This window comes from Lonchura striata, chromosome 11, assembly GCF_046129695.1.
Source record: "Lonchura striata isolate bLonStr1 chromosome 11, bLonStr1.mat, whole genome shotgun sequence".
Classification (NCBI taxonomy): Eukaryota; Metazoa; Chordata; class Aves; order Passeriformes; family Estrildidae; genus Lonchura; species Lonchura striata.
Genome location: NC_134613.1, coordinates 5,548,902 through 5,669,660, shown reverse-complemented (window position 1 = coordinate 5,669,660; position 120,759 = coordinate 5,548,902). Strand labels below are relative to the sequence as shown.

Below are 120,759 nucleotides of genomic sequence, written 5' to 3'. Positions count from 1 at the left end.
AAGTTTGGGAGAAGATTCTTATCCCACCCTGAGCACTCCTTGGGTGAGAAGGCAGAACCCCCCTCATCACTGTCCCTCAGCCTAAGCAATCCTGCATCCTCTTCTCCATGTCCTGGTTTGTCTCCAAATCACCCCAAACTGACACTATCACCAGGAGGGAAGGAAGAATCTGTACACGATGCTCAGCCCTGATGTTTTAATGGAAGTACTGTGCTACAGTCAGGTTTACAACATTGGTATAGAAATCACATGGGTTGTGGGCCGAGGATCACGTTACAGAATACAAAAAGCAAGATCAAATAAAAAGAAAATTAGAAAAAAAGCAAACCTCTGCTATTGTAACTGGGAGCAGAGCTGGGATGTTAGCTGGAGCACCAGAGGCAGAGGTGTCCCCAGGGTGTGTCCCAGACACCTGCACCAGCCCCCCTTGGCTCAGTGACATGCAGGCACAGGACCCCCACCAAGCAGCAGCAGCTGGTACTTCCAATCCGGCCAAAAGGCTAAATCACCAAAGGCTTTCCCTTCCACATCACCTTGAGCATACACCAGAATAAAAAAAGGGGAGAAAGAATCGGGGAGAGTGCATGACACCTTTGGAGTGGAAGAGGATAGGAGAGCCCCTTCCTGCCTGGTTACAGCAGAGGAGAAAAGGGCGATTTATTGCTAACGAAGTGTGAAAATGCCCTGCTGGGCTCTTCCTTCTCTCCCTCTTCTCCATAGGAGGCTCCCGTTGCAGACCTGCGGGCTGTGCATTGGCTGCCAATGACTCGTGGCCCCTCGGGGCTGTGACTACCACCCCGGCTCCAGGTCCCCCTCCAGCCCTGCTCCCCGGCCTCTCTCTGCAGCAGGGAAGGAGCTGTGGTGGCAGGAGGAGAGAATCTGGAACTTCCAACCCAGGCCCTTCTGTGAACCTGCTGTCCCCTGGGAGGGGCTGAGGCCGTGGCAGAGCCCTGCTCGTGGCTCCCTATCCAGGAAGCCACTCCGGGGGTGTAGGACTGGCAGCATGGATTTTTGCTAGGAAAGCCACCTCCTTTTGAGGAGACATGGTGCAGTGGCTTACAAAGTCTGTGCTGACTTCTTTATTTTTAAATTCAGAATCTTCCCCCGCATTTTAAATATCTGCCAGTGTTAAATTTCTCTGCTTAAAAAAATATATATCCCATATGTGGATTTCTGGAGTGAAATGCACCAAGACCCCCCTCCCAGTCCCTCCTCCTTCTCTTGCCCACACACACACACACACACACACACACAGAGCAAGCAGCTCTGTCAAACATTGGCTTGGTATTTCCCATGATGTTTTCTCCAACACAGAAAGGGAAAAACACATCAGCACAATCAGCCCCAGCTAAGTTGCTCAGCAACGCTTCCCAAAAGCGAAGATCCTTGGAGCTGGAAGACAAGGTGGATAAAAATTACCCACCAGGAAAAAAGCCAAACATTTTAAAAAATTAAAATTATATACTCTATATTTATATTTCTTTCAGGCTGCTTATACCTCAGTTGTTTAACCCCCAAACGCACATGCTGCCTCTGCTGTTTCCTCTTGCCAGCTGTAGAAAAGGGGTTGGGATCACACCTCCCTCTTCCCTCCCCCCTCTCCCACCCCAAAACCTGCATGCTGCAACAGTGCCTTTCAGACCAGGAACACGGCTGTGGGTGAGCGAGTGTCTTCCTCCAGTTAAGAACAAAGACATTATTTTTTTTATTTACAAAAAAAGGAGAAAAAAGTTTCCACACAAAAGCACTACAATGATAACTCCCTTTGGTAAAAAGTGTAATAAATGTCTCCATCGGTCTGTCTGTCGGTACTAATTCTCAAGCCACCTGGTACTATGGTACACAAGAAGCTAGTACAGTTATGCTAGCACATCAAGCATAATTCCTTTAATTAAAAAAAAAAAACAAAAAGGAAAAAAAACAAAAATTGACAATTTGTACATTTATTTACAAAAAAGGAGGGGAACATGTTAAAATCGTGTTGTTCTCTGCTGTGTGTGTGTACGTACATGTGTGTGAAAAGCTGGTGCATGGCACTAGGAGAGACTAGTAAACAAGCAGGTACAAAACAACCAAAAAAAAAAAAAAAAAAACCAAAAACCCAAAATAAAAATAAAACAGTTCCACTGGCACTAGAAAGGACAGACCGATCTGCACAGGGTGAGTCCAGCCTGGGAGGGAGGGGAGGAAGCGAGAGGAACCCGGGGTCTGCTGCCCCACGGCCGCACGCCGGAGCCCGCGAGGAGAGGAGAATCCGGCGGCGACAGCACCTGCGGATTTTGGGGACACATCCCAGCGGGCCGGCGGTGGAGAGCATCCTGTTCCCCTCCCTCGCCGCTCAGGGCCTCCGGGGAGTCAAAACCTCAACGCTGCTGGTGTGTACGAGCTCGTGGTGTTTCTCTGGGATGGCTCAGTTCAGAGAAGGGTCCTTCCTGCCCGGAAAGGGCCGGCAGCCCACGGCCCCGGGCGGAGATCCGCGTCCCCACCGGGAATCCCGCCGGGACAGGCTGTACCAGCCACGCACTAGTCAAGTGGCCATGTTACGAGATACACAGTGAGGGGAGAAAGGCATCTCCCTCCTTCCCTGGATGCGCGCACACACACACATCTCCCGGGCTCTTCCCTCGCCCCGGGGCACTCCTAGGGTGTCTTGAATATCGTGCCGTATTTGACGCGGTACTTGTTGATGCTGACAAAGTGCAGGGTCTCTGTGTCACAGGTGGTGGTGCAGGGCACCAAGCCCTCCAAGCCTTCACCCATGAGCCACTTGTTTGTCTCGGCTGCCATTTCGCGGGGCACGTGCTCCTTGGTCCATTTGTCCACCCAGGCCTGGAACCGCTGGTGCAGCCGCTTGCTCACCCTTTCGTGGGACTGCAGAAACAGGGAGAGGTGTTAGGAAAAGGCAGCTTTGACTCCCAAACTGCACCATAACACCAAGCTTGGCTACTGGTCGAGACAGGCAAGGGGATCAAACACACAGGCAATTTGTAATGCAGGCACTGGACTAACAACAGAGGCAACACTGATGAAGGTCCCCCCAGGGCTCCTCTCCAAGCAAAAATATGGCAAAATGAGCTCAGAAATATAAAAAAGTTTATGCTCTTTGTTTAACACAGCAATTCACAGGCTGGGGACACAGAACATATCCAGGGGGAGCCTGAAAGCTGCATGCCCAGCTCAGCGTGAGTCCCTTCTGCATTGCCCAGATGCTGCCATCTCCTCTGCTAGCACCCAGGACCAGGCAAGTCCTGCTCTTCCCAGCCCTCGGGGTCCATCCCAGCCCCCCGAGAGAGGGGCACAGTCCCAGGAAAGAGCAAGTTCAATATGCATTACACATACTGGGGACACTTTTGCTACAGAAAATTAAGATCCAGATCAGGTCTAACAGGCTTAAGAAGCCCTGACTTAACAGAAACATCGGGAGAGGAAGAGCTGTGCACTTTTTTGGGGCCTAAGGAATGTAAAATGGAGGACATATGGTATAAAGTCATGGGTACAGTCATAATTGAAAACAGCCAATATCATTAAACCTCCAGATTAAAACTTACAGATTTTATTGTTTGTTTGCTCTTCTCCCAAAGACTGACTGCTTTGGGGTGTTACCTGCTAAATCCAATAGATTTGTTTTCCAAAATCCAGTGTAGCTTCTACAGCTCCTCAGTGTATTCCAGTAACCAAGAGCTAAGCTGCACACTACGTATTTAACACTTCAAGAATTTATACTCAGATTCTCTGTGAAGAGCTGTTACACACAGTATCCTTCTTATAAGCTTATATTTCCTGAGGTTTGTGCCAGTTGAATGAGATAGACTGAATTCAATCAGAATCCTCAGTAGCAGCATTTCAGTCACTATGCTGCAATAAAACGCTCTCACTGATGTGGATGCAAAGTTTTAGAGAATTACTTTACAACTGATGAACTAAAGCCACTACCTGTATCTCATCAGCAAGAAACAAGGTAAGTAGTTGTTTTAGAAACATAAATACACTATAGAAGTGGATGGAAATATGCCCGTTAGATGAGATAATGAGAGTGTCAAAGCATCCAAATGGCCAGATCAGTTTCCTCCAGTGCAACCCTCCTAAATTTCACCCATCTAGAGTCACAAGCTCTTTTCATCTTGGATAAACCCAAACCTTTACAGCTTCCCAAACAGCTGGAAGGGCAACACCTCCTTCCTTCCCCTGGGTCCCAGGAAACACCAGCAGCACACCCCATTCTCTGGCTGGCTCCTACCTGCTGAGCTCGCAGCAGCGCGGTCCTCCTGTACATGTAATCCTCTGATTTGATCACGTACACCATCTTATAGGAGTTCAGCTTGAATTTACACTCCATCTTGTCCAGGCTCTCCAAGTTTTCCATGGACTTCTTACTGTTCCCCTCCTTCCCTTCCTTCTCCTGCTGCTCCCGACCACGCTGACACTTGCGGATCCGCCTCAGATTCCTGCAAACCAGAGAATCCCTCTTGCAATTAGCACCCACTCCTGGCACTGCACAGCTGGGTGTAGCTCAGCTTAGGTGGTGGATCTCAGGGCCAGGTTGGACAGGGCTTGGAACAACCTGGTCTAGTGGGAAATGTCTCTGCACACAGCAGGGGATGGAATGAGATGAGCTTTAAGGGCCTTTCCCAGCACAGCCTGGCCACTCACCTGGGCAGGAAGACGGGTTTCTGGGCCAGGTGCTCGCGGAGCTCAGGGGAGGTAGAATCAGAGTTGACGTACCGCTCCACGTAGTCGGACCAGCGCTGGAAGCAAGCACAGAGCACACATCAGCCACTGCCCTCCCACCAAACAACGGGTGAGGGCTGAGGAGGCTAAGCTGGAAGCCATGCAGAAAAACACAACATCCCTTCTGAAGGCTCTGTGCACCTTATGCCCAAAAAGGCAGCTACAACGGTTCTTTATGTGGTTTTGAGTATTTTCTAATACAAAATAAACCAAGAAGGATTTGCCTGCTCACATCACTGGAAGTTTTACGGCACGTCCTTGATGTTTCTTTGTCTTGTGTTAACAGACCACGACTCAGCTGGACACTCTGATCCAGGGCAACCTTGACCATCACAGTGAGCTCTCTGGAGAAGCTGCCCTTACCTCTGCTTCCACAGGATCATCTGAGTTTTCCTCTTCTGTGTCCAGCAGCTCAATGGTTAACTGAACTTGACCTCTGCTCTGAATGAACATCAGCTACAAAGAAAAAGCAGAAGGAACTTCAGCAAGAGGAGGTTTGAAATAGAAACAAACACCTTCACTTCTCACTGGGGCAAAGGAACAATGAAGCAAGTTGTCAGTTTTGGGGGCTTCTTGGGTGCTCAAAGTAAGTTTGAGAGCATGGGAAGAGATACTATACACTCAGGCTTTTATCCAAAGTAGTTTTCTGGCTCAGAAAGGGCCTGACCACTTCCCGCCTCTTTAGCAAAGGAAGTTATGGAATTGATTAGCATGCGTTTATTAGCAATGTAGGCAGGCAGCAGTGATTTAATGCCCAGTGAATAGTGGCAGATCTCCCAACAACCGAGAAAATGGAGACACCAGAGAAACAGGAGAGTTTGAGCTAACAAATCAAAAGCAGTGGCAGCCAAGCAGTCAGTATGATACAGCCCAAAGCTGCTGTGAAGCATTGGGGATATTCATTGCTGTTCCAGGAAATATATTCCTCCTCGAAACTTCATTTCTGAGGGGCCCTTACAGAAGCATTAAGCTATGTTCCAAAAGCTGGCAACGCGTGCGCCGGTTTTGGCTGGGATGGAGTTAATTGTGTTCATTTTTGGTTGCCTAAACAAGGCACTTTTTTAAAGGACCAGTGCCTCTCCCTTCTGAGGCATCCCCTCAGCTCCTGCTGGTTTTACACTGCGGTTCAGAGCTTACCTTGAAGCAGTTCTCCTCGGACATGAGCTGCTCGGCTTTGCGCTGGTAGGCGGCCTCCAGGAGCGTGCGGGAGGACTGGGACGCCAGGAGCCCTCCTGTGGCTCCATTGCTGTTCTCTGACAGGTACAGGTCTGTCACCTGCACGCAGATCTCATCGCTCACGATGTGCTGGAGCTGCAAACAGGAGCAATGGGGGAAGGGGTTTGTCAGGGAGGCTGCTACACCCCATCGGAATAGAACAAAGTAAGGGTGTGACAATGGGATTGAGCTCAAGCAAAAAAAAATCCCTTTGTTTCTTCCACTTGATGATGATGATGATCTCTGCTACTATGTGAAAAACCTACAATATCTTTAGAAAAATTAGCAGGTGGCAAAGCACAGCTGCTCAGAGAAAAACTACACACAGAGAACATTCTGATCAGCAGCAGGGGAGGAAGGGCCAGAGCTCTGTGACACAGCGTGTCCTCTGCTCACCAAGGGGCTGCTGCTGTGCCTGAGGAGAGGGGTGGGAGGTTTAAGATCAAATCCATATTTTGTGTAAGTTTAAAAATCAAAGGTCTCCCAACTGTCTTCTGAATTCAGTTAATCTCTGGACTGAAGGGCTTCTGAAAAGCAGCTCTGCCCTTCTGAAAGAGGAAAGCCCTTTCAAGCGATTTCACTTCAGCCCCTTGTATCTGTTTTTGTTCTTTATGCTACAAAAAGGCATAAGAATTTTTCCTTTGCTCACACATTCTTCCTACCAACCCAATAAAAGGATTGGAGTTTAACAGCCAAAATGAGCTACTCCAGCAGCCAGATAAAAGAGACAAAAGGTTTTTAGAGAAAGTGTGCACTCCTACAGCACTGATGGAAAGGAAAGAAACTATTTAGATGTAATTTCCTTTTTTTATTTTTTTTCAATGCTAAAGCAAGATTAGCTCCGGACATGCTTTGAACACTTACATCCTAAAACAACTGGAAAATAAGGAGAACTTTGTAGAGGATATACTCAATAATTCAAACAGATCAGAAATCAATTTCTATAATTTCTCCACTATGAGGCTTAGAGAGCTGGGTGAAGAATCACCCTGAATTTACCTTCTTACCCCTGAAATTCCCCACGTGGGCATACACTGCAGCCTCCAACGCGAGCCTGGGTTCTCACTGCAGCAAACAACCTGCCTGCTTTCTCTGCCCTGCCCCACCCAGCCCCCGGCCCTGCTGGCAGCCACCTGTCGGACGATGCTCTGGATCAGCTTGTCCATGGTGAAGGCGATGTAGGCGTGGATGGTGAACATCTCGCGCAGCGAGTCCTCGTACTGCGACGAGTCCATGTTCCCGTCCAGGAGGTTGCGCACCATGTCCAGGAAGGCCGGGTAGTAATCCTCAACATCAATGTCCACTGCAGCAGGAGAGAAGGGGAGAGAGAGATGGGCACACCACCCACAGGAAGGGTTGCTGTGAGTTTTGGTCCTGAAGAGTTAGTTAAACTTGTCCTTTATGGACATAAATCTTTGTACATAGAATCATACCTTTTAGGGCCACAGGTATTTTCATTATCTCTTGCTTTCTAGACCTAGCCTCCTCCATGAGCTTTTTATTTCTGAAAGGTTTTACTCAGGGAATTCAAGGATATACAAGTGTACAATGACAGCTCTTATGAAATAACTACTGCCTATTATCCTTCTGCTAGCCCAAATCCCATCTACATCTTCCCATCTCCCCATAAAGAGAGCCCATCTTAATGGGTCACTGCTGTCATGTGCCTGAAGACGCCACACACTCTGTAACCACACTACAAACAGAAACACCATTTTCCCCCCAGCCTCCCACCAGAAATCACTCACTGGGCTCCTTCAGTCGCAGCTGGATGGCAGGACTGTCACTCTTGTCTCGCTTTATGCCCAGCACTTCCCTCTCCCACTCCCGTTCCCGCGTCTCCTCCTCGATCTGCCGCTCGGCCTGGGTGCAGATCCGCAGCAGCCGCAAGCACAGGATCTGGTGCAGCCTCATGAAGATATACCAGTTGCTGTTCACGTAGAAGAGGTTGTAGACCTCATCCATGCCCCGCAGCTTCTGGGCTGTCGTGTTGTTGAACATCAGCTTGGTTTTGGGAGGACTACCCCCAACACCGTTGTGCTTTTTTGCAGCCCCAGTAGCTTCGTCCACATCCATTTCCTCTTCTTCTTCTTCTTCCACATCCGAGAGTTCACCTCGCTGAGCAAACAGCAGGTCTGGAATGAAGTGATACATGATCTGCTTGATTTTGTACTTGTCCTCTTTCTGGATTCCTGTCTGCCGCTTCACATGGTGGATGATGAGAGAGGCAGCATCTTCCAAGATCTGCTTGTCTTCATAGGCGAGTGAGAGGTGTGGGCCTGTGGGGACTCCAGCATTGTCTTCTGAAGCCTGTTCTTGCCTCTACAAAGGAGAAACAGCATAAAAGTCAGCCTAAACAATCCCTTTCCACCACCTAAGAGCCTGCTAGAAAGCTCCACCAGTGGAACAGATTTTCTCCCTCATCTAGCTGTGAGGAACAGGAACTGAAACTGCACTAGCAAAGTACATAAGTTTGAGGGAAGGAAACTGTTGGCGACCATCTCACCTCATCATAGATGCTTTCAATCTCATTGAGGAGACTCTTTGACCTTAGGACCTTGGTATCATTCTGCTTGAAGTTGATGCCCTGGTGGTCCAAGGATTTCAGGTAATACTTCTCATTCTGCTCTCGCCAGACTTTATTAAATCCTCTCTGGGCTTCTCGCCACTCTTCCTCTTTCATCTTTAACCTTGGATCAAGAAAACAAAGGTGAGCTAAGAGGTGAGCATATAAGAAAAGTCTCGGCCCGTGGCTCTTGGTGAGTGTTGACAAGAGCTGAACTCCCAATGAAATGGGCCTGGATCAAAGACATCCCACAGAAAGGAGCTTTCCAGAAGGTGCCTTGTGGACACACCCTTCTGGAGAACACTGTGTTTCTTTAACATTTAGGTAAAACCACACAGAAACAAAGCAGCCCCAAGGGAAGGAATAAAGGGACAGGGAAGCCACAAAAGCTGGCCCCAGTCTCTCAGAAATCCACAGAAAACTCCACCTGTGGAACAGGGGCAGCTTAGTTTGGACAACTGAACAAAGCATGCACACCTGAGTACCCTGGGAATGCACTCCTGAACCTTGACTGAGCATGCTGAGCAAAGCATCCCTGATTCAATCCAAGAAGGGTAAGGAAACTGGGACCTTGCATGTATTCTGGGAAGGCTGCTCCATCCAGCTCCAGAACTCCAACACACAGGACCAGGAGACCCACAGACACAAACCAGCATGTGCTGCTTACACACCTCAACCAGTTGCTGCATCCACTCCCCTTTAACTGAGGAAGGGGAGGCTGACAACAGAAATATTCTTCAGGGAATCTGGGGATAGCAGAAATACCACGATCTGGGCATGTAGGCCCATAGGATTTGGAAAGGGATCACAGTCAGCTCTGGGACAACAATTCCCTTATCTTACACACAGTGTTGACACCAGGGAAGAAAAAGTTGAGGAAGAGACAGAAAAAAGCTCTATATCCTTCCAGCTGAGCTGTAAGGATTTTGCTTCAGGAGGGCAACTCCCTCTAGGTGATTATTATGGAATACACCAACTGTCCAGAATAGAAATGAACTTTTTTGTTTCACAGAATAACAGAATCATGGAATGGTTTTGTTCAGAAGGGACCTTACAGATCATCTTGTTCCACCCCCTGCAATGGGCAGGGACATTTTCCAGTGGACCATGTTGCTCCAAGCCTTGAACACTTCCAGAGGTGGGTCAGCCACAACCTTCTGGGGCAAATTTACAGCCTCGTGGAGGCAGCACTCCTTAGGGGTAGAAATCAGCCACTTTTCCATAAATTTGGACAGCATACAGTGCATTACCCTTCGGAAGGGACCCTGGGGCAGCGTGCAGGGCAGTCAGTACCTTTTCAGCACGATGGGAACAGCCACTGAGGGGTTCTTGCGAAGCCCATCGATGATGTCGGCTGCCTTGTCAGCGTATATCCTCTGGAGAGCCTTGCGGTGGATCACCTCCGAGGTGCCCCCCAGGGTGTTGTCCAGCCGGAATTTGGCCTGCTCCTCCGCAGACAAGCGAGACAGCTTCTTCTGGATTGCCTCGAGAACGCGGATGGTTGCCAGGTTGGTCTCCAAGACAACATCCAGCTGGAGAGAACAGTGCATTAGCCGTAGCATTTGAATAGACAAAACATGATACTTCACCGAGGCAAACATTCAAGTGACATGAAACAAGAAGCTGCGCCTGTTTAACAAGGTGTACTCGAGCACTTTGGTGTTCAGCTGCTCTAAAATAATCCAATTACATTTCATCTGTTACCCAAATAATACTGTGGAAGAATTTAAAAGCTACTAGAATGATACTGTTCGGAAATTACATCTTCCAGCTGGGAACAGAACACAATTGACAGTTATTCAACAAAAGGACGTGCCAAATCTGTGCAGATTCAGGTAATTGCCCAGCTAACTTCCATTTCCAGTCAAAATGTCAGTCATTTAAAATCCTGAACATATTGCTTTGCAGATGATTACAGGGGAATGCATGTTCTCATGCACCTCATGGGCAAGAAGAACAGAAAAGATGCAACAATTCCATGCTGGCCATTCCACAGTTTTATGTGGAGCAGGTGAATGAAGAGCTCTACAGAAAAGGTAAGGGGCAGGGGTGGCAGCTCAGTGGTTATGCAGCCACTGCTTCTTTCATGAAGAGAAGACAAGCTTTTATACCAAAACCCAGGTGGCAGACACAATAAAAGATGCAGAACTAAAGGTATCATTACATCAAACTCATTAACTGTTCACAGAACAGAGCTTTCTGAGACAAGAACCAAGGAAAAGCAATTTACCTCAAAACGCTCGTCCTCACACCTGTAGATGTGCTCTTCATATTGTGTCTTCTTGGAGCTCACAAATGTGGAATCTTCAGACCAGGATGGGAAGGAGACCCAGGTGTCATTCAAAACCTTTCAGGGAAACAGAACAAGAGTCATGATTAGTGTGCAAGAGATTCACACCTGGCCAGCTTCAAGAGCACTCTTCTGATGGGATAATCTAATTCCCAGTTGGAAGAAGTGTGTGCCCCTTCCAAAGCCCAGCTTTCACAGGGCAACACCAAACAGCCAGAACCCAAACAGCCAGGCAGCCTGAAAAGTTCATAGGCTGGAGCTGTGAGGAAAAACCTTGCGGGAGAAGAGGAAAATAAAGGTGAAAGGAGCTTTTTCTGCTTCTTTGGATTAGTCAGCTGCAACCAGCTGGTTCCCCATGTGTGATTTACCATCAACACTGTATGGTCACCACAGCAGCCCTGACTGTTGGGACACAGTTGCTGCCTCCAAATAAGGCTAATTGTAAATATAAAACCACACCCCAATATCACCTTTCCTGACAAAACAGCTCAGCACTTTCAATATAGGAGCAGACCACTAAAAAGCAAACAAACAAAAAGACCAACAACAACCTCAAAGAGGCTGAAGGCAAAGAAACAATGATTTTGGCAGGCAGACTTGAGAGCCAGGTCCAGTTTTCATAAACCCAAAGCCTGAACAACTAAGTCATTAGATTCTCACAGGGAGAGAAGTTTCTAACTGCATCACACAAGAAGCTTTTGAGAGACATGTCAAGACATGGATTAAAAATTCAGCATTTCAGGGAGAAAGATAGAGGCATCTGAGGGAATACGTGGGAGAATCTGTCTAGAGAAAACATGATTTTCTTTTAAAGCTGGCCTGGAGACAACTATGAAAGCAGGCCAAGTGAGAATTTAGGTAAAAAGGTATCCTGAATTATACACTGCCTTGTAAAGGACCTCTGAGATCACATTAAGACCACACAGAAAACCAGTCTTGTCATCTCCTACTTAAGTTTGCAATCTTAACATTCCTTTCATATAACACATGGTAACTAAGATGAAGGAGCAGTGGGTATGTCAGTAATTAACCACCATAACTACTCAGTAGGTTTTTCTCCAGCTGCCCCCCAACGCTCTATGCAAACCTCTCACAAATGCTGCTGGAGAAGAGCTGATGCCAACCATCAAAGCCACGTGGGTAGCACAACTCCCAGCCAGCTTCCAGCATAACCCAGTTCCTAGACTGACACCTCACCCTGTGCAATAGCTTCTGGATATGATCCAGATGTTTACAGGAGTGCCACCAGGAATTCCCTGGGTGTGCCCCCCTCGGGCTGCCACACGCGCCGTGGTGATCCTGAGCCAGGATGCTGTGCCCGCACACGCCTGGGTGCAGGAGCAGCATGGATCAGCATGGATCAGTGCTGGGCAAGCAGCTGCCTGGCCCCAGCTCCATGTTCACCACCACCAGATGTGCCCTGACATCCCCAGGAACCTTTCCAAAACAGGCATACAAACGAAATCCCCCATCCTGCTCTGTTTTGCTCGCTTTTGCTCCGATGCTGTAAAGAGGCTGGGAAGAGCCTTCCTCTGTGGCACAGCCCCTGCCTTACCTCTTTACACAGTGGAGTCCTCCCCGTGCACTTGGGCTGCTGGTAGCTCTTGGGCAAGGCTCGGTAGCTGGAGCCCAGCCTCTTGCAGGAGGCATAGTCAATCTCCATGGCAATCCCCTCAGTAGCCCGCTCCTTCGGATACGTCTCCATGTGAACAGACTCCTTATATCCCAGAAAGTTTTTAAACCAAGTGAACAGTTCTGGGAATTTCCTAAAATAAAAGGAATGAAGTGATAAATGAGCTAAACAGAACACAAATAGTACCAAGATGCGATGCTGAAGCTAGAACTGATTACTACAGACAAGCCTCTAAATTATCAATCTGGTGAGAAGACTCTGCTCAACCCCACTCCCACAGAGCCCGACCAAATGGGAAGCAAGCACCTGCTGTTGATCAGGTGGGGGATTGCTCTCTTGGTGCAACTAAGGTGCTTCACGATTAGTGACCAGCAAGGAGCAGCTGTCAAAGCTTTTGCTACAGGAACAGCAGTCGTGGCACAGTCACACCTGGGTCTCCCCAAACTACCCTGGTAGCGAACTCGGGCAAGATTCCTCATTGTTTGCCAATGGTTTGAACCTTAAACCAGATCCTCCCTTTCCAGAGGCAGCAAGAAGAAACCAAAAGGCAATTCTGTAACTACACAAAAGGTTTCAGTGCCAAGCAATTGCTTCACCCAGATTTCACAGAGCAGCATAAATAATGGAGAAACCTTTGCCTGCAAGGCCCAAGTTTGCCTGTTTGCAGAATTTCCTGAAAAATTTATTCATCTAAAATACAGCATTTGCTCATGTCCTCATTTCATGCAAAGCTCCAGCAACAGGATGAACTGAACCTGTTACTAATTGAATCACTAGTTATTCATTGCTTTTTCATTGTATGGCAAAAGATAATGTCCAACTCCAGAATAAAAAAAAAAAACCTGTATTATATCTTTCCCTATAGTTAGGAGCACAGGCAGTAGATGGGAAAAGTACTGAATTTTCTTGTCAAATATTGCACCTTTTCTACCTATTGCACCTTTTCTGATGCCTGACTAATTCCAGTGGACCTACAGAGTGAGTGGAAGCTCCTTAGGGCAGTTTCTCTGCACAGTAGCTACTGTAATGGGGTCCTGAACCCAATTTATATTGCTACTGCCTTCTCCTTTGGAACCAGCAACTCAGTGTCCAGGCAACAGAAACACTAAACCTGCTGCCCGAAGTTGATGAGAGGACATCTGTTGGTTTTAACCAATTAATAGCTGTTCTGTACACTGCTGACAATCATGGAAGTTGTAAATTCCTATTTAAAGTACAGAGTTCCTTAACATTTTTGACTTTGTGACAGAATTCAGCTGCTTTTTGGAAACTTTAGTGAGTTTATATCATCACTCTGCATTTTTGGGGGGACATTTCCTGTGTAATTAGACAGTTGATCTTTTCTCAAATGACATAACCTATAATTCCAGAGCAAGAAACTGCATTAAGAGGCTGCTAATAATTTTGTTTGCCCTACTGGAAAGGGAAGGCACACAGCAAGAAACGCCTGTACTGCTCCTGCATGCTGCCTGTCAGGACACAGCTGGGAATCTCTCTGTAAAAAGGAATAGGAAAGGGCAGTGCAGAAGACCATGAAGGTGAGTGTTTCTTTCCTGGCTCCACAAGAGAAACGGAGCAGGAAAGGGGCTGCACTTACCCCAGGAATGGAGAGACCAGCTGCACGAGCTCGGCCCGGGAGATCACCTCCTGGTTGAAAATCACCAGGCAGCGCAGGAAGTTCTCGTAGGCCTCTGTGCTACGCAGAGCTTTGCGGACCTGACCCAGAGGAGGCAAGAGAAGAGGAACTGTCAGGGTGAGACTAAGCAGGGAGATGTCCAGAAGACCTGAATTTGACACTGTGGCACACAAATCTTTGAGCTGAACAGAGAGAACATGCCCTGTACACAGGGCCAACAAACTGGTACTGATGGGAGCCACCCCACGCTGGGATCCTCTGCAGGGTCAGCATTGGGACATTACTCTAAGAAAGGAGCTGCAAGTGAAGAACTAAATCCTTCAAAGAACCCTGTAGCAGATGGATTACAAAACATTGAAATAATGGACAACATCAGCTGTAACTGCAGCACCACAAACCCAAGGCTGCTTTTAAGCTCCAGAGAGTATTTCAAATAAGGAGTGGGGGTATGAGACGCATGCCCCGGGTACCACCTCTCCAGCCTCTGCCAGCTTCCAGCTTGGATTGTCACAGACAATCCTCCTTCTGTAACCCAAATTTTCACAGAATGAGGAAGCCAAACTATTCATCCCAACACCCTACCGTTCCCACAAGAACAGTTGGATCTACATATCAGACTGAGATCTATCATTGTTAAGTTATTCATCATTCTGGTTATAATTCCACAGCAGGGATTTCTAGGTTTACTCATGTTAACACCTACACATCCTTCAACCAATAAATTGGTTCCCAGTTATCATTAGCTGGGTCCCGTCACGCTGCAGAATTCACAAGATCAGCAGGGAGCAACCAGGACTGTCATCAGTGTGCAAATATTGCTTAAAATATGATTTTAAGTTCATCCCATGCTCCCCTCTGAGCTATAAGGCACAGTATGGACATCTCAGAGCAGACACCAAGGTACCACTTGGAAACATCCCATATCTCCTTCACTTGATCTGTGTGTTAAACCAGCAACAGGTAACAACTGTGCAATTAATTAGATTAATCTCTGAGGGGAAATTAAAAAAAAACAGCCCAATGTAAATATGAATCAGGTACTTTGTAAACTGAGCTCCCCCACTGCAGCCAGCTGGCTGTAGATGGGTACAAGCTGTGCCAACACAGCAAGACACGCCACGCACATCATCAGCTGTACAGGGATCTTATAAATGGGAAAACCATTTGGAGTGTGGGTTACAGGAAAAAATTCCCATTCCCTCAAACAAATCACAGCAGCAGCAGGTGGAAAGCTGGAGAAGGAGCTTTGGGGAAAAAGCATGTGTAAAAAAATATAGCAAATTTTTAAAAAATTCAATGTATCTGACTTAGAGGTCAGACGATACATCTGAGGTCAAGCTGAGAAACGTTATCAAAGTGGTGTAAATCTCACACATTTCACTGTGATAAACATCCAGATGTGTATACAGGAAAGACATGCAACATCTGCCTCCTGCCTCTCACCTTCTCGAAGAAGAGAGATTCTGTCCCCACACCATGTTTGCTGGCTTCTGCCAAAGACTGGTCTTTCAAACCAAGCAGCTTTGGTTTCTTCTGTTATCAAAAAAAAAAAAGGCAATGAAAAATAAAAAGGGTGTTCAGCAAGTTGGGATAATCTGATTATCTATCACACGAGTGCCAGCTCCCTGACGCCACCATGTGCTTCCCATTAAAGGAAAGGTGTCCTTTCTGGAGGAAAAGTCTGTTAAAGCATGTGCTACAAGTTGATTTACTGAATGTTAATAAGTAGCATGCCACTCCAAATACTTGTAATACATTGTTTCACCCTTTCCTGTAACTACCTGATTGTTTCAATCACACTACAGCATATCTTACTTTGATAACTAGTTTGGAAAACTGCCAGAATAAATTATTTTCCTATCACTCATCCAGTTCTGCAAGTCTTACACCTCCCCAGAATGACAATTTTTTCTCTATTACATTCTACTGCAAGATGCTTTGTTTTCCCTGTCCTCAGAAAGGCTGAAAGTTGCCTCCAAAACGTGCTTCATTTTGGTGCCTTAGATTTGAAGAGGAGGAGAAAGGGCAGAAGGGGACTTAAATGGTACAATTATGCCTCCTGGTGCTTTTCATGACAAAAGAAGATATACTGGCTTCAAAAAAAGCAGGCAAATTTATCTCTCATGCACAAACTCGAGGCCACCTGGCCACAGGACAATTTTTGTTGCACTACAAAGCCTTGCTGCTCTCACAAATCATGTGTCATTTGAAAAGGGCGAACTCTGCTGAGAGAATAATCATTTATCATTGTATTAAAGGCTTTATCACAGGAAAGATGAGCAAACATGATTCTACTGCATCTGCTCCAAGTTCTACTACAACAAAGCTTTCAGTCACACCTTTTCAGCTCATCTTTTCCTACGTGCCTTAGTAACATTTGCTACAAATATTGGGCAAATTTATTCTGTGGCATGACTGAGACTTTCATCTCCACACTCCATAACTCCCCCTCATTAAACACTGCTAATAAAACTACATCTTTATTAGAAAGTGATGAAAATTCTGTTTCCCCAAGCCATTAAAGTAACTATGTCCCACCCTCAGGAACAGACACCACCATCGGTTTGCCAAAATCAGATGCAAAGACTCGTGCTTGGAAACAAGGGCTTCTGAAAGGTTAAAAGACAAACACTATTTTCCATGTTCTCAAGCAGCAGCCCAGCCACAAAAATCAGAAGGACTTGGAAAACACATCCTGCTCTGCCCCAGCCTCCTGGGACAAAGAGGGCTCTGAAGGAGCAGCACAGGCTCTTACCTTCACCGGAGGGGTTGCTCCAGTGCCCGAGTGCCGTCGGATCTGGCAGCCATTCTGGTTGGGTCTCTGCTGCTTGTTGTTGAGCTGTGGCTTCTTCACTGTGCCCCCGTGGTCATTCCTGACCGATTCCACCTTCTCTGCAGTTGTCTTACTTAACAGCTTGGTCAGAGACAAACCCATAAGAGCATTAGGGCTACATTCCACACAAAATGTCACTGAATGGGCTGGGTTGGAAGGGACCTTTAAGATAATTCAGTTTCAATGCCATGCCACGGTCAGGGACACCTTTCACTATTCCAAGTTGCTCAGAGTTCCATTCAACCTGCCCTTGGACACCTCCAAGGACAGGACAGCCACAGCTTCCCAGGGTAGCCTGTGGCAGTGTCTCACCACCCTCACAGGGAAGAATTTTTTTCTGGAATGTAATCTAAATCTACTCTCTTTCAGTTTGAAGCCATTCCCCCTTGTCCTGTCACTCCATGCCCTTGTAAAGAGTCTCTCTCCATCTTTCTTTGAGGCTCTTCTTCAGGTACTGGAAGGCCACAATTAGGTGACCCATGAGCCTTCTCTTTTCCAGGCAACAATCCAAATTCTCTCAGCCTTTCCTCACAGGAGATGTGCTCCATCCCTCTGATGATCTCAGTGACCTCCTCTGGACTTGCTCTGACAGATCTACATGCTTCCTGTGCTGGGGACCCCAAAGCTGGATGCAGCAGTCCACAGGAGTCTGCTGCTCTTCCTAGCTCTAGATGATCAATAGATTTTACTGCAGTTACAGCACTAACTTAGAACAACCCTTTCAGGCAAAGGAATTGCATTTAAAATAGAAGTTATTTAAGAGACAAGTTGTAGCCAGAATACACAGTCTACCCCCCTGACCTCCTTCCTACACCCCAGGAAAACTACAGCAAAAGCACATTTTTCTGAACACTGGCTTCATACATAACAGTCTGCACTAGGTATTTCATCCTATCTCCAAAGGTACTCACCACAGAGCTGTTGGCATCAGGCAGGAATTGCCCAAATTCTGAGAGCAGATCCTCCTGGTTCTTGAAGAGACGAGCCACCTGGGCATAGACCTCCTGCTCTGTCAGAGCTGGTGTGTAGTTCCCTCCTGCCTCCTTGGCATTACGCTGCTCTTTCTGCCAGAGGAAAGAGGAGAAGTGTCAGAAGAAAGGATGTACAAACTATTCAAGTGACAAAGAAAAAAGCAAACTTTCAGCGATAGAAATAATGAAATGGCAAAGGTCTGAGCTTCTTAAGTAAAGCATCATACTATATTAATAGTATGGCTCTCATATATTCTAAATATCTATACTTTTATACACTATAAATACATCCTAAATGCCCAACAGGCCCTGAACAGTAAGACACTGACCAAGAAAGTGGGATTTTTGCTTTTAACATAGAGCTATGGCCACCTTGCCTCATCCTGACACATGCTCATAGAAAAATACCAAATCCAGTTTTTAAACAAGCATTTTAGACATGTCCAAACAAAAATGATGGATTGAGATCTATTACTTCATCCAGCTATGTAAACTCTTTAACTTGCCAGACTTCTGGTTAATTCAAGAGAATTGAAGACCAGGCTGGACAGGGCTTGGAGTACCCTGACCTGGGAGGTGCCCGTGCCCATGGCAGAGGGTTGGACTAGATGATCTTTAAGGCCCCTTCCAATCCAAACCCATCTATGATAATCTGCTGGCCACTGCTAGTACACAGCACAAGAACCAAGTTTTTTTTTTTGCAAGTTTTGGACACCACCCCCAAAAGCAAAGCAAGAGAAATAACCATACACAGACACAAAGCCACGTTTCCAACACCCACCTGATACGTATGGAGAATCTCCAGGAAGGCTTTGTAGATGTCTGGCTGTCCCTGGAACCGATTTTTGATCTTGTTGACATAGTTGATGGCGTGGTTAAACTCCACGGGCTGATTGTTCTGCAGGGATGGTGTGGTGCCCAGGGAGATTGTCACAGGCGTGTGCGGCTGGACCGGCGGCGAGCGCGGCGACGCGTACGGCGGGATCGGGGGGGTCTGCTGGCTGGCAGGAGTGTGAGCCTGCAACTGCGATGGCTGAGGAGAACACACGCTGTGTTAGGAAGCATCAGAGCCCCTCATGGTCGGGATAAAAGCACTTTTAATCCACTTAAGGGATAAATAAATAAATAAATAAAAACAAATATTTAGTGGGCCAGCAGAGACTAAACCGCATCACGGAGACAAAATGCCTTGTTGTCATTAAGCAGTTGTTATTAAGATGATTTTCGTTGCTAATTGCTTTGGACTGAAAACTGACAAGAGACACAAACTACAGCAAAAACTTAACAGAGCCAAAATGCATAGGTACAGCTGGCTCCAACACTGCAAGTCACTTTGGCACAGTCACTAGTGAACAGTTGTGGGATGTATGAAAGTAATAGCAAGGGAAAACTTGAGTTTCTTGAGACAAAAAACAGGCAGTGAGTAATTATTTTGAATACTCTCAATGGATGTCAAACATCCAGGTGAAAATTTAGTTTTGAGATGGCAATTGGAAATGGAAATACTTATTGCCCTCATATTTTACATTTCAAAGTTTGTATTACATAGAGTTTTCAGAACTAAGAACGTAAATAACTGTTTTAGTATGGCCATAAATATCCTGTTACAAGGTCCTGCCTCGCTCAGCTACAGCTTTACCTGCCTGGTAGGGACATTTTACCTCATTGTCTAGCCTGTCCCTCAGGTTCATTTTAAAGTTTCAGCAAGAGTAGTTCAACATTTTGCAGGTTTGATAGGGAGAAAACCATTTATCCCATGGTATTAAGAAGGAGACTGCTACATCTTTACTAAGAGCATGTACTTCTTCAAAAAAAAATCCCTGAAATCTGGCACAGCAAGTTCATTCTGGAATGATGTGCAGCGTCCAGTTTGGTGACTCTTTTAGCAAATCTTTCAGCATGTTTTTGTTTGCCATTTCTGAGCAGGAAGTCGCATGTCCCAACAAGGTTTGTCCTGAGATCAGCTAACTGCCGCATTTTAAATCCTGCTGCTTTTTAACTGCATGTTACCTTTTCCTTTAGCTTTTCCACGCAATTGCTATCTAACAGTTTAGGGTTTAACAGTTTAACCCTTGAAACTTGGGAGATTCTTTAAGGCTCTGAAATATTTTCGCACTTTGAGGCTAAAATACACAAAATTTGATCTGGAGTAATCTCCTTGAATGTCTATTATCCTGTTCTGTTTCAGAAAAAAATACATATTTTGGACAGTAGCATCTGGATTATATCTAAGCCAGAGTCAAATTTTCTTTGTTACTAAAAAGTCTCTGTTTTGGGCACACACAACCAATACCAACAGGCAACATCACAGTCATCTTGCTAAACTCTTGCACTTTAGATGTTGCCAATAACTCCTGAACCCTTCCAGCTGACAGCTGAACCAGACACCTCTACAAAAACCATTCAATCTGAAAACAAGAGTTCAAGCAATGCAGAAGCCACCAAATAACAAATGAAGGTTTCCTAAAGGCTTCATTGCCTCAAGCATTTGAAACGATACACACACTTTCAAACCAAAGAGAACATCTTTATCACAACCTCTGTTTTGTGGGTAATTTCTTGGGACTTTAGGTCTAAGACAATATACACAAAAGCAGGCAGATAGTGTCTACCCAGTGCTTTAACTAGGAACCTTTTCCCTAGGGTTGCTGGATCACTTATTGAATAAAGTGTGTGCCATTTACCAGATGCTCTGACTGTCTTTCAGTTCCCCACTGCCAGCAACAAGGCTTTTCCAAACCCTTAATGTTTTGGAAAGCTTATTTGAATTGCTGTCAAATTAACTGTGACTGCATCTTCAAGTTTGAAAATGAGAAACTAATCCAGCAACAGAAGAGGAACACATAAAAATTCACAAATACTGTGGAAAAGCGTGGCGGCAGTTAATTTTTCACTCTCTAGCTCCACACCAGCTTCAGCTGGAGGCAGGAGGATCCCCGTGCTCTTAGTGCAGGTCACCCAAAGCCTCTCACCTTGCTGATTTTGGCAGGTGTGGGCTGTGGTGCCGGCTGTGCTGGTGTTGGGGTTGACTGCGCCGAAGGCTGCGACGGATGCGGCGGCTGCGGCTGTGGCTGGGGCTGCAGCCCGTGGGTGGGGATCTGGTGAACCTGCCCCGGGGTGGTCACGTTCACCATGTCATTGGTCTGCACCTCAATCTTGTAACCAGGTGGCAGGAAGGTGTTGAAGCCCATGATCAAGTCTGGGTGGCCCTTGAAGAGCTGCGACACACGGCTGATCACCCCCGGAGTGTCGATGCTGAGGAAGGAATAAGATCACAATGTCACTGTCCTCTGGCACCTTGCAGTGGGACAAGGTTCTCCACACAGCAATCTTCCAGTGGATTTTTTTCCCTTATCACCTCTAACCTATGAAACAATGCAAAACTGAGTCCTATAAACAGACTGCTGAACTCACGAGTGACATTAGCATTACTTTATCAGCCCAGACAGAGTTTTATCCATCAGATCCAGTCCCAAGTCTGACCATTATTAATGGGCAGACAACCAGACAGCCAGATGAATCAGCTGTCAAGGCTGAACTTGTGAACTTCCACTCTAAGCAGAGATTTAGTATAAATGAACGGATGCATTCCATTTTCAGAAAATAAAGCACATAACTGCTTTTACATCATTGTCCAGGTGTGTTATGGTGTATACAAAGGACAGAATTCAGCTCCTGCCCTGTGCTTCCATGTCCACCCACACTCCTTCTAACTTGGAAAGAAGCAAAATACAGCTTATTACCTCTGAGATTTAAATTCCTTCATTATATCCAAGAAGTCATTGTAGACCTGTGGCTGACTACCAAACTGTAGCTTCACCTGGTCAAGGTAAGACAATGCATCCTCCACCTGGAGACAGACCAGACAGGTCATATTAGCAGAGGAGATTTGATTTCACCTCCCATTGTTCTGTAAAACACCCATCATTTGAAAACACAGCTGTTAGCCCTGAGCCTGGGCAGGGAATTAAGGAGCAAAAAGCTCATGAGCCTGGTTTGTGTACTACCAGCACTGTTTGAATAAAAGGTACTCACTCCCCACTCCTGGTGCACAAGACAAAACTGTACTAAAAAAAAGACAAAAATAAAAAAAAAAAGCATCACAGATCAGTAGAATTACTCAGAATTAAAAAACAACAACAACAACAAAAAAAAAAAAAAAACACTAAAAAAGAAAAAACAAAACCCAACACACTCCAAATCTACCATCACTGAAGTGACTGCTAGGATAAACAGAACTAGACTGAGTATTTTTCCTGCATTCATATGTGGAAATTATTATGGAAGTCTAAGAATAAGCAAAAGTGGAAATGACATATTCAGTGTAGTAGATGTCTGCCAGGTACACGCTTGCACTTCTCTCAAAAAGCCAGACATTTCAGTTCAACATAGAAGGGCTTCGAAAATGGCAACTGTGGGCGGTAAATTGTTTTACACCTCAAAGTAAGAGGTTCATAATTCGTGTACCAACAGCCAATTTTCAGAGGTACTGGAAGAGCAGCCACGACCTAAAGTGAAAGCTCTGGGTCCCTGTGCCTCCAGCAGCCTGGCCATGCACTCAGCAGCTGCAGGAGCTACACGTGGGACCTCTCTTTTGTTTGAAATTAGACAACAGCAACAGAAGAAAGACTCATGTTATAGCCCCAGTCTTGCACCAACAAAGGACTCTCCATGGATTTCACTGTGAGGAAGAAGCACTCTTTTTGAAACAGGCTTTCAGAGGTTTGTAGAAATGAAGTTTCCCACATTCAATAAAAGGAAAGGGCAGTGGTTTCCACCAAAACTGGAAAAGACTCACACCGTATTTGGAAGAAGCTGAAACAGGCATTAATTTGTATGTATGTGCCTTCTCTAAATGTAGCAACTTAAAAGGGTTATTTTTGGTGGACTTTTCTCTTTGTTTAAGGGTTTTACAGCACATAATCTGAGAATAGAGCCTTCCTTACTCCCAAATTACTCCCACACAACCACCCACATATGCCATGTGTTCAGAAAAGCACCAAATGTTTTGGTAATTTAACCCATTCATCCAAATACTCCAAGCAATACATTCCTCCTTTCCCTCCCTGCCACAAATCTTTTCCTGACCAGTCCAATTTCTTTTGATTATGGTTATGTGAAACAACAGGGCTTCATCAGAAACAGAATTCCTGAATTCAACAGACTCCCAAACGCAAGAAGCATCAGGGAGGGAATGGAGGGAGAAATGGATGGAAGAAAGGACCTGGCTGGAGAAGGAATTTTGGGAGGGGATGTCTGACATCAGGCAGCTGCTGACGTTACCTTGAGCCTCTGGAACTGCTGCTGGCCCTGCACGGGCACGGCAGGGGGCGTGGGGTGCGTGTGGCTCTGCACCACCTGGCTGCCGTGGGGCTGCACGGGCGCGGGGTGGTGGTGGCCGCCGTGCACGGCGGCGATGGCCGGCCCGTGGCTGCCCGAGCTCTGCGGCACGGCCGACACCTGCCAAGGCAAACAGCACGTCAGGCACGGCCTCGGGCACAGGGCACAGAGCATCCCTGGCTCCCCAGACACAGCAATACAGTCAAGGAAGCAGAACACAGCTGGTTTGAGCTTTAACCACCACTGCTGACAACTTTACTCAACCAACTCCAGACAACTCTCATCCCATCCTCCAAATACAGGAAAGCCCTCCCTGCAGATACATTCCAAACACAGGTTGTCCCCAGCCTGCACGCTCACTGACTGTCCAGTATGTCCTCTGACATAAAGACCTGGAAAAGGAGGGTAAAATGGAATTTTTAATTTGGCAAAAGTCAAGGTTCTCTCCTTTCCCTACATGTGACAAGTAATAATCTGAATGAATCAACATTCTTGATAACTCAGTTTGGGTACTGAAAGTCAAATTGTGGCTCTCTAGCATCAGCAGGTTCAGAGGAAAACCCAGCTTGGAATTCCCCCTAGAAAACTAGGGAAAGAACAGAAAGCAGGCACTTTTGGGGCTTCTTCATACCGTAAACCAGGAAAGTTTCAATTTGGAAAATCATTTTCACAAACCCAGTTTTTCATTCAAGCCTGTTTTAGATGGGACATAATTTAATCCTCATGAACAAAATAAGGTTTGCCTGCTGGTCCATCTAAGTTCTTTTTAGGAAGGATTGCCTGTATCAACACACCCTCTACAGCCCCTGCAAGGGTCTGCCTGCAACTCTTCAGCTCTCTGGCTGCCACCATCAGCATGAATATCCTTTCTGCAGAAGCAAGGATGAAGCTGTGTGTAAAATCAGGCACTAGACAGCCTGGGAGAGTAGCTCACCAGCAACACAAGTGTGGAAAATTAAACATACCAGAAATGTGGCAGAGACAAATATCCCACGAATAGCCTTTCCCTGCTCTTTCACTGACAGCTATCTCCAGTGTACTCTTAAAAAGATTTTTTTTTTCTTGTTCCCAACTGCCAGCTCCTTGTAAAGGAGGCAAGAGAGGGAAGAGTGCCATCTAATGACTCTGGGGTAATGTTTTATGAAACATTTCAATTTTCCTGAAAGTCTTCAATCTAAATGCTGATCTAGTCTGTTAAGCTTAAGATCACCCAAGATACCATACATCTCTTACAACAGCAAACCTTTTCTTGCTGAAAAACAGAAAAATGGAGGAAAACCCCTCCACAAACCTGACTGTGATTCAGAGACCATGGTCTGAGAGAATCATTAGAAGAATTGTGTTCAAGAAAGCCAACTCACACCATGCTGCTTCATGAATGAAGCCAAAAAAGCAAGCATTGCCAACGAGATGTACATTGTCTGTTTTTTAGAGGAAATCTCGGTTACCAAAACAAAACCTTGTGCCAAATACAGAACTCTACAGTGCCACTACACAGTGCTGGCTGGCCAGGGAGCTAAGGGCTGAGCACACACACACCTGGTAGCTGGGAGTTACGGAGTACTGGATCCCCGTGGCCGACTGCATGGTCTCGGAAACAGCCTCATAGACCGGCGGGGCCGGGGCGAGCACGCGGTGCTGGTGCGGGAAAGCCTCGGTGCTGCTGGTGATACGTCTCTGCTGCGACGCATACACGGGTGACTCCTGCTCATCCAATCGCCGCTTCATGCTGAACTCATGCTCGGGAAGCACAACAAAACCTGGGGAAACCAGCCTGGTTAGCACGGGGAATTGATCCGGCACTCCCGTCCCGGAGATCACCGCGAGCCGGCACGGCGAGTTTCTGTCTATTCAGGTTGCTGGTATCTTGCAAAGGGAAAGTGGAATTAAAGATTTAGCTTTCATGCAACTGTATCTCACCAAAAAAAGTACAGCCTTATTGTTGCAGTAACTTGAAAGTTAAGGATTTCTTCAGTCTCACCTAAAGGATGTTGCTAACGCACAGACCCTGAGCGATGCAGAGCTCGGGAATGCAGTATTTGAACACAGACTGGGGAAGGAAGGATGTGTTACCTACACATCGTTTATACTGACAACAGAAAAAGCACCTTCTTGGACAGTCCAGGTAGGATGACAGCTGTGAGAGATGCTTTAAAACATGGGAAAAATCAGGCTGCAGAATGAGAGTTTGAAGTCCTTTACAAAGCCCCAAAGCATTTAATACATGTGTATTAAATACAATGCATGTGTAACTTTAGGGAAAGACATAGGTCTACTATACTAGGAGTATTTTGGGTACCACATGCCACATCTGTGGTCCTGCCAGCACCCTGGCCCCACTCAGAAGTTGGATTCCTGCCTGCCTGCCAAGAAGCACACATCAGCAGCTCTCTGACTTACTCCTCCATATTTTTTTCATGTTCCTGCCCAACCTCGAGTTGCTTTTCTGCAACTTGATTTCACTTCAAATCTAACAGGTTATTCTGCCACTGTCCCACTCCAAAAGGAGCCATGAATTCCTGGCTCTGTTGGATTGAACTAGTCACTTCAGTACTCTTTACTGCAAGCAAATTCCGGTGCTATTTTCTGTCCATTGATAGTTATCACCATCCTTGAGATGTTATCTGCTGTTTATCAAAAACACAGGCAGCCTGTTAAGATGTTGGAAGGGCAGAAAACAGTGAAACCACCCTCTTCTGCTTCAGGATCTCTCCAAAGCAAGGCCTTTTCAGTTCAGTGCAGTAAAGACACACTCATTGCTAAGGCAAGCACGTGGATAAATGAGAGGGAACTATGTTCCCCCGGAATAATGTAACAGCCAACTGAGCCAATCCCCATCTACCAAGTCAGGACAACTCTGCACAGTCTAAATCTACTGTTAATCAGATAACCCAAAGTTCATTAACTAATACCTCACATCAAATATGGAAACAGGAATCAGCAGGAATCAACAGGACAAAGGTGTAAATTTTCCCCTCCATGACACAAAACATGGAAAAGATTTGGAAAAAATTGTTTTGGAAGGGATCTTAAAGATCATCTCATTCCACTCCCTGCCATGGGCAGGGACACCTTCCACTATCAGAGGGTGCTCCAAGCCCTGTCCAACCTGGCCTCAGACACTTCCAGGGATGGGGCAGCCACAGCTTCTCTGGGCAACCTGTGCCAGGGCCTGCCCACCCTCAACAGGAAAAAAATTCTTCCCAGTGCCCAATATAAACTCTCCCTATTAGTCCCTCCTTTCACTTGGAGAGGGTAGGACAACAAGGAAGATTACTTAATTTATTTTTGGAGTTACTCTTCAAGTTTAACCTCTCAAGAGGTCCCCAAATCACCTGGCACAGGTCATAGACAGGAAGCAGAGGAGGACTCCTTGCCCAAAGTAAAGGGATGTAACTTGCATCTTAATTGCAAGTTACAAACCCTAAGTAAGCCTGACCCCCTGCACACACTCAGCAAGCACAGGAACATACTCCAGGAGCTCACTTCTCTAATGGTGCCTGCACTGGTGTCTGCTGATAAATGAAGAGCCAGGAAGGTTAACATGGAACAACTACCCTCATGGAGCTACTTCTCTCAGGCACAGACCACATTTCACTTTGCAAAAACATTGTTTTATGCTAATAAGGCAGGGACTAAACTGAGTAAATCTGGCCTCACACCATCCACCCACGAGCAGAGCTGGCCAGGATTTTGCATGACAATGGCTGAATACATGAGTAAATTCTGGGCAAAGCCTTGGTGGCAGCTATTTACTCACCTACTTGGATACCCTTCTGCTCTGAACACTGCTCCCTCAACTGCCACTCGGTTTTGACCTCCCAGGCTGGTTCTCCCTCATCCTTTCAAAACTGTGTGTAGATCCACACGGTGCGGTGGCTGCTCAGTGTCCACCCTTGGGTCTTGGTTCCCAAAGCAACACTCCACACTCACCCCTTCAGACAGAGTCCCCAGCCCCTAAAGCAGAGGCTGTTTGAGGGCAGAAGATGGCTGGAAGACTCACATGCCCTTGTGAGGATTAAAATGCCACCTTAGGCTGTCTGAGAAGACTTTTCCCCATGAAGCCACCACAATTCCTGGCCTGTGAGGCCACAGGAATCATGACAGCACCAGGGATCCATCACACACACACACACACACACCCCAGCAGCATGAACATCAGTTTTTGAAGCTCCCAATTCTTGCAGGCCAAGTGTACAATCTCCCAAACATTTAGTTTGCTGTGTGGTTGATATTGTAAAGCAAAAATTAAAGCTCATGTATGTTCATCTTCCCTTTTAATTTCCCTCACCTTCACTAAATGAGCTTGGACTCTGCTTTTATCCAAGCACGGGATCTGCTTCAGCTGTGAAATATGGGGGTGTGTATATATAGTCAATATTTAGGTAATAATCAATAGCTCCAGTCATTCTTCCCAGATAACACCAAGGGTCTGCAACCCACTGAGTACGAGTGTCTCACAGCAAACCAGCCCTTAATGAAGATTGCTGACTGACAGGCTTCATTAACCCGAGCAGAGAGATGAGGTCAAAGCTCTGCTGTACCTAGACAGAGACCAGTGATGGTAACTCTGCATCCACCACCAGCTCTGGAGAGAGGGGAAAGCAAACCAGCACCACAACAGAGACTGGTCTGCATCCTGCAGGAGGAGATATGATGCTGAGTGGTCCCAAAGTGCATTCATTCCCTCACTGAAGTCCTGCTAACCTTGACCTGGCATCTCCCTCCAATCTCCTCCGTTCAAAAGCTGAAGAGATCTGTCCTGCAGCAAGTCCTTCTCCTCCTACAACCCACCAAAAAAAGCTGAGGAAGGAACAAGGAGATGAAATCCAGGACTAGACATGTCATTTTGAACTGATTTAGCCAAAGCATGTTGCTCAAAGGGGCAACTCCACCCACTTCCACCCTCAGTAACAACTGATTTTTCCTTAATGATGGCAAAGCCCAGCTAAGGGAAAGGTATTTTGAGAATAAGCATACAACATCAAAGACTTGTACCAAGAGCTTTCCCTCCACATTACAAACAATACTATGCTTGTGCATCATCTCGGAAATGCAGCACACATCTCTGGCATCCCCTCATGGCCTTTGAAGTGCAGATTTAGAGAGCCCCAATTCAAAGTGCAATATCTGTAACCTTAATTTGAGGGTTGAAAAGCCCTTAAAATACAGCAGGGACTGAAAGTAAGTCACAAAATTCAGGTACTTTCCTTTGTTAAAAGCATTAACAGGATGCATGTAGGAGATCTTAGCTCCACCTGGGCAGACCAAGTCAAGAATTGAATTCCCTTTCCCCAGCAGCATTTTTTTTAACTTTAGAAAGTTAAAGTACTCAAAACCAAACTGCCTTTTAACTCCTTAAAAGAAGCACACTTCGTTCTGTCTAGGGGAGGATGAAAACAATTGTTTTGTTTTTTTTTTTCCCTGAGGTTTTTATTTTTAATGTTTTTAGAGGGTTTTTTTTCAGGAAAAGGGGGCTGCATGGGAACACACCTCTGGATCTCCCCACCTGTGCCACCTCCCAGCTCACCAGCTCTGTGCCACAGGTAGGATGCATCAGGCAGACAAACACACAGGATGCTCAGCTGGTAAAGCAAAGGAAAAATGAAGAAAGGCTATGTTGCATCTCAGTAACAATGACAGAATCATGGAATTTTACCTCACCAGCTTCATCAGAGGGCTTCCCCATCCACCTGCCCCAGATGAGTTGGTGGGACAGTTGAAGAGGAGCACATCCCTTTCCCCCTGCACTGAAGAAAACAGAGGAGTGGCAGTACTGACACAGAAGGAACAAAGCAGGGACAAGGCTGGATTCAGCTGGTGGAGCACTGCAGGGCTCTCCTCCTGCCTGCTCACTGCTCCACGGCAGCTACAGAGGCACAAGAGCCCAGGTGCTCTCCTCTTCCATTGCCAAACCACCTCTCTGGTGGCAGCTCTGCTCCCCAGCATTTTACCACATAATATCCCAAAAATCTCCATTATTTCTATTGCAGGTTTTCCCACCACATAGGCAGGGTCTTCTGGTACTGGAGATCAGCTGGTAAAGTTAAAAGAAAAAGCCAAATAGACATGAGGAAGAAAGCAAATTGGGAAGGTGTGCTGGGTTTCCAAAAACAGGTGTTAAGACAGCACACCTTCCCAATAAAATCCCTGTGGATAAACACCACCTTCACCAACAAGTTGTAAAAATCCACTGGAGAGGATTTTGGTCCCTCTGAAAAACTGCAGGGAAATTGAAAAGCTGCAGAGGATTTGTTTAACGCATGTGAGGGCTTTTAACAAGGTTTTCTTTCGAGGGAGAGAGGACGCAGAAGTAGGGAGCAGCAAGTGTGAGTGTCAGCTCTGCTCCCAGAACAGTCACGGATGTCCTGCAGGACACGTCCCACATGGGATTATAGAGGAGTGCACAGCAGTGCCTGCTGAAAAGGAGACGGCTCAGGTTCCAGCAGTGCTGCTAACCCAGCCACACGACTTCCAGAACATGACCCAGCTTGTTCAGCAGTCACTGCTACACTTTGTTTTTATGGTGCTACACAGCCCAGATCCCTGCCTGCAGCACGGGGATAACCCCTTGGCCACACTACAGAAAGGCACATCTAGGACCAGAGCATCATTCCAAAACAAAATGAGAAGCATCCTTAGAAAAAGGTGCTGGAAAAGCACGACCTGAAGCTTTGGAAGAAGTTAAGAGAGTTTTCTGCAGGGTGACATTGTGTCAGCACTCACCAAGAGGCAGGTGGGACACAAAAAACCCCACTCGTCCGGATGGGGAACAAGTTGGTGAGACACTGATCCCTGCTTTGCCAAAAAGTGGCCCAGGTGCCAAACCCCACCACAGACCCAATCCAAAACATGCTGACAGAGCTTAGAGCATTGTTTTGCCCCTGAGTGCACCTACCCTGCACACAGAGAGAATGATCAGAATCCTTTTATTTAACCAAAAGGAAAAAGAAAAGACCCCAGCAGGGTTGGAAAAAAGTAGCATGGTCCCAAAAGCACACCCCAGGCTGAAGTGACAGCTATTACGAGGCTCTTTTCTGCTCCAACTCCAACAGCCATAAAAGCTTTCCAATGCAGGAGAAGTCCAGAACAGCAATCTGGACAGAAAACGATTCATAAATCCTGGAAACATAAATGATTTGCCTGCCAATTCCAACACGATGCTCCCAGCCCCAGGACCCACACGTGCCACCAGCCTGTGCAGAGGGCTCCCCCAGCAATCCAGGCTGGGGCCAGGGGGACAGCATCCCCCTTCCCCACACTGCTCACAAAACCAGCCAGAGTTTCCCCAAACTTGAGCAAATCAGTGCTATTTTTTTTTATTTGATGAATGATTACGTTGCAGCATCTCAAACAAATTCATGCTGAGAGCATGTGTCTCCACCAGAAGCAGAAGGTGGGAGGGATGAGGATAAGACAGTTTGGGGGGAGGAAAAGCACGATTTCCTTTTGTAAAGAGCGTACCCATGTGAAAAACTGCTAACTTCACCTCAGCAGGGAAAAAAAAAAACAAACACCCTAAAAAGTGTTTTTCTGTCCTTGGAGATCCAGCACAGGCTGACACCAGGCTGCCAAGGCACTTTATGTGATGAAGGAAGTCTTACAGATGCTTTAAAATTAGTATATTAAAATAAAATGCCATTTTAATTTAAAATACTGCACTATATAGTTAATCCTACATAGTAATGTAATCTTATATAATAATGTTTACTTTTCTGAAAGTGTATTTTGAAAAATAATTACAAGTTGGGAGTGAAAAATGGCCAGTAAAGATACAGCTGTACTGAATTAAGTTGGGCATTTCCCACTTGTTTACTGACCCTGCACCTTTTAGCACAACTAAAAGCGGCAAGTTAAAGAGAAACATGAGGTGTTATGTCATCTTTAAGCTACACTTTAACACATAGACCAGGTTTAGATTCCTCTAGACAGCGTGGGAGACTGAAAATCCACGCACAGCTGGAGATGCCTTTGATAATTTGTTTAAAATAGAGCTGACACAACTAATTTTGCCCCATTTCAGTGGTCCAAATAAATAGGTTTCTTCAGGGATGTAACTTCTATCTAAGCACATGTGCTATTCACACAAATAACGTGAACCCAGGCCAGGAAAAGGCAGAAAAACCAGGATTTAGTTAAGCGGACATAAACACCATCCTACTTTTAAAGCTACCTGAACTCCACTAGGTCCTGCTAGCAAAAAAAACCCTACAAACCTTAAAGTAGTTTCTAGGGATGTACACGAGCCTGAAGAATTTTTAAAAAGGGATGAAATACCAGCGTAAGCGTCTGCCAAGTTCACAGCACGGGAGGACGAGCAGAAGGATCCGGCTCGCTATAAAAATCGCAGGAAAATTAATGAGTGCACGAGGAGCTCTCGGGTTTCCCTGCATCCACGCGTCGCTCCAACAGGTCCTTCCGGAGAGCTGCGCTACGGAGCCGGAGAGCGGCGAGAAGCCACGGGGGAGCCCGCGGCCGTGCCGGAGCGGGACGGCGGCGGGGGGGCGGCCCGGCACGGCGCTCTCACGGCAACTCCGCGGGAAGTTGGGCGGGCCCCGGGACCGGGAGCACCGCGCCCCCCCCGCCGGCTCTCGGAACGCCCCCCCGGGCGGGCGGGAGCCCCGGCGGCGGCTCCGGCGCGCGGTGCGGCCGGTACCGGGGCCGTGCGATGCGGGCGAGCGCTGCCGGGGGCGGTCCCGCCGCAGCCCGGGAGCGGCACCGGGCGGAGGGCGGGCGGAGGGGCGGGGGGAGGAGGCGGCGCCCGGCTCGCAGCGCGCCCAGCGGCCGCCGCACGCTCCGCCCGCCGCTCCCGCCATGCCGGGGCCGGGACACCCCGGCGGGGCGGGGCGGGGCGGGAGGACGCGCGGCCGCCCGCGCGGGCCGGGGCTCCCCGGGGAGCCGCGCCGCGGGCACCGACCGGCCCCCCCCCAACCCCGCGCCGCCGCCGCACCGGCGCCGGGCCCCGCCCCCTACGGATCGCCGGAGGGGGCCGGCCCCGGGCCCGGCGGCCTCCCGTCCCCGCCGCCCCGCTCTTCCTTACCTCGAAGCTGCTCCTGGCAGCGGCCGCGTCTCCCTCAGGGTCCGGGGGTGGCGGGCACCTCCCGGGCGGGCGGCGGGGGCGGGCTGTCCCCGGCGCAGTGAGAAGGGGGGGTCCCCGCGCCCCTCCTCCCGGAGGGGGGGGGCGGGCGGGGGCGGCGCCGGTGCCCCGGCGGGGGCGGGGGGCTCGGCGGGGGGGGTAAGATGGAGTAACCGTCTGTCGGCCGCCGCGGCGGAGCGCTGCCCGCTTCTCTGTTCCCCGGGAAATCCCGCCCCTCCTCGCGCAGGGGGGGAGCCCCGAGCGCCCGTTGGCTGGGACGCGCGCCCGTCACTCTCTCGGCCAATGGGAGCGCTGGCCCCGCCCACCAGGCCCTCCCCTATTGGCCGCGGCCCCCAGGAAGGGGATGTGGAGAGGAAGGGAGGGAGGAGAGGAGGGGGGGGAGCGACCGCCGAAGAAAAATGTCCGTATAAGCAGCGCGCCCCGCCCCCGTCCCGCCTCCCGCGCCGCCCTATTGGCTGCGACACCGGAGCGCCGGCCAATTGGCGAGCGGGGCCGCGCCGCCGTCACGCCGAGAAGCCCACCCACGCGGCGAATTGGCCCTGCCCGCCACCGGCGAGGCCACGCCCCCCTCTCTGGGGAGCCCTTTTGTGGAATGTTTACATCGCGGCCGCGGCCCGCGCCAGCGGCTGCCCCCGTCAGCCCCCCCACCGGCCCCGGGCCCCGCCGCCAACCGCTTCGGCGGCGGGAGTGGCGGGGGGGACTTGGCGGCGGGGCTCGGTCCCGGGGGCGGCGCGGCGCTGCCTTTTGTCCCCGACCCCTTCACTTCCGGGATGGCGGCGCCCCACGTGGGGCGGGTCGGTTACACGTGCGGGCGGGGAGCACACGGCACACGCACACACGGGCTCCCGCACACGCCCCGCACACTCGCACACGCTCACACTCACGCACGCACGCACCGAGGAGGAGGAGGGGGGGGACCGTGGGCAGTGCGCGCCGCGGGGGGCGGCGCCCTCAGCGGCTGCAGCCAATGGCGTGCCAGGAAGGGGGCGTGGCCACCGCGGCAATGGCCCCCGCCCTCCCCCCGCGCACACACACTCAGTCACTCGCCTCCCCCCCCGCCCGCTCCCGCCGCCGTCGCGCGCTTCCCGCCGGCGGGATCCGCAGCGCGCGCGCGCTTCTCTCCCCTCCACCCCCCCCGCCGCCTTTCCCTCAGGTTCCCGCCCGGCCGCCGGCCCGGCGCTCGGGAAGCGATCCCCGTGAAGGGGGGCGAAACTGGGAAAGTGCGTGTGGGGGAAGCAGCTGTTACATACCCTCAGCGCGCAGGCGAGCAGCCCTGAATGGAGGGGGAACTCCCCCCGGGGCGGATTGGCCCCGCGGCGCCGATCGTCACGGCCGCGCCGCCCACGGCGGGAGGGGGGCCGCGGGCAGGGGTGTGAGGGAAAGGCCGCTCGGCGGAGGGCGGGGGGAGCCGAGCCGGCCGGTGCCCCCGCGGCGGCAGCCGGCGTTCCCCTCCGCTGGAACGCGAGATGGAGGTGGGGGTCAGTGCCGTCAGTCATCGTGTTTCTCTCCCTTTGCAAAGTTGCGGAGGGGGTTGCCGGCTTCCCCAGACGGAGGCTGCGGGAGCCAGGCCTGGCCGCCCGTCAGTGCTCATCTGGGCGTCTGGAGCGTGCTCGGGAAAGGGTGAAATACAAACACACATATTGCACGCTTCTATTCAAGTGTGTGTTTCGAGCACCTTCTTCACTCAGAGAAGGTCTAAATCTAGTTGTTTTTTGTTCTTCTTTCCAGCTGTTCTTCCCTCTCTCAGGCTGGGAGAGCGTTGCAGGAGCAGGCAGAGGGCTGCTGCCGGGACAAGCCGGCACAGCAGAGGAGCTCTCCGCAGCTGGGAGCTGCAGCTCGGATTAACCCCTGGAAGGGCTCTCGACACCGGGCTCTGAGCCTGCACGGGCTGCAGTGCCACTGGAGATCGAGCCTGAACCTTGGAAATCGGAGGCAAGGAAGCAGAAGGGCTGGGAAATTAAGAGCTCTGGAGCTAGGCTCTTTCCAAACTCCCAGGGCGCAAAATTACAAGCACTAAAGTAATCGTCATTAGCGAGGTGGCGTGCATGCAGCCAAGAAAGCCAAATGAGACAGGTGGGCACAGCGATGGCAGCGCCGCTTTAGGATTGCCCTGCAATGCCTTTAAATCCCTGTTTCCAAACTCCAGCGAAACTTGGGATTTTGTTCCTGGAATTGCCTGTGCTGTTACTTTTGCCCGTGGTGGCTGATCCCTATCTCTGGGCCACTTCAGGGAAGGGGAGATCCTCCAGGCATCAGGCTGCTTGCACTCAACAGCCCATTTTTCCCACCGCTTTCCAAACAATACAAAGTTTTTCTTTCCAGAAACTTTTGGCTGTCTGTGTGATGTGACCATTTCCAGAGAAATCCTTATTGCTACTGCTGAGTAGGACCTGCTGGCATGGACAGAATGGATGGAACAAAACATCATGTTGTGCAAGCGGACTGAAAATGCTGGCTTTGAGAAGAAAGGCAGCCCTGGAAATAGTAAGGGAGGGTGTGTTTGGGTTGTTTTCCCATGGAAAAGGTTTACAACCTTTTCCTCCGCCTCCAGCACAGATGGGATCTTCATCACTCCTCAAAGGGAGCAGCATATCCGAGCTGTTCCCATTCAGAGGCAGCGCTGGTTATCTCCCTCCCTCTCCTCTGGTTATTCCTACTCGACACCCAGGACGTGAATCTTGGAAACATTTTGCTTCTCTGTGCCCACATCACGTGGAATTGAGCTAGAATGCACAACCACCTTGACCGTGTGCTCAGAGCGGGCTTCGTTGGGATTTCACAGCCAGTGGAAGAGAGACATGAGCTGGGCACATTCGTGGAGCCACGTAGGACACTTGGCATCACCTGCAGCTTTCAGATCTGGACCCAACACATTGCCAAAAGCCCCGCTGAGCTACAGAGAGCTGCTGCTGACAGCACAGGATTAACAATAAACTGCTAACACTCCCCTCCTGCATGTGTGCCGAGAAGAAAGCCCAGCTGGGTGAAAAAGTTTGGCAGTGAGGAGGTAGGGCCACAGGAGCCTTCCTTCAGAGGATGAGAGCTCTCTTAGAGGAGCCACCCTGCAATAGGTGCCTGGAGGGAAACTCTGGGGCAGCCTGAGCCACAGGAGCAGAGCAAACTGCCTGGGCTGATGCTGCTCCAGGAGAGAGCTGGGTGGAAAAAAGTACCTGGAAGGATGGGACATGGCAGCTGAACCAGAACCACTCTGCAGGCAGGATGTGCACAGCTCCAGGACTGCTCCCAACACCCACCTCTCGTGCACTCCTGTGCAGCCCTTCCAGACGGATTCCCTGCTGCCTCTGGTTCTTTTCCAGCCTTGCAGTGCTTGTGTCTGACCTCAGTTTGGCACAGCCAAGCCAGTCCACCCCCAGAGCACAGGGGAAAGCTTCTCCCTGTGCTAGTCCTAGAAAGACACTGGCATCCCTCACGTTTTTAGGCTCCAGCTGAACAAACACAGGTGCGGCTCTTCACACCCGCCAGCTGCCCTGCTCTGGGGCATGAGCTCTCTCGCTGGCTCTAGGGCTTCATTTGCACAAGCTGCCTTTTTTATTCCCTCATCCCTAAGCCTCAGGCTGCGCCTGCTGCTCTGGGACTGGCATTGCTTGCACCTGAAGGCACTGGTGCTGCCTGACAGCCCAGGAGTTCCCCCTAATTTTTGTGCCCTATTTGCCTGCTCAGAGGGGATTCAGAAGCACAGAGGCGATGTCTGCACCCCCAAATCCTGCAGCAAAAGGCAGCAGCAGGCAGATACCATGGCCAGACAGAGACTGATGTCCTAAGGCTTGTCAAGGCCCTGGGAAGAGGCAGGAGCTTGGAGCAGGGTGGCTTGTGTCGCCCCTGGGTACACCAGCTCATTGTGCTGCCTTCCCTCCTGACACTATCCGGCCCGCCCAGGAAAGCTTCCTGCAGCCTGGTTATCTCTGTCTCAGCCTCACCCAGGCCAGAATAAGCCCTAAGCACAGCCCTGTGCTCCTCAAAGTTCACAGGTAGCCAGGGATGGGGCCAGCTGAATTTAGAGATCACAGCCTGTGCAAAACCCTGAATTCCCTCCTTCTGTCCTGCCCAATGCCCCCACAACAGCAAAGAGGACTGGTCACTGGTGGTATATTTATATATCAATACAAATAAAAACAAAACAACTCCCAAAAAAGTAACAACAACAAAAAGGTCTCTCTGAGAGCAAAATAGGAACATTTACAAATACTTCTGGCTCCGGCTTGGATCAAGTTAATGTTAAATACAAAAAAAACCAAAAAAAAAAAGCCAACCCCCCCCCCCCAAAAAAAACCCCAAAAAAACAAACAAAAAAAAATCCCTAAAGAAAACAAAACAAAACCAAACCTCCCAAACCCTGTGCCCTCCTCCCCCAAGATTATAAAAAAATAAGAATATACACATTCAAAGAGCTTATTACAGTATAAAGTTGGGGAGGCCCTGGCAGTGGCAGGGGTTGGGGCCGGGGCAGAGGCTCGCTGCCTCTCCAGGGTTTGGGGTTTACTCTTGCTCAGCGCTTTCCCAGCCCATGACTCAACGCAGGGCTGGGCCCGCGGGTTCCCAGCGGCAGCTTGGGAAAGCCGGGCAACCTGGAGAGCCGGTCGGTCCCCACGGCCCCGTCACCTCGTACCTAGTGACTCCCTCAGCGGCACCCAAGGGGCAGGGGATGCCTGCCAGCTCGGCACCCCCCGGCAACCCAATCTTCCAGATCTTCCCAGGAGCACAGCTGCTACCTCTCCATGGGGAAGATGAGACAAAGAAACGGGGGACACTATCAAGTATCCTTGTGCCTCCGGCGGGATGGGCACAGGAGTGGGTACTGGGTCCCAACGTTGCCCATGAGGGGAAATAAGGAGAAGGGGGAAGACAAAACAGAGCCAGGACCAAACTCACCGCTCCAGAGGTCACAGCAGTGAGGTGGCAGGACAGCGGGGACCCTTGGGAGCTGCTAAAGGGGAGGTCGTATATATGTATCTATATAATAGGCAGGGGGTCACAGCGGGGGTATATTATATACACACATACATACAGACACACAGATGGAGCCTCAGGTGAGACCGAAGCACGTGCCTCTTCCTCAGCCCCAGGACTGGGAATACATTTCCTAGGACTTTGCAAAGCCCCTCTCTAGGTACATCTTAGGTGGTCCCGACAACAACAAAAAAACCAAAACCAAAACAAAAAAACAAGAGAAGACAAACCACCTCCCCAACCATCCAAACCCAACCAAAACACGACGGGGAGGAGTGAGAGCCCCTTCCCATGCCGGCAAGTGGCAGCCACCGTTTGGGTTGAATAAGGCACAGTTCCATAGCAGTGCTGACAGCTGAGGTGCTCCGGCACCGCCGCCCCCACGGCTCTGCTGAGTCCCGGCGGGCACCGAGGCGACACGGGCAGCCCCCGAGGATGGGCAGCGGCGTCTGCAGGGAGGCGGAGGGTCTCAGTGCCCCGGCGAGCTCTTGTCCTGGGCGGCCCGGCTGTGGTTGGTGAGCAGCAGGCCCTCGCGCTGGGCGTGCTCGAGGATGGCGGTGTAGCAGAAGTAATACTGCTCGGGGGTCTGGATGCTGAAGGCGCGCTGGGTGCGCATGCGCAGCACTGTCTGGTAGATGTTCAGGGTGCCCACGTCCTGCAGCTGCGACAGGCAGATGTCCAGCGCGCAGAAGGTACCTAGAGACGGTGATGGGGATGGTGTCAGACACCAAACGGTGCCATCACTGCCCCTTGTGAGAACTGGAGTGGTGGTGCTCAGCCCCCCACAGATCTCCTAGAGGCACCTGGGCACTTCTCCCAAGTCTGATGGTTGTGGGAAGTCCTGAGGACATGTCTCAGGTCAACCAGCTTGCAAATACAGCGCAAGTCCCCAGGATGGAAATGCCCCAGGGAAGCTGGACTTGTCACCCCTTCATCCCCAAACCTCCCCCGCACCCATTACCTGTCCTGCCAATGCCAGCGCTGCAGTGGACCACGACTGGGGGTCCCCCGGGGTGACCCTTGAAACGAGGTCCCAGGGCGCTGACAGCCACTCTCTGCTGCTGCTTCACGGCCCCCAAAAAGTCAATGAGAGTGGCGGCGGACGAGGGGACGCCATAATCTGGCCAGCTCAGGTACTGGAAGTGGGACACCAGCCGCCGCTCCCTGGTCTGGGGAAAGCAGGGGTTTAGACTTTCTTTCCTGCTCTGACCCTTGGTGCCCCCGTGCCATTCCCCCAGCAGGCAGCTGTGGCCACGCACCTCTGAGCTGTGGATCTCCAGGATGGTTTTCTTGTAATGGTTGAGGTTCTCTACACCCAGGTTGGTGATGGTCAGGGCCCCAAAGCACACCTGGGAATCCTTTTCCAGGGGCCAGTACTGGCCGCACTTCCTTCTGCCTCCCTCCTCCAGCCTGGGAGCACGACAACGACAAGCTGGTAACGTCCTCCTTGCCCTGCCTGGGATATCTCCCATGCCACCACCCTGCCTTGGTCCTTTGGGGATCTCGCAGGGACCAAACAGTCTGTCCTTCACCCAATGTCCCACCTCTATGGGGCTCTGGCTGGCACCACTGCTGCTGGATCACTGCACCAAGCCCAGCACTGCTTATGCCACACCAAAAATGCTCCTTTTGTACAGAAAAAGAGGACTGTGTCCCTCCATGAGCACTCACCTGGTTGTCATCACGATCACCAGGACGTTCTGCTCCCACACCATGCGCCAGAAGTCACCGTAGGTGTTTTCCAGAGGCCCTGCAGGGACAGCCCGCACATCAGCCCAAAACCTCACGGATCTGGGCAACCCCCTGCCCAGCTGCATCCAGCAGCACCCCCCCATCATCCCCACAAGGAACCACAGCCCCTTCCTGTAGGGGCTGACCCAGCTGTGGATCCACGAACACAGCCTGGAGCTGTCACTGACTCCAGCACTGAGTCCCTATGGCTCAGCGCTGATCCCACCTCTCGGCTCAGCCTTGGGCAGATGGGGCAAATCCAGAACTGGGAGAGGGGCAGGGAGAGGGAGAGGGCTGCTATCATGGATGAAGATGGATCCCCTTGCTATCTCCCAGGAAAAACTTCAGTCCACTAGCTGGAAACTGAGATGGGAATAATAAATACAGCCATGGAGGCATAAATACACCCTGAGAGAAAGGGGACCGGCTGGGCAGTGCCCAGCTCCTGAGATGTCCCCCTTGGCCAGTGGTTGTCACTGGGCAGAGAGGTGGAACCCATGGGTGCATCAGGAGCAGAACAACCCCTTGCTGGATCAGCCATACCCTGAGTGCCAATGTAAGCATTCCTCTGCTTGTAGCCATCCATGAAGCTCGCGTTGATGTAGTCAGTCAGCTGCAGGGAGAAAAGCATGGTGAGATAAAGCCTCCAGAACCCTGGGACAGCTGTGCCAGCTTCCCACAGGACTGTGGGTTTCCCGCCTGGGCTGGCTCACCTCCGGGCGGCTGTATGGCTTTGCCAGCTTGACACGGGTTTGGTCCAGGCAGGGCACGTCCCCGTACCGGTTCTTGTCCTGGTTGTAGGGTGCCCTGGGAGGCGGGGGAGAGGGAAGCAGGGATGTATTCCAGGGAAGGCAAAGGCAGCATCCCTCCCTCTGTGCAAGCCTCTGGGGCCCGTAGCCTGGGCTCTGCTGCCATCACCTGGCCAAAGCCTCGGGAAGCAGAGTCCCTGCCAGATCCTGGTCCCTGCTGTCCTCTGCAGCTCCCCCTTATTCCCCGAGGCTGCAGGACCCACAAAAGGGGCTCACACCATCCCTAGGCAGGCGTTCTCTGTTGCTAACCCAAAGCACCACAGCATGAAGAGGCCGATGGACCCCCATCCAGCAGCAGAAGTGTGGGGTGAGGGGGAACCCAGCTTTTTGGGGTGAGAAGGGCACCTGGCTCCCTCCCACCAACTCACAAAGAGCAGATGAAGGTGCCGGCCGGGCTCCTGCGCCGAATGTCTTCGTACTCCTCATAGATGCCACGTTTCTGCTTGTGGCTGACATGATCCAGCAGCTCCTGGAGGGTGACGGACTTGGGCCCGGGGACATGGACAGAGCCGTTATCTTTGGGGGCCGCCAGCGGCACCAGGATGAGCTCGTCCAGGGGGTCGGGGTGCCCGTTCTGCTGGGGCAGGAACCGGCAATTCCAGCTCAGAGGGTCCAGCTTGAGGGACCCTCCGAGGTACTCAGGGAGGCATTCCCGGGGCAGGTGATCCTTCAGCTCTGACATCTTCACCATCTGCACCTGTGAGAGGAAGGGGAAAGGCAGGGGTGACTCCAAGAAGGTTGGAGAGGATTCGCCGGGGATGGGGACAGGGATGCCAAAGGTCTGGTGCTCAGCAGCTTCCAGCAGATGGGGCTGAATGTCACTAACTGCTTCCACCACCCTGTCACAAAGGGAAAGCAGCCTCAGCCTGCCTGCTGAGAGGGTCCTGTGCCAGGATAGTCCCATGCCAGGAGGGTCCCCACTCACCCGCTCCCGCAGCTTCTCCTTCAGCAGCAGGCTGATGATGGAGTAGGGCACACGGAACCACATGGGTGCTCCCACGATGAAAACCTTCTTGAGCCGAGCTGGAAAGGCACCCTGTGAGTGTGAGAATGGGGTCAGATCCACTCTCTGTGGCAGGAGACATATCCCAGCAGAGATGACAACCAGCACAGGGACCCCACTTATGGCAATGCCACACCTGAAGTGTGCCTCGCACGCTCACAGCCGTGCTTGTTCTTATGAGTTGATAAGGAACCAAATTGCTTCCGTGGAATTAGGTAAGCAGAGGGTTTGGCTCTGCGGGGAGAAGTGAAGACTGGGAACCAGGATTATGCAAAGAACACACCCAGGCCAGTATTTACTCTTATTGCTTTTTTTTTTTCCAGAGAAGGGAGGAGGCACCAAATGCCAGCACGATTAAAAAATAATTTGCATCTGTTTTCCCAAAAGCGCTGCCAGCAGCTGTGAGAGGAATCCAGCCTGGGGACAGCTGATCCCTCCAGCCCGCGCCACACCGCAGCCACAGCCGGGTCCAGCCTGGCAAGCTCCCAGTGCCTTCCCGAGCTCCTGAGGGGCTGCAGCTGGTGCTCCTCGGCCGAGACGTGGTCAGCGTGGTCTGGGCTGCAAATTGATGCCAAAACCACAGGACTTTGGGTTCCTGGTGAGCGAGTGGCCCACACACTGTCCCCAGACACCAGCCAACCCCCAGGCACCACCTTGAGCAGATTGAGGATCTTCTTGCTGAGGTCCAGCTCGAAGTTGGTGTACTGTGACCCTGCCATGTCGTAGATGAATACCAGCCCATTCCTTTGTGTCTCAAAGCTGAGGAGGAAAAGAACAACGTCAACCCCACAATATGCAACCACCTGGCTCCTGCATCAGCAGCTCTGCCCCATGATGACCCCCAAAAATCCCTTCCCACATTTCCAGAAGGACTCACAGACCCAAACCTTGCTTCTGCACTTCCCAGCTGCTCCACTATCTCTTCCTCCAACCCTCATTTAAGCCTGGCTCATGCCTTAAGCCTGCCTCAGCAACATCACCCGTGATGGGTAAGTGAATCTCAAGGAGCAGTGAAGCTGTGGGCACTGACAGAGCTAACGAAGCCACTGGTAGGGTCAAAAACAGAAAGAGCCCAGCAGGATAAATGGCGGGAGAATGTCCTGGGTTTATATTTTTGGCAGGGCTCACGTTACGTCTGGCTGATGGTGGGGCAGCCTCCTCCCCAGCCAGAGCCTGCAGGAATCTGGGACTTTGCTAAACTGAACCCAGGGCGTGGACAGGGCAAGGCTGCAAAGAGCCTGGTTCGGAGCTTGGGGGATTTTGTTCCCCTGCTGAACAACTCCAGAAGGAGGAATGGCTGGAGTTCAAACCAGGGAATTTCAAGCCATGGGGAGCAGTGATCTCCCTGGGAGGGAATGTGCTCCCCAGGGACCTTCCAGTGTGAGCCAGGGTACCCCTGCAGAGGCAGGCTCACCTCTCCACAGCTCTGTCCAGCAGGTAGAAGAGTGCCTGGAGCACCACGTGCTGCACGCTCTTGCTGGGGTGGTGCAGCTTGGCTGTGAACAGGGCGATGGAGGCTCCCGAGGGGTCCCGCACGCTCTGCCGAGGAAACGGGGTCAGGCTCCCACGGCACCCCCGAGGAGCAGAGCTGGGATAAGCCACCCAGCTGGGATAACTCCCTGGGGAGCTAACCCCACCTACCAGAATGGTGAACTTCCCACTGAGCAGCTCCGAGCGCAGCGGCTCTTCGTGTGGCTTCAGCTTCACAATCCCCTCCTTCAGCCGCGTCTCCTGCGGGCAGGGAGGGCAGTCACAGGGGGCACAGGCACGACCCACCTCTGCCCAGAGAGCACCCAGCTGTCCAAGGGAACCTCTGCTCTGCTCCATGGGATCATTTTCCAGCACACCCCCCAGTAACAGAAGGAGCAGCTTTGCAACACCAGGTTGGAAAAGGCATGCATGGATCTATATCCTTAATATATAGGGAAATGCTCTGTGGGCAGCACACCCCAGCCAGGAGGACACCCCATGAGCTGCTCCCAGAGGAGGGGAAGGGATTGGCATCGGTGAGATCTCCATGGCAACCTGCCTGGGCTGAAAAAGGATTTTCCAGCTGGATAAAACTTGTAAGGGAGAGAGAAAAAGAAAAAGGAGCAGGGGGAGGGTGGTCCTAGGGAGCAGGGATCTCCTGCAGAGCAGGAAGCCCTCAGACAGGGGGCTCCAGCCCCTCTCGCTTACCCGGTAGGAGTGGAAGAGCTCGATGGCCCGCAGGACGTCAAACTTGCGGGCCATGAGGAACTTGACAGCCACATTCCAGGAGAGCGGGGACACATTGTACTGGCCTGTCCACTTGTTGATCTCCTCCAGGAACTGTTTGGTGGCCTGTGGGAGACATCAGGGGTGAGTGGTGAGACAGGGTGAGAGGAAGAGGAGGAGGAGAAGGAGGGGTCACTAAGGAGCATCCCTGGCCATTGTTGGAGGTACAATCCTCAGCAGACCCAGCACCTTCTCAGGGTGAAGCAGGGAGCTTCAGAACAAAAGGGGTAAGGGCAGTGGTGGAAAGGGAGCAAGGGTTGGGAAAAATGGCCTGGAGGCTGAGGGACACTTATGGAAAGGAGAGGGGGAGCAAAAGGAGGATTTTACAGGCAACAAACTCCCATTCTGACACTGCTTCCCCAGCATGGCCCCATCAGCTGGCAGTGGCCTCCTGGGGCTGTAGCTCCACCACAGAGCAGTGAACTCGGCTGTGGGAACACAGGCAGTGAACGTGGAGGGCTGACACTTTGACCTGCTATAGGACACGGACCAGTGTGCCCAGTAACACCAGTTTCACACATACATGGAACACCAGGAGGGTCCCAGGATGCAGCTTTGCCTTCTGCTGCGGGTTGATTCCCTGTCCCACGCAGGAGCCCCAGGGGAGACGGGGCAGCGCAGCCCAGTCTTCCACTACATCCTGCTCAAAGGATGCAGGCAGCATGGAGGGACACACCAAAATGCCTCGCTCCCAGCCAAGCATACGCCAAAATAAAACAGCTTCCAAGCTCCCCAGAGCGGAGGATGGTGATGGAGAGTGGAGGAGGGAGGGGAGTGCTGAAGGCTGGCTCCCAGAGGCAGGCAGGCGGCGGTGTAGGATGTCAGGCACAAAGTTACCGGGAACTATTCAGTTACTGGGAGCTATTGAGCCAGAAAAGCTTGTCGGTGTTAATGACTTCCGACAGGAGGAAGCGAAGGGCCGGGGTTTATCGGCGGCGTGAGGCTCGGCAGGGACAGCGAGCCCCTCTCATGGGATGAGCCAAAGGAGCCCAGCTCATCCCAGGGGTCTGTCTCCCAGCACTCTGCAGCCAGGAGCTCCCTAACTTGGTCCCAGAGTCACACAAAGCAGCCAGGCAAGCACCACAGGAAAATAAATGGGGCAATACAGGAACCATCTTCAGCCTTAACACAGCACACATCCACACATTCAGGAATATCTTCTATCTGTAAACATATCCTACCCAGTGTATCCTGGGCACACCTCCACTTTGCCACAGCATCCCCCGAGGCACCCAGATACTCAAAATCCACGGCTGCAGATCCAAACCCAAAATTACAGCAAAGATGATCCTTCCCCAGCATGTGCAGGACAGTCAAGGTATGGGAGTGAGAGCCAAGCACAACTCCCACTTCCCTCGGACAAAGACCAGAGCAGACACCGCAGCCTGAGATGGCAATGATTCCCCAAGATGATGAGAGGACGGGTCCAAAGGCACGATGGCAATGAGGAGAGGATGCAACCTGCAGTTCATGTCTGCTTCCTCAACACCTAACCCGTCACACTTCACACAATCCCATTTCCAGCAGCCATCACGAGGCATGACGGCCTTTTTGCAAGGGGAAGGCACACAAGAACAAGCGCTATCTTTGCAGGGCACTTCAGCCATGAATTCCAGCTTTCCCTGGGAACAAAACCAAATTCCAAACTTACCAATGCCACCATTCAACAGCAGGGAGCCAGGCATTATGGAGCTGAGCATCAATGCCAGCCACAGCTCTGCCCCCTTTGTGCGCTCCACTGGGTCTCATCATCATTCCCAGCCCAATCCCAAATGATTTATACACATCAATCCCAGCAGAGCAGGGATCGCTCCATGTGCCAAAAACAAAGCCTGAGACCCAGAGCTGCAGCAAGAAGTTCTGTTTCGGCAGCACTGGGAGTGAAATTGTCTGTGGCCAGGCGTTTGGAACAATGATGGTCTTTGGAGTGCTGGCGTCATCCACGTCCCCGCTGCGCTGGAGCAGGGTGGTGACAAAGCCACTGCTGCCGGAATCCAGGGGTTCTTCCAGCCCTCTCCCCCAGGCAGCAAACCTACCCTCCTTCTTCAGCACGGGGAAGTGGGGGAACAATCTGTGAAAACTGCAGCTGGGCTATAAACCTTCAAGGAAAATTGGTTTGACTCCTTGAAGATAGACTAGGGAGCGAGCTGCAGAGAGCCAGTAGGAGAGATGTCCCAAGGCTGGCCTAGGAGGAGAAGGGTGAAATTCCCCCTGGCTTGCTGTTGGTAACAGGGGAGAGTAGAGGAAATCTTGATAGTCCCAAGAAAGATGAAAGGATGGCAGGCAGGAAGGGCATGTTCCAGCACAAACCCCCACTTACCCACAAAGAGAAGGAAACTTCCATTAGTTTGGCTTCCAAGCCACAGAGAGCAGCACAAAAGGCAGCCTTCCCCACACCAAGCTGATGACCCAAAACTGGAGCCATTATTGCAATAATACTTCATTACAGGTGAAGATCTCTTCACTTTCTCCAGCCAATATTCCCAAACAAACCAAACATCTCAGATCCCTCTCCTGGGACGCTGCTCCCACTGCAAACCAGCCTTTCCTGCCACCACAGGGTCTCCAAAACCCCTATTTCAGGAAGCTCTGCTCCCTCCATGACACAGGAGAAATGCAAACCTCAGGAACCTGTGGGTACAGAGGGCAAAGACACTCCCCATTCCTTGGGATTTTATCACCCTGGAGACAGCAGTGCTGCTCCCAGGAGGAAAAAGCCTGGTAGCTCTGCATTTGCTGCAGCGCAGGCTGCAGGAGGGGCTCTTCCATGGAGGTTTTCGGCATCTCCGTCCCGGCCCTCCTAAACCTCCCTGTAGAAACGAAGGTTTTTTAAAGGAGAAAACCAACCCGCCAACCAACTGGAAAACCGACCATTTTGGAAGGAAAACAGGACCTTTTTGCCTTCGCTCTGCAGTCCCCAGCGCCACCAACGTGGCCAAAGTGACAGCCCGAGGGGGCAGAGGGATCCCAGCTCGCCCGGTCCCGCTCCCAGGCTCCACATCCCCATCCAGAGGGAAGCCCAGCCTGGGGAAGAGGACAAAGGAGGGGACAGGCAGGGATTGCTCCGGCCACCCGAGGCACCCCGGCGGGCTCCAGAGCCCCGTTCCCCGAGCCCAGCAACATCCTCCCGCGGTGACGCAAGGCCGGCGGAGGAAGCCGGGACGTCACGGGAGGCCTGGGGCGTGGGAAGCGCGTGCACACGCATCCATCCCCACGCATCCATCCCCACGCATCCATCCCCACGCCACTGCCCACGGCAGGGGGCCTGCCGGCGGGACCACGCTGCTCTGGGGACGCGGGACCCACGCCCCAGCACCCACGGCAGGGGCCTTGCGAGGGTTCCTGGGGAAGGGGAAGGTTGTGGGGGTTGCGTGGATGGGGGTTGTAGGGTGGGTGCTGCGTGGGTTGGGAGGCTGCGGGTTTGGCGGCTGCATGGATGGGGGGGGGCTGCGTGGGGGTGGGGGGGGCTTCCCATCGGGAGAATCGCCTCGCTGGGAAAAAAACAGCCTGGCAACCCGAGCTAGCCAAATAACGATGGGAAAGGAGCGGTGCGGGAAGGAGCCCCCGGGTCCTGCCCAGCCCGACCCGGGGAAGAGGAGCCCGGCGGGACCTACCTGCTCCTCCTCGGCGCTGAGCTCCGCGGCCATGCTGCGCGCCGGGCCGGGCCGAGCCGGGCCGGGCCGAGCCGAGCCGGGCTGCTCTAGGCGGAGGACGCCCCGGCGGAGCCCATCCCCGGCGCTGCGGGCACCGGCCCCTCCCGGCGGCGAGGGCGGCTCCGCCCCGGGGGCCTCGCCGAAAGTGCCGAGAAAAATAAAATAAAATGGAAAAAAAAAATTTTATAAAAATTAAATATCTATGTATGCGTGCGCGTGTGTTTGTGTGAGCCCCCCGGGAAGTTTGGCTCGGCCCGGGAGCGCCGCTCGGCTGGGCCGGGCCGAGCCCAGCTCCCGCCCCGCTCCGCTCTGCCCCGGCGGGGGCGGCGGCAGGAAGCGCCCGCAGCCCCCGGTCCCTCCTCCCCGCAGGGCGGGCGGGGGACAGGAAGCCTCCCCGGCGGGGGGGCGAGCGGGGGACAGCAGCCGGGATGGGGCCGGAGGGGCCCGGGCCCCCCCCGGTCCGCGGCGGCTCCCCCAGCCCCGGTTCCGGCCGCGGCAGGCGGCAGCGCCGCCGCTAAAATGGTGGCAGCATCCTCCTCCCTTTGCTGGTGCTGGATAAAATTCCCGGCAGCCGCATCCTCCCTTGCTGTTACTGGATAAAATTCCCGGCACAGCATTCTCCCTTGCCGGGATTCCAGCCGCGCAGCCTTCCCCCCACGAGCAGGAGTCCGGGGTTTCCAGGCGTCTCTTTCCACTCCCTCCTCTACGATCCCTAAATTGCATTTCCCAGCCGAGCGCAGGTGTCAGCGCCTGGATGGAGAGTCCCGAAGCTCCTCCGGGAAGGACCGGGGATCCCGGGAAGCACAGCAGCGGTCGCTCCAAAAAGCCAGGCCCTGGGACAAGGGGACATTTTGTTCAGCCGAGGAGCACTGCGCTGGCAGCGTGCCTACAGCCGGAGCCTGTGCACCTAACTGGGAGAAAATGGAAGTAGGGCAGAGGGAAGGGGCTGAGAGCCCCGGCTGGATGAGGGCTCCAGGCTGGCTCTGTCCTCCAGCACCCCAGGCCACGTCTCCAGGTCGAGCTGTCCGCTCAGCTCTCCTGCCCCAGGCCAAATTTCAGCCCCCGGTGGGGTGACCCCTCCAGTGGAGCTGCTGCCTGTTCCAGCTGGGAGTGAGATCGCACCCAGCAAACAGAATAATCACGGCACCAAACTGTGCTGGCCCCTGCGACTTCCGTTTGACACCCTCCCTCCAGAAAGCCTTTCGTTCCCAACAGGAATTGTAACGCAAATATTTATTTCTCCAGCCCAGCTCATGCTTTGAAAAGGGAAACTATGAGGCATCATCTGGAGCCGGCGGGAAGCTGCAGTCTCTTCCCTCTTGCTCTCCTCCATCCACGCACACAGCCCCTCTCCGGCTCTGTTTCCTCTCCTTCCCTCGCTGGAGACCTTGGAAGGCTGCTGGAGGGCAGTAACCTGAGCTGCAGCTTTCTCTGCCCTCAGGGATGCACAAATCTTCCATCCAGATGCCCACCTCCGGGTTTAATTGCCTGATGGAAGGAAAACTGTGCTGACAGAAGGCTGGATGCGGCATCCCGCTCAGCGCTCTCCCTGCAGACGTCTGCCAACCAGGGAGAACCTGGGAGAACCAGGGACAAGGTGGGAACCTTCATGGGACAGGGAGGTTAAGGCAGTCCAGGTGCTCATCCTCTTTCCCTGGGCCAGTTGCTTCACATGTTAAAAAAATGACATTGAAACCAGAAACTTGAGCAGCTGTTTGAAAGCGACAGCTCCGAACACTGCGGGGCCAGGGTGCCACTTCCCTGCTGGGGAAGGGGAGCGGAGGGCAGCCCCCTCCCACAGCCAGGCCAGTTCCTGCTGCCCGCTGCTATCATCAATAGCGGCTGCACGGCCAGATGGTCACACACAGCCCACACGCTTGGCACGGAAACCAGGCTTTTTCTGGGAAAAACGGAGGGCAGGATACAGCGCCCGCTATCTGCAGGTGGCCATCCCCACTCTCGCTATTTCCCCCAGGGGAATTTCCATAGAGAACTGGGAGGAGAGTCCCCAACGCTGCCTTGAGCTTGATATTTCATCTCCCTCCTTTTCATCCCTCTCTGGAAATCAACCTGGGGACAGTGGAAATGATAATTTCATTCCCCCAAAAGGAGGGAGGGGGTGAAGCCAGTGCTTAAAAGGTGGTATTGGGTTGGGATGAGAAAGACAGGACAAGAGACTGAAGCACCTCGATGCGCAGAGAATGAAACCCACACAAGCGTTTCCTCTGCTCCAGTCAGCACTGGAACCAATTTTTCAATCCCTATTTGGGAGGCACGGCACGCATCTACCCTTAGGTAGCAGGAAGACGCTCAAGAATTTGTCTTTCTGAGAAACCTTTTATTTGGCACGATCAATGGTAGCGTTTTTCAGAGAGAACCCATTCCTTCCTCCCCCCACTGAGAAAAGCCTTGAGGAGAGAGAGGCTTCTGCCGAGCTCGCGCCGCACAAAGCCCTGCTCCCAGGCAGGTCCTGCTGCGACGCAGGGAAATTCAGATTTTCCCAAGAACGCGTGGGTGTGGAAAGTCCAGCCTTTGGATTTAAACAGCTCACTGCAAACTTTTTGTTAGTAACAACTTTCATTGGAAAGGCCTCAGAAAACAGCTGGATCAAAGGATGAGAAGCCCCGATTTCCAGGGCTGGGAAGGTGGGGCTGCTGCGAGGGCCACGAGCAGCAGCTGCACCTCAGAGGTCCAAGCACTGTTCCTATGCTGGAGTTTTGCCAAGACTCTTAACAGAAGCAGGGGCAGGAGCTAAACTGTATCCCTGAGCTGTGGGGGACAGATAATTTCCCAGCACATGACTGCTTTAGCGAAGAACCAGACAATCCTGTTAAGGCCTCACAGAAATCCTGGCAAAGTATGCAGTAACAACAAATACAAAAAATCCAGCAGCACCTGGGGCAAGACATTCCACTATCATGCCCTTTAAACACAGCCATCCTATAACCATTACTCTGCCCCCTCTCAGGAGCACGGTGAGAAGCAGGGAGCCTTTTCCCTGCTCTCTGCCCAGCTGGCCTCTCCCAGCAGCTCAACTCTCCATCTGGCTCGCTGCTCCATCCCGGCCCTCCGGAGACTTTTCTGGCTGAGGGGTGGACAAGTGCTCCAGCTCGTAGTGTCCGTTCCTGGCGGCCGCCTCGCTGCCGGGGCAGCCCTTCTCCGCCGCCAGCTTTTTGCTCCTCTTGCTCTCGATGATCTGCTGGAGCTGCCGCCCGGCGTAGTCGGGCTTGGCCGTGAGCACGGTGGCGGGCACGGCGAGCCCCAGGATCTCGGGGACCATGTAGGGCCGGAGCCAGCCCACCAGCGGGGTGCTGCCGGGGGTGTAGTGGGTTTGCTTGTGGTAGAAGAGCAGCCCGTCGACCTGCGGGCAGGAGAGAGAATGAATGAAAGGGCAGAGCTGAGGCTCCTGCAGGTGAATGACCAGGCACCAGACAACGGCTCTGCTCTCTGCTTGCGGGCCAAAACCACCAGCTGGATCATTTTTCCTCAAGCAGTGCAATAAATAGCGGAAGGGAAAGGAGAAACCTGCAGAGCTGCTGCCCTGAAAGATCAGCGACTCCCAGATGGCTTTAAATTGTCAAAGGCAAATGAGTCCAGCTTGCTGCCGGCACAGAGCAATGTCCTCTGGATGCTTTCATCCCATTCTGCAGAAAAGCCAGAGAGTTTCTGAATAAGGCAGCCCACTTTACTGGATTAGGGTTATTTTAAATAATAGATTTGGAAAGTAATTAGCCCGGGTGTGTGACGCCAAGGAGCCCCGATTCCTAACAGCTCTTTCAGTTGGCTTATGCCAAAAAAATTCTTAATGTTTCCCAGGAGAGAACTTCTCCTAGCAATCAGTGACAGTTAAGGGCACTCAGGACTTTAAAGGTTTAGGCCCTAACTCTTGTGCTGCTATTTCCACACTCCGCAGTGCTGCAGCTGGCTGACGTTTTCCCCACTTCCCCACCGTGCTCCGGGATTCTCATCCCCCCTCTTCCCACGCTTCCCAGGGGTGTGCTCTGTGAGGTTGGATCCTGCTGTCAGGCTGACTATTGCTGGAGGTGGTGCTCCTCTTAGCTCAGCTTCACAGGCTCTTAAAAGGCCATTTGGCTACGAGGAAGAGTGGCTGAGTGGGCAGAAGAGAGGAGAACAAGAGCCCACCTCGGGATGAACTGGTCCCAGGCCCCTCCCTGATCCTGCAGCCTCCAGAACAGAAACACTGGCTGAGCACAAAGCAGCATATATCCACTTCTGCTCCACAGATGCTAACCTCTGGCAGAGAAGGTAAAGCTTCTAGCACTATTCTGTCCATACTTTTCAGTCACTGTTAACGCCTTGCAAAATAATCCCAGAAAAAGAGGGATTTTTGTGCTAGGAAAACATAAAACCAGAACAGTATACATCATGATGAGCTTGTGCAACCCCTCTGGATATATAAAGTGAAAAGCTTTTCCCCCACCCTGCCTCCTGGGAAGAATCAGATTCTGCAGCACTCCAGTACATCCAGCCCATTACTGTGGGTGCACGGCACTTGATGAGCAAGGGGGATTCTCCAGCACCCACAGGAATGTTTTGGTAAAGATCAGAGCCTGGAAGGCCTTCCAGATCACTCCAAATACCTTCCCCAAGCTGGAGAATTCAAAGGAGTTCAGCCTGGTGGAATGAGGTCGTGTTCCCCATTCCCCAGTTTAAGTGACTCCTATACTCCTTCCCGTTATTTAATTTGTTGGCCAAGTCCCTACCCTGAGTCACCACAGTGCCAGTGGCCACATCAGAATGAGGACTGTCACTGTCCCTGAAGGCCCAATCTGAGGAGAGACTGGCCTGGCAGGATTTATCATTCCACAGCCATGCTTTCCAGATTTTAGGTCCTAAACAGTCCTCCTGTTCCTAAACATCAGGGTTTCTCAGAGGCTTTGGCTCCCCTGCCTTCAGGGAAAGCATGGTTTTTCTCAGATCTGTGACAGGGACAGTAGCTCTTAAGATCCACTTCAAAAAACACTTGAAATTCAGAGCCAGTCAACTGACCCAAAGTCTACTGAATTCTGGGGAATAAGAGTCCACTGACTGGAGTGGATCAGGCCCTAGCTCTGAGGTTACAGATTAACTCTGAAGAAGACCCAGGTCTGAAAACACTGACCTCCTCTGTGGCCACTACACACACAAGATTCCTGTCAGCATCAAGAGATGCTGAGTCCAGACCTAAGACCACCTCTGTTACCCTCCACCCATAGTCAGGATGTATTTCGCCTCCTGAAAAGTTAATTCTGCTCTGTGCTGGTGGAGAAGGTGTTTTTGGGGATTTTTGGGCTCCCTCTTGTGGCACATCACAGAGACCCACAGCTCCCTTCTCCCATGAAGAAGCACCACGGGTGGTTTTGGGGCGGCTTTGAGCCAACATACACCACGTTTTGCTTCTTGGGGTCACACCCTGATACAGCAGAGGGCCTGGGGGTGCAAATCACAGCTGGATGATACAGCTGGAGTCTGTTCAGCTCCATCTCCTGCTCCAGAGTTTTGCAAGGGCTCCTTTGCAGCCCAGAAGTTTGCTGCTCTGACTGCAGCGGGCAAACGCTCCTCAGCCGCTCCTCACGGGAGCAGATGCCTCAGGAAGGAATGAAGACTTTACTCAGGAAAGCCAGGAATGACTGTTTCTACGGAGGCATTTGGAGCATTTATTATTGAGCAAGCCAGCTGTAAGAAAGCTGGGAAGCCTCTTCAATCCATGTTCAGAGCAGGGTCTGGCAAGACCAGCGAGGGACTGGGACTTTCCAACTTGCCGTGATGACTGTCCTGGCTTTCACAAGCAGAAAGCAAAGTCAGCCCTCACAGCCAAGTTAGTGCCCATAATTTAAACCTACAACTATTTTAATGGCTAACTCGGGATGGGAGAGCATAAGAGACGCTGTCACACCAACGTGGCTTTGGCTTTGTGGGACAAGAAATCTCTGTGGAGGCTGTTCCTGATGCTGAGACTGGGCACTCCCAGAACAGCTGCAACCACTGGAGGAGCTTTGGCTCACAGATGTTGTCACTGTCACCGGGTTGGAATGCCACTGCCTCCTCCATCCCCTTCCCTTGCAGTGACCAGTCAGCCAGGGCAGGCAAAAGCAGCCAGAGCTGATTCCACAAAGGGTCTGCAACTCACTGCTCACAGCCACATGGAACTGAGCTGGGTGGCACATGGCTTTGCCTTCCCTGAAGGTCAGAACAGCTCAACAGCTGTGCCAGGGGAAGTTTAGCGTGGATATTAGGAAATACCTTCCCCCAGGGGATGGTCAGGCACTGGAACAGGCTCCCCAGAGCAGCAGTCACTAGCCCCAAGCTTGCCACAGCTCAGGGAGCCTTTGGACAACACTTAGGCCCAGGGTGGGATTTTGGAGCTGCCCTGTGCAGGGCCAGAGTTGGAGTTTGATGCTACTAGCAGGTCCCTTTCCACTCAGTACTGTATGATTCTACTTTTAAAGCTGATGAAGGAAACGCAGGTGTCCTGCTCAGTGATTTCTGTCACAGCCAACTGCCCCCAGCTCCAGGATACCTCAGGCACTCATCATAAACACCCAAAGCCCCCAGAAATTATTGGGATCTTACCACCACCCTTCTCCTTCCTCCCACAAAGCAGCCAGCTGCCCTGTTGGAAGCACCAACACCAAGGAAACGCACACAAGCCCACCCAGGGCAGTGGTCAGTGCCAGTTTTGGCCCTATAAAGGTCAGCTGTCCATCACACTGCTATGTGAACCTGAGCTGTGCTGCTTCTGGAGGCAGCCTGAGTGTCCTGTCATCCCAAAAGACTCTTTCAGACAAATCCAACTGCAGCAAGGGCAGCACAAACCCAGGGATTGCTATGGTTTAACTCTTGCTCATTTGTGTGGTCGAGTGAGGGGTGTGACAAGGCAACAGATCAAACACGGGCATAAAGGCATCCATCCCACACACAGGGAACAGCAGCTTGGCAAGCTTCCTGCAGCCTCAGGAGAGCAAAGTCCCCGAGAGAGGGGATGCATCTCTCTCCCAGCACTGGCAGAGCTGTTGCTAAGGCTGGGGTCCAGGCCCCCACGAGTGTTCTCACCTCAAAGGGGAAGTCTGTAGCCAGCAGCTCACACAGGCTGTCCGAGGAGCAGGGGAAGTTCTGCAGGCCCACAAATTTGTACTGCAAGAGTAAGAGAGGGTTAGAAGAGGCAACTCCCTGGCCCACAGGAGAACAAGTTGCTGAATCCAGCACTGGTGTGTAGGCAGCTATAAAGGAAGGATTCCCCTGGTGCAGGATTCAGCATAAGAGAAAAAGGGTGATGAACAGCTCCCACATACTCCTGATACCTTTTTTCCCAAGCACCTAAGACTGCAGAAAGGACTTTTCAGGAGACCTGACCCAGAGATGCTCTTCTAACCAAAATAGAAAATTATGACCTCCAGGCAGGATGCAAAGCAGACAGACGTCTGCTCCAGGCTGCTGCCTCAGCCAAGCCAATCTTTCCACCCAGGAAATGAAAGTTGAAACGACCCCCCTTCCATTAGGTAGTGATCTTCTGGATATTCCTGTTGGGAGTCAGGACAGGATGTTCTCTGAACACACACACCCTCACTGCAGTCAGCCCCATCTATCACCGAGATGCTCAGCTCACAGGAGCTGCTCTGCTTGGCCATGTCTGAGCAGACAAATCTCTCCTGTCTGTACCCAAAATTCATGTTCCAAGCTGCTGTGGACCCTAGGTCTGACCCCCACATGTAAGCCTTCAAATGAAGACTTTTTATTCTGGCTCAGCAGGGACTCTGGGTGGCAAGCCAGCATTCATCCTGACAACTTCAACGATCAGTTTAAACAGAGGGAAGGCTTAAAGCTTTACAAACCCACAAGAGTGCCAGAATAAACCCCATTGTAGTCAAGCTGCCAACCAACACTGCTCCTGAGGAAACCACACTGGCTTTCCATTCCATTACAAGGGAAAGCTAAAAACAGCATGGAAGTTAGCTGATACCCTGCAGTGTGATCTCCCTCAGCACTTTGGATGGAGGGAAAAAAGCCCCACTAAACTCATTTACAATATGCAGTGGTTCTATTTACATCCTGACCAGGGCATCCCATTTCATCAGATCTACACTTTGAAGCCTGATCTGTGGGGGGAAAGGAAAAAAAAGGGAAAAAAGCTTCCCCTTGTGAAAGAAACTGCTGAAGCCTGCTGAACAGGAGAGCTTACCCCCCCAGCATCCTCCTCAGTACAAAAGGACTTACCGGATTAATCCTGCTTTTCTCTCCCAGCCCTTCCTCCTCTTGGATTTTTGAGGAGAGCCAGAAGAATCTGAAGTCAGTCTGTGAAAGGAGGCAGAGTTAGTGACCATTGACCACACATCACCTGGCAGCATCTGCCAAGAACCTTTGTTCCTCTGCACTCACCTGGGAGATCTACAAACCCGACTGCAAAAACAGCACCCCAAACCCTGCTGCTCCCCCCCAAAACATGTACACACTTATCCAGCAGCCCTAAAGCTGTAGAGATGCTGGTGCTTAGGAGAAATATCTGCCTTCTGCAGCGTGAGCTTCATGCAGTGCTGGAGCAAAGCAGCTCCGGGAACGCCAGGGAGGGCAGGGCTCAGTACCTGGCAGTCGTAGACAGGGTGTCCTCTCCAGCACATCACGTCCAGGATGTAGTAGGTCTGCTTGGCCTCGTTGTAGATGCAGTCCAGGATGCTGTACACTGCACACACAAACACAGGGAGGTCCAGACCTGCTCCTAACACTGCCCAACCCAGCTGGCAAACACAGAGCTCCAGCTCTCTGACATTTATCCTGCCCTGATGTGAGACTGCAGCGTGCAGAGGGATCCCCTCCTGCTAACACAAACTGCAGCCACAAAAAGCCTTGAGCTTAAGGAGTCCCACGAGGTTGCAAAGGGACCAGCCAGAGGCACAACAAGCAAGGACATGTTTCAGGAAATGGGATTTGCCAGACAATAAGCCTCTCTTTTTGGCGCAAAAAAAAAATAAGATGTACTAAGGAAGATGACACCATACAAAGTTGTCTGTGAGAGGACAGAGAGGATGTTGGGGTTTAAGACTGTCAGTGTAACAGGAACCTTAATAAAAGAAATGGTAGGACACAGGGCAATGATTTTAAACTGGAAAAGGGCAATTTTAGATTAGCTGTTAGGAAGAAATTCTTTCCTGTGAAGGTGCTGAGTCCCTGGCACAGGTTGCCCAGAGCAGCTGTGGCTGCCCCATCCCTGGAAGTGTCCCAGGCCAGGTTGCACAGAGCTTGGAGCACCCTGTTTTAGAGAAAGGTTCTCTGTCCTTGCAAGGACAGTGGAACAAGATGAGCTTTAAGGTCTCTTCCAAACCAAACCATTCACAGATTCTAAGTGCTCATGTAGCATAAAGGTACCTGATACTGTTCCCATCTAGTTATATCCAGAGATACAGAAACTGGCCTGAAGCTGATCACCCCCAGCACAAAAAAGGAGCACAGCCGTGGGCCTTGGGGGAGCTGGAGGAACAGCACTGGGCCTGTCAGCACACACAAACTCCCAGGCAGCTGCCCTCTCTCTATCCCAAATACCTCCTCACATCTGTACCTTTGTCACTGGTTGAGTTGTGCCGGTTTCCCCCTGGCAGCAGGGATGGGAACCTGTTGACACAGAAGCCACTCTTGGTGTAAGCTGCCGTTGTGCCCTGTGAGGAAAAAAGAAGAGAAAAAACCCAATCAAGCCAGTTTTATGCTGCCTATGAACGCCCTTTAGCAGCTGGTGGAAGCCCACTTACCCTGGAGGCCACGACAAGAGCCCTTTTCCCGACGGGACACACCACCACAACCCATTCCTGCTCCAGATCTGAGGGGACATCCACCAGCCACTCGGACAGCATCAGCTACAGAGAGCCCAGGGAGAAGAACCAGTCAGCAACACCTCTCCTGGTGCTATGGACAACAAACAGCTCAAGGGTAAAGCAAGGAGGTTTTGACTTTGCTCTGACACTGGGTGTTCTCAGGGCAGCTGGCACTGCTTGTCATTCCCAAAAGGGCTCCTTCCCTCCCCTCTAATGAAGTCCAACCTGCTAACACATTCTTCCCCAGGTCTTTCTCTTGCCTCCCCGCTGCTGGCTGAGCTTCAGACCACAGCACAGGGCTCACAGCCCTTCACTGGGCACCCCACACCTTGGTCCCCACTCCAGCACTTTAGTTTTAAAAACACAGCAGGGCTTAGAGATTCCAAAGTGTCAGGAGTGAAGAGCCTGGACAAACTGACCTCTTCAGAGGTTGCCTAAGTGGCTGTGTGTTATCTAGGACAATACAGCACCCAGGATAAAACCCAGCTGAGTTTGCCCTTCTTTCCTTTCCAAACACAGGGAAACAGAAATCTTTAATTGAATACTGCCTAACAGGTTACTCATGCTGCTGACTGAGCTGAAATCTAAGGCGGGGAATACGGTGATGCAGAATTAATGGTTGGAATCCGTGACCTATGTGATTTTAAAGTGGATCCTATCTCCACGTGCTTTCCATTTGAACTCAGCACGTTTTGGAAGTGAACTAACCACAGTTTCTCTGCGAGCACCAAGCCGGGCAGGACTCTCAGCCCCCAGATGGCCATCACCATGGCCTCAAACCACCCCACATCCCTGCCCCACAGCCACGCCTCGCCACGGGGACACAGCCGGCTCCTCACCTGATTGGCGTAGCGCTTGGGCAGCTTTTTGCCAGCATCCACGTCCATCGCCTCTTCCTCCGCATCTTCCCCTTCTCTGTCCTCATCCTCGCTCTCCACCCCTGCCCAGTCGTCCTCCGCCAGCCTCCTGGCATGGTTCACGTAGTCCAGCCGCCTCCTGGGGTCGGGGAAAGAACCCGGTGGGGATGCAGGTCACCCGGGTGGCACCACCACCCACACCCCGGTGGGGATGCAGGTCACCCGGGGGGCACCAGCACCAGCACCCCGGTGGGGATGCAGGTCACCCGGGGTGCACCACCACCCACACGCCGGCGGGGATGCAGGTCACCCGGGGTGCACCACCACCCACACGCCGGCGGGGATGCAGGTCACCCGGGGCGCACCAGCACCCCGGCGGGGATGCAGGTCACCCGGGGCGCACCACCACCAGCACCCCGGCGGGGATGCAAGTCACCCGGGGGACACCAGCACCCACACCCCGGCGGGGATGCAGGTCACCCGGGGCGCACCACCACCAGCACCCCGGCGGGGATGCAAGTCACCCGGGGGACACCAGCACCCACACCCCGGCGGGGATGCAGGTCACCCGGGGCGCACCAGCACCAGCACCCCGGCGGGGATGCAGGTCACCCGGGGGGCACTAGCACCCACACCCCGGCGGGGATGCAGGTCACCCAGGGCGCACCAGCACCAGCACCCCGGCGGGGATGCAGGTCACCCAGGGCGCACCAGCACCAGCACCCCGGCGGGGATGCAGGTCCCCCGGGGCGCACCAGCACCCACACCCCGGCGGGGATGCAGGTCACCCGGGGCGCACCAGCCCCCGGCAGCCCTGCGCCGCCACCGCGCCGCTGCCGCCCTCCCTCCCTCCCGCCGCCGCCGCCGCCGCGCTCACTCTCTCTGGATGCGGAGGAGGCGCTGCCGGCGCTCGGCCTGCCCGGGCCCGCCGCGGGGCTTGTAGGCGGCCAGCCGGGGGTGCGGCGCGGCCGGGCTGCAGGGCCCCGCCAGCCCCACGCCCGCCGCCAGCGCCGCGCTCAGCTCCTCCATGGCAACCCGCGCCCCGCCGCTTCCGCCCGCAGCGCCCCCGCCTGGCGCGGAGGCCCCGCGCCGCCCCGGCCCGCTCCGCCCGTGCCTCAGTTTCCCCAGCGCCCGGGCACCGGGACGGGGCGCTGCGGGCTGGGACCGGGCACGGGCGAGGGGGACGTCTCGGCAGGGACGCGGGAGCCGGCGCAGCCCCCGCGGGCGGGGATCCGTGCCCCCGGGGCCGGCTGCCTGCAGAGGGCAGCGTGCGGCTGGCCGGGCCGGGCCGGGCCGGGCCGCTCCCCGCCGCGAACCGGGCGGCGGAGCGGGGAGCGCTGCCCTACGTCACGGGAGGCTGGGGCCGGCTCCGCCGCCCCTCCGGCAGCGGAGCGGCCCCGGCGCTGCCCCGTCACAGCCAGTGCCAGCAGCGCCGACACCGACACGGGCACCGCCGCCGGCGCCGCCTCCGTCCTGCGTGAGATTCACGGATTTCAGGGGAAAACCAGACCCCACCAACCTTCGGGAAAGTCGGCCCGGAAAGGAATTGCAAAATCCTGGGATCACCGGGAGGTTGGGCAGGCTTTGGGGTCGTTCTCGGCGCTCTTCCAGCCGCCCGCCGAGGGGAAATTTAGGGTGTTTTACCCACAGAAGCCCCGAGAAAAATCGCTTTGGATTTATTTCCTCGTTGGCAGCCAGGGGTTTTCCTCCCGGAGAGTGAAACCTCGGGACCAGCCTCCCGGAGAGACAAACCCTGCGTGGACATGGCAGAGCCCGGCTCTCGGGCCGGCCGGGATTCACATCCCGGAGGAGCCGGGGGAACGCCGCTCGCCTGACTGGGAATCTTGTTTTTATCCAGGGAATGCCGTTTTTAAAAGGGGAATGTTCTTTTTAACCGGGGCGCCGGGATCGGGGGGGGTCACTTGGACATAGGGACATTGGCGTCACCTCGTAAGGGATTTCTTCTCCGCCTTTTTTTGTTTTGTTATTATTTTCCTGGGAAAGCGGCCAAGCCATTTCCCACAGCGCGTGGTGTGATCCCGGGGCCGCGCGAGCCCGCGGTGCTGCCGGCACTGGGGGGGTGTTTTGGCCGGGGGGGTTGCGTTCCGCTGGCTCCCCCCTCTTCCCGACCCGGGACCGGCCATGGCGTTGAAAGCCAGAGCGCTTTACAACTTCCAGAGCGAAAACAAAGAGGAGATCAGCATCCAGGAGAACGAAGAGCTCGTCATCTTCAGCGAGAACTCCCTGGACGGATGGTTACAGGGCCAAAACAGCCGCGGGGAGACCGGCCTCTTCCCCGCTTCCTATGTCGAGATCCTCCGCTCCCGCTCGGGCTCCAACTACACGGACTACTCCAGCAGCCCGGTCGGCTCCCCCGGGCACGATTCCTCCTTGTACTCGGCATCCCCCAACCCCGGCATCTCCTACCAGGGCAGTTTCGAGGATGACGATGACGACGATTGGGATGACTGGGACGACGCGTGCACGGTGGTGGAGGAGCCCCGGAGCGCGCCGGGCACCAACGGGCACCCCTCGCCCAGCCCGTACCCCGCGGCCTATGGCCACCACCAGCACGCCGGCTACCGGCCCAAGCCGGCGCTGGAGAGGCAGGACAGCATGAGCTCCTCCAAGAGGGGCAGCGTGGTGGGCAGGAACCTCAACCGCTTCTCCTGCTTCGTCCGCTCCGGGGTGGAAGCCTTCATCCTGGGCGACGTGCCCCTGATGTCCAAGATCGCCGAGACCTACTTCATCGAGATGGGCTCCAGAGGCCCGCAGTGGAGGGCCAACCCCCACCCGTTCATCTGCTCCGTGGAGGACCCCACCAAGCAAACCAAGTTCAAGGGCATCAAGAGCTACATCTCCTACAAGCTGACCCCCAGCAACTTCAACTCGCCCGTGTACCGGCGCTACAAACACTTCGACTGGCTCTACAACCGCCTGCTGCACAAGTTCACGGTGATCTCGGTGCCGCACCTGCCCGAGAAGCAGGCCACCGGCCGCTTCGAGGAGGACTTCATCGAGAAGCGCAAGCGGCGGCTGATCCTCTGGATGGAGCACATGACCAGCCACCCCGTCCTCTCCCAGTACGAGGGCTTCCAGCACTTCCTCTGCTGCCGCGACGAGAAACAGTGGAAACTGGGCAAACGCCGGGCGGAGAAGGACGAGATGGTGGGCGCCAGCTTCCTCCTCACCATCCAGATTCCCACGGAGCACCAGGACCTGCAGGACGTGGAGGACCGCGTGGATGCCTTCAAGGCCTTCAGCAAGAAGATGGACGACAGCGTCCTGCAGCTGACCAACGTGGCGTCGGAGCTGGTGCGCAAGCACGTGGGGGGCTTCCGGAAGGAGTTCCAGAAGCTGGGCAACGCCTTCCAAGCCATCAGCCACTCCTTCCACATGGACCCTCCCTACAGCTTGGATGCCCTCAACAACGCCATCTCCCACACGGGCAAGACGTACGAGACTGTGGGGGAGATGTTTGCCGAGCAGCCCAAGAACGACCTGTTCCTCATGCTGGACACTCTCTCCTTGTACCAAGGGCTCCTCTCCAACTTCCCAGACATCATCCACCTGCAGAAAGGTAAGGAGGCATTCTTCTCCCCAGGAATGGCCCCATGTGAGTGGGAATGGTGCCACAGGTGGGATGGGGATGCAATGAGGAAATCCTCCATTGGGATTTGAAGGGAATGGGGAATGAGAATGGGAATAGGGATGGGAACCACTGCCTGTGCCTCTTAGGGGTGCAGTGTGGTCCCCGCTGGCACAGCCCTCCAGTCAGCCCACGCTGGGAGAGTCTGCTAGGGCTGTTGGGTCCAGAATCTGCCCCAGTGATGCCCTTGGACTCTGTAAGTGCTACTGGTGCTACCCAAGGCACTGCCAGGGGTGGTCAGCACGGATGTCACTTCCCCCAGACTATGAGCAGGAGCCAGCACTGCTGCTGTTAGGTCTGGGTGACCTGCCCTGCACCTCTTGTGCATCCCCACCCACTGCCACTTGTTCCTCCTCATCCTCCCTTCCTGCCAAGGCAGTGGATGAGTGGCCAGCAGGAATACCAGAGTTTGTTCCCCCAGGGCTGGGACATGGCTGGATGTGGCCTTGGGTCTGTCAGAGGGGCCGAGGGGGCTGTGCAGGGCAGTGGGACAGGGGACACACTAAACCTCTGGAGAGAACCAGGGTCACACTTTTCAAGACTATGTCCCTGCACCTCCAAGCCCAGCAGGAGGGTGTTAGCAGCCCTAGGGCATCAGAGCTCCCCATGTCCCATTCGCCCTGGTTCCCTGGATTTGGTGGGCTCAGAGGCAGGGAGAAGTGTCTGCTGTTCTCTCCCCGGGGCAGGCAGCAGGCAGGCAGGGCTCGGTGTCCCTTTGCACCCAGGCAGCCACGGTGTGGGTGTGGGGCCAAAGTCCACACACGCTCCTCGCCCAGCTGCCTGCAGCAGGGAGGGGACACCCACCAGCGTCCCCAGAGTTTGGAGGACAGGTTTTCCCCAGGGGGAAGCCAGGCCGTTTGTGTGCAGGCATGCAGGGATGTCTGTGCATCACTCCGCATCCCTGGGGGAGGCTGGGAAGGCAAAGGGCGCAGGGAGGATTCAGTCCTGCCCGGGCAGCTTCCCTGCCTTTCCTCTGAGTGTTGTTTACCCATGGAGAGGGGCTGGATCCCGTCCGGAAGCGAGGCCGCGTGGGCAGAGCGGAAGGCAGGATTTGGCCTCCAAACTTTGCTTCTTCCTTCTCCTCCTCCTCCCCTCTGGGAGCAGGGCTGGCGCAGCGGGAGCGCTGTAACCCCGGGTCTGGTGCTCCCGGCAAGGGGCAGGGAGAAGGGAAGAAAGCCCAGTGCGGGCCAGATCCTGTTTTTAGTTTTCTAGCCTCTGTGTTAATGAGGGGGAGGAATGCAGGGCTGGAGCCAGGCAGGATTCTTTCGAAACCGAGCTGTAAAAAAACATGGAAGGAGAGGGAAAAAGTGGTGTCAGAGCATCAGCTGCCTCTGGGAGTGGGAGATGCTTTCCCAGCTGAGCTCCAGACAGCAGCACATGCCCTTGCCACATCCTGGTTCACTGCTTCCTGGGCTGAGGTCCCCCGGGGCTGCTCCTGACCCCTGTTCATGGAATGGCATGGAATGTTTGGAGGGCAGGCTTGGCTGGGGTGCTTGACTGTGCTAACACTGCCCCACGTCAACTTTGCACCCCAAGCCTTGAGTCAGAGCACTCCAGGAGCCCAGAGCCCCAAAACATGAGGCTGACTGCCTGGGATGGAAAAAGAGCTCGGGATGCCAGAGTCCAGAGGGAAAATGCTCCTGCTCTTTGCCTGCCTGGAGGAGAGGGATAGGTTTGATGGGCAGGGGGAGGTGCAGGCACATCCCTCCCTTACACGGGGCAGCTCTGTGCCTCTGCTCTGGGGCCGTGGGACCAAGGGGGGCTGCCCAGGGAAGGGGGCCCGAGGGTCGCACGCCTCCCCTGACGCTGCTCCCTGCCCGCCAGGCGCCTTCGCCAAGGTGAAGGAGAGCCAGCGGATGAGCGACGAGGGCAGGATGGACCAGGAGGAGGCGGACGGCATCCGCAAGCGCTGCCGCGTGGTGGGCTTCGCCCTGCAGGCCGAGATGAACCACTTCCACGAGCGGCGCGTGGCCGACTTCAAGAGGATGATGCAGTCCTACCTGAGGCAGCAGATCGTCTTCTACCAGCGCGTCAGCCAGCAGCTGGAGAAGACGCTGCGCATGTACGACAACCTCTAACCCTGAGCCCGCTCTGCCGCGGCCCCCGGGGCTCCTGGGGACGGGCCGGACGGGAACTCATCACGCTAGTGACCAAATGACTTCGGGCTTTCTTGCCCCTTCCCGGGCTGGCAGGGGAGGGCTCGCCCGCGGGCTGGCCGTGCCACCTCTTCTTTCTTTCCCTGGGGACCTCCCACCCTGCCACGGGTCTGGCGGGAGCATGGGGGGTCGCAAGAAGGACAGTGGGGAGGTAACTCTGCCCAGTGATTTTTAGCTTCCTGAAAACCCACTCTCCTGGAGCAGGGGTGGGTGCATCCCAGCCCGCTGGGAGAAGACATCCAAGCGGTCAGCATTTTGCACACTAAAAGCTTTTCTGATGGAAAAAAAAAAGAAAGAGAAGAAAAGAGATCTTTATTTGGAAGAGATTTTTTTTTTGTTTGTTTGTCACAAGATATTTTCAATATTTTCCACTTTTCTGCAGCATTTTTACTGATCAGTTTTTAAATAGATGCACAGAGGCAAAGAGAAATCTCTTTCTCAAGTATGGCTGCTAACTGGGAAAAGGGGAAAAAAAAAGGAAAAAAAAGGGAAAAAAAATAGCCCCACAGCCTTTTCAATAAAATCATTGGTAGAAAAAACACCCACCTCCTTCCCAGAGATGTCTGTGGAAAACAGGGCTGCTCCAGGATCCCGGGGAAGGCTCTGCCTGAGCATCCCCTGGCTTCCAGCCAGCTTTGAACATCCCTGTGCTGTGGGGGGAATGACCCCAGGAGGGGCTCCCACGGCAACCACCTCCTGCTCTCTAAACAGCCCCCCAAGGGGCAAATCCTGCCCCGCTCTGCCCCGGCCAGGACAGTGTGCTGCTGCCTGGGAGACAGCAGGGCTGGCACGAGGGCCTTGTTTTTGAAGGGAAATGGCTGGGATAAATCACAGCGAGGAAAGTTAGGGCCGTCTTGGCCTGGCTCCAAGGATAAAATTAGCCCGGCATGCAGGCCAGCGGGGTATTGTTAAACTAACAGCGATGCTGGGAATGCTGCGGGCTGCTCCATCCTCCCGGAGCCTCCCCTGCCCCAGGCTGCAGGGACACTGAGGTACAGCCTCCATCCAGGCAGGATGTGCTTCCTCCTGCATCCCACAGCCAGGGCAGGCCCCTTCGCCGTGGCCCCATCCCACCCTGGGTCCATCCCACACCAGTCCCCTCCTAGCCCAGCCTCATCCCTCCCTCACCATATCCTGCCTTGGCTCCATCCTGCCCGTTCCCTGCACGCTCTGCTACCATCCCACCCCAATCCCATCTCACCCCAGCTCCATGCCATCCCAGCCCTGTTCTAGCCTGGCCACATCCTAGCCTGGCCCTGTTCCACTCTAGTCCCATCCTAATCAGGTTGCATCCTGACATGGCACCATCTCACTCCATTTCCATCCCACACTGGCCTCATCTTATCCCAACCTCATCCTACTGAAATTCCATCCTACCCTGGCCATGTTCTGCCTTGGCCCTGTCCCACCCTGGTCCCATCCTGCCCCAGCCCCATCCCACCCCAGCCTCATCCTAACCTGACCATATCTTTTCTTGGCACCATCTCACCCCATTCCCCCTCATGCCTCTGGCCCCATCCCAGCTCAGCAGCCGTGGGAATGCTGTCCAAGCCTGTGCTAATCCTGCAGGAGTGGCAGGTCCCCAGCCCTGCTGGCCCTGCTCTGGATGACCGTGGTGGCCTTGGCCCACGTTGAGGCCAGAACGTGTCCCTTCCCCCAGCCCTGCTCCCTCGGGAGCACAATGGGCGCTGGGACTGAGCCTGCCACTGCCATCCCCGGGCAGGCAGCCAGCCTGTGGCACTGCAGCCAGAGCTCCAGAGCTGAGCCAACATCCCAGCCCCCCTGACCTGCCTGGACAAGGGCATCCCCTGCCTGGGGTGCCCCGTGGACGCTCAGTCCCTGGGATGTCCTGAAGATGGGGTGTGCAGCTGGAGCACGGAGATGTCCCAGTGCCCCAGGAGTTCATCCTCTGCTCTGGTGTCCTGGCGTGGGGACAGGGATGGGCTAAAGTCCCTGCATGCCTTTAGAAGGCTGGGCTTCAGTTTCCCCAAAGGTGGTCCTGTGCTCTCTGGGGTCCTTCAGCATCCACAAAGGTCTCCCTGCTCCACCATGCACCCCCTGTGTACCTCAGCAAATCCATTGGCTAGAATTCCATTAGCATTCCTGCCTTTTCCCTCTGCACCTGGCAGTAGGCAGCTGGGCCTTCACTGCCCATGGGTGGGCATTTCAGAGTCTGCCTTGGCCAGATTCGGGGAGTTGAGCATCTGCTGCTGCCCCCACACCTCTGACAGCATCCTGCAAACGTGCCAAGGGTTGGGGACAGAACCCTCCCTGAGCATTTGGGTGGCTGTCCCAGGGTGCAGGGTGATGGTGGGGAGGAGTCTGGGGGTGTGCACAGTGCTTCACGTACCCCCCACAAGTGTCTGTCACTGCCTTTGTTATCTGTGACACAGGCTGTTCCTGCTCCCACAAGAGAAAAAAATCCAGGGGATAGACGGCTGAGAGGAAGCACCGGGAACATGGAGCAGATCCGTTTCCTCCTCCCACTTCCCAGGGCTCCTCCTGTGTGGGAAAGCCAAGGCTGGGGCCCTGTGTGAGTCCCATCAGTACTGACAGCAGGGCTGGGAGGTGGCAGCAGCGGTGGTGGCTGGAGCATCCTCCTGGAGAGCACCTCCTGTGCACCTGGAGCATCCTCCTGTGCCCAGCACCAGAGAGCCCGTGGCTGCCCCTGTTCCTGCGTGTGGCTTCCCAGAGCTCTTGTCTTGCTTCTTCTCTGTGGCCCTCCTTCCGCCACGGGAGGAAAACCTGACATCCTTGTTCTGAGCTCTGGGAGACCAGGGTTTGTGCGTGGGCCAGGCTGTCAGGCTGTAGGGACCACCTGTGCCTGTATCCTGAGCCCAGCAAGATGCTCCAGGCTGGGCAGGATCAGCTGGGGTCCCGCAGGGACTGCCCAAACAGCTGGAGGGTGAAGGGTGGGAATGCTGGCACGAGCAGAGCTGCTGCTCAGAGCCTTGTCAGGCACACGGATACACCCAGCAGTGCTCAGTAACTGGGATCAGCCACCAAAGGAGCTCAGTGACCCAGCCCAGCTCCTCCCATGCGAGGGGGAGCGCAGGGTGCAGCTGCTGGCCGGGCAGGACGGGGCTTGCTGGGCACGCCACGCTGCGGGCACACGCTGGCACGGGGCGTGGGGAGGCACAGCTGCCACGGGGAGAGGGGGCACCCCTGGGGCAGCGGGGAGAAGTCCTGCCTGCCCATAAGGGTCAGCAGCAACTCGGGGGAAGGAGCCAAGTGGAGTTTCACTGCCACCCCCACGGTGTCGGGAGGTGGATGAGTGTGCGCCCGCCTAGAGGAGTGATTCCGGGCGGATGCAGGTGGGTGGACCCAGGCATGGATCAGGGCAGAGGGAGACAGCTCAGCCTGCCAGCTCCTATCCTTTAATTGCTGTGCTTCTCAAATATTTCCGAAGCATCACCCTGAGTTAGCTCCTCCGGGCAAAAATCCGAGCACCAGCTGGTTCCCTGGAGCACCCCTGTATTCCCTTGGCTGTGGATATAAATAAAGCTCCCTCCTGCTCCCAGCCCAGGGAAGTGATGGGGGATCATTGGTGTCTGTTTTAGGGAATAAGCTGGAAATCAGCTCTAAGGGGGTCTATCAGCCCTCCAGGTTCCTCCTCCGAGGCACGGCCAAGGTGATGCTCAGGTCAGGCCCTGTCCCAGCTCTCTGTGCCAGCCCGGATTCCCTCTCTCCGGTCCCTGGGAAGCTGCTGAGCATGGGGAGCTCGGTCCTGCACTGCCGGGGAGCTGTCTCTGGGTGTGTTGTTTGTGCAGAAGGGGTGGGGAGCCCAGGCCCTGGGCTGTGGTTATCCCTCCGTCATTGTCTGCCTGCCTTGGAGTTGCTGGGTGTGGAAACAGAGCTCAGGCTCGGTTTGTCTGAAATTTAAATCGCAGCTGGGCTGGGGAGCCGTGGCAGGCACGGGGATGCTTTCTGGTGTCCGGGTCCTCACCACCCCACACTGTCCCTAGGAGCTGGGAATCTCCTCTGGCCCTGCAGCGTGAATCCGTGAGCTTTGTCTCAGGTGGTGGGACAGGTGCCAGGTTCCGGGCCAGCCCCGTCCCTGTGCGGGTTTGTTTGGGGTGCTCCCAGGGTGACGTTCCAGCTCTTCCCCCGGGCTCCATCCTGTCCTGCCGGGCTTGCTGCCAGCTGAGCCTGTTCTGCAGGCTGTGGGCATGACTGGCCCGAATCTGACGGGCACAGAGCAGGGAGGGAGGGCTCCCGGCATCCCGGGGCACCGGGCTTGGCTTGGAGCCCAGTGAGGTACTGAGCCTGTCACAGCAGGCAGCTGTCAGCCTCGGCTCTGCCTCTGAGCTCCTGGGAGGACCTGACCCCCCTTCACCTGCCTTGGTGTCCTCCTGCCCTCCCAGGAGACTGCTCCTCATCGGTGCCATCAGGCAGGTGGCCTGTGTCCCCTGAGGGAGCCCAGGGATGCTGCTCCTGGCTCCGGGTGAAGTCCAGAGCATCTCCTGGGGCTGGTGAGAGCTGCCAGGGAGGTTCTGGGATTGGGACAGAGCAGCTGGAGCCCCGGGACCATGCGTCCCCAAAACAGAGTGGGGGGCCTGAGCTCAGGGGGTCCTGTGCTCACTCCCAGAAGTGTGGACAATGCTGTTCCAAGTTTCTGCAGCAGTTGTGGTCCAGAGCAGTGGGGATTTTGGAAGCATGTGATGCTTAGGTGGGTCCCAGTCTCCTGAAGCCAGGCTGGGAATCAAGTCCCACCTTTGTTGAACCTCTGCATTTGCATGGCTAAAGCTCCCCGGAGGGGTTTCAAAGCCAAAGGATCCAAGCTGCCCCGGGTGGATTCTTTGTTTACATTTGAATAGGTGCCTGGCAACTGGTTCAGTCACCTGAGCCTCCCCTCCTGCTCTGTGTCCATCCCTGCCTGTGAGCCCCAGTGCCTCCCGCTCCTGCTGAAACCTGACCTGAGACCAGCTGCTGGTGTTACCCAGGAGAGGTGTTGGATCCAGCCTGTCACAGGTGGGATGGCCGTGGGGTTATGGTTCCCTTCCTTCTTCCCAAGATGCTCTCTGAGGACTCTGGGGACAGGCTGGGATAACTGGGGGTGTTCACCTGGAGAGGAGAAAGCTCTGGGGAGATCTTGGAGCCCTTCCAAAGGCCAAAATGGGGCTCCAAGAGACCTGGAGAGGGACTTTGGACAAGGGCCTGGAGCGATAGGACAGGTGGTGAGTGGCTTCCCACTGTCAGAGGGCAGGGATAGATGGAATATTGGGAAGAAATTGTTCCCTGTGAGGATGCTGAGGCCCTGGCACTGGTTGCCCAGAGAAGCTTGTGGCTGCCCCATCCCTGGAAGTGTTCAGGCCAGGTTAAATGAGGCTTGGAACAACCTGGGATAGTGGAAGGTGTCCCTGCCCATGGAAGGAGGGTGGAACAAAATGACCTTTAAGGCGCCTTCCAACCCAAACCATTCCATGATCTTCTTGAACCTTTGCTAGCTTTATAGCCAGCTTGGCAGGGGAGGTGCCAGAGAAGGGCCTGGCCAGGAAACTTCTGAGATTGACTGAGCTGTGGTTTGTGTTTCAGGTGCAGGCAGGAGCCCTCCTGGCCCCTCAGCCCTTCCTCAGGTGGGTGTGTGGCAGTGGCAGCACTGAAGCTGCCTCTGGTCCTGCAAACCTGGAATAACCCAGTCCTTCAGTCCTGAGGATTTAAACCCTGCCAGCAGAGCTTGGCCCCGGAGAGCCGCCGTCCCCGCTGCTGTTTTCCAGGTTACTGCCTGTCCTCCCCTGACCTCAGGAAGGGGATGTTTCCCAGCAGCAGGAATACAACCACAAGCCTTAAAAATAACCTGCTTTGCTTTCAGGGTTCCTTACAAAATAGGCCACGTTCCTTCTGTTTAATCCCCGGGCACGAGGCGGGAATCGCTGGGAAGGAAAACACAGCCCTCGGTGGATGGAGGTGGATGCAGCCCCCATCCCCCACTGGGGGTATGTAAATAGTGAAGAGAATAAAACTGTGTGTTTGAATGAGCTGGGGAGGTGCAGAGCTGTGATCCGGAGTCAAAGGCAGAAGCTGTCCTAGCCTTTGGGAGCAGCATGGCCCTGGCAATCTCCCAGCTATGGCGTGGGCAGCACGGTCACCCTGACCCCATTTCACAGAGGGGACAGGGTGTCATTTGCCTCTGAGCAGAAGGAAACCTCATTTTTCCCTCTAGATGAGGCAGGAGCAAGGTTTTGGAGGTGGGGAGCAGACATCCATCGGCCTCCCCCTTGGGCCAAGCAGGCTCAGAGGTGCCTGTGACCTGTCCTGTGGGGTGTGGGGACGCGGGGTGCCTGCCTGCACCCTGATGGCTTTGGGTGCCCATGAGATGTGCCAGCACCAGCTGAAGCAGGGCAGGTGCGATTTACTGCTCAGCAGAAGTTTGGCACCATAAACCCAGTCAGGAAAACTGCTGGCATGATCCACCCCAGCTCTGCCATAGCCTTGGACTGGGACCACACAGGGTCATTGTTTAGGGAGGGATCATGTGCTGGATTTTATCCTGGGTGAGAAGGGTGCAAGTGGTCCCCCGTGGTCCCTGGGGGCTCATGTTAGCTCCCCACCAGATGTGTGTGAGCAGGATGTGCCCTGTGATGAGATTCCCAGCTGGAGCAGCACAGGGTATTATTGTTGGGTCCCATCCTGAGCTCAGCGCTCAGTTTTTCCTCTGCCCTCCCTCAGACAGTTTCTATTTAAGTTTTTAGGACTCCAGCCTGGGGAAAATTTGAGCAAGAGCCCAGAATATGGTCCATTACCTCCAAATGACGCTCAGCAGCTTAAAACAGGCCTGGCAAGGGAGACAGCTGAGGAAAACAGTGATGCACCTCGGAAAAGGCACTTTATTCTGTTTACTTCTGCCATACTGGAGTATACAGTGGAATACCATGCTGGCTCCGCTTCTCTGCCCTCCTCTCCGGTTTCACACTGCCCAGGTGAGCTCCAGCCATCCCTCCCTGCCAAGTCCTACCTGTTGTGCAACCCCCCCAGGGCTCGGTGCAACTGGCTTCATGCAGCACACAGCAAGTAGAGAAAGAGCGAGGTGGGTATTTTTCCAAGTGGGTAGGGACTCCTAAATTCCCCTGGCATTGGCCACAGAATATTTTCTGAACCTCTGCTCCAGTGTCTCAGTGTCTCAGTGTCTCGCCTAGCCCTGGGGAATTTGGGCAGCTTCATCCCCAGCCTGATTCAGCACAAGCTGCTCCTCATCCTTCCTCTCTTACCAAGAGCTGTGAAAAGCACCCCTGTGGCGACTGTGCTGCCTTCAGAGGAGCCACCACTGGACCAGCCTGGGTGGCTCTGTGGGGACCAGTGTCATCAGGTGCCCCCCAGCACCGTGGCCTCCATCAGGCTGCCCAAATGAGCGCCCAAAGTCAGCAATTCCCAGCCACGCTTGGGAATTTTGCCTGTCCCCACTTGCTTATGCAATGCCCCTCTCCCGTGCCCAAAGGAGATGTGGAGCTACAAGGTGGGCTGGAGCAGCAGCCCCTGTATCCCCAGGGCCCTCCCGCGCCTCTGGGATGCCAGCTCCCAGGGAGGAGGAGGAGGAGAGCCGGGAGGAGATGGCTGGTGGTGCTGCAGGAGGGGCTGGACGCCCCGGTGGTCTCGTGCCACCGCCCCCGAGCCCTTCACACCCAGTACTGGCTGTTCTTCAGGGGCGGGTTGGAAGTCCGGCAGTACTGGAGGAGCTCGGGGTCTGGAGGTGCCCCAGAGCCCGGGGGCGGGGGACCCGTGCCCTTGCCCTCCAGGCTGGTGACAGTCGTTAGGGGGATGCTCTGGCTGGGGTCTGTCCTGCGGAAGGTCTCGTGCTCTGGCACGGCCCCGTTCTTGGCCTTGGAGCTGGGCGTGCCCTGGACGTGGTGCTTCCCTGTCTTGTTGCGCTTGTGCAGGTAGAAGAGAAGGGGCAAGATGAGAGCCAGCAGGAGGAGAATGAGGCAAATGGGGATGATGATGCTGAACATGTTGGCCTCAATGAAGCTGAGGAAGGTGCCTCCTGCGCTGGGGCTAGTGGTGGCACTGGGGGCCAGCCAGGGAGTGGAGGACATGCCCAGCTCGCTGGCATTGGGGCTGCTCTGTGCTGTGCCATGGGGCACAGGGAGTGAGGGTGCCAGCGGGACTGTCAGCAGGGTGACACCGTAGGATTTTGAGGCATTGTAGGGCTCAATGCCATACTCCAGGGATGCCAGCGCTGGTGGCACCCCAGCAGCCACCAGCTCGAAGACAAAGCTGTCCCTCTGCAGGGGTTGTTGGGTGTCCCCAGCATCCAGCACCTCCAGCCCCACCAGCCCTTGCTCCAGCTCGCTCTGGCTGAAGGTTTCGATCAGAGAGCCGGGCTGTCCTGGATCCCTGGACACCCTGACAAGACGGCTGGCACGGGGCGCCCTGCGGACCTTGAAGACCGGGACGCTCTTGGTGTGGTTGGCCAGCTCACTGGCATCGAGGATGCTGGTGTCCAGGAGGGCTGTGGTGCCTCGGGGCCACAGGCTGCCCGCTCGGGTCTTCACCGCAGCACGGACGGTCACGTTCACCACCCCGCTCCTGTTTCCTGCCCGCGAAATGGCAACGAACTGGAAGTCATCCTCAGAAGACCTGAGGTCACTGAAGGTGAACGTCACCTCCCTGCGATCCAGCTGCTTCTGTGAGAAGCCCCGTGATGGCTTCTGGTTGACTTGCACCTGTCCAAACCTGGGGTCCCTGGTGATCCTGTACAGGACATTGCCTGCCCCTCGTGGTGCGGCACCCAGCAGGTGATGCTGGGACACCGGGGCCCTGTTCAGGTCTTGGGGCACCTCCAGCAGTGCTGGGCTGGCAGTGGTGCTCAGGGCAGGCAGCACCTCGACCTCCAGTGAGGTCTGGATGGGTGGGTGGTGGCCACTGGAGAGCCTTAGGGCTAAGGAGCCTGGGGCACGGCTCCCAGTGGCAACAAACACCACGCGGCCAGCATTGACATCCGCCTGGGTGAAGCGGCTGATGGGCTCCCGTGGCCTGTGTGCGCTGGCCACGTGGCCAGCGAGGGGTCTCTGCAGGACGCTGTACACCATCTCCTGCGGGGCCACCAGTGGGTCTGCCACATCCAGGTACTCCTGTGACAAGGTGACCACGGAGCCTGGTGGGACCTGCAGCACTTCTTGCCGCTTCACCACCCGCGGCGGCGCGGTGCTGCTGGTCACTGTTACGTTGAATGCTTCGGAGATCACCACCCCATCCTGTGGAGGACGGACAGACCGCTGTTCCTGGGGCTGGAGCCAAGCCTTGAAACTGAAGTGGTCTTTGGAGACGCTGTCCCCACCGTGTGCGTACACCAAACGCCTCGCTGCCAGCTCTGACTGCAGGAAAAAGGGCCGCGACTGCTCCAGAGGAACACCGGCCACCAGGAGCTGTCCATGAGTTGGTGGCTCCGTCACCAGGAAGACAACGTCATATCCAGCCCTCTCAGTGACCAGGATTTGGCTCAGGAGGTTGGAGGCATCCAACACCGAGGTGTCAATCTCAGCCTGCTGAGCCCTTGTGAGCTGCAGACCTGGCGAGAAAAGGGATAAGAATCAACTAATGAAAGCTGGTGAGAGTTTGATGCAATGATGGAAGAAGGAATTGGAGGCAGTTTTAGATGTCTGATGTAATGGATCAGCCATGGAAAACAACACATTTATCTTCTTCAGACAACAAGCGCTCCTGAAGAGCTGGGTTGTCCCATGCTTCTCCATCCTACCCTTACCTTCATTTTTCCAAAGCTGAGTCAAGCGCTGGGGACAATTTTCCTCAAAGGAGATCAGGACAAGGAGGATGAAAGAATCTGAGATGGTCGTGGGAGTGACCACACGGAAGCGGATGGCATCTTGGGCCAGCCAGAAGGGCTTGCCTGGCATCTCATGCTGGTAGAAAATCAGCTTGCTGTCCACCTGAAAATTAAAAAAAACCCTTGATCAGCTCCTGTCTTGACTCTGGGATGGAGCAACTGAGCTCTAATTAGGTAAGAAATGGGGATTTTCACTAGCCATGGAGAGCTCATGGTGTTTCTTTACCAGGATGTGAAATTGTGGCTGCCCCATCCCTGGAATTGTTTAAGGCCAGGTTGGACAGGCCTTGGAGCAACCTGGCCTAGTAGAAGGTGTCCCTGTCCCTTGTGGGGGAACAAGGTGACCTTTACTTTCTCTTCCAACCCAAAACACTCTGGGACTCTATGATGTTTCTTCCAGCAATCAGGGGAACTGAGCTTGCTCAGCATCCTCCGAGGGTGAGCATATCACAGCGAACCTTCCAGGGAGGGTAAACCTATGGGTCTCTGAGTGATGGAATGAAATAAGACCCTTGCTGGGCCCTGCAAAATTTGGCCCCACATGAGAAGGGTTTTTTCAGAGCAGGGGTGAAAAAATTGTGCTTGGTTCTTCCCTTCAGCAGCAGCCAGGCTGGCTGGCTCTGCAGCAGGGAGATGGCCTAGGAAAGGGGATTATAGCTCCCTCAGCCTCCCCCAGTGCTAAATCCAAGGCTGTGGCAGCAGCTCTTAATCCCTCTTAGCAGCTGTTGGCAGAGCTGGGAAAGTCACAGCATGGCTGGAGCCTTGTGCTGCCTCCTGCCTGGAATCAGGTGCCCGTGGTGGCACTGGGCTCACACTGGGACCCCCGTGCTGTGGTGGGGGTGATGAAGGGCTGCGTTTGGGGTTCTGAGGGTCTGGAGGAATTGAAATCTCACCTGGGCTTGGGTGAAGTTCCTGATTTCCTCCCCCTGTGAGGTGGTCAGCCTGCCCAGGCGAGGGGCTTGCTCGATGCTGTAGTAGAGAGTGGTGGAACTGGTGGGGCTATTGCTCACTGCCTGCAGGTTCTGGCTGGTGATGGGCTCCAGAGCACCTGGAAAACACATCCAGTATGGATTTCAACCAGTCACCTTGCCACCCACCTGCAACCTCTGCAGGGGCATCTCAGCAGTGCTTGGGCAAGGACAGGAGGCCCAAGGGGGCCCCATTTGAGCTGGGAGGATGGGGAAGGTGCTGGCACCCACCTGGGCAGACAGTGAGGCTCTGCTTCCTGGCCAGGCTGATGACAGGCTCTCTCTGGGCCCTGATGAGGAAGAAGTGCCCGGGAGATAGGTTCTCACCATCCCACAGATCGAAGGCGAAGCCGCCATCCAGGGGTCCTGCAGAGGCCAGAGGAGATGCAGCTCCCCATTAACCCGTCAGGGTTTTGGACCAGGGATGGGGTTGGCATCAGTGTCCCCATTGCCCTTGCAGGGGGCCTGGGGCACCTCAGTCCTGCCCTACCTTGGTGCACGAAGAGGATGAGGCCGCTGTCTATCTGGGCCTGAGTGAACCTCTGGAGCTCGGCGCCGGGCGCTGACCGCAGCACGACCCTCCCGTTGGCCGGGGGCTGGATGGAATAGGTCACCTCCTCTGCCGGGGAGTCCTCGTCCTCGGCGCTCAGGATGTGGGGGCTGAGGACAGCCGTGGCACCTTCCCGCAGCTGGGGGATTGGGAGAGGCTGAAATCCCCTGGGTACCCCGGCACCTCTCCCCTTTTTCCCGTCCCAGCTCAGACCGCTCTGCTGGGTGCCAGAGCACATCCCAGCCCAACAAGGGCGCCTTGTCTGTGTCCTGGGGACGCCTCCATCCTCTGGCCTCTTCCCAGCCCCGCGTCACCGCTGCCGTGTTTGCCAGCACGTGCCACACAGCTGGGTCTGCGCCTCTGCATGGCGTGTGCTGGAGGGCAAGTGTGCCTCAGTTTCCCCAGTTCCTGGGAGTGGAAAAGGGCACGGTGCCCTGGGGCAGGGGCTGTGCCTTTGGGACCTTGCTTTGCAGGGAAGGGGTTTTAGTGGGGCACACAAGCTGCTGTTGGGCACACAATGACCACAAGCAGCCCTGTCTCTCCCTGGCTGGGTGCTTCTCCTTGCTCCTGCTCCTGTCCCACCACCCCCTCACAAGGCTGCAGCAAGGTCTGCTGTCCCAGCAAACCCTCCAGGAATGACAAATATGTGGCTGAGTTCAGAGCCACTGAGGAACTTCCCAGAACTGCTTCCTCCCACCCAGTGGTACTGACCCTCCCGTGGGAACATTGCCAACCCAAAGCCTTGGCATCTCCCATCTCCAGCTGGAGGCAACAATTTTCCCTGCTCGTGACCCTGTGCCACATCTCCATCCTGGCAGACCACAGAGATGAATGTTGTGCTGCCAAACAGGTTCTGCCCACACAGCCCAGGGCTGCCCTTTGCCCTCAGGATGCCTGGAAATCTTGGGGTGCATGGATGGAGCCGTGCCACGGCTCACGTGGGGTGGAGGGGTGGGATGTGCAACATCCCACAGCATCATGAGGCTGGGATCTTGGAAATTTGCATCTTGGGAATCTGCAAGACAACACCCAGGCAGGCGCTGGAGGATGTGCTCTGCTGGATGAGCTCTTTTCTGCTGTTTTCAGCTGGCCTAACCCAAAACATTGCTTGAGTGGGTGTGGGTGCCGACAGAGAAATGAAATCCCTCAGCAGTCCCCACGGGATGGCAGAGGCAGGCTAGAAAACACAGCTTTGCAGAGGCAGGGTGGGGGAAGTGCTGCTGGACACACAGCCGGGACAGGAGCTTCACTGAGTTTTTTGGGCTGCATCCTCTCCCCAGCACCCACAGCAGTTGGAATTGCAATCACACTGGGGGCTTGGAGCCAAAGAAAACTCCCTGTGGGCAAAGCAGGGGGGACTGCCAGCCCCAGGGCACCACGGCCACTGGGGAGGGACAGTCAGAGTGGCTGGAGTGGCTTTGCTCCCGGCCCAGAGCCCGCGCTGCGGGAGCTGACCCATTTCTTCTCCCTGCTCCTCGTCCTCTCTGAATTATTAAAGCCTTCCGCCTGGCTCTGCGCTCGCTCGCTCGGCGCTTTGTGTTTGCTCAGCCTCCGTGTCGCCTCTGCTCGCGGGGAGAGCACGCGGCGAGGCGGCGGAGCAGCGCCGGGAGCGTGGCCGTGCGCTCCAGGGCGGCGGTGGAAGCCTCTTCCTCAGTGGCATCCAGCCATCCTTCCCTCAGATCCAGCCAAAAAAGCTGCTGCTCCTTCCCAAGAGGCTCCACTTTGGGGTCTAGACCCAGCCTGTTGTCCCTCGGCATCCCTGGAAACCTTTGTGCAATCCCTCTCCCGGGCCCGGCCTGACCTTTAAACACTGAAGTCATCCCTCAGCAGAGCACAAACAGCAGGGCCGGGCCTCTCCCCTCACTCCCGTTGGGGGAAGGAAGCCATTCCCAGCTCCAGAGCTCCTCTGGGCTGCTGTGATCACTCTTCCCGGGGTGCTAAGGGATTCCCATGGAAAGGCAAATTGCTGCCTCAAAGTTTATTTTTAGGAGCTTCTTCTGTCTTTTCAGCCTTATTCTTAGCATGATGGCTGAGGGGAAGGGAAGGCCATGCTTACACTGGATGTCTGGAGTGGGGAAAAGGGGCTTGCATGGGCCCAGCAGCTGAGGGGTCAACTTCTCCCTGAGTTTTAACCCAGGTGAGGCAGATCTACAAAAAGGATTTAGTCAGAAGCTTCCTGGGCTGGAGGGGGAAGCTGGGGCAGGCACAGAGCTAGGGCTGGGTGATACCTCCCAAACTTTGCTGATATCACTCATAATGGCTGTCTCTGAGGCAAGGCAGGGCAGCCCCTTCCCTGTGGGCATCTTCTCCAGAGTCCAGGCTCCCAGAACCCTTCCCAAGGCAACTGTGTGGTGATCCTCATGGAACAGAAAGCTTTCCATCTGCCAGTCTGGGAAATTCGGCATAGTGAAGGTAGGTGCAGGGGGGTGGGGGGGATAATTGTGCTTCCGTGTTTTCAGCTAAATTAATTTCTGGAATTTTTGCATTAGTGACCCCAAATGGGACAGGGAGGTGTCGGAAGCAGAAGGTGGGAGTTCAGCAGCAGGTGAGACCTCTTCCCTTCTGCCGTTTTCTGGGGTGGACGTAAAGAGAGGTGTGAAAGCTGCCCAGGTGATTGAGTAATTCCAGCCTGTGTGGGTGAAACGTGGGCAAGCTGCTCCCGGAGCCGCCCGGAGGGGCAGCGGAGGCACTGCCGCCGTGGCAGCGCCGGGCCCGCGGGGCGATGCTCCCACCTCGCGGCCGGTCCCCGCAGCGGCGGGGCGGGACGGGCACAGCTCCGCTCCCCGCCTCCTGCACGGCCGGGAGCAGCTCCTCCTTCCCCGTTCCCCGCCTCTGGGCGGCAGCCCGGCTCCGCCGAGCCGCGGCTCCCCGAGGAGGGAGCAGGGGGTGCCCGCGGCGGCCCAGCCTTACCTGCAAACCCGCGTTGACCTTCAGCCGCGGCGCCTTGGTGCTGCGCGGCAGGATGCTGATGAACAGAGTCCGGGGATGGCTCTGTCGGGATACCTCGGTGGCGTTGGCCAGGATGGTGAAACTGTCAGTGAGGGATCGCGGACCATCCTGCCTGTACTGGATCTGCTGGTTCTCCACCTGCGGGGCAAGGGCCAGGTGATCCTCCATGGAGGACACAGGGCCCTCTGAGGAGGTGACCCTGGACCATCCTGGGAGGATGATGGCAACCCACCACAAACTGAGGGGCAGCCCTGCGGGTTCTCTGTGGGAAGCAGGCCTGGAGCCCACCACGGGTGCTCTGCCCGCATCTCCACCCCGTACCCCTTGTCCCGTGTCTGGGGTTGCAGAGCAAACCCATCACCCCAAACGCCTCCATCCCTTCTGATGGGGAGAAGACTCCTGCAGCCCTCCCCAACCTCCCAGTGTGGCTGGGGGCTGGAGAGCACCCCGGGCTGTCCCCAAACCCTCGAGAAAGCAGCCTGGAGGGCAGGTGGGTGCCGTGGGTGCCATACCTCACTCCAGGTGAAGCTGTGCAGCCCGCCCTGCTCGGGCCGCTGGCTGCTCAGGAGGGTGCCAAACCGGGGGGGCTCGAGCACCCTGAACTCCACGCCGAGAGTTGGGTAGTAGGCGTTGGGAATGCGGAGGATGCTCGAGGAGATAGCGGCAGAGCCACCTCCTGGCACCGTGATGTTGTGGACATCCAAGGGGACGGTGATGGGCAGCACAACCAGGCTGACCACCACCCCCTCCAGAGGGTCTGCACTGCGGGCGGTGACGTCCAGGACAAACTGGTCACGCTCCTCGTTGTGCTTGGAGTGGAGGTAGAGGACTCTGCCACTGTTGATGTCCTCCTGGGTGAAGGACTGGATGGGGTCCAGGCTGGGCTGCTCGTTCACGTCCTGGCTGTGCTGAAGCATTGCCAGGAAGCCAGAGGATGGGGGGTTGATCACCATGTAGACTATGTCTTGGGAAGGTATTTCTTCGTGGGTCACCTGGGAATGTGGGGGAGATGAGGCATGAGTGGGAGGGCTGGTAACTGAGGCTGGGCTGCCCACAGCCCACCTGCTGTGCTATCAATCCCTCAAAGCCTTGCTGTGGGATGGACTGCAAGAACCACCTTACTGAAGCCATGCCTGAAACCCTCTCTCTCTGCACCCCAGGCAAAGCCTGAGAAAGGCCTTGGCTCTGAGCAGGTGGGAATAAAATGGAGTCCCATGGGTGACCATCCTGGTTTGGTGGCCAGGGAAGTCATGCAGGTATGGGGAATGACTAGAGAAGGGGATACTCACCATTAAGTCCTCCTCCTTTATCCCAGCCGCTTCCCCCTGGAAAACATAGATCTCCTTGTGGTTGACTATGCTCAGGGGGCTGGGATGGGTGTCCAAGAACACACTGATGGCCAGTGTGTCCTCTACTGCCACCTCATTTGCTTCTACAGTGAACTGGAGCTCATCCCGGGTGTTCCTGCTCCCATTGTGGTGGTAGGAGATCTCTCCTGCCAGCAGGTCCCTCTGGGAGAAGGCCATGACTGGCTGCTCCCCTCTCAGCACGGTCCCCCACCTTGGAGGGGTGGTTATTAGGAACCGTATCTCTTCATCTGACCTGATGTCCATGTTGGTTTCCAGGCTGAGGACAGAGGAGTCAATGCTCCCTTGGGTGCCCTGGTGGATGACCAGACCAGTGTTGTTGACTATTTTGATGTAGGGGTCTGATGCCTGCACTTCCAGGAGGGCTGTGGTTTGGTGGAGGCCATCCGAGACCTGTAGCTGGATCCAGCCCCGGTCAGCCCCAGAATGGACAAAGAGGATCTTCTTCTTCCTCAAGTCATCCTGTGTGAATCGATAGACCTGGTGGCTTCTGTCATCGACAGACACAATGCTGCCAAATAAGATGTCCTTCCTGGTCAGCACCAGCTGCGCGTCGGAGAAGCCGGAGTCCTTGTCAGTGAAGGCAATGTGGTCAGTGGTCAGCAGGTGCTGCCCGTTGCGCACCACGTTGAAGACTCTGTTCACTGCCCGGACAGGGCTGTGGTCATTGACGGGTTGGATGGAGACCCTGAAAACGCCCCTCACCTCCTCGGCCTCAGACTCGGCGCTGCCCTCACCCTGCCTGATGGCTACGAAGGGGATGTCATCCTCCAGTGTCTCGGAGTCATCGTGCTGGTACAGCAACCGGCGCTGGAGGATGTCGTCGTTGGTGAACTCCGTGATCTCCTCTCTGGAGGCCCAGCCGTGGGACGCAGCCCAGGCCAGCCTCCCATGCGCTGGCCCCTCAATCACCTCATAGACGTAGTCCATGCTGTTCACACTCTGCACAAACAAGTGATCCTTGGAGATGACGGCCTGCCCACCTTCCAGCACGGTCAGGAGCACGTTGGTCAAATTTGGTGCATCGGGGTCCCCACCAATGCTGATTCTGTAGGTATAGACGGGCGAGTGCTGCTCACCAGCGTGGACACGGAACTGGAAGAAGTCCTCAGCTTGCTGGGAGTTCCTGATGGTCACGCTGTAGCTCAGGCGGTTGTCCTGCAGGTCCTCTTCAGTAAATCCAAAGCCTTCAGTCAGCCTGTTGCCAAGCAGCTCCAGGTTTCCCTTTTTGGGTGCCTGGATGATCACGTAGTGGAAGGGAACTGGGGCAGAGTTTGGATCTTCCAGCATTGCCTCCAGCTCCTTGCTGGTGATGTTTCTGTGCCGCTTATTCTTCATCTGGAGGGGAGCCATGGTCCTCATCTTAATGGTGGCTCTTTTAATCCTTATGAGGAAGGTGTTGTTTGGCAAGAGCTTCTGCCCCACCTGGACTTTGAATCTTACCTCCTCCACACTGTCTTCCAGACGGTGCTCCGAGTCTGTGCTAAAATACTGGATGCGCCCTTGCTCCAGGTCTTGTTGGTGGAAGGACTCAACTTTTTTCCATTCCCCTCCCATGCTCCCTTGCTTCTGGACCTCACCATACTTGAGAGGCTCCGTGAGGACATACAGGATGGAGACCCGCTGTTCCACAGCGTTCGTCTCCACGGACAGGTTGGCTGTGGTGATGCGTGTGGCCCCACCTTGGGAGAGGGAGAGGCCGGTGTTATTGAGCAGGCGGATGTCAGGATTGATGGCCAGGATCCTCAGGGTGGCAATGGGGCTTGGGATGGTGCCATCACTCACCTGCAAGGTGAGCTGTAAGTTTGTCCCACCCTGGTGCACATAGACTACGTTGCCAGCTTCCAGGTCCCTGCAGGAGAACTCTTCAATGGGCACTCCAGGGTGGAAGTCTAGCTCCACATAACCCTCCTCCACCTGCTGACCGTGCAGCTGGAATTCGAGGTCATCGCAGGACGAGTCATCATCCAGGACCTGCAGGATGTCCGTGGTCAGGTGTTTCCGTGTGTGCCTCAGGATTGTCATGTGGTTCCCACGGGGAAAGATCACCTGTGGGGCATCGTTGACAGGGTTGATCATGATGGGCAGCAGGTACACCTGCCCCTGCCGTAGGCACTCTGGGACCCCTTGCTGGGTGGTCACCGTCACCTCCAGCATCAGCTGGTCCATGGGCCCTTCGGAGCCATCGTGGATGTACCTGACTTTCCGATTCACAATGTCTAACAAGGTGAACTTCCTTCTGCTCCTGGACCCGGGAATGTCCAGCTCCAGTTGGCCATGCCTGGGGTCACTGGTGATGCTGAAGAGGATTTGGGACTGACGGATGTTGGCCACGCTCAAGTCTACCGTAGGCTGGGCGTGCTTCCACTCCAGGTAGGCCATGCCCCCTTCAGAGACGACGAGGGGGCTGACGTGCAGCAGCCTGCTGATGTTGGCAAAGGCAGGTGGGAAGCTGCTGTCGGGCCGGCACGGTTCCACCACCAGGCCTGGTGCTCCGGAAAAGCCATTTGGAGGTGGGGAAGTAGATGCCTCATCCTGCTCATATACCTCCTCATAGTCCCAGTAGTGGTCCTGCTTCCCACAGCCTGCTGTAATGTCCTTTGTGATCACAGCATCCTGCAGGCTCCTCCTCTGCAGGTTTATCCGGAGGTCCTCCAAGCAGCCAACAAACGAGTGGTTGCTCATGGTCCACAACGAGATGAAAGCAAGATGGTGCTCCCTCAGCCTTTGCAGAGCTTTTTCATCCATACCTCCAATGAAGAGGTTTCCCTGAAGGTCCAGGTAGTTGTTGATGCCCCGGTTGGATGTGGATGAAGCATAGTAATCAATCAGTATCTCAAACTTGTGGATGTCCGTGTGGACTTTGACGTAGTGCTGCTGCTCGTCGCTGATGAAGACGTTGTTGTGCAGGACGATGATGCCGTTCCCCTTCTCCACAAACCCTCGCAGGCGCCCGTTGGAGATCTCCAGGTAGAAGAAGTCATTCTCCAGCCCTGCGTGGTAGATGAGGGGTGCCTGGGTGATGCTCGTCGTTATCACAAACTCGATGGTCGCTTCCTGCCTTGCGTCCCATGTGGGAAAAGCAATGTAGGAGTGTGGCCCCGGGAACCCAAATGGGTCCTCAGGCTCTGCAGAGAACTGTGTGCTGCACCCTTCCTGGACATGGTGGAAGGTCTTGGAGCTGCCATCAGCAGACAGATGGGAGAGGACATCCAGGCCATTGAATGTCACCAAGTGAAGGCAACCCCTGAAGGGAGGGCTGGCCTCAGCAAGGTACGGCAGGTCCAGCCTGCCTGTCCCGCCGGCATAGAGGCCATACTGGATGTCCAGCTCCCTTGCTGGCCCTGCGATGTCTGTGGAGCTGTTGAAGTGGCCATCGATGGTCAGCGTCATCCTGCCATCTTCCACCAGCAGCTCCACATTGTGCACTGCCAGGTTATCGAGCTGCAGCCCTGCTGGGGACTGCAAGGTCACCTCCTCCAAGCCCAGCTGCAGCCTGGCCTGCAAAGACACAAAATCCTCAGCTCAAGTGGGACCTCTCCACCTTCCAGTAACACCTGTTGAAGCATGAACCCACACCCAGGTGCTCGCAAGGGTTTTGGTCCCTTGGTTCACTCCTCCACCTCTGGATGTGCTTCTTCTTCATCCTCCCCATGGACCTGCCCTCTTTGTCCTGCTCCCTGAACTTCTCTCCTTTTTCACTCATTCTCAGCAAACCCCAGTCTCAGGGCTGGGGTCCTCCATCCTCCATCCTCCATCATTGGACTTTTCCTCTCCCCTCACAGAGCAGCCCTGCCAGATGCTGGCTCCTCCTTCCCTGCTCTGTCTTGCCCACTGCCCTCCCTCCTTGCAACCTGGGCTGCTTCCAGCCCTTTCCCTGGAACTGGCAGGGGAAATAGCAGGCTTTGCTCCTCATGGGCAGCAGCCTGGAGCCTGCCTAAGTAGAGGGTTAGCTGGTGAAACACATGGTCTGCAGTAAGGACACCTCTGGCCAGTGGCTAGCTTGCTCTTCTGCTTTGGTTTAATGTGGTTGGTAGCCCGGCCCAGGCTGCAGGAGAGGCAGGATGTGTGCCTCGGATGCTCCCTGCTCTTTTCCTTCATGGTGGATGCCAACACCATAACCACAACAGGGAATTTTATTGCTCTGTCTTGATTGCTTCCCATGTTCCAGCTGGGACAAGGGAGATCTCTTCTTTCCCTGGATCCTCTTGTCTCACCTCCTCACAGCTGAGGGTGCTGTGCAGCGTGTCTGACCACGCAATGCACATGGGGTGCCAGTGTCAGGGTGTCCCTGTGACCACCCCCAGCATCACCCAGGCAGTGGGTGAGGAGCTTCCCCAGCAGGAGCCTGTTTCTCTGTATTTAACCAAATCTTCCAAGGCTTCCACTCTCCTCTTGGTGTTCCCTGCCAGGGGTCCTGGCAGCTGAGCTGCCCCTTCATCCTCTCACTGGATGAAGCCACGACACGGACACCCCAGCCCGGGGAGAGGACGGGGTGCTGGGGTGCTGACCTGCAGGCGGCCGGCTTGCAGCTGGAGCAGGAGGTGGTCGGGCTGGCCGGCAGCCAGGAAGAGCAGCCCATTGCCCTGGCTGGTGAACAGCTGCAGGTGGAGCCGCACCGTGCGCGAGGCGTCCGCCAGAGGCATCTCCACGAAGCTGTCCCCAAAGAAAGAGGCTGGGGAGAGAAGGCAGAAAGGTCAGGCAGGGAAGGACACCTCCTGCAAGCCCCGTCCAGGTGGGTGCTGTGATTGTGGAGTCTCCCGAGCCCATCCATCAGCCCTTCCCTTGTTTGCCATCTGACAGGTTGCTGGAGTCCAGCAGCCTAAAAAGACCCTTGGGGGAGTCTGTTTTTCTGATTTGCCTAAACAAATCCTAGAAGGGCTTGAGTTGGAAGGAAACTTAAAGCTCATCTAGTCCAAGTCCCCTGCTACGGTCAGGGACATTTTCCACTAGCCCAGGTTGCTCCAAGCCCTGTCCAACCTGGCCTTGAACACTTCCAGGGATGGGGCAGCCAGAGCTTCTCTGGGCAATCTGTGCCAGGGCCTCAGCACCTTCTGGTTAAAGGAGTTGTGTTTCTCCTCAGTTCTGGAGAAATAAAAATGCGTGCAAATGATCCATAGGTGGATGAGAGAGTGGATGGAAACCTCGGCTCAAAGTAGACGCCTGGAGATGCATTTGGAACGTGTTCAACAACCAGTATGCATCAGCCCTGGAGGACTCAGCTCAGTGGCATGTGGTCATGAGATGACAGACTGTGTCACAGGGCAGAGGCAGGGGAGTGCAGGATTAAGGGTACAGGGAGTGGCCAGGATTAATTTTAGAGTGCTTTTAGTTTTTAGCTGACTCAATGCATGCATGTGCATCTCACACATGTTAAATGTGTGTGGCTGGGCCGTGCAGCCACCCATCCTGCTTGGCTCCAGCTCAGCCTGTGGCAAAACTCTGTGCTTAAGCATAAACACTCCAGCCCTGTAAGCTGGAAATGTTTGGGGAGGATATGTCAGGGATGGGGGCAAATGCACATTTTCAGTCCATATGTAGTCACAGGCTCTGCTGGAGTTTATATGTGTGAAGCTTTCCTGCTGTGCTTTACTAAAGCACTTATCAGATCCACCCAGCTGCTGACCTACACTTAGGTTTTCCCAGATCTGTCTTGCTGAACAAGAATAGGAATTTGGTTTTCAAGGTCCCAGCCCCTGATCTCTTTTGCAGGAGGCAGGGGTGGATGTTGGACGCTGGGGTTACACCAATCTTCTGCACAGCGAGTTCTGGGTACACATCTGCTTCCCTGGATGCATTTTCCTCTTGCCCAAATTTCTGTGGGATGACCAAGGTGGGAATGGGCAATGCAGGCTTTGCTCACAGGGTGGTGCAGTAAGTGAAAACAACCCAGCAAATGAAAACACAACCCGGCAGGACAGCCACAGTCACTGAGGCACTTGGAAGGAGACAGAGATCATCTGTAGAGGTGATGGCAGAAGCTGGTGCAGCAGGGACAGAGTTGGAGCACTCTGTTTTAGATTTTCCCATTTTCTTCAGAGCAGAGCCCTGCAGTGCCATGCATGGAGGAAGCTCTGGTGAACCCTTTGGGAATGGGGAGACCTCCTTGTCCAGGACACCACAAAAAATCATTTCCTGCCACTGGCAGCAGAAGAAAGTGCCTCAGTTTTCCCCTGTGGTCTGGGAGGATGACGTGGGTGTTGCGAGGACCATCACCCCACCCGTTGTGGACAGGGAGGAAATGGCACCATGGAAATATCTGGCCTTTGCTGTAACACCAAGCCCTTTGCCCAGCCCAGGGCAAGGCTGTCAGGGTGCCTGCTCATTCCCTGGCCCTCGTGCCTGCTGCTGGCATGGGGCACTTTGGCTTCCTTGTCCTCCTCAGCCCAGCCAGTGACTCAGAGGAGCTGTGCTGTTCTCTGCAGGGCTCTGTCCTTCCCTGACCTGCTCCCTCCTTCCCATGGTCCCAGCAGAGCCAGCCTTGCCCAGTGGCCAGGGCTGGTGGGTGCTGGGGCTCTCAGCACTGCCCTGTCCTGTAGCTTGGTGATCAGGAATGACGTGACACAGTGGAAAAGGGAATTTTCCTGTCCCTCCTTGCACAACCACAGGCACACGTGTGTGCACATGCTGTCCCCAGAGATATCTGTGTACGCTGTGTGCTGGCTCCTGACGAGATTCCCTGTGCACGCTCCATGCTCCAGCTCCCACTGGGATTTTGCTACATTTTAGTGGCTTTCCCTAATTCAAAAATGTTTTTCAGATGGGTACTGAGTGGCTGCTCTCATGGGGAGGGAAAGCTTGGCTGGGCTGGACCCACCAGCAGCTCCCATGCCCGCCCAGGGGCCGGGCAGTGTCTCGCTGTGGGTGCTGGGGATGAGGGTTTGGGGCTGCTCCAGCAAGACCAGCTTGTTTCCAGTGTGCCAGGGGGCACCAGCTCTTGCAGGCAGCACATTTTGTCCTGCCTTCACTCTGCCAAAGCTGCCAGAAATGTTTTCCTTCTTCTCTCATAAAATACTAATAATAAAAAGCTCCCAGAGGTGCGGATGCCTAGGGGAGTGGTGCTGTTTGTTGGGGAGGAGGGAGGACCCTTGCCCACATCCAGGAGGCGCTGGAATTCTTCTCCGGCAGCAGAGGCAGTTACTGCTGTTTCTCTTCCCAAATTCCTGCTTTATTTCAGGGCCACTCTCCTCCTCCCTCATCAGCCCAGCCAGGATGTGAAGCCACTTGGCCTGTGACATTTCACTTTCACAAGGGACCGGCAGCTTCTCACCTCTATGTCCCCTCTTTCTTGCCCTCCACTTTGGAAAAGACACAGAAAACATGGATTTTTTTTTTTTTTTTTCCGAATGCATTTTGCTCTGGAGGAGCCTCCATAGGACAGGTGCTCCATCCTGGTCCATCACTTGGAGCAAGGAGGGGATTCCAGACACCCATCCCCATCTCTGGGCAGGCTCAGGTGAGATCCTGGGATCATCCCATGAGGATGAGTTCCCATGCCCCACAAGCACCTATCTCAAGTGATCTAAGGATGCCATGCTCATACCATAGGAGTGCCGTGCCCCCCATCCCTGGATGCAGATTCCCCAAGGGGCCCCTCCTCTCCTGCCAAGGGGGAGCAAGAGGTCCCCACGTCCCCGCCACGGGTTGGAGTGGACACCCCGGATGTCCCACTCACCCCGGGTAAAAACAATTGACATTCCCAGCTTGCTGCGTCCCACAGGAAATCACCATCGTGCCTTGCCAAGCCGATTGAAAGGCGTTGACGAGGCGAGAGGAGCCTCTGTCACAGTTTCCGAGCAGCCAGCCAGCAGCCAGCAGATTATAGACTGCAGTGTCGCTTGCGTTTTGGGGTTGTTTTCTTTTTTTTTTTTTTTTTTCATTGAAAAAAACAAGGAGATGAGCCAAAGGCTGTAAGGAGGGGTCTGGGAGCGAGGCCCCGGGAGGTGAACAGCGAGGGCTCTGTGCGAGCCGGCCTGCCCCGGCCGCCGGCCACGCGCCGGCTCCGGACGCTTTGGCCTTCTTCCTTCTTGCCCTGCTCCTCAGGCTGAAACCACGGCTGGTTCGGCCTCTCCAGCAGCTCGTTTGCTCGTGTTCAGGGAATTTCCGACTGGGGGAGCAGGAGAAGAGCCTGGGGGGGACCCCATCTGCTCAGGGGGCTCTAGGCTGGGGGCTCTCCGAGTGTCCGGGGCTCAGCGAGGCTGCTCTGGGCTCTCCTTTGTGTTTTAACACGCATCTTTCAGCACAAAAACTTCTCCCACCTCCTTCCCAGCACGTAGGAGGTTGAAGGAGCCAGCTCCAGGCCCAGGCGAGGGGAAGGACTGGAAAGCTCGGCTGGGAGAGGACCGGCACGGGGCACACAGGGTGTGCACCCACGGCCCCGTGGGTGGGTGGTGGGTGCTGACTCGGGAAGCTCAGCTCGGAGAGGACCGGCACGGGGCACACAGGGTGTTCACAGCAGGGACACGGCCCCGTGGGTGGGTGGTGGGTGCTGCCCTGCCCCACGGCTCCCAGCCCAGCAGGACAGCCAGCTGCACTTTGGGGGCGCAGGAGGAGCAGCAGCGGGGTACAGCCGAGCCCCTGAGGGGCTGCAGGGTCCCCCACGGCTCCGGCCACAGGAGGACGATGAGGCTGAGGAGGAAGGAGCGGAGCAAACCCTGCCCGGGGATAGGGGCGTGGAGCCGGGGAGGGGCTGGATGCTCAACAAGGCTCCATTCAGGCTGCGGTGGGGCAGGTGGGGGCCGGGGCCGGCTGTGTTTGCAGGGAGGGGACTGGAATTCATTAAAGCAGCTCTTTAATGACCGCAGCGGTGCCAGGAGAGCCCCGTGCAGGAACACGCGACCCCCCTGAAAGGCTCCCTGTGTTCGCAGCCGCTTCCCATCCCGGCCACACCGCTTTTCCAACGCTGGAAAAACAGGCGGGGAGTGAAAGCTCCTTGTTGCCCGAACAGCCCCGGGCTTGTGCAGCCAGCGGTGCAGCCCAGCCCGCCGGCTGCCCTCCTTCCTGCCCGCTCCCCGTGCCAGCCAGCGGCCCCTGTGCCCCGCTGTGCGGGCTGGGGGCTGCCCGAGGGCAGCCTGCTGCTCTCTTCTCCGCAGCCCCAGGAGCTGGGTTGGAGGCCCTCGGAGTTGCTGGGGCTTGGTTTTGTTTATGAAACTTAAGGTAGTGAGGTCAAACCCCTCCGTGCTGCACCCCCATCCGCCGTGCAGCAGGAGGGGCTGGGGGATGTGAACACCGGAGAGATTGGGGGGATGTGAACACGGCAGGGGTTCAGGGGAATGCCAGCACCAGGGGGGCTGGACCTTGGGAGCACTGGAGGGGCTCGGGGGTGGCTGCCCAGCCCTGGGGATGCTGCTCAGCAGCTCGATCCCCTCCTGTTCCCCCCAAAATGTGTGCTCAAGGCTCCCGTCCCACTCCCAGCACAGGCAGGGTGGGCAGGACCGGCGCCGTGGGTGGTCCTGGGGGCTCAGGTCCCTTGTCCCCAGCCCGGCTGGGATGCCCAATGGAACCTGTAACCAAGCCCCGGAGCTGGAGCTGTGCCCCTGTCCCCACACAGGGTGGAGTGGCCATGGGCAGAAGGGATCCTATGAGCTTTAGGAGAAAGGCTTCATTATGTTCCACATTCCCTTCGTTTTACGGTGTGGTTTTATTTATGGCCAGGGAAGGAAATGAGCAGCCTGTGAGAGGTTAAGGCAAACACGGCACCCTCAGCTTTGGCTGGGGCTTTGCTGGGGGAACAAATGGGGGGCTGCTGCCTTCAGACGTGCCCTGAGACCTGAGCTGAGCACCCATCCAGGTCTCCACAACAAAGAAACCCAAGTGCAATGGAGATGAGCTGGGTTTAGCCTACAGCAAGGGCATTCAAACCCAGCAGGGATCATACCACAGTCCTCTTGTGCCTGCCCCAGGAAAGCCTGGGGTTCTGCCTCAATATTTATGGGATGGGGTGTCATGGGCACAGATCCATCCCTGCTCTGATAGCTCCTGGCACGCAGGAGGACTTTTTCTTTTATCCCCAGTCCCAGTGATTCCAATGACTGCTGCTCCCACATCCTGAGCCAGGGCTGTGTGTGCTTTTCCAGCCCCGGCAATGGGAATGAGTGCTCCGGTTCTCGCCTCCCATCCTCCATCTGGCCCTCCCTCACGGCGGGGCTCCCAGGGGCTGGCGCTTTCCAGGAGTGCTGGCCAGCAGAGATTGCTGGAAAGCAGCACCCACAAAACCAGAAAAGCTGTGCCTGGTCGCCTTTCCCGGTCTGCTGACCACCAGAAGTGCCATCACCCTTGTTTTGAGTGTGGGAGGAGAGTCCTGGCCGGGGTGCTTTGCTTCGCCCCCATCCCACCCGGGTGGCCTCTGGCTGCACCACGCTGCTTTGAACCCCTCCTCCTGTGTTTATTCCTTCAGTTCCTCTCCCCCGTTCCCCGGCCAGCTGCTCTCCGCTCGCCTTCCCCAGCCTGACAGCTTTGGGGAAAAACAGCCTTTTTACAGCCCACGGACTCTGGGGTCAGGGGAAAACCTGAAAACATGCCCTCTGCTACCTCTGCTGTCTGGGAGGGGACTGGTTGTACCTTTGTACCTTCCCATGTCCTGCCAGTCCCCAAGCCCTGCCCAGCGCCTGTGCCTGCTCCTGCCTGCCTTCCCTGCCTGATGGAGCAGCGTTTGGAGCTGTGATAGCTGGAGGCCACAGAGCGGGGTCCAGGAGGCTTGGCTAGAGCTCCAGAGCTCCATCGCTTATCCAGCATGGTTTTACGATGATTCAAGCACAGCCCTAAAGCTGATGGTATTTCCTGAGCTCTCCTGCTCGGCCAGATGCAGAGCCATGGAGGGGAGGGAACCAGCATGAAGACCCCCACGAAGGTCACGGTGCTTTTGGGAAAAGCTGGGGAGAGTGCCCCTGGAGCAGCCCCACAGCCTGGCAGGAGCAGGAGCAGGGGTGAAGAGCTTTTAACGATGTGTGGCTCAATGGCTCCGGAGGGACTGAAGGAATAAGCCCAAGCTGGAAGCAGTTTGGAGTGTTTGCCCTGGGAAGTGAAGCGGGCGGAGAAAGTGGGAGGATTTGGGGAAGCAAGAGGCTCAATGGGGCTTTTGTGCCGTCCCCTGCAGCGTGACTCAGGCTCCCGCAGGCTCCCGCTGCCAGGAGAAGCTGGCCTGGAAATACTGTATCAGCCCCAGAGGACGTGGTTTCCAAACCATTCGAAGTCGGGTTTTGTTCTATTTTTTCTGCCTTTTTCTCTCTCCCAAGCCCTCTTCCCCTGTCTCACAGGCTGGCAGGTTTTCCAGCTCCACCCTGCATGTCCTGGCACCCGCTGCCACTTGTGTATCCTACCCGGCTTCTTCCCACCCAGTGAAGGAAAAGATTGCAGAGCTGCAGGAGGGCATGTGGTGGCACAGGAGGGGACAATCCCAGCCAGCCCCGTGCTGGAGGATCTTGGAGGAGTTGGGCACATCCCACCTGCAGATCCCTGAGCCCCATCCCTGCCTGTCCAGCAGAGCCAGTGCCTGTTCCCAAGCTCATCTCCGGGCCCAGTGAGGGGAAGGAGCTGGCGGGGGGAGTGGGGGAGCCAGGCCAGGGGATGCTCACAGACATGCCTGGAAGGGCTCGGTGTTACCGGAGAGATCCTGCCTGCTGTCAACAAACAGCCCGCGGCCGCCGCCGGAGAGGGGCCGGCTGCACCGCCCGGGCTCTGATGCTTCCCAGCCCCGCTGGTGTCGAGTGGCTCCTGACGTGCCAGACGGGGGGAGTTATCAGCCAAAACTGCGGGGGAAGAATGAGCACGAGAGGGAGTGTTGAAACCTTGCCAGAAGATACCTGCTTGCATTAATTGCAGCATCCAGCGCTCAGGGATGGGGAAATGTATCAACAGGGATGGTAAACGTGCAATTGCGGTGTAAAAATGTGTACATTGGGGTGATTCGGCTTTAAGGCAAGCAGCCACAGCACCCTGCACCCCACAGGGCACCAAGGACCACGGCCAGGATGAGCTTTTGGTGATGCTGAGTGCTGTGGGGGGCAGAGAAAAGCGTCTCCACGGACAGAGATGGGGGTTTGCAGTGTGGATGGGGGAAAAGAGGGGATATTTTTTGCTCCTCTGGGGCTGACATGATAAACTTTCTGCAAGGAGCATTAGTATTTTCTTTTTCCCCTCTTTCTAGAGCTGAAAGCTCTGCCTTCTCCTGTCCTCTTCTCTCCTCTCCTGTCCTTTCTTCTCCCCTCGTCCTTCCAGAGATCCCCCTCCCTGCCCTGCCTTGCCTGCCCTCCCCACTCCTGCTATCCCCTGACTTTTCCATCCATGAGAAACACCCGCGGGGGTGATGTTTACACAGAAAATAAATGCCTGCTCTATTTGTAGCACGGGGGGAGGCCCGGCTGGCGGGGGGGCTGTGGGGGTGTGGAAGCTGGTGCTCACATCCCCTCCCAGGGCTGCGGGGCTTGCTCAGCCACATCCACCTCGGGCCAAGAGACTTCCCTCTCTTCTCCCAAGCTCCCAGAGGAAATGACCCTGGTGGGCTCAGAAATTTCTGTGGGGTGGGATGCTGAAAACCTTGAAGCCCTTCTGAAGCCCAGCAAGGAGGCTGGGAAAGGGAATGGGAAATTCCTGCTGCCTGCCCCTCTCTCTGCCAGCGCTGCACCACGCCAGGGGTGTGAGATGGTTGAGGATGGGGAGCACCCCACGACTGGGGATGGCACCAGGAGCAGCTGGCGACTCCAAACCCTCCCATCCCTCGCCTGCCTGCAGCAAAGAGGAAAAACAACTTCCAGAAAGCCAAGAACTGGGCAAAAGTAGCAGCAGGGATTCACAGGGCCATCCCAAGCTGACTCATCGCTCAGGAGGGCTCCTTCCCCAGCCAGTGAGTCATGGTGATGGATCCATGCAGCTTCTCTGTCTCCTTGTCTGGGAGGCACGTGATGGGCCCGGCCACCTCCAAACCATGCTGTTTGCCCCACGACTCTGTCCACTCCCAGCAGTTTTTGGCAGTACCCAGCCTTGTCAGGGCTGCTTTGGGGCTGTCAGGCAGCCAAGGCGGCCCCTGGGCACAGGGCAGCTCCCAGAGGCACTGCCCGGCCCACGCGCCATGGGCGGCACAGCCCGGCAAGAGGGATGGAAAACGGGAATTTATCACCCTCCTGGACCCACAGCTCAGGGCACAAACATCTCCCACCCCACCCTGATGCCAGCTGAGAGGCTCTGTTTGGTCTGTCCTGAGGGTAAAGGATGGGTAATGGGTGACAAATCATGCATGGTCCCTATCCTGGGGCTGGGAAGAGCTACAGCAGTCCTGCCCCTATGGATTTTAGCCTGGCTTTGCAGATCCCAGCGCTGCCCCGACTCCCAGCTCTGCTTTGCAAAGCAGAGGCTTTCTGAAAGGTTCTTTGACTTCACAGAATGTATTTGGGATATGCTTCATAGAATATATTCATATTCTATCAATACAACAGACTAAAAATTATCCTCATATAACAATAGCTAACAATATTCTGTTATATTTGCCAATATATTATATTGGCAATATATATTACCAATATATTATATTAGTAAATTCAACCTCCCCTTTTTTGGTCTATTTAGCTCAGGAAAGGTCTGAGGGGTTTCCCATGCCAGTGCAGCATGGCAATGTCCAAGCAAACACAGGGCACGATGGAGACAGCTCAGGAAGGGCTGGTTTGGGAATGAGGGAGCTCTGATGGACACCAGGGCTTTGGAGACACAGCGTGGTGAAGGGGCTGGTGGCAAAGGAGCCTCAGGATGCCCAGCTGAGAGCTGGGAAGGGCACAGGAGTTTCTAGGAGTCTGCCAGCTGAAGGCTGGGGGTGATGCTCACACTCAGGCTTCCCAAAAAGGAGAAAACCGAGCCCAGCACCTGGAAAGGGCCAGGGGAGCCGAGGCTGGGCTGGGCCAACGCCTGTTGTGAACACTCTGTGCTTGGAGCTTTATTTAGGCACGCAGGCTCCCGCCTCCCAGGCCCTGTTCCTGTCCAGCCTTCAACCTGACGTGAGCTCCTCGGGGTGAGCTTAACCCTGTCCTGCAGCCCTGCAGGAATGCACTTATTATATTTTTGCCCACAGGCCTCTGTTGCTAAATATAAGAGTGAGACAAGAATATTCCTCCCTGATTCCCACGATACCAGTTTGCGTTCTCCCCCCTTTTCAGCATTTTTCCTGTTCTTTCCCATCAGCTGGAAACTTTTCGAGCTGCTCTGAGCTATGACCTTAAAGCATGTGGTGAGACCATAAAAAAGAAAGTTTGAATAAATCAGTCAGATTTCCAAAAGTGGAGGAAAGGAAGCGCCGAGGTGGCTCCGTGGAGCTGAGGAACCTGGAGAGAGCAGCAGGGATCCCGGGGGACACCCCGGGGCAGACACTGCTCCCTATCCATGGGCAGGGATCCTGGACATGCCAGTATCCCACTGCCTCCCCAGGACCCCTCACTGACCCTAAGTCTGCCTAAACTTTGGAGGGTGTCACATTTTTGGCACCCACTTGCTGAAATCTTGGGGTGAACGCTGCTCACAGGGAGTCCACACATCCGATTCTCTCCTCTCCCCCCACTCCAAACCTCCAGTAGCAGGAATTTTGGGGAAGGGGAGCCCAGCCCGTGGGTGACCTCACTGGGAACCAGAGAGGAGCCAGGCTGTCGAAAAACAGTTTATTAAAGCTTCACACTCTGATGTCAAGAGGACAAGCTCTGTGAGTGTTTCTTCTTTTTGATATAATCCTGTATTTGATGAAGTGCATGATGACTCTTCCCATGCTGGGCTGGGCAGGAAGGCCCGGGTTCCTGAACCTCAGCTTGGAGGGAACACAAAACACAGGCTTCACCCCCAAAAACCTCAGCCCGCTGCTCGTGGCTCTCCCTGATGGGGACACGGGGATGTCCCACGGTGGGCAGCCCATGGGACCAGCTGGGATGAGTGCTGCTGGGCTCAGCAGGGATGTTCTCAGCTGCAGGGGGCTGGTGGGAAGCTGCTGCCCAGGCCCAGGGTCACAGCTGGCACATCTGTTTAGCCCACTGCAGAAACAGTCCCCTGCATTTGAAAATGGGGGTAAACCCCCTTTTCCTCCCCAGCCCCATGTGTTGACCAGGGAGGTGCTCACTGATCCCCAGAGCCGTGTCACAGCCATGGGGGGACTCACCTGGGGCCAGTCTGGGGGTGTAAGTGAAAGCCATGGGGGTTTTGGGGTTTTCTGGGGGTTTCTCCAGCCCCTTCACCATGAAAGAGTTTGGGACTGCCAGGGCAGCCCTCAGACCCACCCTGGACACTGCACAAGCAACAGATCCATGTGGGGAAATCCCATCCCGGGATGGAAAGGTCAGGGCTGGGAGGAAGGAGACCACTCTGTTCATTAACAAAAGGGATTTTTTTCCACTCAGCTTGCCAGGCACCCTCCTATTTTGGTGCACGACAAAAAATAGAAAGAACAAGGCCTAAGGTAATGAAAGGAGTATGTCCCAAAGGCCATCTGCTCTCTGGGAGGGAACAGGGACAGCAAGAGACCAACAACAGCCCTGCAGGTGCTGAGGGCAAGGATGGGCTCCGGCATCATCCTCCTCATTGCACTGGCACGGGCTGGGATGCAGAGGATGGTTAGGAAGCAAAAGACCGGAGGTTTTCAGTAATTCCTTTGGGAACTGCTGAGAGCAAGCTCCTGCCTCACTGCTGGTCCGAGTCCTGGTCCCTGGGGGGAAGTTTGGGGAAGAGACACTGCCCAGTGAAATGATATATCAATTTTGGGGTGAGTTAGGGAAAGTGTAAGTAAGTGCTTTTGAAATGCCCCTCACGTTCAAAGCTGCAGGTGCTGCTGATGCAGTGCAGTGCCCAGTCAGACCCCAGGCACAACCTGGAGGGTCAGACCCGTCCCAGGGGAACGAGACCCGTCCAGAGCCGCCAGGGGAGGGAGCAGGGAGGGAGCAGGGAGGGACGGCTGGCAGGATGCCGAGGCTGGACACACATCGGTGACAAGAGCTGGATGGGCAAACTTAGCTGCTCTATGGAGAAAACTGGGTATAAATCCCGCACCGCTGTCCCGCCGGAGCTGCCGTGCCCAGCGCTGACCCTGTGCCAGCCCCGTGCCACCACCGGAGGGACCCTGGCCCCAGCTGGTCCCGCTGCCCGTCACCCCCGGCGTGGTCCCACAGCCCTGCTGGGGCTGTGCTGGTGGGAGAGGTGAGCCGCTCACCGCCCGCCCGCCCCGGGCCGGCAGCCACCAGGCCGGGAGAGCCCCGGGAGGTGCCACCCCGCCGCTGCTCCTTCCTGCCGAGCCCCCGCGATGGAGAGGGGCTGCCCTCGCACGAGGCTGCCGTGGCGAGGCCAAACATGGGCAGGGAGGGCTGGCGAGCTCCGTCTCCCCGGCGCCGGGCTCGGCGGGGCAGCCGCGGTGCTTTCCCCCGCCGCTGCCCCCGGCTCCGAGCCGCGTCCCGCACGGAGCACGCACCGTGTGCCCTGCGGGAAGCGCCCGGCCGGGCACCCAGCGCCGGCTCGGCACCCGCTCGTGGGTCCCCCGCGTCCCCAGCGCTCCCGGGAGCGGCGATATCCCGCAGGATCCCACCCCTCCTGCGGGCTGGGCTGCGGACGGACTCACCTCCGGCCGGGGGTCCCGCGCTGAGGGGCTGGGGGCGGCGGGCCAGCAGCAGCAGCAGCAGCAGCAGCAGCTCGGCGGCGATGCCACCTCGGGCACCCATCGCGTCCCCGGGGCTGCAGCAGAGGCGAGAGCTCCGGGCACGGCACAACCTCCGCCTGCTCCGGCCGAGGGCTCCCGCTACTACTGTAGTTAATAAAGCGGGGCGAGGGAGGGACCTGTAAGTTCTCCCGCCTGTCAGAAAGGAGAAATTCGCTCAGATTACACACCAAATTTTCCCTCTTAAAGAGCTAGAGGCCCTCGCCACCCACAGCCGCCCCTGAAAGCAGCCTTGTTCCCGCCGGGCCGGGGGAGGGAGGAGCGGGGCCGGAGCCCGACGTGGGGTGCGAGGGGCGGCTCCGGAGGCACCGCCCGCTCCGGCCCGAGCGGGATGTCAGAATCCCAAAATACTCCGAGTTGGAAGCGACCCACGAGGATCATCGAATCCAACTGTTAAGTGAGCGGCCCATGCAGGGATCAAAGCTTGGCGTTATTAGCACCGTGCTCTAACCAACTGGGCTAATCTCCACAGATCCTTTGGCACTTCTGCAGGAGCAAAGCCAGTTCCCGGTGTCCACGGAGACCCAAAGCTGCTGTTACCTGCCCCTGGCCCTATTCCTGAGTGGCCCTGCAAACCCCACACCGCTCTCAGCTGGCAATCAGGATGACCTTTGCCACTCAGGGCTCGCAGCACTCCAACTGTGTTAGCAGAACACTGGGGAAAGAACTTTCCAGCTTTTCCTCACGGTGCAAAGCTGATTCAGGACAAAGCCGCGGCCCTCTGGAGACCCAGCATCCCACCCAGCCTGGCTCCCTGCTCCTTGCTCATCTCCCATCTTTCCGACCCCACCCAAAGGTGCTCCCATCTTCCTCCTTGGCTCTTGTTCAGCACACCCCTCCCTCCTCATGAATGTCTGGATTTCAGGCCCTTTCCCCCCTGTGCCATGCTTGGCTGATGGATTACATGTAGCTTGTTTCCTGCTGGGTTAATTCTAATCCCTGTAGGGCCCGTGGTGTGACTGTGCCGTCTTTGGCAGCATTTGCAACACCTTCCACTGTACAGTCATCTGCAAACATAATTAATTTGTTGTTTACTTTTGCTTTCAGATCATTAATAAAGACATTCAATAAACCTGGGATGCGCTGTTTTTTTCAGTAACTTTTTCCGAGTAATTGCCAGGGGCTTGGTAAGTTCATTAGCTAATTCTGTTTAGTCTGGGGGTTTCATATTAGCTAGGCTGGCTGATTTGTACAGATTCAATTTTGGAAAGTATTCCCTTTCCTGCTCTTTATCTTAGGGTCTGTTGAGGGCTCTGGGAGGCTTTTCTCTCTGTCTGTGCTCGGCAATCCCCTCTCCTTGCCCCTTTTAGGGGCTGATGAAGGAAGAGGGGGGTGTGGGGCTTCAGCCTTCAGGGTGGAGTTTGAGCTCTACTGTCCCCATCGTGTCATAGGCAACAGGTGGGCTGAGCATATCCATTCCTCTCCCACCTACCAGGACCATCTCCAGCCCACCAGGACAATCCACAAAACACCAGGACTACCTCCAGCCCACCAACAGGCATCCCTGGCTTTACTTCAAGTTCTCTCTCCTCAGGTTTGCTTTGCTCACTGGGCCACTGGGAACAAACTTTGCCAGGGGAGCATCAGACTTGGATGAGGGCAGCAAGCACAGCTTGAGCAAGGACATGGCTCCAAGCAACCTGAATATCCTCCTCCTCAAGGATGCTCAGGATGCACTGCACAGGTAGAAGGTTGGTGGGAAAATATCCAAGACAAACCTGTTCACAGCAAGGACAGAGGAAAACTGCCACTGCTTTTTAATTTTTTAAATATTAAAAACACTTAAAATATTTAAATTTTAATATATTTAAAACACTTAAATTTTTATATTTCCACCCCCCCACCCCCCCCAACAAGGAAATCACAACTTCTGCTTGAAAGTTCCTGTGTTATCCAGAGGAACATCCCCACCGCAGGCAGCCTCTGCCGCCCCCCTCGCCGAGCCCCGAGCGCAGCTCCGTGCCCCACATCTGGCCGGCACATTTCCCATCCTCCACCGGGCCCCGCCGGCAGCGGGGGATTTGTTTTTCCCTTTCCCAGCCAACATCTGGCTGAGCGGCAGAGGGGCAGAGCCAGCGCGGAGCGATGTCTTTGTGTCTTTGCCCTCTGGGCAGGGCTGGCAGCCCGGTTCTGCACGGGGGACCCTCGTCCTTGTCCTGCAAGGCAGCTCCAACCCCGGGGAGCCAGTGCCAGTGCCAGCTCCACTGCAGGCACTGGGGGCTGCCCTTGCCCTTTGGTGAGTACCCACCCTGGGGGGCTGGAGCCTTGGGGAGACTTTGAGGAGGGGGAAAAAAAAGAAGAAAAACTAAATTCTTTCCTTCCCCTGCAGTCCTGGGGCCGGTGTTTGAGGCAGCCACTGTTCCCATCCCTTCTGGCTGCTCCCCTCCTCCTCCTCTCCGTGCTGGCTGACCCGCCGGCCTCTGGACGCATTTATTTATCCGAGCCCAGCTTTATTTAGGATGTGTTTCCAGGGCAGCCGGTACAGAGGGAGGTGTGGAGGGCTGCTGAGGGGGTCCACAGCTGCAGCCCTCCACCCAGAGCCCTGCCATGCCTGCGGGGCACCCTGCCCACATGGGCACCTCTCGGTCACCCCATCTCTCACAGGAACCCCACCTCACCTGCTGCATCTGAGCCCTGTGTGGGCTGGCCAGGCTGAGAGCCCTTTCCATGGGAGAGCCCTTTCCATGGGAGAGCCCTTTCCGTGGGAGAACCCTTTCCCTGGACAGCTCTGTGGCCTGTTGGCATGGGCAAAGCCATCCCTGGCAACTATTTCCCTGGAATGCCAACATTCACCTGCAGAGAAGAGGCTCCCTGTGCACCCTTCACTAAAGCAGAGCTCAGCTCCCCGACTTGCCTTTTCCCCCCAAAGCTACACCCTGCACCTGGTGCCAGGGCCAGGCTCCCCCTGCCACCCAGCAGCAGCACAGGAGGAGGTCTGGGGTCCCGATGCTGTGGGGGGCTGCAGCTGGGGGAGCAGCTCCGTCCGAGGGAGGAGAGCCTCAGAGCGAGCGCCTGGAAGGAATATCCCATTTTTCCCCTGGAAGGAATATCCCATCCGGCGCTGGCAGGAGAGAGCACATTCATGAATGCTGCTGGGATTTGGCTTCTCAGCATCTGCCTTCCCATGTGCTGGAGGGATTACAAAAGGAAATGAAGCAAAGCCCTCAGATCTGACCTGGCTGAAGCCCTGCCCTGGCCAGAGGTGGCAGATCTGCAGCCTTGGCCATGCCCCCCTTCCCCCAGGAGCAGGGGGGCTCCCTCTGGGCAAAAGCAACGTGAACCTTGTGTCTGTGGTTGGGAACAGCTGGGCAGATGTGCTGGGCTCTCCCAGGGGAGTAGATCGGGATGTCACAGGGATTGTGACGTGCCTGTCCTGTCTGAGGATGAAGTTAAGGAGGAAGATGATGCTGCAGGGAGCTGGGGGTGTTGTAGGAAGTTGGGAATACTGCCTGCCTCTGCAAGAAGCACAGTCCAGAGCCTGTTTCATGTCTACAACCACCAACAAACCAGACTTTGTCCTTGTTGTGCTGTTAATTTAAGGAGACAACCAGTTGGGCAGGGGGTGCTAATTGTCCTGACAAGCTGCACCTGGGCTCTCACCACGCCCTCCACCCCAGCTGCCCTTAAACTCAGGTGCTTTCAGCTTTTGCCCCTTCTGCCTACAGCTGTGCTGTGGCATGGGGCAGATGCTAGGCCTGGGCAGAGGGTCTGCACCCCTTACCCAGTCTGGGGGAGTCCCTTCCCCTCAGAGGACCGGGATGTCCCCAGCATGGTGAGTAAACCTCTCCTGTCTGCTCACTTGCTGCTCCTTTGCACTGTTGCCACCTGAGTACCTCACATGCAGCCTCTGTGCAGGGATGGGGTTTTAAGTCCCTGAAAAGTCACGTGCTGGGGCTTTGGAGCTGTGCTGGACCATGGGACAACCCCTCTGGAGCAGCCCCACAGCTCTGCTGCTGCTCGCCCAGACCCTGTGGAGGGCTTTGATGTGAGCTGAGGTTTATTTACACCTGTGGGGGATTTGGAGGGCTGTGACTGTGCTTCCCTCTGACTAATGCCTTTTGCTCTTCCTTGAGCACAGAACACATCACTCCCCAGCATTAGTTTTAAAAAGGAAATCAATACAGCCCATTTATTTTTAGCCTGGATTTAGGATGCCTGGGAAGAGGAACTGAGCTGTGATTTGGAGGCAGCAGGCTCACCATCTTCTCCAGGGCTTGTCAGACAGCGGAACCAGCTTTTAACACTAGGTGGATATTGATTGATGTGTTCTCAAGGAACCAATGCCCCACTGTGTGAGTGGGGAATTCTCTGGGGGCATGGGAAGGGCTTGGAGCACGTGAGAGAGCAGTGGTGAGCTGTGGTGGCTGCTCGGGCTGGTTTTGTGTATCCAGTGAGGTCTCAGGATCTGACTGGGCTGTGACAGGGCTGGGCTTGCTTTGAGGACCTTATGGTAGTAGAATTGTAGAGGGTTTGGGTTGGAAGGCACTTTAAAGGTCATCCAGCTCCTGCCATGGGCAGGGGCACCTTTCACTATGCCAGGTTGCTCCAAGCCCCGTCCGACCTGCTTTTGAACTTTTTTGTGAGGCAGCCACAACTTCTCTGGACAACCTGTGCCAGTGCCTCACTGCCCTCACAGGGAGGAATTTCTCCCCAGTATCCAATCTAAGCCTGCCCTGTCAGTTTGAAGCCATTCCCCCTTGTCCTGACACTCCAAGCACAGTGTGTGCTTGAAGAAAAGCTCCTCCTCACCAAGCCAGAGCTGAAGTCCACAAAAACCCAGCCCGAGGCGGGGCAGGCTCCGGCAGTGTCTGCTGGCAGAGCCCTGGGAGCAGGATGGAGCTGAGGAAGGTGAGGGTGGTGCCTACAGGAGGAAGGCTGGGGTGGCCCTGCTGGGCTGGGTGTGACAGCGAGCGTGTGTTCAGGGTGTGCCAGTGTTCAGCCAAATTAAAAATAGTTTTATTAGTGGTCAAATTCTATCTAGCCAGCCACGAGGAAAGAAAAAAACAAAAAAAACCCCACCGGGGATCGACCCTGGGTGTGCAACAAGGAGTCAGCATCAGGAGAGGTTTTTCCCCTATGCCTACATATCTGTACCTTGGCACAAGCGGTTTTTATAGGGAAAATTCCACCTGAGGCCAAGATTTCAGCAATCAGTCTTTTCTCAGAGTCCATAGGTTAATAATATTTTCTTTTTTGGTGATGAAGAAGAACAATTCAGTGTCCAGAGTTGTTGAATCCCTTGATGAAGTTTACAGGAACGCTGCATTCCCATGGATCTGCCCGAGGATTTCCATGAGATCCATCCCGGGTCGTTCTGGTGATGATCAGCACCTGGGATCCCGGATCTCTCCAGCCATGGCCCATCCCTGGCCGAGCCACATCCTTTTACTTGTAAATCAGTTTTCAGTATACACCCGGTCTCACCTGCGAGGGTGGGGAGTGCTTCTAATACAACCGAGCATAATCTAACAAGTATCCAATATTGCACATTTCATACAAGGAATGGTGCGAATCATTTTAGCACCCATAGCAGCAGGGAATGTGGGTGCGGGAGCCTCCCGCAGCTGCAGGGCTTGGGAGCCGCAGCCCAGGAGATGGCACCAGCGCTCCGCGCTCGCCCGGCCAGCCACGGCAGCGATGGAGGGAGGGATGGATGGATGGATGGATGCTCCCGGAGTGCAGGGTAGGGATGCTCCGGGGCTTTGGGACTGGCTCCGGCTCCAGGGGCTGTGCAGGCCCCACTGCCAGCTCGGGCCGTTGTCTTTCCCAGGTGTAAGCAGGTGGGGACACGCTGGGGACTGATCCCCCTGCTCCTGGTCTGGCACTCGTGATAATTTGGGAGGGTCTTACCTTGCTGCTATTTGGCCCCTTGTTGCCCATCGCTGTTGTCACTAAACCAGCCCGGGAGGGTGTGCAGGTGCTGCCTTCCCAAACACGCATTTGCAGGCACACCAGAAGCACCAGAGCAGCAGCAGCTCAAAGCCTTGGAAAGCCCTGGCTGCTGCTTCACCTGCTTCTCGGAGGAAGATGAAGGTGTCTTCTTTACCTGGGGAGGTGCTGGCTGCTCCAGGTGCGCTGACCTGGTCAGGGAAGATGCTCGTGCTCCCTCTCTGCATCCCCAGCAACGCTCGTGGTGCCTGAAGCCCCCAGAGCTCTCATTCCTCCCCATCTAATGCGTGGATAAATAAGCAGAGAAAAAAGCCATGACACCACCCCAGCACTCCCCCCTTTCACACTGCTCTGGCTTCCAGAGCTGTGGTTTCCCTTGCAGTCAGCTTTAGCCGTGGGATTTCTCTCCCGGCAGAGGAACCCATCTGTCTTGGAGCAGATTAGAAAGATGTCACTGCGTCGGCACAGCCATTTATCACGGAGGCTGGGGAAATTAGCAGGGCTCGAGCAGGGAGGAGGGAAATTGGGCTTGTCCTGGAGCTCTAAGTAGAGGTTGTGGGGAATTCTAGCTGGACTGTTTCTAGCTTGGCATTCGTTTGTCCTGAGAAGAAAACCAGAGCCTTGGATTTCCACCTCTGGGTCCTGATGAGACACAGAGCGATAAATTCTATCAAAATTTACAGGGCAGAATAGCTGGGATCTCTCAAGCATTGGGGTTTCATCCAGAGGCTAATATCCTCCTTCCAGTTGTTAATTCCAGGAGCCAGGGTATAAATGAGGTCATAATAACAACAGGGGTGGGACAAACCCCATCACCCTGTTGTGGTTTGCAGGGTTACCTGCACCTCTCTCTAGGTGGGAGCAGCCCAGGGGACAGCAGTGGGACAAGAAGCCTCAGTCACTGTTTCCAGCTGGAAACATGACAAAACTCAGGAAAGGCAATAAAATTAAAAAAAAAGAATGCAATTTTGCAGCCACAGTGCTGCAAACAAATGAAGAGTAAAATGCAAATTAAAATGGATAAAAATTCCTTGGCAGTGTCCCCTTTAAGCATCATATATTTTTATCTTGCCCTGGTTTTATTTGCCGGAAAGAGAAACATAAAGAGAGAAACATTCAATTAAACCTGCTTGTCAGCTGGAGCCCCCAGGCCGTGTCACTGGGGGCTGGGAGAGGGGGCTGTGCCAGGAGTCTCCTCTGCACTGTCCCCACCAGGGCGGGCCGGGGGTGCTGGGACCGTCCCTCGCCCGTCTGCTCGCCCACCACAGCCAGCTGGTGGCACAGGGCTGGACTTGCGAGGCACCACTAATCACCATAGTAACCAGGGCTGATTTCTGCCAGGATTTGTCCCCCCGGTTGCAAAGTGGGGCTGCGTCCTCCACGGAGCAAGGAGTGTCCTCAAGGACACCCCCGTGTTCTGCGCTCTTGCTCTTTGTGGCAGCAGCCCCCCTTGCCCGTCCCCTGCTGCCTTCCTGCTGCTCCTCTCCGTGCCCTTCCCTTCTCTCCCCCAGAGCCCTGGGCTGTGCTCCAAGGACCCATCCTGCAGTGAGGAGCCCCATAGACCCAGGGCTCCAGGCTTTGGGGCAGAAATTGCCTTTTCAGTTGCATGTGGGGACTCCGGTGTCCGCACTCACTGACACGAGAGGGAGGCGCTTACAGGGTGGTTTCTGCTTGGGTCGTCGTCTTTTCCTGCTGGAGATGAAATGTTGGAGCTCCTATGAGCTGTTTCAGTCCACAAAGGTGAGCAGCAGTTTCTAGATGGCAGGAATGAGGATGAGGGCCAGCTGTGAATACAGAATCTTTGGAAAGGCTCAAAGAGAAGGTCCTGGGGATAAATTTCTCCCCAAACCAGGCAGGGCTTCTGTGAACATTCCCTGCCTGACCAGGCAGAGCTGATTCCCAATAAAAACTGATAATGTGGAGGATCCAGGTCATGTGCTGGTGGGAAGGTGTCAGAATCTGTGCTATTGATGATTCTGAGATTGTAGAAAGTCTCTGTCTTTCAGCCCCGCTGCCAAAGCAGAAGCCATAATTGGTCTGTGCTGGTTCCAGGTTGTTTATTCTGTTTATCTCTCACATGTTCTGCTGCCCTGCCCAGCTCTGTCCTGCAGGGCAGCGTGTGGGGCTCTGCCCTCAGTGGGATGTGACAAACATTAAATACCAGAAACTCCCTGGGCTGCATTTACAAGAACGTGCCAATATCTGTCACCTACGTTGGACAGTGTGTCCCCAGCCTGAACCAACAGAAAAATGCCAACACCACAGTGAGACATGGAGGGCATGAAGAAGGAGAAAAAGGACAAAACACACCCAATTTCCTGCATCTTGTCCCCTTTGGACCCCTCATCTAGAATCCTAAAATTTTACTTTTGCACCTGTGCCACACTTAATTATTACTTATATCAAACACTCAGAGCTGGTAATTCATCCTGTAAGACTGAAAACTCTTTTCCATGGACAGAGGTCACAGCCAGTGTCTCTGGGGGCTCTGTCCAGGGGGGTTCCTGAGCCCTGCCAGGGTCCCAGACCTGTCAGGACAGCCAGAGGAAAGCCCTGGATTCCCACAGGAAGGAACCAGCCACTGGCTTTTTTCTGTGAAGGCACAAGGCAGTGGAGAAGAGGCTTCCAGAAATAATCTCCTTGTGGGTACTTTGACTTGTCTTGGTGGGAAGGGAATCTTCTGGCCTGGGTGGAAGGTGCTGGTTAGCAGTGGTGTGACAGCAGCAGCTGTAACGTGGACATCTGTCTCCTCATAACTAGAATGAGACCAATGCCTTATTCCCTTGCATGAATTCATCACTTGGCAATGACTTTCTGTCTCCATTGACCCTGGGCTGGTGCTGAGACAGTGACATGGAGGAAAAAGGGTCCATTTACCCATGAAAAATCCTCCTGAGGTGTCTGGAGCCCCTTTGAGCTCCAAATGCTGGTGGGCCCATGGACGTGCAGTGCGTGGGGAGGTGCTGGGAGGACTGCAGCACACAAAAAGGTGCATGGAGCCTTGCAGAAACCTCTGGTGGTGCCCATGATGTGTGGGAGTGCTGCTTTCTGGGCATACCAAAAATGTCAGGGAGACTGGCAGCTCAGCTCAGCTGGCCTCTTGCCAGGATCCTGCAGCCCACCAGCAGCTCCACTGAGCCCCCTGGAAAGCTGTCATCCACTGACATGGCACAAATGGAGCTGTTTCACTGGAAAAAAACAGACAAAACCTCCTCTGTTGTGTTTCCACTTGATGTGTTCTTGGTGAACCCCCGGCTGTGTCACACTGCAGATGGAGACAGGGAAGTAGAAATGACAGAAATGGGACAAGAGCCACCAAAGGCGGAGAAGGAAATGGGGTAAAAATGCTGAAGGTGAGAAAAGAGCTCCATCCCTGAGGCATGGGTTTGCTTCAGCCTGGGTTTCCATGGATTTCCATCACCTCCTCAGCCTTCTCCAGTCAATGTCCCTCTTCCCCCCCGACTCCTACATCCTCTGAACCTTCCCAGCTGACCCCATGCACATTCCCAGCCTCTCTTACCCCATCAGAACCCCCAGTTAAGGAGCTGTACCTGCTTCCACAAAAACATCCATCCCTCTCCTCATCCTGTCTCCTTAAATGGATGAAAATTCCCCCTTGTTGCTGACTTTGCTCATTCCACAGACCCTCATGGGGGGCATATCAAGTTTAATTCCTGTACAAGTAATCATTATTTTTATTTTCTAGTTTGTTAGAAGGGCCATACCAGAGGACTTTCCTGTGAAAGCCAAGGCTGCCAGGATGTGGAGAAAGGATCAAGAAATCTTCATCTGAATGCAAATGATCCCCAGAGAACTCAGACCCTGGGGGAATCAACCACAAGAGGAAGAACTCAAGTTGGAGGAGGAAGAGTAAGGCAGGAGGAAGAAAGGATGAGCCAGCTGTAAAAAAAAGGAGGAGAGAGCAAAAGGAGGAGGGAGGCTGTGAGGATGGATTTTTGGAGTAGCTTTGGATTGTGTTTGTTGGAAACTGCTCCTTTGTCAAACAGAGTGTGTGGGGAAGGTCAGGCTCTATAAATCTCCCCAGTTTGAAAGCAGGCATCCAGAAACGCTCCGAAATGTCCATTGCTGTGATTTGTAAGCCTCCAAAACTGTGAAGAGTTGGTTCAGAAGACTTTTTGCCTAGGAAATGTGAGTTTGCTGTGCAACATCTAAAGACAAAAAATGAAGCAAAGCCTGATGACTGAATCCAGTCAGGATTTCTGGTGGGGTGGGTTTGGCTCCCGTTGTTTCCTTGCAGCCCTTCCTGGCCACCTCTGCCTTTGCAGTGAGGACAACAGCCCTTTTGGGTGACAAAGCCCTTTCTTATAATTTCTAGCAAGAAAGTGTCTGAAATCCAGGACCCTGAAGAGACTACTCAGGAAACTGGAAATTCAGTCCTATTGAAAACTCAGTCTTGCTGTCACTGACTCCCAAACCTGATTTTCCAGCATGGCTCCAACCCTGGCATGCAGGGAACATCCTCAGCCTGGCACTGACACAAGGTAAGTCACTGAATTTGGGCGATCTTTAAATATTCTGCACTGGAGTGACTTGTGAGTGTTGTGTGGTTGGTGGGGATTAATGGAAATGAGAATGGTCAAGAAGCCTGAGAGGATTAAACTGCATTGGGAATAGGCTGTAAGGGGAAAGTGTTACCTGGAAAGTGCCTGGGGATGGATGGTGAGGGGAGCTGGGGGATGATGTGAGAGAACATCCCTCACCCTGCAGAAGCTCTGGGGGCAGGGCAGGGATGCAGGAGCAACCCCACACCCCCTTCCCCCAGTGTCTGTCTTCCCAGAGGTGCTCAGACCTCCAAGTCTGGCTTTGTGGGGTTTTGTGTTTATGCTTTTTTCATCTGGAACAGTCTCATGGGGGCAGCTGTTGAGAGGCAAAGAAGCTGAATTGGATTTTTGTGCCTGCACGAAGCAGGCTCTGGTTACACAGTCCGAGAGAATAGGATCCTAAATTGGATTTCGCTGCTCACTTGGAATGGGCTCCAGTCGTGTGGGATTATTGGGGATTTAAAGCTAACATATAGGAAATGGTAATGAAACCATCACCCAGCCAAGGAGCTGGGGAGCTGCTACATTCACAAATGAGGAGGAATCTCCCAATTAACACCTGAGCCACGAACAGAGCATTGCTTGGGATGCTGGAGTGTAAATCAAAATTTACAGGATCACAGGTGGTTATTATCTCCTCCTCTGATGTGAAACAAAGGCACATGTGCCAGCATGGCCAGCTCCATCCCACTCATTTCCTTTCCAGGCCTTTTCCAGCCAGGCAGGCCCTCATGGGGGGCTTGAGGGTTTTGCAGATCTGTGGATGGGTCCTGCCAGCACCTGTCCATGGATCTGCAAAATCCCTGTGTTCTCTAGAAAAATCAACAATATTTTTTTTTTGTTTTGTTTTTTAAGGAGTGAAATTTGGGATGGTTCACTGGCTTTGCCTGGTGCTGAGATTCAACATCTGATTTGTTTCCACTCCTCTGCCTCACCCTTGTTTTGGCCCCTGGAATGTGAAGGCCAGCTGGCAGTGTTATTTCTCCTCTTGTTTTGGCATCACCCACCAGAGCACTGGGACGTTGGGTGGAAGGTACCAGAATTACCCGTGCTGCTGTGGGCAGCCCCTGCCCCAGTCTGGGGAGTGCTCCCACAAGATGCTCAGCCAGAGACCGTGGCTGAGAGCGGGGCCTTGATCTGATCCAGCAGCTCTCTTCACGGAGAGACAATGCAAGGGGAGCTGTGGGAGCGCATTTGGCAAAAGGAGGCTTGGTCAGCAGGTGGGATTTGGGGTCTGAGGCTCCCTGGGTGCCTGCAGAGGGATCCTGCTCTGGGAATTGGGGTCTGATGGGCGCTGGGGGCCCCTGTCTGGGTGCCAGCAGTTGGCACCAGGATGTGCCACTCAGCCTCCTCTCTGCAGGGGCTGTTCCCAGATGACCTCCTCGAGCTGGGCTGGCTGCCCTGCATCCCTGCCCTCCATCCCTGCCCCTCCATCCCAGCCCCTCCATCCCAGCCCCTCCATCCCAGCCCTTCCATCCCTGCCCTCCATCCCAGCCCTCCATCCCAGCCCTTCCATCCCTGCCCTCCATCCCCCTCACTGCCTGCACATCCCCCCGTGCCCCACAGATCCTGCTCCTCATCCAGGCACTTCCCACCTCTGCTTTGCTCTCCTGGCGTGCTGGGTGTGAGGAAGGGGCCAGAGGGGGCAGGAGGGCCCCTCCTGCCCAGAGACCCCAACCCCGGGTTTTGGGGCTTGGGTTGGAAAGGGGGGCTGGGAGCAGAATGGTGCAGAGGCAGTTTGTTTTCTGTCCCTTGGGTGGTAGGTTCTCACCTCTGCCTCAAATTACAAGTCATGTCACATCTTGGGAGGCTTGAAATTGTGTTTCTCAGCAATGTTCCCAAAGAGATTAGAAGCACCGAGATGGCTGAAATACCCTCTGAGCCCGGAGCAGAACAAGCCACTAAACAAGGAGTGGGATGAGGAAGGAGCTGCAGCATCCTCACCAGAGTGGAGGGGAGGGCTGGGGGCGGCTCAGTCCCAGCCCCTCCCCAAATCCCTCCTGGCTGAGCATTGTTTTTTCACTGCTGCTTCATCCTGCTGCTCATGGGGAGTGGGAAGAGCCAGGGTAGCAGCCTCTGCCCTCTGGCACGGGATGGAGAGGCCCAGCCACCATCCCAAATAGTTCTGGTGTCTTTTAACCCATGGAGCAAAGGTGCTGCTCCCCAAATTTACAGGTGGAAAGGAAGGAGCTGTGATTTATGGCAATGAAGAAGGGCCAAGCAGCCAGGCAGCAGCTGGCCCTGAGCTTAGAAGGGATTGGTTTCCAGCACTGAGAGGAGAAGGCAGAGATTCACACTGGGCCACTACTAAATGCTGGCTTTTTTTTTTTTTTTTTTTTTCTTTTTTAAGGTTGGTATTTAAGTGTTTGAGAAGATGTTTTGTGTTTAGATTTAGGTGTTTATTATTTTTATTTATATCACAGACTTATAAACTGAGTTTTGTAGTATTTCACTAATAAGGTATAAAATGGTTAATTATTTTTATAAGGTGTTTTAAGGGTAAACTATTTAATTAAGAAATTAAATTACTTTAACTTTTAACTCAATAACTAATCTCTTATATTTTATAATGTGGACTTTTTGTTTAATTATAAAACACTACTTAAACTCATGAAAAAGAAGGTGAAGAAGGACGAGTCACTGCCTTAAAACTTCTCTCTTAATTTTATATATATTACTATGTTCTAAAACTTTAAACTCTGTTTTCTGCTATGTGATATTACACATTTCTATTTAAACTACACATAATCTCAGTTTTATAATTTAATTTTGGAAGCTTTTTCTATGCCTTCAGGTTAAATGTAGTGTTCTCTTCAGGGTCTGTGCTTTTCAGCACAGAAAGTTTAAAACTCTTGGTACCCAGGGTTCTAACACTTCCTGGTGTGGGGCAGAGCTGGAGCTTGGCTGCTTGTCCCTGTGGTTGCCCAGCACCAATACTCCACATCCTTTTTTAGCTGCTGGAGCCCCTGCACAGCAGAGAGCTGGGCTGGCTGTGGGTCTGTGTCCTGCTTGTGGGAATTAGTAAAGCTAAGAATATTTTTGGAAAGCTGTAAAAGCAAGCCTCAGAAACAGAAAGAACAGAAAATTTAAAGCTAAGCTGCAGCTGCAAAGTCTGAAAGCAGAAAAAGTTACAATGGTATAACAAACAAGGATGTTAAACAACAGCTTGAGTCTTAGGCTTGGCTAAAATAGACCTTAAGACTGCAGGAAAATATGCTTAGCACGATAGTAGAAGGTTTTAAGCTTAATAATGGAGTATTGTGTATTGTTAATAGAAAGAAGACAAGAAAGCATTGTGTGAAGCAGGTGTATGTGTACTTTTAATAACTGGTTAAAACAACTGTTTGTAAGCTTTAGCAATATGCTATTAGCTAAAAAGTTTTTAAGATGCTGTGTAACAAAGAAATCTTTGGCTGCTGCTGGCTGTACATTGTGGGAGTCCAGGGCTTCCCTCTGGCTGACCTGGCAGGCCTGGGACCCTGGCAGGGCTCAGGAACCCCCCTGGACAGAGCCCTCAGAGACACTGGCTGTGATCTCTGCCCATGGAAAAGAGTTTTCAATCTTACAGGATCAATTACCAGCTCTGGGTGTTTGATATAAGCAATAATTAAGTGTGGCACGGGTGCAAAAGTAAAATTTTGGGATTCTAGATCCTTAAGGGGACAAGATGGAGGAAATTGGGTGTGCCTTGTCCTTTTTCTCCTTCTTCATGCCCTCCATGTCTCACTGTGGTGTTGGCATTTTTCTGTTGGTTCAGGCTGGGGACACACTGTCCAACGTAGGTGACAGATATTGGCACGTTATTGTAAATGCAGCCCAGGGAGTTTCTGGTATTTAATGTTTGTCACATCCCACTGAGGGCAGAGCCCCACACGCTGCCCTGCAGGACAGAGCTGGGCAGGGCAGCAGAACATGTGAGAGATAAACAGAATAAACAACCTGGAACCAGCACAGACCAATTATGGCTTCTGCTTTGGCAGCGGGGCTGAGAGACAGAGACTTTCTACAATCTTGGAGTCATCAATGCCACAGATTCTGACAGTACATGAGCTTTGCCATCTTCCTATTGTTTCAACCATGTGATGAGGCTGATGCTCAAGTGAAGCTCAAGGAATGTATCCCAGCAGCGTCGTCCCGTTCCTGAAAGAGAAAAAACATCCCCACAAAGGTCCCTGCTGTGCTGTGCCCCTCCCTCCCATCCTCATCCCCGTTCCTGGGGCTGTGTGGAGCTGTCTGGGATGGCACCGGAGTCAGTCGGTGCCAAGGCAGGGCTTGGAGGGCCTGGCTGTGACAGAATGATTTGTGATCAGCCGGCTGAACCGACACCTCACACAGCAGCTGGAGACCTCCTGGAAGGGCAGAGATCAGCCAGGTGGGGATGGAGCCGGGTACAAATATTAGAGATGCCAGCTTGTTCTCTCCCAGGCAATGCAGAGCCCCTCACAGGGATATCAGTGCCAGAGCAGCACATGGGGATGATGGATGCATCCATAGGAATGGGTCTTGTGTTTTGGAGGGGATGGCAAGATGAGCTCGAGGACAGACATGTCTGCAAATCATCCCAGTTATGGCCTGGGAAGAGCTGCAGGGTGAGGACTGGGAATGGATGGAAGGTGTCGGAGTCCAGCACATCCCTCTGGCTGCCCTGGCTGTCTTGAGACCCTGGCAGGGGGCTCGGGGACCCTGGCAAGTCACAAACACCTGTGGCTTTGATTTTAGCCCATGGGAGACGCTGCCAACTCTGTATGAGGAATTACAAGCCAAAAGGGTTTGAATAGGTGAATTGACACAGGGTGAAAAAAGAGAATGTTGGGGTTTTTAAGAATGTAATTCAGGGGTTACACAATGGAGGAATCTGGGTGTGTCTTAGCCTTTTCTCCTTCTTCTTGTCCTCCATGTCTTGGAGTGATGGTGACACTTTTGTGTGGTTTAGGATAGGGACACACTGTCCAACAGATCTTAGGCATTGGTATGAGAACTGTAAACATGATACATGTAGTTTTGAGTATATAATGTGGGAGATGCCCAGGACTCAGCAGAGACTGCTATGGCTTCTGTACTAGCTGGACCTTGGCTGGTCAGAGAGAAAATATTATAGATAAGAAAAAATAAACAACCCTGAAAACTCAACTTCACACATTCTAGACCTCTTCTTCGGCTACCAGGCTAGGGGAAAAAGGACTTTCACACTGTTGGGTTTCAGGGTGTCAGAAGAGCAGGACAAACCAGGGTTTGCTACATGGAGAGACCTCGAGTGTTGAAAAGCCAGAGATTCAGTGAAGGAGGAGCTGGGGTTGAAGGCAAAGCTCAAGTGGTTGGGTTTTTTGGGGGGAGATCTGCCTCCCACTGGGATTCACTGCCCTGGACCTCACTGGCTGATCGTGCTGCCCTGTTCCTGGTGGCCTACGAGGCTCAGCTGAAGCCTTGCCCTGAGGTCAGCAAAGCGAATTGAGCTGAATATCCTGCAGGAGTGTTTACATGGCTCTTGTCCAGAGTGGGCTTTTCCCACCCCACTGGAAAAATGCAAGCTGAAAGGGAAATGCCCACTCCTGTGAGCCTGGTGGGACCTGCTGCTCCCATCCTGGCTGAGCTGTGCCAGGCAAAGATGGTCCTTCAGCTCTTGAGGAGGAGGAGCTGCAGGGCAGTGCAATCCTGGAGCTCCTAAAATTTTCCTGCCCTGGTGAGAGAACCCCAAACCTATTTTTATCTGGTTGTGCAGCTTTCTGTCTGCAATAACAATGTGCTCGGTGTGCAGAGTGAAATTAATACAGAGCCACATTTACCTTGGGAATATTTGAGCAAGTTTTTTAATGAATATTCATTGGAATTTCCGTGCTCTTACGTCTTGCTTGGCCCATCATGGCTGTAACTGGGCAGCTGGGTCAGCGCTTTCCAGGGCATTGTTTGCCACGTCAGAAACACTGGAAATGTCCCAAAGGACTGCATCCACCTCTGATTTTCTCTGCAGCCTTTGAAGCTGTGGATGCGATGTGAAACCTGATGTTGACACCTGCAGTGTGAGCAGAGAGGAGCTGTGCCCGGGGAGCAGCTCCTGTCCCCCATCCCAGTGGTGCTGGGTGGCTGGAGGAGAGGGAGGTTTCAGCCCTGAGAGGGAAGGTCTCAACACCCAGGAGCCAGGTCAGAGCTGCAGGATATGCTTGGACTCTGCAATTGTAATAAAAGTATGTGAGCTGACCTGTGGCCATCTCCATAGAGAGCTCTCAGTGCTGCAGCTAAATGAGCTGGTGGCAGGTTTGGGCAAGACTAAAATGAAACCAGGTCAGGTACAGGCAGTATTGTGGAGCCAGGAGCCAGAGTTTCAAAGCACGCTCGCTCTGAGAGAGGGAAAGCAGGAAAAAACCTTCCTGAGTATGCAGAGGACATTTCCAGAGCTCTAATCCTTTGATTATAACAGATCTTAGGAGAAACTGTGCTACTCCTTGAGGATGGGAAGGGAAAAAACCCATAACTATTCTGAACTGATGGAAGCGGAGCTGCTAATCAAGAGGAGAATAATGATCTATTTATTGGTTGTGAGACATTTAATAATGAAATACCAACTCTCTCCCCTGATTCCTGTGACTAATGGAGAAGGACATGGTAAAAAGTGCTGGAAGACAGACCGAGGTGGGGCAGGGGGTGTTTAGACAAGGACAAAGAGAAAACATGAAGCAAGGGCTGCCAGCAGCTTCAGGAGGGGAATGGGGGTTTCCAGGCTGTGTTTCAGGAGAGGGGAATATAAATACAGCCATGCACACAGCCACTAAGCAGCCAGGGGAGCCGAGGCTGTTGGAGAGGGGCCTCTGATGGTGCAGAGGTGCAGCACCTCAGGGTGCAGCTCAGTGATCCTGCCTTGGGCTGGGGTGGGGAATGTGACACGTGGGAATGGCTTGGGTGGCTGTGGGGGCTGTGCTGGGCAGAGCACCCGAGCCACTGGCCAGCTGAGGTGTGACACAGGATTCTGCTCTGTTCTGGAGCTGCACGTGCCTCCCCCAGTGCAGTAGCAGAGCCTGTAGCTAGGTGCCACTCAGCACCAAGGCGTCGTTGTTTTTTATGAACTAAGAGAACATTCCCTAATATGCCTTGGAACATTATCGTAAATAATTAAATCTGAGCTGCAGTTGTCACAGTAAATGAACAAAAGATTGTTCCGCTCCCCATGTGCAAAGTACAAATCACAGACTTTTAGTCTCCCTCAATTTTTACTGCCAATTTAAGGAAAACGGCAAAGAACTGATATAAAGTTTCCAGGTTGGGAGAGGATCCAAAATCCCTCCTAAAAAGCCAGCATTTGGGCAGATCAAATCTGTTTTTCTCTCTGCAAAGGCTGAGGAGACTGGGAAGCTTGTTGTGATGGCTCACATCATAGAATTTCAGAATGGCTCGGGTTGGAGGGGACTTTAAAGATCGCCCAGTTCCAATCCCCCTGCAGGGACACCTTCCACTAGACCAGGGTGCTCAGGTTTCCTGGGATTTGCAAAAGTAAAAGTAAAGTAAAGCTCAAATCCTCCTCTAGCTAAGGAAACACTTCCCTTAAGTCGAAGGGATATAACAGGGCACAGTTAGGGGGCTATTTATGTGTCAAAGGTTTAGTTTAGCTCTTGGGCCACCCCGCTGGTCTGCTCCTAAACCAGCCAAGCAGAAAAGCGATGTTCCCAAAAGCCGGGATCAACATCCTGGCATGGCCAGGACCTGGGGAGAACAAAACACAGCCTGTGTCTGGAAAGATGGGTTCTGTATATCCCGGGGACCCCTGTGGCCACCCAGGCTGTGCTCTGGAGAGTATCTCCTGCCCCCTTGCCTTGCCTTAAGGCTGTCGGTGGTGAGGACACAAGGATTTGATGGTCTGTGATACTTCTCTGAGGTACATCTCACCTCCCTGAATCTCCCTGAATGGGTCCCAATTCAGTGCAAAATGACCCTGCAGGTGTCCCCACGGCTGGGTGCTGCCTTAGATGGGATCCCCAGGCTGCTCCCAGCACACAGCCCTGGCCTCCAGCAGGGCAGAGCGAGTGGCAGAGTAATCACCTTCCTCTGCTCCATTCCGGGTTTATGATGCAAAACGTTTTAAAAGGGTGAATAATTAAGTGCTGCTCATAAAAAGGGCTGCTTGGCACTGCTGCCAGGCTCCTCTGGCTCCAGGATCTGTGATCCAGATGGGGCTGTGCCATGCTGAGACCCATCCTCTGCTGGGCACTGGGCTCATCCCATGGGCAGAGGGAGGACTAAACACCCCAGCTTCCTCTGACAAGGAGGACAGAAACTTTCCATCTGCTGAACAGTCCCCCATGGCTGAATCCATCCACAGGCTGTCCAGTGCAGGGGGTGTTTCTCTTGGCACGATCCAGCAGTGGTAAATAACCCAGAATTTGTGCTTGATGGATGTTCGTTCCACACCAGCCTGTCTCCTGAGAGTTATATAATTCCCTTTCCTGCAGCTCAGCTGTAAATCCAGAGTGATTCATGGCAGGTCCCTCCACCAAAAGCATTTACAGCCCTGCCACCCCTGGACAGGGCTGAGGGCAGGGGTGGCCTGTGCTGAGCTGGGGGAATGCTGGCACACGTTCTCCTGTGTGCTGGCACACTGGGTCTCCATGGGCTGAAGCCCTTGAGCAGGGTGGCTCTGAGTGGCATCAGCTGTCCCATGGGGATGGGACAGTCTGCTCCTCTTCCTCTGGCTGCCAGCAGCCTCTCTTTCTTTTTGCTGCCATTGTGGTGAGGGTGAAGCAACCTCTGTGGGTCTGGAAGGGTCCCATCAGCTTTGAAAGTCCCAGAGAGCAGGGGAAGCCAAATTACTGATGGGTTTTGGGAGGGAACCATCCCTTATTCTGCTGTGTGAGCTCCTGCCTGGCCATGAGCCTGGCTGAGGTGGTGGAAGCCTGTGGGATTTATGGTCAGGCTGGGCCCTGCCCACTGCAGGAGTGTGGAGGGGGCTGAGGCACACCAGGGACTGGGGAATGAAGAAGCAGCTCTGCAAATATTCCTGTTGCAGTGTGTTCAGCGCTCAGGGGTGATATCCCATCTGCAATATTAGCACACATGGAGCAGAGTATATCCATGTTCCCCCCTTAAATCAGGTGGACCCTGTGGTGGAGGGAGCTGAAAAATTCCCCAGGCAGTTACAAAGGCAGGGAAATGTAATTAATTCTTATCTCTGACAGAGGCAGCAAGCAGCAGGCAGGAAAAAGGGATCTTTCTGGCCTCTTCTCCGTGCTGAGGAGCTGGAGAGTGAGGGAGGCTGCTGGACTTCGCCCAGCAGAGGGGCTCCCCATTCCCACCCTGATGCCTGAGCACGGGAATCTGCTGGGAGGAAAGGAAACAGAGACCTGCCAGCCTGCTGCTTATTGGTTTGATCCATCAAAATCCAGGCACCTACCCATGTCAAAACACTGGAACATATAAATAGCTATTTCCAGGTACTGGAAGTATGTCTAAATAAAAGCAGCTTGCCTCAACTGCTCGTCCCAGACAATAAACACCTGTAAATTGTGAGGTGTCTGTGACGCACTGCTGGAGCACACACATTCCTACTTGGAAAAACATTTTGGAGTGGTATTTATCTTTGGTGGCTGGGAAATCACAGCAGGGCTGGATGGTGCAGTGAGGGGCAGAGAAGGAGTCAAGAGCAGGGAGCAAGGCATGGGTGGTTCCGGGGAAAAGGAGGCACATGTTTGATGGGGGGGTGGACACCATCCTGCAGCTGGTCCAGAAGCTTCAAAGGAGCCTGAAGCATGAGGCTTTGAGCAGATTCAGGGTCAGGAGTGTTGAGCTTCTCCAAGCCCCCAGCTTTGCCCCAGCTGCTCACCTGCCCTTGGGAAATCCCCTTTACCTCAGGGCAGAGGTGGGGATGGTGGGACCAGGTCTCAAGGACAAAGCCCAGTTGTGGTGAGGCTGTGGAGCTCTGCTCTGGGTGGGAGAAAAAGGTCCCTGCCCTGTGCAGGGTGTTCAAGCTCCATCCAACTTCACGAAATGCTGATCAATTCCTCAGTTTTTAATGTTCCTGTCCTCCCAAGAAGCCTTGCTTTCTTTTTTCTCTTCTTTTCCTCCTGTCACTGGCCATTGCATTTTCATCTCCTTCTGCCAATAGTTCATTTTCATTTGACGTATTAATCTATGCTTCTTTCTGTAAAGATAACTCATCCCTGCGTGGTGGCAGGAGTGCATAACCAGCACCATGCCAGGAATATTTTACTCCCTTTGAAAAGACCATGGAATAACAAGTAACCAGAGTTGAGCTGGCATCACCCATCCATTTTAAGAAGCCAGAGGTCCCTGGCAAGAGGCTTGGTGTAAGAGCTTTGCAGGTGGGTGAGATTTGGAGCAGGAGCTGGGGGTCATGATGCCAAGGTGGGTCAGGATGCTGGACCCCCCCTCCCTGCACACACTGGAACCTTGGGCTCTTGGCACTGGCTTCATTTATTTGCTGCTGTTAATCAGGCTTGTGGCTGGCTGGCAGCTTTAATGCTGTTTATATAAGGAATGGTAGCAGTGTACAAGAGCAATTATTCCCACCAATCTGCCTGGGGGTGGGAACTGTGCTGATTCCAGCACCCCATCCCTGACAGCGGGGGCATGGGAGGTACCACACAGGGTGGCAGATGTCACTGAGAGCAAGGTCTGACAGCAAAAGCTGCCCAGCTTCCCCTGCACCCATCTGCCAAAACCACACAGCTCCGGGGATGCTCCCAGTGCTGTTCCCTTAAATGCTTAAAAGGACTCCATCTGGTTTTAATTATTCAAATGAGCTGACAGGGTAATCAATATAAATGGTTAAATGTGGCCAGGACTAGTGTCAGCTCTGCTGCAGCACCTATAGAAGCTCTGGAGGGGGGTGGGCTCTTGGAGGGGTGCTGGGCTCCCCTGCTCTGCGGGCACGGGTGGCACGGCAGCCCAGGCTGGGGTCACAGGGAGGGTTTGTGTCCACAACCACCCTGTCAGAGGCAGGATTTAAAGCCATAACCCACGGCACTTCTGGCTCTGGCTGCTGTTTTATTGCTAATATACTGCTAATTGCACTCTGCTGTGTGGTGATACTAATAAAGAGAGATTTAGAAAGCAGGAGGCTGGAGAGAGTAAATCAAGGGCACGGTGCAGCATGAGCTCTGCATCACAATTACCCACAGGGCCCTGGCACCAGGAAAGGGTGAGGGGCACCAGGACCTGCAGGTGGGGTCCCCTTAGCACCCTGAGATGCTGGTGGGTGAGACATTCTGGGCTGGGAACCTCAACTCCTCCCTGGAGGAGCTGGGACGCTCGTGTCCCTGTGCCCTCCATGATAACAAAGTTTCTCCTGACCCCTTTCTCCTCCTGGAGCTGTGACCACGCTGCTTTTTTGTTGTGTTGCCATGGAAGTGGTGCCTGCATCCATCCCTGATCCTGCCTGTCTCCATCCTGCCGTGGTCCTGACTGCATCCTGTCTGCACCTCAGCCTGGTCCTGCAGCTGGTGGGTGCCACCAGGTCCTCCCTCGGGGCTCGGAGGGGCTCTCCCATCTCTGTGAACGCTGCACAAAACGTTATTAAGCGATGAAAGCGAGAGAGAGGGGGAGGAGGAGGAGGTGGCCACCCCTGGGTCGTTGACCCTGGCCCTGCTGGGGCCTCGGTGCAGGTGAGATTCAGCACGGCAGCCCCACCTCGCAGTGGGCTCATGCAAAGGCAGCCCCCGAAAGGAGAACAGCTGAAATTCTGTGTGTGGCTGGAGGGGAACGATGGCAAAAGCTGGGGAGAGGGGTCAGAGACATCCCTGTCACCACCTCCAGCCAGCCCTGATCTTTCCAGGTTTGTCCAGCCCTGGTGAGGGCACAGCTGAGGTTGGGCCTGCTCCTCCTGTTCCCAAACCCTCGTTTTTGCTTTGTGTTACGGCATGGAAATGTTTGACTTTACAGCCTTAGTTTATATTGCCAGGAAGTAACTTAACCGTGCTCTCTAAGTGTTGAAGCTGCATTTCTTTTTGATGATTTCAAAGATTTATTAAGTTCTCCCAGGGAGAAAGAAGGAAAGGGGAGGAAAAAAAAAAGAAAACCAACCAAACCATGCCAGCAAATAAGATTCAGTGGTAAGCCCAGCAAATAAACCCAAAATATATGTGCAGTGTTTAGAGATTTCACTGGAGCATTCACTTGCTGCCAGCTCCTGTCTACAATAGGATGTAGATGTTCAGTATTATCCTTGGCTGTAGAAGCTTTGAGGATGCTGTTTTCAGGGTTCCCCCTTTATTTTGGGGGTGGGATGCAGGAGTTGAGCAGGGGGTGATTTAAGGTTTGCTGTTTGCTAACAGCTGGAACACTGGGAAGTGCTCATCCAAACCACTCAGCTGGAGTGAAAACACAGTGAGTGCTTCCTGAGCTGGAATCTGGAGCGGTTCCTGGGCAGCCTGGGAACATGAGAGATGAGTCCAGTTCACCGCACAAGTTAGTTGCAATTAATTAATGAACTGGTTCTATTAATTTACTCCAAAATCCAATCACTGGAGGATGAGGTCACAGCTGGCAGAGACATACCAGCAGGTTGCAGAGTTTTCTGCAAAATAAATTAGTAGCATTTAATTTCAAGAATGCAGGGGAAAAAAAAAAATGTGTTTAGAAGTGAGGGAGGCCTGGAAATCAGCTGGGGCTGCAGCCAGGAGGGGCATGGCCAGCTGTGAGGTGGGTGAGACACAGGGCCAGGCTTCTATCCAGGGGTGTTTATGTGCCTGCTCCATCAACCTGCTGCTCCCAGGACTGAGCCATGCACCTCCAGAGGAGAAATTCCTGGGGGAAGCCAGGAATAGGTATGATTTGAAGCAATTTTCTGAAGTGTGGGATTATTACAGGTAAGTTATGTATTGATTTTGAAGGCTTTCAGGTGAGCAGAAACATTCCTGCCTCATCACAGAAAAGCTGAAGGGTTGGGGTGGGGTTTTCTTTTTGAGGGAAGAGGGAAACCACCATAATAAGGCAGAAGTGAGACATAGTGGAGGCAGAGATGGGTTTGAGATCCCCAAAAGAGCTCTAGCCATTGAATTATCCTCAGTGAGAAGCAAAAAGCAGTGAATTGTGGTTCTCAAGGTCCCACGGGAGTTTCCCTTCCTCCCTTTTCCCCTGCACCCAGCATCCAGCCCAGAGAGGGGGCTGCTTATCAGGGGAAGTGCTGAGATAAATCCCCATTAATCTCTGCTCGCTGTATATGAAGGGCAGTGACTCTGCATGTTATTTTCTCACCTGTTTGGTGAGCTGATGGAAAATCAAGTCATATTCCTCTTCCAGTCCCTGCTCTGACAGAGGCCAAGCTGCTGTGCTTGGGTGTGGGATGCTGTGGGAAGATGTACTGGTGTAATTACCCACAACATACCAGCAATCCACCTGCCTGGGGAACTGCAGAAATTGCAGCTTTCCTCAATAAAAGCTACCCTTTGATGGCACCTGGGCTTCCCAGATCCTCCCTAGTGCTGCTGCAAAGAGGATTGCTAACATCTAACCTGTGCCCTTCCTCTCCTTCTCACCCTGGATGCAGGGAACAGCTTTCTCTCCCACTTTGCAGCCATCACCAGCTGTATGTGCAGACTCAGTTTTGCCCTTGACACTCTCTTCTCTGGGTTAAGCAACTCAAATTCATTCAACCTTTTGTATTCCCCAGATCTTCTGGACTGACTTCATTGAATTCATTAGTGGGTTCCTTGGCCAGGAGGAGGGAAGGCCCTGCCTGAGCCCCACGCCCATCACTGGAGGTACCTTTGGGAAGGTACAGGGGATATTTTAAGCAGTTTTGGGGACTTTTTTGCCTTTACCTCTTTTGCAGAAGGTTGGCAGCAGCTGAGGAATCAGCTCTCGGCATCTTTATCTAAGCACATCAATTTGGCTTTTCCTGAACTCAGTCCTGCAGGAGCACCTCACTGCTTCTCCCTCCATGTATATATTTAGGTATTTTCCCATATCCAATTAATCCAGCCCCTGCCTCAATCCATCCTGCCTTTCATTCTGCTGCAATAAAGCCTCTTTTGTTAGCGGTGTGCTGCTGGATATGTTCCTCTGTCAGGCTGGTGTGAAACATCCCCACACCCTGCCAGGCAGGGACGTTCATTACCCTCTTCTGCAAACCTTAGTGCTGGGAAGGGCAAGGGAAGAGCTTCATTATATTCTCAGCCTGAGCCACCTGGATGAGAGGCAGCCAGAGGGAAGGAGAGCTCAAGCATTGCTGTGGTTAGTCAGAAAAAGTTGGGGCTGTAACCCCAGGAATGGGGATGGATCTTGCTGGAGCATCATACCAAGGTTTTTTTAGCACTGTATTACTGTGGCTGCATCTCAGTTTGGCTACCCAAACTGGGCCTGAGAGAATCTGAACCTTTTTCTCCCCATCAGAAACCCTTTAAGGCAATCAATGTTTTTTCCATGGATGACATGTTTTAGTTCCATTCTCTCCCCTCCTTTCCCCTCCCAGCCCAGGGATAATGAATCCAGACTGGCTGGAGTGTTCAGGTGCATTCAGGGAAGGAGATGATTCTGTAGAGTTCTTCCTGTACCTGGTGAGGCTGAGGGTGTCCTGCCAGTGGGATGTCATCAGGCTTAGGGAGATGATACTTGGAAATGCAGTTCTTTCCTGGATCCTCCTGCCAGCAGGTGTTTTCTCAGAAAGATACAACTGGGATTGCAATCACTGAGCTGGGCATCACATTAACTCTGCCCCATTTGAGATGTGTTGTGCAAAATGGATCATCACAGGGCATTTGGAGATGGGACAGCTTCTCCAAAGCCTTGGGGGATACAACTCTTCTTCCTTTCCCAGCAGAGCTGGTGAGCAGGTCATTGCCATCCCTCTCCTTTCCCTCCTGATGGATGCTGTGCTGTTCCAGGTTTAGCATCA

The 120,759-nt window shown here is 54.1% G+C and overlaps 5 protein-coding genes across 7 annotated transcripts; 1 reads left to right on the top strand and 4 right to left on the bottom strand.

The window, feature by feature from the left end:
- Nucleotides 1–1,681: 1,681 nt before the first annotated feature.
- On the bottom strand, nt 1,682–33,603 carry SIN3A (SIN3 transcription regulator family member A). Of its 3 annotated transcripts, none has more exons than XM_021547334.3 (21): nt 33,560–33,603; nt 24,752–24,972; nt 23,156–23,332; nt 21,616–21,722; nt 20,845–21,127; nt 18,654–18,905; nt 17,813–17,965; nt 16,824–16,982; nt 15,512–15,601; nt 14,030–14,148; nt 12,355–12,565; nt 10,740–10,856; nt 9,803–10,041; nt 8,450–8,633; nt 7,692–8,265; nt 7,077–7,246; nt 5,866–6,039; nt 5,092–5,184; nt 4,651–4,745; nt 4,238–4,445; nt 1,682–2,871 (listed from the first exon to the last, which is right to left on the bottom strand). In XM_021547334.3, the coding sequence occupies exons 2-21, from the start codon at nt 24,938–24,940 to the stop codon at nt 2,641–2,643; spliced, it is 3,825 nt and encodes a 1,274-aa protein (XP_021403009.1). In that variant the 5' UTR covers nt 24,941–24,972; nt 33,560–33,603; the 3' UTR covers nt 1,682–2,640. The 3 variants fall into 3 exon arrangements, with proteins under 3 accessions (XP_021403009.1, XP_021403008.1, XP_077641960.1); XM_021547333.3 differs by lacking the exon at nt 33,560–33,603 and adding an exon at nt 32,253–32,329; XM_077785834.1 differs by lacking the exon at nt 33,560–33,603 and adding an exon at nt 31,490–31,726.
- Nucleotides 33,604–36,399: 2,796 nt separating this feature from the next.
- PTPN9 (protein tyrosine phosphatase non-receptor type 9) lies at nt 36,400–47,074 on the bottom strand. Its single transcript, XM_021547342.2, has 13 exons — nt 46,691–47,074; nt 42,999–43,142; nt 42,462–42,551; nt 42,235–42,359; nt 41,474–41,579; nt 40,743–40,853; nt 40,186–40,514; nt 39,722–39,815; nt 39,552–39,621; nt 38,949–39,027; nt 38,537–38,687; nt 38,239–38,446; nt 36,400–37,973 (listed from the first exon to the last, which is right to left on the bottom strand). Exons 1-13 carry the CDS (start codon nt 46,721–46,723, stop codon nt 37,747–37,749), a joined length of 1,767 nt encoding a protein of 588 aa, XP_021403017.2. The 5' UTR covers nt 46,724–47,074; the 3' UTR covers nt 36,400–37,746.
- Nucleotides 47,075–49,046: 1,972 nt separating this feature from the next.
- SNUPN (snurportin 1) lies at nt 49,047–58,415 on the bottom strand. The gene is made up of 8 exons (XM_021547335.2): nt 58,264–58,415; nt 57,369–57,525; nt 56,467–56,571; nt 56,280–56,376; nt 55,309–55,406; nt 54,944–55,021; nt 53,783–53,863; nt 49,047–50,090 (listed from the first exon to the last, which is right to left on the bottom strand). Exons 1-8 carry the CDS (start codon nt 58,413–58,415, stop codon nt 49,761–49,763), a joined length of 1,098 nt encoding a protein of 365 aa, XP_021403010.2. The 3' UTR covers nt 49,047–49,760.
- Nucleotides 58,416–58,757: 342 nt separating this feature from the next.
- SNX33 (sorting nexin 33) lies at nt 58,758–63,732 on the top strand. The gene is made up of 2 exons (XM_021547331.3): nt 58,758–60,966; nt 62,860–63,732. Exons 1-2 carry the CDS (start codon nt 59,529–59,531, stop codon nt 63,111–63,113), a joined length of 1,692 nt encoding a protein of 563 aa, XP_021403006.1. The 5' UTR covers nt 58,758–59,528; the 3' UTR covers nt 63,114–63,732.
- A 7,022-nt stretch (nt 63,733–70,754) lies between these two features.
- On the bottom strand, nt 70,755–95,476 carry CSPG4 (chondroitin sulfate proteoglycan 4). The gene is made up of 10 exons (XM_031505769.2): nt 95,377–95,476; nt 83,318–83,481; nt 78,729–82,307; nt 77,952–78,431; nt 77,401–77,577; nt 74,431–74,629; nt 74,172–74,306; nt 73,866–74,020; nt 72,892–73,075; nt 70,755–72,696 (listed from the first exon to the last, which is right to left on the bottom strand). Exons 1-10 carry the CDS (start codon nt 95,474–95,476, stop codon nt 70,805–70,807), a joined length of 7,065 nt encoding a protein of 2,354 aa, XP_031361629.2. The 3' UTR covers nt 70,755–70,804.
- Nucleotides 95,477–120,759: the final 25,283 nt, after the last annotated feature.

Excerpts from the sequence above, each read along its gene's own strand:
- CSPG4 (XM_031505769.2), bottom strand. The coding sequence starts at position 95,476 with ATGGGTGCCCGAGGTGGCATCGCCGCCGAGCTGCTGCTGCTGCTGCTG. Across the intron at positions 78,432-78,728 it reads TAAAGGAGGAGGACTTAATG|GTGACCCACGAAGAAATACC; the intron begins GTGAGTATCCCC and ends CCACATTCCCAG. Across the intron at positions 77,578-77,951 it reads ACAGCTTCACCTGGAGTGAG|GTGGAGAACCAGCAGATCCA; the intron begins GTATGGCACCCA and ends CTTGCCCCGCAG.
- SNX33 (XM_021547331.3), top strand. The coding sequence starts at position 59,529 with ATGGCGTTGAAAGCCAGAGCGCTTTACAACTTCCAGAGCGAAAACAAA. Across the intron at positions 60,967-62,859 it reads CATCATCCACCTGCAGAAAG|GCGCCTTCGCCAAGGTGAAG; the intron begins GTAAGGAGGCAT and ends CCTGCCCGCCAG.
- SNUPN (XM_021547335.2), bottom strand. The coding sequence starts at position 58,415 with ATGGAGGAGCTGAGCGCGGCGCTGGCGGCGGGCGTGGGGCTGGCGGGG. Across the intron at positions 56,377-56,466 it reads CTCTTGTCGTGGCCTCCAGG|GGCACAACGGCAGCTTACAC; the intron begins GTAAGTGGGCTT and ends TTTTCCTCACAG. Across the intron at positions 50,091-53,782 it reads CTACAGACTTCCCCTTTGAG|GTCGACGGGCTGCTCTTCTA; the intron begins GTGAGAACACTC and ends TCCTGCCCGCAG.
- SIN3A (XM_021547334.3), bottom strand. The coding sequence starts at position 24,940 with ATGAAGCGGCGATTGGATGAGCAGGAGTCACCCGTGTATGCGTCGCAG. Across the intron at positions 7,247-7,691 it reads GCTGCGACTGAAGGAGCCCA|TGGACATTGATGTTGAGGAT; the intron begins GTGAGTGATTTC and ends CTCCTGCTGCAG. Across the intron at positions 2,872-4,237 it reads CGCTGCTGCGAGCTCAGCAG|TCCCACGAAAGGGTGAGCAA; the intron begins GTAGGAGCCAGC and ends CTGTTTCTGCAG.
- PTPN9 (XM_021547342.2), bottom strand. The coding sequence starts at position 46,723 with ATGGCCGCGGAGCTCAGCGCCGAGGAGGAGCAG. Across the intron at positions 41,580-42,234 it reads CTGGACAGAGCTGTGGAGAG|CTTTGAGACACAAAGGAATG; the intron begins GTGAGCCTGCCT and ends TTTCCTCCTCAG. Across the intron at positions 40,515-40,742 it reads AGGAGAAGCTGCGGGAGCGG|GTGCAGATGGTGAAGATGTC; the intron begins GTGAGTGGGGAC and ends TTCCTCTCACAG.